The sequence below is a fragment of the Ascaphus truei genome, chromosome 10 (assembly GCF_040206685.1).
Source record: "Ascaphus truei isolate aAscTru1 chromosome 10, aAscTru1.hap1, whole genome shotgun sequence".
Lineage (NCBI taxonomy): Eukaryota > Metazoa > Chordata > Amphibia > Anura > Ascaphidae > Ascaphus > Ascaphus truei.
Window position 1 is genome coordinate 39,043,583 of NC_134492.1, and position 144,179 is coordinate 39,187,761.

Genomic DNA, 144,179 nt, shown 5'->3' on the forward strand with positions numbered 1-144,179 from the left:
AATTCTGAAGTCTCCTCCCACAAATCCACATCTTTATACCCCTTTATCGGATTTCCGATAAAGCCAAATAAGTACTTGTTTTTCCCAAAAGTGTTACTTTTCCAGGTGTTCCTCATCAAATTGTGTCATACATTCCTACTCTGTCTCATCCTCATTATTTCTTAACCCGTTTAACTTTTCTTGATACCTGGCAATATCCTGTTTTTCCAATTATCTCTTTCTTCTGATATACTTGAACTTCATCCCAGAATTTTATCTCTTAATGGTGAAAGTTGAGAGGCCCTCTTGATTATATTTTCATGAATATATTTTTGCTTTTCTTTTTAACTTCATATGTACCAGATAGTTATAAAGAGACAATATGGCGTCTCTCTGGTTTTAGATATACATGTAAGAATAGTGTGCAAGATATATTTGTATCTCAGAATATGTGAAGAGATCTCATACTATATCTCTTTATGAGTTTCAGGTTTGGCTTTCTTTTGTCTAGTTAATATCACACCATTCTTCATGAACCAATCCCCAGTGGTAAGCTGTAATGGTGTGATAACTATATAACCCAATAGATATGGGATATAATTTATATCAATCAGATGAAGTAACAAAAAAGATCCAAATTAAAAAATAAAAATAGTTAATCATAAAAATAAAAAAAAATATATATTAAATGTATGTCTAAATATTGCTGGTATATATAAACTGATAGGAGTAGCATACACCACCAATGATTAGAAAAGGAAATAATAAAAAAACAAAACAAAACAGAATAATAAATGAAGAATAAAAAATCACAATAATAAAGTGATGAAAAGAGTCCAATGTAGTATGGATTAGTAATAGATTCTTGCTGCAAACAGGAGCATGCTGCCTTCCACGGGGAACCAACGAATTCCAGGCTAATCTGTACAAAAACACAAAAAAGAAGGCGCCCGATCCTAGTGCAATATATTCAAAAAAATGTACATTTATTTTCCTAAAAAATCCCAATAAAATGCTAACTCACAAACAACAATTAAAAACAAGCGTTTTATGAGATATACTCATGCACCGGACGAAGAAACAGCTACTCAGATCACTCCATGTCTTCACCGCATGGATCTGCAGTGCTCCACTGGGTCTCCGTCCAGCAGGAACTCAGGGAGCGACACTGTGGTTCAAACAGTCCTCCGGAAACAAGTCTGGTGTAAACTAGTTCCGAGCACAAGTGTGTACCGTCTTGAGCTGAAAATAGTAGCCTCTTCCGTATAGTTAGTCCAAGGTGTAAAGGTAAGTACCCAGGTAAGTACCCACTTCAGCAACGCAACATACACCCTACGCGTTTCTTCACATTTCTTCACATTACGTGATTTCATCCCCTGCTGTGTTTAAAAGCTGTGTGAACGGCAATATATCAGCTTAAATGGGCTCCATGTGAATGGATATTCCAGGCAAAAGGTGACACGTGTGCTCATTTGCATGTCATTTCCCAGAATCCCTTGCTGCAGTGGGAGCACAGTATGCAAGGTGATAAGGGTTGAAAGGCAGGGTTGCAGACCTGTCTAAGACATGTGAATGTGCTCACAACTCACAAGTGATATTCTTTATTGGATATATACATATATATATATATATATATATATATATATATATATACAGGCATACCTCACTTTAAGTACACTCACTTTAAGTACACTCGCAAGTAAGTACATATCGCCCAAAAGGCAAACGCCAGCTCACGCATGCGCCTGTCATCACGTCCTGAACAGCAATACCGGCTCCCTGCCTGTACCGAAGCTGTGCGCAAGCGGGGAGACTATAGAGCCTGTTACAAATGCGTTATTTACATCAGTTATGCACGTATAGGACGATTGCAGTACAGTACCTGCATCGATAAGTGGGAAAAGGGTAGTGCTTCACTTTAAGTACATTTTTGCTTTACATACATGCTCCGGTCCCATTGCGTACGTTAATGCGGGGTATGCCTGTATATACTGTGTTCGACAAGCCCGGTCGCCAGGGGCGACTCGAAATTGCCCCTTGGTGATTGGCCCAAGCAACGCACGTGGTTCTGTTTAATTTCCCCCGCTGACGCTGAAGAAAAAAAAATCTGATTTGCTGACGAGACTTTTTTTTTTTTTGCCGCGCATCCAGGCTCTACATGAGCCTGCGGATGGTAGCGCCTTACTTTTCTATTGTGATCCTTCGTGAGCACGTAAGTACTGTCCCATGCCCCCAATGTCCCCCACATGCCTCCGATGCCCCCGACATATCTCTGATGACTCCCGATGTCCCCCGCATGCTCCCGATGCCCCCCGCATGCCTCTGATTCCCCAGATGCCCCCCGCATGCTCCCAATGTCCCCCGCATGCTCCCGATGCTCCAGATACCCCTCGCATGGTCCCAATGTCCCCCGCATGCTCCCGATGCTCCAGATACCCCTCACATGCTCCCGATGGCCCACAATGTCACCCACATGCTCCCAATGTCCCCCACATACCTCCAATGTCCCTGCTGGACACGGTGATCGGGACCTGGAGCTCCGTTTCTTGTTGTGTGTGTGTTAGTGTGTGTGCAGGGCTGCCAATAGGGGGGGACAAAAGGTATGGGCGTCCCGGGCCCCGTGAGTCAGGGGGGCCCAACCATTATATTTTAAAAAAAAGTTTTTAAAAAAAATATGGTGGCGATTGCGCATGCGCAGAGCCGAGGACCCGCATGGTGTCCTGCCTGCTGCCTTTGGGCCTGGCCCGGCCCGCTCCACCTCCCTAAGTCACCCAGTCAACACACTCAGTCAACCCACCCAGTCAACCCACCCCACCCAGTCACTGTCACCCAGCACCCAGTCACTGTCACCCACCACCCAGTCACTGTCACACCCACCCACACACCCAGTCACCCTGTCACTCTCCCATCCGCTCACAATATCACAATAAGAAAACAGTTAAGTAAAAGTTGCGTGCTAAAAAATATTTATTCGCGGTAGGTGCGTTATGGGCTCAGGGGGGAGGGGCCTGCTCTTTTCATTTGTCCTGGGCCCCATGATTTGTGTGTGTGTGTATGTGAGTGTGTTTATGTGAGAGTGTGTATGTGTGTGTGTGTACAGACACCCACACATCATCAGTCACCTCCTGTCTCTCTGTCGCACTCTCTCTCTCTCTCTCTCTCTCTGTCACTCTTTCACCCACACTCTCTGTCTCTCACACTCTCTCTGTCTTTCTCTCTCACTCTGGATATCTTATTTCCCCTATATATCTTAACTGCCCTATACTTCACCGAAATAACCTATACTGCTTTATTCAAGATCTGACTCAAGCTTCACACGGGAGACATTGGAATCCCCCCCCCTAACCCAGAAGACAGGTAGAGAACACCTCCCCTCCAATGTATAACATTGCGGGAATGAGGGTACCTGGACATTGAGGGACTGCGGATCAGGTAAGATCCCAGACGGGATTGCTGCTTTAGAAATTGTGACGCGGGGGTGTCCAGGCACTGGTTAAGGGGTTCAGGGTTTTTTTCTAGATCCGACATTTACATACACACACGTAACAAGGACTAATTGTAGTATAATGTAATACAATAAACTTTTGTCAAAAACAAATGTTGTTCTTACTAGGAATTTATTCAATTTATTTATTTTTAAGCGGGGGTGGGGCTGGAGCTCGGGGTGGTCCTAGGGGCGGGGCTAGGTGCCGAGTAGATTTTTTGGTTCGGCGAGATTTTTAGGTGATTTGTCGAGCAATGTATATGTGTGTGTGTATATATATATATATATATATATATATATAATGTGTGTGTAGCCCTTTTACCCCCACCCTAAGTGAGATTGGGGTGGTTATGCTTTCTCCAGCTACTTCTAGGTGTGTTGATGCTGTGTACCTGAGGTAAACAGGAGGACTGAGTGCTCCGCGATGGTGTGGGGAGAGCCAGGACAGGGGTGCAGGTTAACTTTATTCTTCGTTGGTGCAGCACCTCCAGTCAGCACAGGTTCTCTGCAGGGGCAGGGGATGGGCCGGGCCATGCTGACACCTTGTTCTTCTTAACAGCAGCAGACAGTAATCACACGGTTTCTGATACAACTGGTTTTATTGCAGGCAGATGGTAATAATACAGCAAGCATAGAACTATCCCTTTTCTCTCATGCTGGTCAGAACCCTGACTCGTGTATTTGGCCCCTTTCAGACCTGTTACTCTTCCCTCCCATCCCCTGGATGGAGGAAGAGGCTCCTCACTCCACAAGTGGAGGAAGATCAACAGAACTCTTCTCCTTCCTAACTGAATTTTGGAGTCAGAATTTATAACCTGAGATTGGGGGTTGGAACCCTGTCCCATATCAGAACAGGTTGAAAACTGATTGGTTCATCCAAAAGTAGTGATCACCAATCAGCATCCTTCTCTCAGGCTGACACTCTCGTGGTTGCTGTCCTTGGATAGCTGAATTGTATCCAAGTCTGTAATACACACACAGAGCCTAAAGAAGGAATTAACCCGTCCACTGCCTGCTCCTAACAGGGCTGACACTGGAAGGGCCCAGGAAAAAGTAGCGGCGTCCGGGAGGCTTTGGTATGTATGTATGTATGTATGTATATATATATATATATTTTTTTTTATAAAATATCTAACAAACCCTGTTTGAAACAATCCCATTGCTTTTCAGTGGGACTTTTTTCGTTAATTTTTATTAAAATGCACTAGTTTTTCAACAAGGAGACTTTGTTCAATACTGTTTTGGTTACTTTGCTTCTATTTCACTGGGCAGTGGGAGTTGCTTGCACTTCTGGTGAAATGTCAGCAATGTGTCTTCCTGCACCAGAAGGTGTTTTGTGGCTTAGCACCACTTTGTAAATATGAGCTGTTATGTACCAGGGTTAAATGTGAAGGGTCTTCTGAAGGTGTGTGTTTTAAATATTATAATTCTCGGATAGTACTCTCCCCTCCTCCCCCCAAGGCCCAGCCCTTATAATGACTATTCACCACCATAGTGTAATGCATGTGATTTTCTGTTTCTTCATGCAGAAGCTAAACTGGCCTTAAAGACGTACATTAGTCTCATCCAACAGACCATCGCAGATCCAGAAATAGTGCAAGGCAGACTACTCAAGGCGGAGAAGGTATTTAGGCACTTGGAAGTTCTCTGCTCCTCTTAAATGTCTCTGCATATCTGTTTTTGTATATCAAAACTAGTTGTTTAGGCATTTTTAACATAGGTACAGTACTTATACATTTGTAGACTTAATACATGGATTCTAGTATATTATATCTCTTCAGACTCTCTATCTCTGTGTTTGCGTTTAACAGTCAGGTTAACTAATACCCTTCATTTTGGCTTTTGCTGGTACCGTACTAGTCTTTTCTTTGTATCAAAGAATAGATAAAGAATAGGGATAGGAAAAGAAGGGGGACTGACAGAGGGCGAGAGTGAGATGATGAGGGTTTGGGTTTAGATGGGAGGAAGGAGGTGGTCCCAGTGACTTCAGAGCGCACACACACACACACACACACACACACACACACACAAAAAAAAGTGGTGGGGGTAGCGCATGGGAGAGATGTGTGCTGCTTTAAAAACGTGTCCTGAGCCACATGCTTCAACAAGGCACAAAATCTGCATATACAGTAGGGCCCCGCTCATACGGCTTGTTCCAGGCCGCCGCAAAGCGGAAATAGCTATAAACCGGGACCCTACTGTATTGTACCTTTGAAAACAGAGATGCAGAGCTGTAAACCGACTTTTTCGCTGACAAATGGCATCTGACAAGGAGTTGCGCACGCGCTTAAACTGTTGCTTAGTGACGACCGGATACTCTGCTGCTGTGCACGTCATGCTGAAAATCGCAGGAAAAACGGAACAGGCGCCGAACCTAATGAATATGAGTATACATTGGGAAACGCTGTATGAGCGGAACGCTGTAAAGCGGGCCCTATTATACTATGAGGTCTCTTATGTCTGCTTCATCCCTTTCAGAACCAGGCTATCCATGCTTGCAAAACCAAGAATGAATGGTTAGAGAGCACCCACAATCCAACAATGCAAGACTTTCTGGAACAGAGGCAACAATTGGAAAACATTATGCAGCTCATCTTCACCAAACTCAACGCCCCAAGTAAGAGGAGCTTTGTTTGGGAATAAAGTAAGAGAGAGTGGCCAACTCCAGTCCTCAAGGGCCACCAACAGGTCAGGTTAAGGAAATCCCTGCTTTAGCACAGGTGGCGGTCGTTGACTGAGCCACTTGTGTTGAAGCAGGGATATCCTGAAAACCCGGATTGTATACAAAAATGACAAATCCATAAATTCTTCTTTAAGGATTAGTTTAGATATGGCATTAACAATGTAAGATACATAAACAGCTACCACACATTTTAGGCATAAAACAAATTTCTTGCACAATGTACAAGAGCAAATAATCATCTTCATAAATAGCCTAAGAATTAGTCTGAGGGGCAGGGTCCTTCACCCTTACCACAGTGAACCGTTGGGTATGGGGCAGCTTTTGATTAACCCATTTTTACTGGTGTGGGTAAAGTTTGTTCATCTGTAATATAAACCACAGTCTATTGTAATACGGTAGGGGACCACTGAAAATATAAATATATATATGTGAGGAGGGGGTTGTGTGAAGTTGAACCCCTTCACTGGCTGTAGGTCTGAAAGACTTATCTGCATACCTTCTAATTGATCAATATCTATGTAGATATCTTCCAAAAAAGGTTGCCATCTTTTTAGAAAGGTATACAGGATATTATACCAAATAAGTAAACATGAGAAGGATGTTGATCCATGGAGTAATCTTACTGCCAATTCTTGGAATCAGGCAGGGATTTATTTTTCCCCTTATGAGAGATATTTCACTGGGGTTTTGTTTGTCTTCCTCTGTATCAATGTACTGCAAGTACAAATATAGGATAAAGTATTTGGTCTAAATTTAGCATAAGTTGAACATGGACATGTCTTTTCAAACCTCATCTATGTAACATGCATATTCATTTTCTATTACAGGACCAGAGCCCAGGAAAACAAGTAAACCCTGAAATGTCACGACAGCAGGTTGCGCCTTAATTACTGCACATTCCTGACGCCGTGTCAATCCCTAAAATGTGTTGTAGTTTTTACTCAATAATATGAATAAAAAGGATTGGAGCAATAAGCATTCCTACTTCTACTAAAACATAGCCCAGGGATCTTTGTGTTCCTGCTACACAGATGCCTAGAAGAAATTCAAATTCTTCCCATGTAAAAGTCTTCATCTCCATGTATAAAACCATTAAAGGAGGTGGCAATATCTGTATCTCCCCCCCGCCTCCCTTAAAAATAGTGTTATGATTGGCTAATTAAGAATGCATCATGCAGATCCACTGCTCATGTTTGTGAAAGTTCAATGGGTATCCACCCTGGGTTATCAAGCAGTAGCAAATGATTATAATTCAGAGAGATAGGATGTATTCATCAAAATATTCCAGCATGAAAATTAGTTAGATATTTTTGAAAGTTGGGGGAAAACAAAACACTGCAAAGCACATTCATTTGACTTGCACATTTTATATTTTAATACCCCATTGGCCCAAAACTTAGCACAGTGGTACCAAAGCAGAATATTTGGCGAGAATTCTGTTTTATTTTTTATAAAGATATGATTGACTTATCATAAAAAGGCACAGTCTTTGTGGAGCTTGACATTCATAAAGAAACTTCTTTGGGGGGTCAATATTTAATTCTAATGTTCTTTTGCAAGCATTTAGTGAGGAATGACAGCTACTGCAATATGTAAAATTCATGAGCAAACCCCCATTGATTGTTTTGGGGTAGCTTAGAAATAAATATGTGCGAGAATTTGAGCCTTACATGCACTATTAATATATCCTTCCAGTACAAGAGTAGATCGCTTCTTGAAATGGCTCGAGTCTTTGACATGTACTGTACCTTAGAAGTATAATGAAATTGAGCTCATGATGTGATAGGCCATGTGGTGCTGATATTCATGGTCTATGCTGCTTTGACCTGTTCCCTGCATATTCTAATTAGAGCATGGTAATCCTACATGGGTCAGACTACTTTAAGCCTGGCAGAAAGCTTAAAAACCATCTCTTTGGGAGCTCCTTATTTTGGTTGAGCAGTGTATCGCAGGTACTTCTTGCCAGAAGGGAGTTCTTTGGTGAAAACGCCACAAGGGAACAGCTTGCCAGCATCTTCCTCTGGAATAGTTGGTGGCACCATGACTCTGTCACCAACCTAATTAGCGATTTAAAAAAACAAAAAAAAAAACGTGAGCTTTTCCACCACAATCCTGTCTACCCAACTTTACCTTTCGCCTCCCCCCAGAATACATGGTGTCGCTGTTATCTCCACAATAAAACAGCTAGAGCACCTATTACGATGCAAAGCATTGAATGTCTTCCCAGCACAGAAAAATCAATCATGGTTTGTCTCTGCCATTACCTTCCAGTCCACAGGGGTTGCAACATTGTGGGTTGCGGTCAGCTGAAGAGAGTCCACAACCCTTAAGATCTCATCGAAATTCCTTCCTGTGGTGGCTGGGTACAGGAGAGAGAGCTTCATTTTCTTATCAGGACCAATGATGAACACCTGCAGGGTCACAAGGCCTAGTTAAGACAGATGGACTTTGTAGGCCAAAGAGTGACCATTGACAGGTAATTAAAAAGCCAGACTTGACCTTTATCTTTTGGAAACTGTATTAGTCCACACTCAAGAGGACTTGGTATAAACCTGAAAACGTTTATTGTGGCATCAACGTATCGGACCTAGTTTGGACCTTTTGTCAAAATGTCATCTTGACAAAAGAGGTCCAAACTGGAACCTAAACGTTGATCCCACAATAAACGTTTTCAGGTTTATACCAAGTCCTCTGGAGTGTGGACTATTACCATTTGCATCTAAAACACCACTATCTGAGGAGGTCGGAACACCCATATTATTATTTTTATTTTTTTAACCACACATTTGGAATGAGGCAGGTCTATGGAATGGCAACACCCCCTTGCTGCTCAGATACTCACACATCGGGCAGTTACTGGCATCCCATCCTTGTCCTTCTCATCTGGATCCAGCATACCCAGTTGCACAGCCAGCTCCCGCTTGGGATCTGCGATAATAGGAAAGGGCAGTGTCTCTGTGGCCTCATCACAGTTGTAAGAATTTATGTCCTACAGGAGAAAACAAGGAAAAAAAAAAAGGAGATGGTTAGGATAACTCCGGGCAGCCATACACTTCATACCAGTAGCATCTCACTACAGGAACAAGTCTCTGGAGATAATGGTTGAGCAGAAAAGTTGTTTAAAAATAAACCAATTATCCATTGCTAGGTAAAGCATACAAAAAAAAAAAAACAGTATGCTTGTAGCACAATTGAAGTTCAAGGATACAAAACCTGTATCCAAGGCCACACTTATACTAGCGGCGCCGTGCTCGCGACCGCTATAGTCGCCATAGCAAAAGTTGCACTCTAGCAGTGTGATTTCTTTGGCGGTAAGAGGCGGTGACGTCAGCAAGGGGGAAGGCAGAAGCTCTGATTGGCTTGATGCCAGTCACGTGGTGCGGCCGTCGGCGTAAATCACAAAATCCCTTTACTAAAGCGATTTTGGACGCACTGTTGCTGCGCCATCGCGCCCACTCACCAGACTTCATGCACCTGTTTTGCTGCTGCGTGCTGTCACCGCTACTATAAGTGTGGCCTAAGGGAGCACAAGGATAAAGACCACACACACACACACACACACACACACACACACACACACACATACACACACACACACACACACACTGTTCTATTCACCTTGCTCCAGCCGAGATGATCCGGAACAGAGTCTATGGACAGGGCGATCATACGAACTTTGCGTTTCTTGAACTCTGGGGCCAGCTTTGCTGCCCGTCCCAGCTCAGTGGTGCAGACAGGGGTGTAATCCCGTGGGTGAGAGAAAAGGACACCCCATCTAGAAAAAAAAAAAAAAGTGTCACTTTATAAAAAGGTAAAAAGGTGTTAAAAACTTCCTTTTTAAAAAAACACAGTAAATGTTGCTTTTAGACAACAATATGCAAAGTTCCCTGTTTTGTCAGGATCAAAAGGAGCTGCAGAGACACCTACCACATGAGGTCACAGGTAGAGCCACTGTAGTGCGGACCAGAACATATGTGCATACACTGTGCCCACAAAGTGGTTTTACAGAGATGGTGACATCAAACATTAGCTGCAGAGATGCCCAACAGAACGGGAAACATGAAATACAATATGTATTAACAGCTGTAAAAGGTTAGTTATGTTTATAAGCCTTCAAACGTTAAAAATCTTCATAATATACATTTTTCTATGAGCAGGTTGAACGATGCTTCTAAGCAATGTGTATATATTTTCTTATGCACAATAAATAAACTATACCTAGATAAATCTTGGCGTGTACACATTTTTGTTGTTGTTTTTTTTTTTTTAAAGACATAAATGCAATATTAGCTCATAACCAAAACTTATGTTGATATGCTCATAATCAGAAACTGGATCTGGCCAAAAATCTGACATCTGTACCTCTAATTTGGGCAAAATATGTATGGCACAGAGGTCAATTTATGCCCTAATAGTTTGAACACCCACATGGAAAATGACAAATCGGGGGCACTCGAGGCCAATATCCATTTAGTTCCTTAACACGGTCCGCAAACTTCCTGAGCTGCGCCCCCATGCGTGGCAGCCGCAGCGTTTCGTGCCCCCCACCCCTCTCTCTCTCTCTCCAAGGAACCGGCATCACTGGCCATGTGATGTCACCCTGCAGCGTCATGTGACGTGTCGCTGAAGAGCAGGTAAGGGAGTTAGAGGCCTCACCTCCCCTGGCATGTAATTTAAATGCCTTGGGGGAAGGGCACAGGGCCTCTAACTGCCATGCCCCCTCCCCCCAGTTTGTGCACCCCTGCCTTAACACAAGCACAGTAATATAGAATGTAAAAAAAAAAAACAAACCACACACAAAAGAAGGAAGGAAGGAAGAGGCCCTCCTGGGGACACCGATATGTTTGAAGCAGGGGGTCTTTGGAGTGGACCTGCATTGATTATTTCAGCGCGGGGAGCCCCTGCTTTCAGAGATATCTAGGAATGGGGTGTCGACAGCAGCTCAGATGGGCCCATCAAAACAGCGGGTTTAAATGTTCTACAGCCCAATAGGAAGCGGTGATGTTATCCCTGGCAGCTTCCTATTGACCCACAACACAGAACATTTAAACTGGAGAGATACTGGCATCCCCTTCCGAGAAAAGTGACTCAGGAAGCAGGGTGTCCCCCAGAGCCCAAATCAACGCTGTTCAGTGCCAGAGAACCTCTGCTAGATATAAAACACAATGTGTGTGTCCCCCAGGAGTGATACATTAACACTGACACTCCCACTGCAGAGGCAGCTCCCAGGAACAGACAGTAACATGGCTGATCTAACAGGTTCATGACCTTGACTTTGAGATGTTTCTCAGGAAACGGTTCAGTGATCAGATCAGGTGACAGCAGTTTTCTGTTTGCTTCAACTGCCTATTACCACTAAACAATGAGCTGAATACAGTTGAGGCTTAACAGAGGTGATTACACTAGACTTACAGGGGTGCTCAAGTTCAGGCCCCAGGGGCAACCAACAGGCAAATCTTGAACACCTGCCCTGCTGGTAGTGCTTTACAACTGAAAGTAAGCTCCCCCGCAAGAGGGACGCAGAGAAACATGACAAAGAATGACAATGAACAGGCTCAGTGAGCAGAATAAGCCAGATCAGTCTGTGCATAAACCTACTCTTCCAGCGATGATCACCATACATACAATGTATATCTTCTGTGCATGCTCAAACCACTGGCAGGAGGCGTTCAGGAAAGAGAAAATTCTGCTAAACCAGTCTTACATCATTTCAATCATTTCTGCAGCAGACCTTGTACACTGGTTTATTCCCCCCACCTTTCCCTAAGCTGCAGAAAAAGAAAAATAAAGGATTTGGCAAAAAGTATCAATTTGTAGTCAAATAAAATGATACAGTAAAAAATAAAATATGTTAGAGCCGCAATCCCCCACACAAGCCCATAGGAGGTAAGGGCCTATGTTGGTATCGTGCCCCCCCAAGCAGGGTTGGCTTTTTATTTTTCATGTGTTTTTTGACAGAACTGGGGAGAGAAACTTGGCTTCCCATGCACTTATTTCAAACGCTTATACATCCTGAATGAAGCAGCAGAGATTAAAAATAAACCACATTGGAGAGAGAGGGGAGGGGGGGGGGGGGTGGAGAAAGGAGATCACAAAGTTAAAACAAAACAAAAAAAAGGATCAGTGCCAATTGCAGCTGTAAATATTTTTATTTCAGAAGTTTGGCATGCTACAGGGGGAGGAGGAATAACACACACACACACACACACACACACACACACACACCTTTCAACCATTATCACCTAGTATACAGTGCTCCCACTGCAGCAAGGGATTCTGGGAAATGACATGCAAATGAGCACACAATGTGTCACCTTTTGCCTGGAATCACACACCCACCACGACTAGGTACTAGCACCAGAGGAGAACTTATTTTATAATGCTTTTCTTTTTAGAGTACCCAAGTCCATGAAAAATAAATCTATTTTACCTAAATATATGGAGAAAAAATATATAATAATAATACATACCATGTACATCTATTAAAATAAAGATATATAATCTGAACTATGCCACACCACTACCACAAACATTCAGTCTAATCATCACTCAACCGCGGCTGCCATGTTACAATACCGTGACATTTAGAGCAAAGCTACATCATGGTTCTAAAACGAAGAGGAAGTAGTCCTAATTTGTGTGACTTGCCAATCTATAGCACAGTAAAACAAACAAGTGTTGAGAAGTGGATTGAACATGTCATTTTCTCTGTATTCTAAACATGTACAGTTATTTGTGCAATTCATGGCATACAATCCAGCACCACTAAACCAAACTCACACATACCGGTGCCAAGCAAACAACTGAACACAGGGGCAGGGTTAGCCCTAGATTCCAAACAGGACTCCACCTATATCATGCAATGCCAACCAACCAACCTCACCCCAGGTGCACTACCAAATGTAAATATACATTGCTTTTCATGCCACCTATACACATCCCTTAACTTTCTGCTACCAAAGACACCAGCAAGATAAAAACAGATCCAGGTTGTATGATTGTTGTACGACTCAAGCTTTGAGGGATCAAATATCCCAGCATAACATTTTTACTATTAAAAGTCAAACCAACAATCATGTCTAAACGCTTTGTGAGCTGGGAATACTTCTCCCATCACAACTGCAGCTCACGGCCATAGAAAGAGCTAAGAAAGCAACAGAGAAATGTTAATACATTCATTTTTTTGCAATTCAAGAATTGGGCTCACTACATTTAGGGGTTTGCATTTGTGTAATTGGTCAGTTTTCTTATTAATTCAAGGTAATGGTAAGTTTATATAGTAGAAAATGGAAAAGTTGTATACATGCACAGATCTCCTGAAAGGAGCTTTTGTGCCTAAATCAGACACCATGGTTTATCTTATTATATATTAGAATGCAATATAATTAGCTTTTAATTTAGAGTACGTCTAGACTGCACATGAAAATAAGGGGCGTATAATCAGCTCTTTAATATTTTCTTTTAATATTTGTCATGGAGCTGGTTCGCTGAATGAGCTCACGTGATGCACCTGTAGCCCGAAATATCATTCAACGCTGCACTTTGCCGCCGGTGGAGTTTTCAGTTTGAACACTCCCACGAACCCGAAATTGCAACGACGCGCACGCACGCACGCACGCAAGTCACGTAGCAGTCACCCTGAACTCGGCCTTAGTTTACAAATATGCCACTATTTTCACCTACATTGTAGATGCTCGGTGTGCAGTAGCAATGACATTCTAAAACGGTCACTAGTCTGTCTAACTTTCAAAGGGCCCAACAAAATATTAGCTAAAGTAGACGAATCTGTGCAGGTTTGTGTGGAAGGGTGAAAGTCAAAGGCCATATTTAAAACAAGTCCATTACACAGCAATACTTCCTTGTTATGTAATTGATATGTCAAGTTAAGATCCCACAGAGTGCACACATGTTGAAAGTCGCAATGAAGCCACATTCAACAACTGGATCTGGTTCACATACAGTACCTGTCACATCACAGTATTCCCTAAACTAGAAGGCCACCCTGGATGATTTTCAATAGGGTAGAACATCATGGTACAATGCTGCTTAGATTATGATTGCAGATACAAGATACAGACAAAGATAAAATTATTTGGACCAGTTAAAAAATTTTTTTTTTTTTTTTTAGATATTGTGCAAGTACAGAGGCCGGAATGTATTGACCCCATGTTATTGTTTAACATGCAGATTAGTTGCAGTTTCCTGCAATGATAAACTAGGGCATTGGGGAAAAAACCTCATAAGATCACACGTAGATTCTAAGGATAACATCTTCTATGGTTCTCTTTCAACGGACGATACATGCAGCGTGAGATATACACACACACGCACAATAAATAGATGATACCGTTCTGTGGCTAACGAAATTATATATATATATATATATATATATATATATATATATATATATATATATATATATATATATATACATATAGATATATATACACATATAGATATATATATACGACAAGTGGGGGGGGGAATAGAGTACAGGAAGTTCAAAGAAGGAAGCAGGTTGGGAACCAATGCTGATAAAGCCAGCAGGGATGTATGACTGTAGGTGTGTAGACGGATTCAGGATCTGGTGACGAGGTTATGTCAAGTATCAGCATTACAGATACAGCCAAAAATGAGCAGCGGTCACGTTGAGGAGTCAAAAATAACATAATACGGGCAATTTATATCTCTGTAGCGGACGTCCGTTTGACTTTGAAGAACAATACGGCATCAGGTTACAAAGAGCGCTTATATAAATCACCTGCTAATGACCCCTCTCCTGCGGGTCTCAGGACATACACATTATTATTATTAGAAGGCTTCTCGACCACTTATCCCTGTGCAGAGACCCCAGGGAGTATTCCCACAGCCCCCCCCCCCCCCGGCCCCCATCCCATTACTCACGCGTCTCCCAGGAAGTCGTGAAAGGAGATCCGGCCGATGGTGGTGTCGGCGTCGAAATTGGGGAACACCTCTCCGAGCAGGATCCCGGGCATAGCGACAGCTCTCAGCGGGGGGCGAAACGGGAAGGGTGACACGTGGGCGGCAGCGAGGGTTAAAGGGAGACGGAAAGGGGCGGAGTCCACGAGAAAGGGGCGGAGTCCACGAGAAAGGGGCGTGGATTCCCCACTGAACTTTGTATACTGCAAATGTGGGTGTGGCACATTGGCAGGGGGGTACAGGATGGGCGTGGTCACCCAGTGGGCACTAGTGGCTGAGAGGCCAATGTCCTCATGTCATTTTTGTTAACCCCACCTGTGCCAGGTTCTCCCTGGACGCTTGCGGGGTTAATACTGCCCCAGATGTATCTGGATTGTGTGACTTTTGTTGTGTAATGGCATGGATAACATCACACAGGGATGCACATGGGCTTGTGTGAATGCAAATGAGAGATCAGTGGAAACGAGGGATACAGAGTATATTTCTAAGACGTCTTTGTAAGTAACTGTAGGGCTGCGTCCATAGATGGACAAACAGCGCTGAGGCGTGCGGACGCTCCGCGCTGAGCCCCTGCATCCTCAATGAGGATGCCTTGAGAGGGGGCTCACGCGAGCGTCCGCAGGCGTGCGGAAGCTTTGGAGTTTTCAGCCGAGCGCCAAGCTGTTTTTCAGCGCGCTGTCGGCTGAAAACATCCAATCAGCCTTAAGCAGCGTCAACATCACGGCGCCGTGACATTGACGTCAGTGCGTCGCGGGCGATTGGCCCAGCGACGTCACTGCCCCGCCTCCAACCACCTCCCCCCCCCCCGGCTCCCTTCGAGCACGCTGGCTCGCCTGCAAGTCCGTGCAATCGCGCTGACTGAAGCAGGCGAGCCTCAGCGTTAGCGCGCCTCCGCTCTCCCCACCCCTCTATGGCCCGGGCCTAGGAGTTATATTTCCCTTAGATTTGCATTGCAGTACATAGTATACAAAAGATTTATTTGAAATATAGATATATATATATATATATATATACACCATCACATTTGAAGTTATGGTGGGTGCACAAGGCAACAAGAAACCTCCACCGTATAGCATATAGCAAACCTCACACTGATGAGACTCATTAAGGTCGAAACATGTCTGAGCGGTTTCTCTGGCTTTGCATCTGATTCCCAGGCTGTGTTTAAAAGCTATGTTAACAGCGAGCATTAGCTCATAAGGGTTTCATGTAAAAATGGATCTCAGGCAAAAGGTGACACGGTGTGCTCATTTGCATGTAATTTCCCAGAATACCTTGCTGCAGTGGAAGCATACTTTTAGCGTGTAAGGCCGCGCTTATAGTGCCGGCGACGCGACGTCGCCCGAAATCAAATGCATTGCCGCCACCCGTGCGCTTATAGTGCGCGCGACGGCGACAAAGCGACGGAGCGACGTCGCAAAAACTGGTAGCTAGCAAAATTTGATTTTTCAAGGGTTGTCGCGTCACTTGACAGCCCCTGAACCAACCAAATTGCCGGAAACACGTAACGCCACCGCCCGGCGAAATATAACTGCATAGAGTACATGTGCCTTGTAAATAATAATAGGGGGTCTGTTTCTCAGAGCTGCAAAACCAGGACACAACTGGATACAAAAGATTTATTAAAGAGAAAAGAATACATTCAAAGCAATATCATTTTTTCCTTGAAAAATCTGGTGTTGGGTGCTGGTTTTGCATCTCCGAGACATTAATATAGATTCCCGGTAGTATTATTACTTGTTATCACCAGCATATTCTAGAGCATCGGTGTGCAAACTTGGGGGCACGGGATTTTATAGGGTAGCGTGGCAGTTACAGAGGCCCCGCACTCTTCCCCAAGGCATTTAAATTAAATGCCGGGGGAGGTGGGAAGCCTCTGCAACTTCTCTTACCTGCTCTCAGCCGGCTCTTCGGAGACTCGTCACCATGACAGCGCGGTTTCCAATGACGCCGCGGGGTCAAATGGCAACGCGACGTCATGTGGTGTCATATGACGCAACCAAAGCCAGAGAGCAGGTAAGGAGGGGGGGCGCCATCAGGAGGGGAGAGCAGAAAGGGGGGCGCGAGCAGAAAAGTTTGCGCATCCTTGTTCTACAGTACAGTACACTGGGTGAATAATAATCCTAAATCCTAATAATAATAAAAACAGACAATTGCAGCAGCATCGTCCAAGTTTTGCTGCTAGATGGACACTTGGCCCTATAAGTTTCCATAATGTATACATTCAAGGAGTAGCAAATTGTGTTGGTCTCAAAGGTATGATTGGCAGGATGAGTGAGGAGAGGAAGTTCTGTGTCTCATATCTGAAGAGCGTTTGAAGGTCGGTGCCCCTGAAATGCACCTTGTGGGATATGGGAGGTGTGATAGTTTGTGGTTCTGCTCTATATTAAGGCTGAAAACTTTCACTGGTTTTCTGGTTTGTGTTCTAAACATTTTTCGTGTTTTGCTGAAATGCAATTGGTTTTGGATTTGTAAAAATATATGGAAAAACTGCCACCAAAAATGTGGACTATTGGTGGAACTTTTTTTTAAGTTGGCATTTTTAAACAAAACCTTGCAGGCTTTTTATTTTTTTAATCGTTCGCTAACTTGAACGCTTGTTTAAAAAAAATATGAAGGATTAGAAGTTGAGTCTTTTTTGGGGGTTTTGGCACAAATTTTGCTTGGATTCAAAAATTCGACTCAATCTTCAAAGTTCTCAAAGTTGGGATTTCAAACCTGCAAACCTGCCCAACCTTAATATATATATATCAGTGAAACAAGTGTTTATTTGTATCCCATAGTTACAATTTCAACCCGCATGCTCAGCATAGCTCTGTAGTGATCTTGTTTATTGCATTCCGATAAATAATCCGTTAATCTGTCTGTGCAGGCCACAAAGCTCTCAAATTGTACGACTGATTACTTAACTAATGCAAAGGAATGTGCATATATATTTGGCTTTGCAGCGATATACAGCAAATAAATCGGTTTTAACCCATTTGCTGCCAAAAGTGCAGAACTCGCTGGTAGCAAAAGGGATACCTATTCTCTAAATTGCTGTGTCTTGTTGAATGTATGTCTTTATTTATATTGCGCCATCCATGAACATAGCGCTTTACAGCAGTAATACACGTGACACAATAATATAACACATTATGGGAATCAGCGATTGAGACATCAAAATGACATTAGGAAAAGGAGTCCGTGCCCCGAAGAGCTTACAATCTAAGTGGTAAGTAGGGAAAACTTACAGAGACAGTAGGGGGGTGTTATGGTAAGGGATCGCGGTCAATGCATGAGATGTATAGTATCAGTTAATGAAGCTAATTAAAAAACAATTGTAATGCAGACGGCAGCACAACGTGTCGCTGCCCGCAAGAGCTTGCAATGCAATTATTGTTGCCTAAAGAACAAGGAGCTGGAGTATCTTGCTCAAGGTCACAGGAAGCAGCAGCAACAACAGGAGCTGAACGGAGTTCTCTCCCACGTCAAAGACCATCCGTTACATCGAGGACACGCCTCCTTTCTTTCTTCAATTCACAAAACAGCAGTAAGCATAAAAGAGAGCGAGCAGCAGCCAAAGGTGGTAAAGGGAGACGACTTGCAAAATCGGTGGAAAAAGAAGACAGGAAAGAGAGAAAGGAAGTGGAACATGTCGAAGTTTCCATTTCGCAAATACTCACGAGAATGTAACGCAGCTCAGTCTGCGAATGTGTCATTTCTCTCCACTGAATTCGGTTATGAAATCACCGCAGCAGTATATGAGGAACATTACTCGGCTCTGTAGGATATTTCATTTCTTTTCAGGCTGTGATAGCTACAGGGTTAATTACCCATAATGTGACCAAAAGGAATAAAGAACGACGTGAGAAAGGAGCTATTAGTAGTGTTAAAATCCAAATGATGTCCATAGACTAAAACTAAAATAAATGGGACACGCATGAACATATATAATAAAATATATCCTATAGGTGATACACTGCAGCCTGGTGTCGTGTGGTAACATTGAATGCCCCCTGGTGGCAAGAAAAATGCCCAGAATAGGCTAATTGCAGCAGTGAACTGTAAGCAGTAGTAGCTGATAGCAGGCTGCTGTGCCATCATTCTAAAGCAACCCAGGTGAATGAGCCTGAGAGGCGGATAATGGGGGTTCCTGTAGTGGGAGAAAAGGATATATGGTTGCGAACACTGCTAGCAAATAATATTCAAAGAATACCCCAGGTGGGGTCAGTATCAGGTAGTGGCTGTGAAATATCATGAGCTAGCACTAAAAACATACAGGGTCACTGGACTGGGTGGAATAGTCCTGCGTAGGTAATAGGCATAAATGTCTAAAGGTGCACTGTCTGATAAACTGAGCCTGTTAATGTCCCTACAGCTAAAGCTATGCAGTGATCGGACGGGTAGGAAGGCGGGTATCCCTGCCATGTTCCTAGCCTTAAATGCTGTTTGTGAATGGTGGCTACAATGCAGTAGAGACTGTATACACCAGAAATATTCTCCTACGCCCATGGAGACATGAAATAAATGATAGCCAGCAGTGAATCCCTCCTGTTCGGTATTGGAGCAGATGAGGATGTTGAATGTGACGTCAACCTGGCGGTTTCATAAGATGAGAACCGCTAGTGAGTGTATCTAAGGGAAGTAAATACTCCACAGTAACCATGAATGTGATGTATAAATGGCAGTGTATAGTAAAGCGTTGTGTAGAACGCATATACTTAGCTTCCCATGTGAATTTGTCCCGGTGTGGACTGAAATGCTGACTGCGGTGTTGTCAGTGTGCTTGCGTTCCCGACGTTCATTTTGCTTAGGCGGTAGTCAGCTTTGTCAAGGGAAATGTAGCCTTAGTCCCCAATTACCATTGTTACAGTTTTATCTGTGTTTAAAAACAGTTTCATTTGAGAAATACAAAAATCAGATTGATTACATGTCCAAGGTTAGTGAGGCTAGGCTGTGTGCATATAGGATTGTGTCATCGAAATACATGTGCATTGAAGCTGCCTTACAGGCTGTTGATAGATCATTAATGAAGACTGAAAATTGTAGGGGCATGTGACAGGGCTTTTCCCCCGGTTTAAAAAGGCAGCACACTTAAAGTCTGTCTGTAGCTGATGAGTCCAGCAGGGAGCTGGTTAATTGCAGCTAGAGTAAATTAGCCAGTCTCCACGTTTTTGCCTTTTAACTGCACAAACTGTATGAGGTTCTCTAGCACAGAGGGACTGTGCTGCCAGATAGATCCACAGGAAACAGATCTCTCTGGCACTGAAGGACTGTGCTGCCAGAGAGCGATCCCAGGGAACCAGACCGGCTATTCCAGGATACAGTGGACCCTGGAACACGCAAGAGGGTGCATATATTTATTTATTTTATTTTATGTTTTTATTTTATGTTTATGTTTCCCGCCCCCGTCTGGTGCGGAGCTGGTTGACTTCAAATGACGCCATATGTCACGTGAAGTCACACGACCCCGTAGCATCATTTGACGCCGCACCGAGGTAAGGGTCGGGGGGGGGGGGGGTGCGAGAATGGAGGACAGCTGGCAGGGGGGCGCAGCAACAAAAGTTTGCGCTCCCCTGCCCTAAAGTATAGTATAGATCAGGCCCCGCCTTTTACTGTATTGTATTTTATTGTATTTCAGATAGGGACAGTACCCTTCAGATAGGATGGAATGGTATGGCCAAAAGACAGGAGTATGTCCCAGTTACAGGAATGCAGATCCTCCTCAGTGGGCCAAGCAGAAGTGCCCCCAGCATGTCTGGGGATCAGCCCTATCTACAGATACCCACCCACAGTATTCAGTACCCCCTAAGGAAGTGGCAGTTCCAAAGCAGGGGTCGGAAAGTAACAGTAACGTGGCACAGAACTGTCCAGGATTTCAGCATGAACTCACAGTAAAAGGAACAGTAAGGATATTGCTAAGAAGGAGGGCCCAGTCCACAATATGAAGTCTGTATAGTAATAAGTAAACGCACCTCCCACGTGTGTTAAGTGTGGACACTCAGGGAAGACCCTTGTCAAGACTGATAGCAGTATGGATGAAATATCGCAACTATGTCAATTTATATGTACTGTGACTGCAGTGTTCCCAAGCCTGGGAACATAAATAAAGATTGTACTATAAAAGCTCTAGACGCCCATCTTTTCCATCGCCCAGCTGACCATGGACATCACCCTGAGACAAGGGAAATCAGTGCAGATGTTAAATACATCACTACACTGATATAACCTCCCTAAGGAGCCGGGCAGGGAGGGTTACATCTATTTTGAAAGATCCCCTCCTTGCCCTGTCGGGGAATGTTGTTATGTTTTAAATCGAGTGCTTCGTTCAGGACAGAGTTTCCCAAATGGTGGGTCGCGACCCGGCACCGGGCCACGAAAGCAAAATGCCGGGTCGCCTAAAAAAACCTCTTGTCGGGGGGCATGGCCAGGACACAGGACAGAGCGGTCGCACTTCTGCTAGGCTCCGTGAAAAAACAAAACTAAAAATCTGCTGCTGCTGCTTAGCTGTGCACTTGTGCAGGACCCCATGCAGAGAAGCAATTAGCAGTAGCTCTGCCTCTAACACTTCCTGCATCTTCACGGCACCAGGTCAGGGGGGAGGGAGGTCAGGTGGGTGGGTATGGAAGCCCAGAGCATGCACAAGCTGTGGAACCCTAGCTTCACTCCAGCAAGCCTTGAAGAAGAAGAGAACCTGCCTGCTCCTGCTCCATTGTGTTTCCGACTACAGGGTAAGTGCAGCAGCAGCCCCCCCCCTCTCTGCCCCCTCTCTGGTCTCTCTCTGCCCCCTCCCTGATCTCTCTCTACCCCCCTTGGTCTCCCTCTGCCCCCTCCATGGTCTCTCTCTGCCCCCTCCCTGGTCTCTCTCTGCCCCCTCCCTGGTATCTCTCTGCCCCCTCCCTGGTCTCTCTCTGCCCCCTCCCTGGTCTCTCTCTGCCCCCTCCCTGGTCTCTCTCTACCCCCCCTGGTCTCCCTCTGCCCCCTCCCTGGTCTCTCTCTGCCCCCCCTGGTCTCTCTCTGCCCCCTCCCTGGTCTCTCTCTGCCCCCTCCCTGGTCTCTCTCTGCCCCCCCCCCCTGGTCTCTCTCTGCCCCCCCCCCCTGGTCTCTCTCTGCCCCCCCCCCTGGTCTCTCTCTGCCCCCCCCCTGGTCTCTCTCTCTCCCCCTCCCTGGTCTCTCTGTCCCCTTCCCTGGTCTCTCTCTGTCCCCCTCCCTGGTCTCTCTCTGTCCCCCTCCCTGGTCTCTCTCTGTCCCCCTCCCTGGTCTCTCTCTGTCCCCCTCCCTGGTCTCTCTCTGCCCCCTCGCTGGTCTCTCTCTGCCCCCTCGCTGGTCTCTCTCTGCCCTCTCCCTGGTCTCTCTCTGCCCCCCCCCCCCAGTCTCTCTGTATGGACATTCTTATCTGTTTTATTTTACCTATAGGCCAGTATAGGATATAACATTTTTAGTGGGTCACGAAGTAGAAGTATAAAAATAACCGGGCCACGGAAAAAAAAGTTTGGGAAACCCTGGTTCAGGAGATATGAGCAGTTGAAATAATAAATGTCCGGGAGGTCAAAATGGATGTCTGCCCAGAGCCCATGCGGTCTGAAGTTATCTGGGTAACCTCAGATGCTAGAGCAGCGGTGCTCAACTCCACTTCTCAAGCCCTCCCCACCCCCCAACAGGCCAGGTTTTCAGGATATCCCTGCTTCAGCACAGGTGATTCAATCAGTCCCTGCTTCAGCACAGGTGGCTCAATCAAAGGCTTAGTCTTTGAATGTGCCTCTGATTGAACCATGTATACTGATGCTGGAATATCCGGAACACCTGACCTGTTGGGGGAAGGGGTGGAGTTGAGCACCCACGTGCTAGAGAATAAGAAAACATTCCTTTTTAAGAAAAATATAAAAACATGAAAGAAAAAAAAGAAAAAAAGATCAGGCCATGGCCAGGGACAAGTTACTAACATTATACGCGTTAAACCCATTGGCTTCTGGTGTTTAGCTGCTTCAACAGAAATACAGTTTTCTATCGTGAACTTCAAGTTCTCTTTATTTGCCCCAGCATGGGGACGGACACCTATCATGTCCGAAAACTTGACAAAAGGCAGAGCGAAGCAAGCGGTCACTTTTAATTATGAGAAGCAACAGCGGCGCCTTTATTTGCAATCTTTGAGACAGGCAAACTGCAGGTATTTCTTGCCGGACGGGAACGTTTCAACTTTCACTCCTCCGGGGAATAGCGCGGCAGCTTTATCCGGTGGGAAGGTTTCAGGGACAACAACTCTGTCACAAGGCTGGAAACAGAGAGACCATTGTAATTCTTTGTGTCATTTTTGGAGTGAAATAAAACAGTCACAATGAATCCGTTCTCTGAAGAGCGTCCAATCTATTTGTATCTGAGGAGCTACACGTGAGAAAGTGATCGGTGGGATTTCACTTGGCATCTGCTGTACAAAGAAGTCTTTTGTTGCTCCATTAAAAGGCACTATGAAGACTCTACAACTCTCCAAGGCGAATGTGGCCACTGGAACTTGCTCAAGGTCACGCAACGAGACCGGAGTTTCTCACCTTTGAGTTTAATGCCTTAACTAAAGAGATATTCCTTCTCTCAAAGCATTGGGCTTCTCTATCAATTATATGATGATGCATATCCTTTATACTGTATTCTTGGTAGTTGATACATTGAGGTATCATACCCTGCAGTGAACCTTACTATATTTGCGAAAGGGAAGAACATCACAAGTGGGAACGGGGCAAACAGATGCCAGCTGAATTTAGGGTAATTACCTTCCAGTCTGCCTCTGTTGAGACTCCATACTTCTCAGTAATTTGAAGGGAATCCACAGCCCTCAGGATCTCAGAGAAATTCCTTCCCGTGCTAGCTGGATAAACCAGAACGAGCCTGAGCTTCTTCTCGGGTGAAACGACAAAAAGCTGCAGAATGGGAGACATACTTTAACCAACTTCAAGACAGCTGATAATCTCCAACTGACAAAAACAGTGTGGCATTTTTTACATGGTTCTATATTAAATACATGAAATATATTAAGGGTCATATTTACTTAGCGGAGCTATGCCATAAGACACATTCTGTTGCTCAGTGAGATACCGTAGGTGAATGGGCTGTAAGTGGTCTTCTGGCGCCGGAAAGTCTTATGTCCTTGCTCCTACTATTATTGCTTTTATTCAAATGCTGATACATGATTTCGCCCTGAAGCACTGGCACTATCACATATCTCTTAAGGCTTACCACTGCTTAGTAACATGGACCTATATTTTTTTACTGCAGTGGCATTGGTATAATACCATAGACACAAGGGAGGTATGTTATACTGAGTGCATTCATTCTAATATAGTTTGATAGAATAAAATAGCCAGCATGGTTCTCTAGCCCACGGAGCCTGTCCCTCCCACCACAGGTTGTATAATCAAGCTCCCTCCACAGAGTGTCATAGCGAGACACTACAGTCCGTACACTACACAAATGATAGGTTTATCACATCTGCTCCATCCAACCATGAGGTGACATTGTGATGCAGGGGCTAGAAGTTGTGTTCCTCCCATCTACTTTGACCCATGTTGCTTTCTGCTCATCCCTCCTCTTGGCTCAAGAACAACGACTCACATGGCGGGCTGTGAGTGGTAACCCTGGCTGAGTCTTCTTGGACGGGTCCACCATGCCCAGAAGTACTGCAATGTCCCGAGTTGGATCAGCGAATATGGGGAAAGGCAGGGTCGTTGCAGAACCATCACAATTGAATGTATTAATATCCTGCGTGAGAACAATAAATACCAAGCAATTAGAGCGGAATAGCTATACATAAGAAACATACCATTCAAATACACTCTTTGCATATCAGCAACGTCTGCCTTCATTTTTACTGTTGTAAGGCATTTCAGGAGGCGGCACCTACTTGATATTACCATTTTTAGGAAGAATGCTGAACACAATTAGATTGTAAGCTCTTCGGAGCAGGGACTAAACTCTCTTCTGCGTTCTGTAATAGCAAGTGAAAGGTATAATGACACCACTTGCTATTACAAAACAGAACAGCGCGAGTTGGCATTTTTTAAACTTTATTCTATATTGTATATAATAAATCGCTTTTATTAAGCCATAGAAGCATTTTGCGCTCTTATCTTCAAGGAAAACTTTAAAGTGACCACAGAAACACTTCCAAAGAGCAGAATCACTTAACTGGTACTCACCCTGGTTTCAGATTGACTTTGATACCTTATATTGGACTATATGAATACTTGCTTGTTATAGGGGTAATTATTTCTTCATGGTAACCCATTGATATAATTTTTATCGTTTACAATTCAATTTTTATTTAATACCACATATCATTGGTCTACTGGTGCATTTTTCTCCTACAGCCACAGCATTAAATATATAGCAATTATTTCCATGTAGCAGATGAAAGAAAAAAGGAGCACAGCTATCCGCATCCAGAGTGCATGAAATGACAATAGGGCAACTCCAAGTACAATAAAAACGAATTGTTTATTTAATTGATCAGCTTACAATGGGGTAGGACAACGCACCAACGCGTTTCGTCCATAAAGGACTTTCTCCCACCTGAGGACTGCACGCTGAAGACTCCATTCCACGTGGAACTTCCACAGTCAGGGATAGGGCAATAGCCCTTATATTATTACCTCTCAAAACTGTGTGGGATTGCTTATGGATTATATCCCATGGGGGATTCATGTCTCTAAGGGACCCTTGGATGTGGCAGCCGTGTGGGCACCACTAGGTCTCCTTCCCCTGGGATGAACATCTCTGTTAATTATACAGTGGTTCTGAAGTTTGGATTTATTTGAATGGACTTATACTACTGATGAGCTACTGATGGTGTAATCCTGCATTTGTTTCTGTGATGCTGTCTGTACAGTATATGTTGTATATCAGTCTTTTATTGTTAGCACTGTCAGCAGCAGCTGTGTGATTTCCCTGTGATACATATAACATTTTGCATTATAGCCTTCAGGGCCCGGGTTTGATGTTTGCCGATGTGAGCCTTTTCTTATTGCCCTTGTAATGACTCTAACAGTTTACTGCAGTTACAGCTTATAAAACCTTTGCAAGTCAGGTCTCAGTGCACGTAAATGCTTTCTCATCTATGTCTCCAAGGATAAAGGGCCATTAGAAGATGCGTGCAGAGGTGAAGACAGGAGACTCGCTTTGGGAAAATACATGGGGGCTTTTATTTCACCAAAGTGCAATAAACAAAAACACAGGCTTTTCCTCAGCCAAGGTGCAGCAAAAGGCAGGTCAGAAATATAAAGAATAGGGCTTTCCTAGGCCAGAGTTCCGTTTCCCCAGCGTATGGAAGTCCATATACGTCTATATAGATTTGGTTTCCCTTGGCATAATGGACACAGGGATATGGCCTGAATGACCTTGTGTCAAGGACATGAATGTGTGTGCAGACCAGAGAGAGACAGGGCAGGCTTTCCTGCCTTTTGAACCCCTTTCTAGACTCAGCTGACCTCGTTAGTAGTCCTGCCTGCTTTTAGGCAGGATTAACCACTGCCTAGTCAACACCCAACAACATTATCTATTGTAAACAGGCTTGCAGCTGCTACAGGGACGTTAAACTTTTAGGCCGCGTTCACACTGGGGACTTCGCGACGCAGCGTGTGCGCGCCTCTGTCTGCTGGGCGATGTGGGATCATCCCCAGCAGACGGAAAAAGGCGACATCCAGGAAGTGTGTGTGAGAGCAGGTCTGTGCGTGTGCGTGTGCGTGTGTATTGGTAAATATCTATTGGGTGGGTTTGCATTACATTAAGAAATTCTACTTAAAGATAGATGCATATAAAAAAATATATATACTCGGACTTTGAAGCCATTTATCAACCCCATTGGAATGGTGGAAATAAATTCGCATGTACTATAATTTCCAGGCTCATACACAGCCGTGCTGCATTGCCTGCTGTCTCTAGAGAAGCCACATACCAATGGATAGTGGGACGTATCTCGCCAACATTTCCACAGGATTTCACCGCCCAGAGCTGCCGAGTCTCTGGTAAATTTCAGCAGCCAATCAATGTAAACGTCTGGGCATTGATTGGCTGCTGCAGCCGGAGATCACAGATTGAAAAGACTCCTGCGACTGCAGCAGCATCGACGCCGTACTTTGCAGCCAATGGTAGTTTCAATACTGAACACTACCATTGGCCGCCAGAAGTCTGTGACGAACTCGCACACGCACGTAAGTGCCCGCACGTCGTGTAGCGCGCTGTGTGAGCGGGGCCTTATCTGACTGCATGTAGCCTGAAATGGTAATCCTGCAATTCCAAATGGATAATAAGTCAATATAGCAGTTGAATTTACTCCTGCTTATTTTGAATGGTTTCTATATAGAAAAGAGAAGTATCTCACACATTTAGGAAGGAAAGCTAATAGTAAAACTCCCCCCCCCCCCCCCTTCCACAGCCACACTAAGTTAATCTAATAGCCGCCTAGATAGGACAGTTAGTGCCGGTACTAGTGTGCTATCGGCAGGAACCGAACTCCCAGTGCGTTGCTCACCGAAGCAAACACTGCTGACTCAGGATGTCAGCCCCGACGTACGTTTCGCATTTACGGACATAGAAAGATGTTAAGTGATAAATACCAAATCTTTTAGTTCCCTCCTGTAGGTAACACAACTCCGTCAGTGAACCATATAAATCAGGGAACAAAGGGGTTAATGCAGTGGTTCTCAACGCCACTCCTCAAGTCCCACCAACAGACCAGGTTTTTAGGATATCTCTGCTTCAGCACAGGTGGCTCAATTAGTGGCTCAGTCATTTTGATTGAGGCACCTGTTATAAAGCAGGGATATCCTTAAAACCTGACCTGTTGGTGGGACTTGAGGACTGGAGTTGAGAAGCACTGGGTGAATGGATTTCCATGTTGAGGTGATAGTTTCTATAGTGCAGCCAATTGCACCATGAACACAAATGTGGTGGGAAAGTAAGCAAATGCCAAGCCTGCTGTATGGAGATTAAAGGACAAAGGGCTTGATATTAAGCCCAGAAAATGCTAATAGCACCACAATCAGCTGATCACTCCCATTCAAGTCAATAGGATTTTATGGCCGATCGCCATGCTGAGTCAGCCCTAAGATTGAGATGTAATGAAAATAGGTTTCCCCGTGAACAGAAGGACCATTTAGGGCAGGAGTGGCCAACTCCAGTCCTCAAGGACCACCAACAGGTCTTCAGGATATCCCTGCTTCAGCACAGGTGGCTCAGTCATAATGTTCATGCCACCTGCGCTGAAGCAGGAATATCCTGAAAACCTGACCTGTTGGTGGCCCTTGAGCACTGGAGTTGGCCGCCCCTGATTTAAGGATTTTCTTAAACTCCTCTTGTACAGAAGGAAAAAAAAAAAAGAACTCCAGGAACCAAAAAGGTACCGGGAAAAATGGAAGCCCCAATTTGATTTCATTCTATACTTATCTAATTCTATAATTTCATCCAATGTTATAATCTGAATTGAGAAAACATGCCTTTTAGAAAGTGGTCAAAAGTAGAATTTAGCTACATCTTCCGGCATATTCAGCGTTCAGAAAGTCGCAATGTGGACAATTTACAAAGTACTTTAGTGTAAAAAGTTATGCCAATAACCTCACTTTCGTTTTGCTCCGTTAAGTGTCAAAGTATCAACCTTTATGCGCGTCATCTTGGGATTTCGGGGGTGTTAAAATGAGGCGCTATTGAAGAGTTACATACCGCACAGATTATAGTGTCCCACCAGAGTGCTTCACAGTTGTCCAACGTTTCCGTCCATGGGGGGATTTAACTCAGGAAGTGTTGGGCAACTATCAAGCACTCTGGATGGTGTTACACTTTAAATAAACGGCGCCCCCTGTAGGCCACTTTTTCTTCCTTCAATCTGCGTAAAACAAGCAGGCAAATTGAAGGTGACGAAACCCTTTGGCTTCTACCAATCTGCACCAGATGTGAGCAACTGTTTCTTACATTTGACGCAACTGTGCTTCAGAGAGCAATGTAATACGTTAAAACGGGTGCGCAAACTGGGGGACGTGACATTTTCTGAGTGGGGGGGGGGGGGGGAGGGCGGCGCTTACAGAAGCCCCGAGCTCTTCCTCGAAGCATTTAAATGACATGCCGGGGGAGCGCGCGAGGCCTCTGTATGCCTCACTTACCTTGTCTTCGGCGGCTTTTGTGGACGGGTCGCCATGGCAATGCGACGTCGTGACGTCAGATGACGCCGGACAAAAGGTAAGAGAGGAGCAGGCAGGGGGGCACCGGTAGTGGGGGAGAGCAGGCGGGGGCGCAGACTAAAAAGTTTACGCACCCCTGCATTAAAACACACTTTCTCTTTTCTAAAATTGCCTTAGTACATGTCACCCGATATCATATGGAGGGGTCTAACGTTTATTACCATGCTAATGTCTGCAAGGTTAGCACGCTTTGGCTAATTTCACTAGCGCCGCTTGATTAAGTTGAAAATTAAGAGGAAAAAAAAAACCAAGAATCAAGCTTTTTGTGCTGTGCGACCTTGAAGAAATGTTTACACAAGCTGTCCGGCCTCAGTGCGAGTTTCAGGAGTTTGCACAAAAACTGTGAATTTGTACTGGCACAGCTTTGCACATTTCTAGTTAACACCATACATATGTAGAAGTAAAGGTCTCCAAAATGAAGGGAATGGCCACTTAAGGAAGCACAGGACTTGCTGAGAGGCGACATGATCAAAAATATGTATTTAAATGGGAAGGATTAAGAACCATATTTACTACATCATGCTACACCTTCCAGCACAGCTCAGAAAACATGGCCCTCTATGGCACTTTCAAATGAATAGAATGTAAGGTGTCTTATGGAGTAACACTACTTAGTAAATATGGCCCAATATATGTAACCTGGGTAAAATAATTGGTATTGTTGGTCCATCTAGTGTAAATATGCCGTTAACACACATGATGTTCAGATGGGCTACTTTTAGAAATTGGCACGTTGGGGGGGGGGGGGGGGGGGGGAGGGGAGGGGGGAATCAAATCCAAGCCCACCCCAACTTCTGTGGTTCAGAACAAATAGCAAGACAACATTCATATAGGTTTACATCAAAATAGGTAGACAATATTAATTGTAGTGCTATTGGCCATTGATCTCATCCCCTCAAAATTGGACCCAATCATATACTGAAGGATCAAAATGGAAAAAGATGCAGGAATACACACAACAGTATGGCAAAGCATCTTATAGGCCCATATTTAAGTAGTGCTGCTGTTCCTAAGACCACTTGGGGCTTATGCACTTGAATGGGCTGTGTGGTGTCTTCTAGTATAGCACTGCTTCATAAATATGGATCAATATTAATGTTTCAGGTCATCCACCCGTTTGTGCCTGTTGTGATTTTGGGGGCCAATAATTCCGAAAAAAAGAGCAGTGCTCCTATAAATGACACTATCTGTATGTTTACACTGTAAACACTGCACTGATGGCTGACATGAGAACAAAGTGATCCACCATTAAACCTGGACAGCTAACAGGACATCTGTTTACCACTACAGTCCGTGTGACTATACTAGGCGATTGGAAGTACCATTGTCTTTTTAGTCCCAAACTCACATTGTCGCCACTTTTCATTTAGAGACTTACAGCTCCCCTTACTTTTTACTTTGACAGAATAATGTCTCTCATTCTGTTACATTGCTAAAATGGGGTCCAAAAAAAGTTTTACCGTTATTGTTCTACGGGCTACGAATATCTTTATAGCATGCTCAGCACCCACTACTTTTTTACGGCACTCCAACCACTGCTCATGTCATATTACCGTGCACCCCAAAACTGGAACAATCTACTGGAGACTCTCACAGCCGCCACCAGTCTAAGTTCTTTCAAAGCTAAAGCTGTCTCACATTTTAATCTGGTCATACAACTATAACATATATTATCTCTTACTGTGCATGCAATGTCTTGTATATAATATATAACCCTGCTCACTTATGTAACTATGTATTTATAAACATGTATTATTTTCAGCTTATCTATGTCCAGGACATACTTGAAAACAAGAGGTAACTCTCAATGTATTACTTCCTGGTAAATCATTTGATAAATAAATACATATACTCTTGCTTTACCTTACTCCACAGGTGGTGGTTCTCCGTGGTGTCGAGAGACATGCCGATGACCTTCAGATTCCTATCGTTAAATTCCTTCATCAGCTTCACCATATGGGCAAGCTCAGTCGTACACACTGGAGTGAAGTCCCCAGGATGAGAGAAAAGGATGCCCCAACTGGGAACGAAGGAGAAAGTAGAAGTCAGCTTCAGAGAAGACCCCCAGAATCTCTCATGCTTTACGATGGGATCAGTATACATAAGTACTGTACACCATGATCTGCAGCCCCCATTGCTTAGACCTATATTTGTCATGTGGCAGAGTAACAATTCCAGTGTAGGCGATCAGTCTTCCCAGCGGGCTGATTAATTCATTACAGCTAATCTCTGCTTTTAAATATCAAGGCACTTGCTAGCAAGAAAAAACAGAATCCACCATCCACACCTACTCTCATCTGCCCCTTTAGTACACATTACAGGTAGTCCTCGTTAGCCAACGTTTCACTTTACAACGAATGGCATATCCAACGCTTTACAATGCAAACCTAGGTGCCATTTTTCGACGCCGGAATGCGTTATCCAACGCTCACTAACACATGGGACTCACTTTACAACAGTTTCACTATCCAACGCTACTTCCAGAACGGATTCCGTTAGATAACCCAGGACTAAAAGAAGCTAGATGCCGACGATCGTTACGCGCACAGCGCACTTTGTCAAGGCTCCTATTGGTCGATGGCATCGGAGCCTTGACAAAGCGCGCTGAGCGTGCAAAACAATCATCAAAACAATGTAGTAAGCATGGTGGAGGGGGACGTGCACACAAAAACACGATGCAATCAAATTAATGCAAAAGTCTTTTAATGACTGAACACAGTCATAAAGAGCTTCATGACTGTGTTCAGTCATTAAATGATTCGTTTGCATTAATTTGATTGCATCGTGTTTTGGTAGGCAGCTTTTACTAACATTTAATTACAGCTTTGGAGTATATGCATCAACGTAGAGAAATGTGTGTTGTGACGCGGTGCTCTGTTTCTTGGAGCAGAGCTGCAGGATATGAGAGAACAGTTTCCTACATCTGACCCAGAATGTTAGACTTAAGCCACTTCTGATGTGGTGGAATTATTTTGGCACATAAAAGTCAAAAAGAACAATGCACAGAGAAACTGAATATGGTACATCTCATTATAATATGTGCGCTATGTAACTCCTCCCCAACGCCTACTGACTACCAAATAGCAAGCTAGGGCTGACGGGGCAAAATTCGATGCAAAATGCTGATACATACTTTAGGTACAGGGTGAAAATGCCCCAATTTTGCTCCAAATAGTCTTGATACATGGACCCCTTTTGCCTTAATGGAGCTCTTAAGATTGGGAGGATCCTTTGAGGGTTATTTTACCAAATGCATCTGGATACAAAACTCAAGTACTCAAGTTGTATTCTCATATGAAAAACCAAAGTTGGGTAAAGTTGTCTGGAATTACATTAGAATGCAGATGGCAACAGACAACATTGTATATCGAATGCTGGAAGTGGAACTAATTGATGGCAACCTACCTTTATCAGCATATCTACCTACCTTCATCAATATATCTACCTACATTCATCAATATATCTACCTACGTTCATCAATATATCTACCTACCTTCATCAATTCTCCAAACTCCAAAGATCTTCTGACTATTTCCATGTGTCATTCATTACCTGTTCATAACTGCACTATTCTGCTCTTCTACACTTTTAAATAAGAACATCATTTTGATACTTGTTCACTTTCCTCTTTATTCAAAGATTTATCTCTATGCATCTCTTTTATGATCCAACTCCTCTTTTACTAGAAATCAAATGCGCCTGTTTGCAATTTACCTCTCCCGATCCTTCTTCACCTTACCTTTTATTTGACATGTACCTAGCTATGTTTGCAACGTTCCTCGCTCAAGAGGTTAGTGGGTAGGCATTTTGGGAGGAGCACCTGGTACATGGGGAGCAGAATGAGACAGAAAAAGTAGGAGATAGAGAGGCATGTTGGGATTTCAACATGAAGTGGAGGAGTTACGTAGGAATAGATTGGGGCAAGTAAGATATTGATCGTACAGTACGATAAAATTGTGAAACAAGTTGGGGGGGGGGGGGGCGAGAGAAGAACAAGCATGATACAGTATGTCAACTTAAAAAAAAAAAAGATTTCTGCACCAAAAGCTGGCATTTTCATGGAAAAGTGCTAAATAATGTCAGTTTGACTCCACTAAAGTCGACAATACAGCTGATGCTAAATATCAATGAGAAGGACACCATTACCAGTGACACTCATGGAAAATCAGTGGGAGCTAGCAGCAGAGCCTGAAATCACAGTGATGTAGATCAGGTGGGAATAGATGTGAATAGGGATACAGGGGGATGAACGAAGACCAGTCTAGGAAGATTGGGAGAAAGACCATTGACATTTTAGTAAGAATGTGCTGATGGGAGGGGGTTTAGGTGCAGTGACTGCTTCTTACTCACGATTTTCCAAAGTACTCATGACATGACATCTTGCCATTTGTGCTATCTGCCGTGAAATCAGGGAATTTGTCATCAATCAGTAAATGAGGCATGATGGAGGTTCTCAGGATCTCAGTATACAAATCAGTTTAGATGCTCTAAGAAGAGCATATCATCATGAGTTACCAACTGGTTATAAAGGTATATGTAAGAGGTGGAGCCACGACACAAAGGTGTGGGTTTCATGTACGGGGGGAGCTTATGCACTTGATATTCAACAGGGATGTGGTAAGTTGTATCATTGGTGGATATTTTTTTTAGAGTGGGTGTGACTTGTTTGTTTATGAATTTAGGTTACAGAAGATGCACTTTACCATCTTGGCATGAAAACCAGCATTGCAGCATAACCTCGGGGCAAATTGGTCTGTCTCAACTGAAGTTGTGTAAAGACACAATTATAATACAGGTTTCTTTAATCCTTTCATTACTAGGGTGACCTATTTATGGAGGCGATAGCACAGCACAATATGTACGTTGTAAAGCGCTAGTAATAATGTTAGTACAAGTGATAGGCCCTAACTTACTAAGCAGCCCTATTCCATCAGATATATACCATAGGAAGGGGGGGGGGGGGAGGGGAAGGAAGGTAAAGGAACCTCTGCTCAGCTAAAAGGTAAGTGTATGATAGTTTGGATATGGTGCTTGACTGAGAATTGTACAGACTATGAACCAAAAGGAAAATAACTCAGTTAAGTTAGCACTCAAATATCCCTAGTGATTTGTGTTTAACTTAAAATTATCTTTATTAATGATTGATTAAAATAATAGGTGCATGAAAAGAATTAAAAGTTATTGATCTTGACACAGTATGTCAGATAACAGGAACTGTGCCAGCAGTAGTGATGACACTGTGTCAAGTAACTGAGTCAATGTCAGTTATGGCTGGTCGCTACCATTAGTTAGACCCCTATGGTCGATCTAGGAATGGCTGCAATGTACTAGCCCTCCACGTCGTGCAACCAAGTTGTAATACCCTGACTCAGAGAATGATTAGAACACCATGTCACTATAGCATACACTGCTGACTCAGGCTATATCATATAGCATTTGATGAGATATATCATTCGCAGCCTCACACCACTATATTCCTCTCCCTGGCCAGGGGGAATGTAATTATCTATTGATACTCCATCTAAGCAACTAGACACTGCCATTCCTAGATCGACAATAGGGGTCTAACTAATGGTAGCGACCAGCCATAACTGACATTGACTCAGTTACTTGACACATAGTGTCATCACTACTGCTGGCACAGTTCCAGTTATCTGACATACTGTGTCAAGATCAATAACTTTTAATTCTTTTCATGCACCTATTATTTTAGGAAAAGAGAAGGGGTTCCCTGCTCAGCTGTGAATAATTACTAACTAGAAAGGTGCTATCAGGGATAAAAACATGTGTAATTGTATCAAAGAGGAAAAGAATCCCTAAGTGATGCACTCTATTCTACTAATCAAAATAATAAATCTTTATTCAAAATAAGTAAACATATGAATAGATTAAAACCTAAGGAGTGCGCTGTGAGAGATCAAATACAAGGTCTCTCTATTGTCAAATGGCTTGGGTCTATTAACCCCAGTAAGCCAAGAATGCTGGGCGAATCTAACACCAAATGTAAGGCATGAAGTTACACCCAAACGTAAGTACAGTATAAATTTATAGCAAAGATAAACCCCAGTGAGGCTAAGAACTAGAGGTGGATAGAGGGTATTGCTGCTTGGTATAGCAGTTGTACCCAGTTGTACTGTGTGATATCATTCATATGAAGTGTATCACTGCATAAGAGATCTGCCAAAAAAGCAGTTGAAAAAGGATGTGGTTAGAAACACCCCATTGTAAACTGATTGATTGTGGGTTTGCATATACAGCCCATGTATGGCTCTGTAAGTAGATCCTTGAAGATATATTCTAGATAAGGATTCCACTGTTATATGACTACTACCCTCTCTAATTGGGATATCACTGATACTGATACCAGTCACAGTCAATCAGTTTACAATGGGGTGTTTCTAACCACATCCTTTGTCAACTGCTTTTTTGGCAGATCTCTTATGCAGTGATACACTTCATATGAATGATATCACACAGTACAACTGGGTACAACTGCTATACCAAGCAGGAATACCCTCTATCCACCTCTAGTTCTTAGCCCCCACTGGGGTTTATCTTTGCTATACATTTATACTGTACTTACATTTGGGTGTAACTTCATGCCTTACATTTGGTGTTAGATGCGCCCAGCATACTTGGCTTACTGGGGTTAATAGACCCAAGCCATTTGACAATAGAGAGACCTTGTATTTGATCTCTCACAGCGCACTCCTTAGGTTTTAATCTATTCATATGTTTACTTATTTTGAATAAAGATTTATTATTTTGATTAGTAGAATAGAGTGCATCACTTAGGTGTAATTGTATCAAAGAGGAAAAGAATCCCTATTATTTTAATCATTAATCCTTAATAAAGATAATTTTAAGTTAAACACAAATCACTAGGGATATTTGAGTGCTAACTTAACTGAGTTCTTTTTCTTTTGGTTCATAGTCTATTCCATAAGATACCTGGAAGATACCTATTAACTTGAACGGGCTGTAAGGTGTCTTCGAGTTCAGTTTTTTTGTCTTATGGGGTAGCACCACTTAGTAAATAAGGGTCATGGTGTCAACCCATTTTGTGCGGAAAACCCAGTTTGACCTTTATTGCGAGTGTTAACAACAAAGATGGAGTTAACCATCTGTAGCCGGGTCCCCTTACCTCCGATGCTGGTGCGGGGGAGGCTGCGGCTATCAGTGGGGCTCTGGTGCTCAGAGGCGGATCGCCAATGCAGGGCGCCCCCATATTGGATCTAGGGCATGTGCAGGGCGATCCTTATGTATGTGCAGGAGAAGTCAGTGCGGTGCCATTAGGAAAAGGCTCCGCATGGGACTTCAAGTCCCAGAAGCCCCCAGTGGCTGCTTCTCACGTGAGGGCGCACAGCCAATAGGGCTGCTAGAATCACGGGCAAGAGAGAGAGTTATATTTGGCGTGCTTGGCACCACGCTTCAGTCGGGAGCAGGACAGCGAGGAGTAAGGTAGTGTCCAGGGAGCAGTGCTCCGCTGGGCTAGGCCAGATCTCCCAACAGGTCCCAGCTAGGCCCCAACTCACTACAGCTTGTTGTGCTGCAGGGAAGGCCCCCAGAGAGGGAATTTCCCATTAGCACCTCATTGTCAGGGTATTGCACAAGTGACAGACGCCACGTGGTGAACTGTGGTCTGGGACCAGATCACAGGTACTATAATAGACACTATTATAGGGGCAAACTCCAGCGGGAGACCCCTCCAGAGGCAGAAGAAGAGAATCCAGTAGACCGAGTCGTGGGATCACTCTGTGGTCCGACGGATCAACTCTCTACAGTTTGACCTGGTCTGGCCTTAAACCCGACAGGTATCAAGTGCACCAACGGCCATTTACACAGTGGGTAGCGCTACTCCACACACTTTGTGTGGGCTTGGCTCTGTGGACACCGGGTGGTTAGGTGCCCAGGGTACCTTAATACTTTGGGGGATCTCACCGGGGTGTATATATATTGTGTGGATACTGCATGTGGGGCCTTGTGCAATTATTGTGTTATAGTGATATGTGACAGTAAATATAGTTGGTTATACCTGTGTGTGCCTTTATTTACTGCCGGTATTGTTCCTGCGAGGGGTTATCCTACTGTGCTAGGATCCCACCCAGGTGGAGGCGCTGTGTACCAAAGAACGCCATCACCCAAGGCTCCCAGTGGAGGAGGATCAGGCCTCCTGTACCCCAGACATGTACTCAGCACACGTAGTTCCCTTAGACACGGGGCTACACATCTCACATACAACTTTTATGATCTCCATAATACAGTTAGTCTTCCCAATTTCCCTCAGGTTCATTAGTAAACCTAATTTGTAAAACAGTATCTCAGAGACAGAAGGGACTTTATACAACCTTGTCTCAAACTGTTTGACATCAGTAACATCAAAAACATTTAAATCAGCAATCCCCCATGTCCCCTGGAGCTGAACCATTCTATTTCTAGCTCCCCTGCTTCCCAATATATTTAGCTTTTTCATGTGCAGGTGAAATGCAAGTAAAATCAAAGATGGTTGCTGGGATCATCCAATGGGAAGCAGCTATATCATGCTCTGATGACACTCCTGCTTCCTATTGACCCACGGGAATGAGGCTTGGATGGCAGCCATATTGATTTCTCACAAGGGGCATACATCCAGAAAGTTTACAAAAATGGAGTCGGGGCGAATAAACTGCTTTAAACTGGAAAGCAAGGAAAGTCAGAAAATAAGAAAATCCCTAGTGTTGGGATAGAGAAACAAAAAAAAAGGTGGGAAAGGAAGAGAGTGTGCCTATGGGGTCTCCCTTTGACTTATGTGGTCATTTACTCATGGATCTTATCCCCATTATTTCTACTTTATTTTTCCTGTATTATAATTTTGTAAAGAGCTGCATACTGTTGCCACAATATACTGTATAAACAAAATTATATATCCATAAAAACTGTGTTATTGATTCTGGGACGATTTCCAAAGTAATGAATTCCTCGTTCGTTGTAAAACTGTGGCCCTTATTCTGTAAACTGCGATAGCGCTAATCTGGAAGAGTCCCATCAAAGTTGTTTTTACCCATGGTTGCAACGTTCATGCTCTCTGTGTATTGGGAAGAGAGACGTACAGCTGTCTTCCCCCATGTTAACCACCCGCTGTCTTCCCCCATGTTACCCACCCGCTGTCTCCCCCATGTTACCCACCCGCTGTCTCCCCCATGTTACCCACCCGCTGTCTCCCCCATGTTACCCACCCGCTGTCTCCCCCATGTTACCCACCCGCTGTCTCTCCCATGTTACCCACCCACTGTCTCTCCCGTGTGACTCCCTTCCCCCTCTCCCAATATCACTCTGTCTCTCCCCCCTCCTCACATCACCCACTCCCACCTACATCACCCACTCTCCTCTCCCCTGATGTATCCTACGGCATCAGTAGATGTTTGGGGCAAGGTACGGCCACGGGCTTAGAGGCAGCTAAAAATGTTTTGGAAAAACGACGCCAGTCTTAAAATGTAAATATTAATGTGTACCATATATTATGTGTCGCAGGACCATCGTTACGGCTCATACAAGCACTCCCCATATTGCTTGCTTATGCCTTTTGCATAACCAATTAAATCAATCTATGCAAAAAACCTTGATATATCAACATTTGGTGTATGTTCTACTTCAAGAGTGCACAACTCCAGTCCTCAACCCCCTTCAACAGGTCAGGTTTTCAGGATATCCCAGCTTCAGCACAAGTGGCTCAGAGTCTCAGTTGAAGACTGAGCCACCTGTGCTGAAGCTGGGATATCCTTAAAACATGACCTGTAGGTGGCCCTTGAAGACTGGAGTTGGCCACCCCTGTGCTAGAACGCAGCTACAGCAGCTGATACTCAATTGGGTCAGGACCGCACATAGGGACAGACCACCCTTAGGCTGCGTCCATAGAAGGACAGTCAGCGCTGAGCCGTGCGGACGCTCCACGATGAGCCCGGTCATCCTCAATGAGGATGCCTTGAGAGGGGGCTCCCGTGAGCGTCCGCAGGCGTGCTGAGGCGCAGAGATTTTCAGCCGACAGCAGAACCTGTTTCTGAGCGCGCTGTCGGCTGAAAACCTCCAATCAGAGCGATGCAGCGCCAGTGCTTCGCGGGCTATTGGCCTAGTGACGTCAGTGCCCCCCACCCCCCGCCTCCCGATCGCACACGCTGGCTCATCTGCTAGTTCATGCAATCGCTCCTGATTGCGCATACGAGCCTCAGCATGAGCGCGGAGGAGCGCTGACTGCTAAACTATGGACGCAGCCTTAGTTATCAGACTTTCCTTCCTTTTCCCCTACCCCTACCTTCCCTTGTCTGTAGGGTTATGTATGTAGGGTCAGCCTTTATTTGTTTAAATTTGGTCAGTTCCTGACATCCGCCTGAGTCCTCCCACATGATATGTTCTGTTATGACTACCACTTACCCAGAGGGAATTTACTGAGCACCTACAGGACACCCTGTCCTTTTCTGTAACTCAGCGTTCTGGGTACTCAGAGGATTATTCGTAACAGGCACTATTTCCCACACCGGTACCTCTCGAGCAGCATCTCTTCACAGGATACAGCAGTTACTCCCCCCTCTCTTCTCTCCTTTGGGGACTAGATATGTGAGCTGAACACTATCTCATGGTCCCCTACAGCAGGGGTGCGCAAAGTGGGGGGCGGCAGAATTTCCAGGAGGGACGCGGCTACAGAGGTCCCGCGCTCTCCCCCAAGGCATTTAAATTAAATGCCAAGGGGGATCGCGTGAGGCCTCTGCAGCTTCTACCTGATCTTCGGCGATGCGTCGCCATGGTAACTGGCATCAAATGACGCCACGGGGTCATTTGACGTCGAGCCAAGGAGATTTGGGGGGGGGGGGGGGAGGGGTGAGCCAGGAGGTAAGCAGGTAGGTGGGGGTGCAAGTTAAAAACTTTGCGCAAACTTTTTTCCCTGCGCCCCCCTGCCGGCGTCCCCTCACTCCCGCGCCCCCCCTAAGCCCCACGTACCTGCGCTCCGGCGTCATGACGTCACGTTGCCATAGCAACGTAACTTCACATGACCTCGCGGCATCATTTTGACGCCGCGTTGCCATGGCGATGCAGGAAGGAAGCCGCCGGAGCTTAGGTAAGTAAAGGTTTACAGAGGCCCTGCAGCTCCCCCGGCACTTAATTTAAGTGTCTTCGGGAAGCGCGTGGGGCCTCTATAAACCCCGCGCCCCCCGCCGGCAGTCTCGCGCCCTCCCTGGGGGTCGCGCCCCCTAGTTTGCGCACCGCTGCCCTACAGGACGCTGTGCCTCAGCAAAGACTAGGGAATGCTTGCTTTGAATCCTCCTGTACCTGTACTGAGGACTACGCATTATGCTTAGGTAGCCCACACTACCACTCTGTTCCACCGCCACATCCTGTCTGCATTTATGGCCATATATTGGCTGTATCCGTGATAGATGGATATTGGAAAGTAGAGCACTACTTACACCAGAGAGCAACTGTATGACATTTGTAAAAAAATTTAATTTCACAAATCTGGACCTATTTTTGCACCACTTTTGGACACATTTTCCAACTGGGAGACGAAATAAGGTAACTTTTCATTTTTGATACAGAATATTTTCTCAGCATTTCCATTGCTCTCCTTCATCAAATCATTTTTTGAAGTGAAACTTCTTTAGTGGCACCTCATTCCTAATGGGACAAAAATGGATTGTGGGGATAGAAAATGAAACGGATGTGACGTCAAAGTGCTGGCAGTTGAGGCCAGGCTGTGTTCTGGCAAATCATATGCGGCGGCGATAGCCGCCGGCGCCGCTCCTAACCATCTTTGTTCCCCCCCAAACGGTCCCCCCCACCCGCTCAACATTTACTCGCCGCCGCAGCTCCTAATGAGTACTGCTCCCCCTCAAAATTTAATTGCCGCCCCTCCCTGCTGACCTCCCCCGGCCGAGGCATGGAACGGCGGGGGAGGGGGGATAGAGTGCGCTGCGTTCCCCACAGCACCATCAGAAGGGGATCGCTGCAGCGCTCCCCTCGAAGCCAGCTCCTGCTGACGATGACGCGCTGCCCCCCTTCCCCCGCCGACACTGCCTCCATCGCCTCTGCTCACGCAGCACTTCCGGAGGGGGGGGGGCTTTATTAAGGTATCTGCCCCTCACATACGCCGGGCCCGGTGCGGCCACGTCTCGCAGGGGGTGGGGGGGGAGGAGACACACACACACACTGACTGACACACATACACACACACACTGACTGACACACATAGACACACACACACTGACTGACACACACACACACACACACACTGACTGACACACATACACACACACACACACACTGACTGACACACATACACACACACACACACACTGACTGACACACATACACACACACACACACTGACTGACACACATACACACACACTGACTGACACACATACACACACACTGACTGACACACATACACACACACTGACTGACACACACACACACACACTGACTGACACACACACACTGACTGACACACACACTGACGCACACTGACTGACACACATACACTCACTGACTGACACACATACACACACTGACCGACACAGAGAGACATTCACACAACACAGAGAGAGAGACATACACAGACAGAGACAGAGACAGAGACACAGACACACAGACACACAGACACACACACACACACACACACACACACACACACACACACACACACACACACACACACACACACACACACACACACACACACACACACACACACACACACACTGACTGACTGACACACACACACACACACACACACACACTGACTGACACACACACACACACACTGACTGACACACACACACACACACACACACACACTGACTGACACACATGCACACACTGACACACTGACTGACACACATGCACACACTGACTGACACACATGCACACACTGACTGACACACATGCACACACTGACTGACACACATGAACACACTGACTGACACACATACACACACTGACTGACACACATACACACACTGACTGACACACATACATACTCTCTGACTGACACACATACATACACAAACACACATACATACTCTCTGACACAAATACATACTTTCTGACTGACACACATACATAGTCACTGACTGAATACACTGACTGACATGTGTGCCGAGCACGCGCGTTATAAGTCAATTTCTGTGACAAAAGTCAAAGAAGTTTCACTTACTATGCGCGTGCACAGCACACACAGCTTTTTTTTAAAAAAAATCCTGTATAGACAGGTGTTTGATTCTCTTTATAAATAATTGATGTTGTTACATTGCCTATTTTGCAATGTTATAAAAATTGTGAAACCTCAAACACTGCCAAATAATTAACTCTGATGAACACAATGGTCCCGCAGTGAAAATAAATAATAATTCATGTGTTAAAGAAACACCCAAGCTCTAATGGCATTCAAGTCCAGAGGAGAGATCATTGTGCAATAAACAATCGGGGTGAGAGATTAAAAAGGTGTCATTATTTAATCATGGTTATTATTGGAGGGATGTCTCAATAATGTGTTGGTTATTGCCACACACCTGTTTAGCACTTGTTAAAGGGCTGTCCCATAAATACCCCAGATGAACTAATAATTAAAAGAGATATGTTGTATGGGTAAAATCTAGGAGCTTCAAATTTTATAACCTCTGGTAGAGAGACCTGCAATGGATTTCCCTGGTAACGTGTGACGGTAGTGGTAGATTTGGCTGCGGTGTGGCACCTGGCGCTACGTCATTTCCGGTAGGGGGAGGAAGCTTTAAAGCCCTTCGTTTACAATAGAGGCATATACTCTCTGACGAAGCGCTAAAACGCGTTAGAGTTACTTACCATGCCTTTGCCAATGTTGTCACTCTTCAATTACATTATTTTGAACTTGGTTATAGTATTGTCGCCCTCATTTTCTGCTGCTGTGCTCGTGTGTGTGTGTGTGTGTGTGTATATATATATATATATATATATATATATATATATATATATATATATATATATATATATATATACTAGCTGATAAACCCGGCGTTGCCCGTGATTGCTGGGGCGGGGGGCGTGGAGGGGCGGGGAAGGGCAGGGAGGGGGGAGAAGGGCAGGGAGGGGGGAGAAGGGGCGAAGAGCAGGGAGGGGGGCGAGGGGGAGAAGGGCAGGGAGGGGGGCGAGGGGGCGAATGGCAGGGAGGGGGGCGAGGGGGCGAAGGGCAGGGAGGGGGGAGAGGGGGCGAAGGGCAGGGAGGGGGGAGAGGGGGCGAAGGGCAGGGAGAGGGGGCGAAGGGCAGGGAGGGGGGAGAGGGGGTGAAGGGCAGGGAGAGGGGGCGAAGGGCAGGGAGGGGGCAAAGGGGCAAAAGGCAGGGAGGGGGCAAAGGGGCGAAAGGCAGGGAGGGGGCAAAGGGGCGAAAGGCAGGGAGGGGGCAAAGGGGCGAAAGGCAGGGAGGGGGCAAAGGGGCGAAAGGCAGGGAGGGGGCAAAGGGGCGAAAGGCAGGGAGGGGGCAAAGGGGCGAAAGGCAGGGAGGGGGCAAAGGGGCGAAAGGGAGGGAAGGGGCAAAGGGGCGAAAGGCAGGGAGGGGGCAAAGGGGCGAAAGGCAGGGAGGGGGCAAAGGGGCGAAAGGCAGGAAGGGGAAAAGGGGCGAAAGGCAGGGAGGGTGCAAAGGGCAGGGAGGGTGGGGGTGGGGCGAAGGGCAGGGAGGGTTTGGGGGTGAAGGGCAGGGAGGGTGGGTTTGGGGGTGAAGGGCAGGGAGGGTGGGGGTGGGGGCGGGGGCGAAGGGCAGGGAGGGTGGGGGTGGGGGCGAAGGGCAGGGAGGGTGGGGGTGGGGGCGAAGGGCAGGGAGGGGGTGGGGGCGAAGGGCAGGGAGGGTGGGGGCGAAGGGCAGGGAGGGTGGGGATGGGGGTGAAGGGCAGGAAGGGTGGGGGCGAAGGGCAGGAGGGTGGGGACGAAGGGCAGGAGGGTGGGGGCGAAGGGCAGGGAGGGTGGGGGCAAAGGGCAGGAGGGTGGGGGCGAAGGGCAGGGAGGGTGGGGGCGAAGGGCAGGGAGGGTGGGGGCGAAGGGCAGGGAGGGTGGTGGCGAAGGGCAGGGAAGGTGGGGGTGAAGGGCAGGGCCAGAGGGGGTGAAGGGCAGGGCCAGAGGGGGTGAAGAGCAGGGCCAGAGGGGTTGAAGGGCAGGGCCGGAGGGGGCGAAGGGCAGGGCCGGAGGGGGCAAAGGGCAGGGAGGGTGGGGGTGCGGGCAAAGGGCAGGGAGGGTGGGGGCGAAGGGCAGTGAGGGTGGGGGTGGGGGCGAAGGGCAGTGTGGGTGGGGGTGGGGGCGAAGGGCAGTGGGGGTGGGGGCGAAGGGCAGTGAGGCTGGGGGTGGGGGCGAAGGGCAGGGAGGGTGGGGGCGAAGGGCAGGGAGGGTGGGGGTGGGGTTGAAGGGCAGTGAGGGTGGGGGTGGGGGTGAAGGGCAGGGAGGGTGGGGGCGAAGGGCAGGGAGGGTGGGGGTGGGGGCGAAGGGCAGGGAGGGTGGGGACGAAGGGCAGGGAGGGTGGAGATGGGGGCGAAGGGCAGGGAGGGTGGGGATGGGGGCAAAGGGCAGGGAGGGTGGGGATGGGGGCGAAGGGCAGGGAGGGTGGGGATGGTGGTGAAGGGCAGGGAGGGTGGGGGCGAAGGCAGGGAGGGTGGGGGCGAAGGGCAGGGAGGGTGGGGGCAAAGGGCAGGGAGGGTGGGGGCGAAGGGCAGGGAGAGTGGAGGCGAAGGGCAGGGAGGGTGGGAGCGAAGGGCAGGGAGGATGGGGGCGAAGGGCAGAGAGGGTGGGGGTGAAGGGCAGGGAGGGTGGGGCCAAAGGGCAGCGGGGGTTGGGGCGAAGGGCAGGGGGGGTGTGAAGGGCAGGGCCGGAGGGGGTGAAGGGCAGGGCCGGGGGGGGTGAAGGGCAGGGCCGGGGGGGGGGGGTGAAGGGCATGGCCGGGGGGGGTGAAGGGCATGGCCGGGGGGGGGGGGTGAAGGGCATGGCCGGGAGGGAGGTGGTGAAGGGCATGGCCGGGAGAGGGGTGAAGGTCAGGGCCGGGGGGGGGTGAAGGGCCGGGGGGGGTGGGGTGAAGGGCCAGGCCGGGGGGGTGAAGGGCTGAGGGGGTGAAGGGCAGGGCCGGAGGGGGTGAAGGGCAGGGCCGGAGGAGGTGAAGGGCATGGCCGGGGGGGGTGAAGGTCAGGGCCGGGGGGGTGAAGAGCCGGGCCGTGGGGGGGGGTGAAGGACAGGGGGGGTTGGGGCGAAGGGCAGGGGGGGTGAAGGGCAGGGCCAGAGGGGGTGAAGGGCAGGGCCGGGGGGGGGGGGTGAAGGGCAGGGCCGGGGGGGGGGTGAAGGGCAGGGCCGGGGGGGGTGAAGGGCATGGCCGGGGGGGGGGTGAAGGGCAGGGCCGGGGGGGGGGGTGAAGGGCAGGGCCGGGGGGGGTGAAGGGCATGGCCGGGGGGGATGGTGAAGGGCATGGCCGGGAGGGGGGGTGAAGGTCAGGGCCATGGGGGGTGGGGGTGAAGGGCCAGGCCTGGGGGGGTGAAGGGCTGAGGGGGTGAAGGGCAGGGTCAGGGGGGGGTTGAAGGGCAGGGCCGGGGGGGGTGAAGGGCATGGCCGGGGGGGGGGTGAAGGGCAGGGCCGGGGGGGGTGAAGGGCATGGCCAGGGGGGGGGGGGTGCAGGGCATGGCCGGGGGGGGTGAAGGGCATGGCCGGGGGGGGGTGAAGGTCAGGGCCGGGGGGGGTGAAGAACCAGGCCCGGGGGGGGGGGGTGAAGGGCCGGGCCGGGGGGGGGGGGGGTGAAGGGCCGGGCCGGGGGGGGGGTTGAAGGGCCAGGGGGGTGAAGGGCCGGGCCAGGGGGTGAAGGGCCGGGCCGGGTGAAAGATCCCTTCCCCTGCGTTTACTTACCTCGTACCGGGCCGCGCTCCTCCTCTTCCTCGGGTTCCTCGGCGGTCTCCGTTCCCCCCGGCGAGGCGGAGCTGAGACGCTCAGGTGAGCAGGTGGTGTGGGCAGCAGGCCCGTACAGCTCCCGGCTGAGAGAGCCGGAGGAGCGCTCTCGGGGATGGTGAGCTGAGGGCGCGGCCTCTAGGCCTTAAGGTGAGAGCGGCGAGAGCGTGCTCTTGGGGGGGGGAGCAGTCTGTGGGAGGGAGCACCGGGAGAGAGGGTGATGTTTGTGAGGTCCCGCGGAGTGGTGATAGGGGGTGATTCCGTTGTTGCGGGCCAGCCGCCGGGAAGGGCGGGGGGGGGCGGGTGGTCAAGGCCGGGCAGCCGTTGAGGAGGGCGGGGGGGTGAGAGGATGGATGGGCGAGGGGGGGAGGAGGGGGTGGTGTGTGTGTGTGTGTGACCGGCCAATGAGAGGTGTGCGGGGGCGGGCGGGCCAAGGGAGCCAATGTGATTGTCCCTAGACACAGGGAGACACATACAGACAGACAGGCAACGACACATAGGACACTTTGAGAAATATATAGATATAGATAGATATAGATATATATATACACATCACCCGCTTTATTGTGGTTCTTCTACCCCTTTTTATAGGCGATTTGCCTGTATGGACGTTTATGCCCAGTTCCTAGTTGGGGCGTGCTGGTTATATTTGCACTATACAGGCACATTTCCTTTGATTGATTCAGGGTATTTACCTATGTTTGTTTGCCTGTGGGTAATTATACATTTGTATGCGGATTTCTTTCAATTCGTTTTTTACCCACCTCCCCCTCTGTGACATGCATGGCTGCAATATATATATTTTCATGCATATTTGTAAGCTTATTTAGCCATATCTTTATTGGCAAGTGCATTTACACTCTAGCTTTAGTATTCTATGCATTATTATAGGAGTAGTTTGGATCTCATGTTGAGGTGGGAAATTAAAGCTGCAGTTCAGTCTTTTTTTTTTTAATTTATTTTTTTACTTCAATAGTTTCATGTGGGCAATCTCTAATTACCTAAAGAACTGTATAGCTGCAGGTCAATTCGTTCTCCGTGTATTGATCGGCGAAATTTGGTGACATCATTAGTGAAGGGATCTGTTTTTCTTCTGCTTCTTTCTCTCAGTGGAAGCTCATGAATATTCATGAGCACTCCTGCACTGACATGTGCTAGAGGGAGGGCAGGGCTGACAAAGGGGTGTGCCAGGGCTTGTGACAGGACATGAAGGGTCAGTGCCTTAGTAAATGCTTGTTAAAATAGAATACAAGAAAATTGGTCTTTCAAAAACAGAAAATGCTAAAAGTATTTTTTCTTACTACAGAACTGATTTATTTAAAAAAAACACACATGCAGGATATTGACTGAACTGCAGCTTTAAATAGACCTTGTTTGTACCACAGTCACAGTGGTTTTTTTGGTGGTAAGTTCACGGAGCTGAGGATAGGATAGTATTTAAGATCTTGTAGTAACTGCCCTGGTGTACTAACCTCAATGGTGCTATTTTTTTTATTGCATACTCATAGGTTTTGGTATTATTTTCCATTTTTTATTCTTTGGAGGCTTTATGAGTGGTCCGTTTCTCTACATGTTTTTTTAAATTTAATATATATATATCTCCCATCACATTTTAAGTTATGGTGGGTGAAAAAGGCAACAAGAAACCTCCACCGTATAGCATATACAGTATGTATATGTGTGTGTGCTGTGCAGCCTGGTTCCAGCAATTCAGGGACCAGGGGTTAACTCTGTACTCAGGAGAAATGTTGCTAGTTCAGGCTGACCTTTTCCATGTTACTCATTTAATGTTGCATGTTAGCCCACCAATCAGGAGCTGGGTCATATTGAATGCACCTGGCCTTAACTCTCCCTTCATGTATCCATGTTGTGGCATGGGGTATACAAGGTGGGGAGGGAGGCCCCTAGTTAGAGTTTTAGTGGGGATTCCAGAGTCAGTTCCAGTCAGAGCCTGCTAGAGGTCCCAGAGTTCTGGGCACCTGTGGGTGTCGGCTGGGGTCTCTGATAGCAGTGCCTGCTGAACCCTGCATGGGAGCAGAACGGGGGAAATCTCTTCTCAGGGGTCCCTGCACCTAGGCCTGCAGGGTGTTCCCCAGTTGGGAGTGTGTGTTTTATGTCTGAACAGTTGTGGTTATCTTTTACCAGTAAATTCACTTTAACTGGCGAGTTGATCCCTGGTGTGTTAGTCCTGGTCTCCCGTGACAACCATATTTTTTTTTGTTTTTACATTTTACTGTTACAATAAATCATTTTGTAGTGCTGCTCATATAATTTTACAGGCATGTAAGGCTGCGTCCATAGAAGGACAGTCAGCACTGAGCCGTGCGGACGCTCCGCGATGAGCCCCGTCATCCTCTTGAGAGGGGGCTCCCGTGAGCGTCCGCAGGCGTGCTGAGGCGCAGGGATTTTCAGCCGACAGCAGAACCTGTTTCTGAGCGTGCTGTTGGCTGAAAACCAGAGCAAAGCAGCGTCAACGTCACAGCGCCTTGACATCGGTGCTTCGCGGGCTATTGGCCCAGTGACGTCAGTGCTCCGCCTCCCCCCGCTGGCTCGTCTGCTAGTTCATGCAATCGCTCCTGATTGCGCAAATGAGCCTCAGCGTCAGCCTCTATGGACGCAGCCTAATGGGGGATATTTATTAAACTCTGATAGTGCTGATCAAGACAGTATGGGATGCAAACTCTTACCTTACCCACCCACAAAGGCATGGGCAAATGCCCTAGTAAAACAATACTTGTACTGTATGTAAGGATGTGTTAAGATACCGTATATGTATGCACTTGTACGGCGGGTTCCGCGACGGCAAGCTAGTACAGGGCGCCGCCATGTTGTTACGCAATGTTGCGAGGTCACTAATCAAAGGAAGAGGTCGCGCATGCGCTCTGGAAGCGCGCGAACGACGAGCCAATGAGGAAGGGCTCTGTAATGAACTATAACCCCCGCGAACCCCGGAGGAGTCAGCTGACGCTAGGAGTCAATGGAAAGGCTGGGTTTCGAGGGGAGGAGAACAGGAAGCGTGGGGGAGAGACCACGCTAGCAGATGAGAGCGGGACAGTGCTGCAAGCGGTAGTGCGAGTGCAGAGGGTCCGTGACCCGCCTGCATAGGCCAGATACTACCCCCAGGTCCATAGGAGCATTCCCTGAGTCACCGTAGGTTGCGGTACTGCAGGGACGCCCGTAGTGGAAAGCACCTTAGATAGGAATCAAGCGCACGGAGTTGTGGCCGGATACTGCTGTCTGGGCTCAGACGGTGGAGCCGCGCGATATCGGACGGTCAAGGGTTGGATGCGATGGACCCTTTGAGAAGAGGTGCCGGTCACCGCCGTGACCGGAAGGTACTTTGTAAACAGCAAGTGCACCGACACCGGTCATCAGGCGCTGATCCCGCCTTAGGAGTAACTTTGATAAGACACTAGCAAGTGGCTAGCGGATAGAACCTATCCTACTTAAGTTTCACAAGGACATACTCTATGAGAGCGTGGCGGAGCCACGGTTGTACAGGACGATATTCCCCTCGGGGTGTGGCCGAGCCACTATAGTATAAGAGCCAGTTGTTATGATGTGTTAGGTGTTATGAGTGATGTCAATGTTATGTTATATATGCATGTTATGTGAATAGTGAGGTATCACAGCATAATCACAGTAAAGCTTGGTTGCACCCACAATGTATGGTACGTTTCTTGCCCAGGGTAAATCTTTCATAATGGGGATCCTGGGTAAGTGGAGGCGCTGCACTAGAATCATTACCCCAGGCTCCCTGCTAGCGGAGGCCCAGATCTTCTGAACCTACAGGTTGTGTACAGCACTAGTAGCTCCTTTGGAAGGTGCCAGAAAAAGAGCTACATGTAGATGCAAGAGAAGAGCTCCTGTTTATAAGCACTCAAATCCAGTTGGAATGGTTGGGTAGTTAAGACTTAACTTTTTATTAGAATCAAAAAGTTGTGTGTGCCAGGCAAGCGCATTTTAAGTGAAACTTTGTCGTTTGTCACTGTTTTGTCACAGAAATTGTATTTGTGATGGTGATGTTTTTAATTAAAAATCAAAACACAATGTCAGTGACAAAACGTAAAGACACACACCCCGTTTTAGGTATTTGCACTTCTATATTTATACTAACTGAATTCCTCGTGTGTGTGTGTGTGTGTGGCAGTGTGACATTGACTGTGTGTGTGTGTGGATGCATGCGTGGGCGCGCGCCCATCTGTAGCGTGACATCACTTCCGTCATGCTTTTTGTTACAACGCAAGAGATTTTTCCTATCAAAACTCTGTAGGTGCCAGAAAAGAAGTTTCATTTCAAAAATAGAAAAACTGCAAACAAGCAATGACACAAACACAACACATAAATAAAAGTTGCTACACTTGGCAATCACTTGAGACACCCTTGATTATATAATAATCCCCAAATAGGGTGAATCATGATAGCTCTTATAGTCTTATTGTTAATATGGTAGAGAGGCAGAAACAGGACTAGTTTACAGCCCTATATGCAGTTCAGAAAACTGTTAGTTGCTACACATATACTTAGTACCTTAACTCAGTATGGCTACCAGCGATTTTGCCCATTCAAATACAGTATACAGTATAGTAAAAAACAGATGAAATTAATAAATATTTTACTTATCCCTGCCAGGGTGAAGGTGACCTCCTCCTCTTCTTGACCAACATTGAAGGGCCGATGCCCAGCCATTAAAACACCAGTAACCCCTTAATTACAGTAGTGGTTACTACCACTAAGGTAATTAAGGGTTTACTGATATTATTTTAATGGGGTGGGTGAAGGGTGTACTGTAGTTGCCCTGGGGAGGGTGGTTAGGCCTGAAGGGAGGGTTATGGAATAGGTTAATCTCTTAATTGCCTTAACGGTTGTAACCACTATGGTAATTAAGGGGTTAACCCCTCCCACTGCCCACCCGGGAGGCATAACCACACGCCTCGGGGTGACTACTCCCACCCCCTACACCACACACACAAGTGGGCAAATGTATTAGTGGCTAATAGCGCTTTTGACCATTTGTGCAGGAAAAAAATACACAATAAAATTACATTGACAATAGAATACTGCACATTAAAATAAACAGTAGGCCATTAAACCCATTGATTTTGTCTGTTGTTACCTATGCCCTCAACAGGGAACAGATAACCACATTGGCAATCAATGGTCACCTTACTACCCACCCCCTCTACCTCCAACACTCCCCCCCCTCCACAACACATACAGTAACGGGCAAAAGACCTATTATCCAGATCTTGATAATAGCGTATATGCCCATTATTAAGAATAAAACATTCTGGCCCATTCCCACGTATGCTGTACAAAAAGCAGTACTTCCCTTTAGATGTGTCCCTCCCCAGAAACTCAGGAAAAGAGCAGTGGCAGGCATCCTCCCTCCGCCCATCCAGATATCACATTCCCGTGTGTGTAGGGGGGGAATGGGCCAAAAGAAAGGATATCATTCCTGAAACGTTGCCCCCCTTCTTGACGGTCTTTTTTTTTTTTGCTTATTTGCCTGATATGATTTTTTTATGCAAATAGTGTGTTTTGATGTGTACCCCACCTATTCATTATACAGTATTGGACTTATTTATTTGGCCTATTGCCTATGGATTTTTCTTCCTCGTGTTTATTAGTGTATTTTCCTAATTTTCTGATATATAGACATTTCTTTCACCACAGTGTTGTCAGGAAAGAAACATCCTGTAGATACCTGTTTTCCATGTCATTTTTATTTTTGTGTAGTTTAGTTTTGTCAGTATTTTTTTTTTTACCTTAATGTATTTTTTCTACTTATGAGCAGTAAATACATTATTCTATTGATTCATCATGTCTTGTTACATTTTTTTTACAGGTGACATATATGTATAATGTTATATTTGTTAGAGGATTTTTTTAGGGATTCTCCCTCTTACCTGCACCTATTTAGAATACTGCAGAGCAGCGGTGCGCAAACTGGGGCGCGCGACCCCTTGGGGGTGGCACGAGACTGAGTGCTGAGGGGCGCGGGGTTTACAGGCCACGTGCGCTTTTCGAAGGCACTTAAATTAAGTGGGGGGGAGGGGGGTAGAGGGTTGATTTGTAAAATTAACAGAGAGGTAGGGAGAAACCTTACAAATAATTATGATAGTATGTTTAAACCCCTATATCAGCATTATCTCCTCTTGTTTTAGTGTCAAAGAGCATTATCATTTTAAGTTCAAATGTTTTCCGTTCTCGAGTGCTTTTAAACGTTCCTTTGAGGATTTGGATTTTTAAATAATTTATGGAATGATCTGGTGGTGAGAAGTGGTGTTGCACTGGAGTGCAATATCGTTCTTGTAAGTGATGTGTGCAGAGGTACACTAATGGAGACTGATTTGGATGAAAGTAAAACATGGCTTTATTGAGCCTGTTCCTTTAAACAACAAAGCATAAAATAAAACTCTACTCCCCTTTGGAGATTAACTAAACAGTAGGTCCCCTAGCTATCCCCCTGGGTAGACCTACTTCCAGGTCCAAAACAATATTATGCAAACATCTGTCATGAAAATATAAAAGTTCTTATCTGTGTCTCTGCTTGTGGCAATCCTTTGTCTTTGCTCTCCTGTGTCAGCACACTTGTGTGCTAAGGAGTGTCTCTGACCTGTGTTAGCACAGTTGTGTGCTAAGAAGTCTCTCTAGCAGTTTCCCACAGAAGGCTTTTCTAGAGCTCTGATTAGCCAGGTGGAGCTTGGTTAATTGACAGGCTGCAATTAACCAGCTCCCTGCTGGCTTCCTCAGAGCATTTAGAGGCAGTTTTACTTAAACAGGGCTAAGTCCCTGTTACACAATAACACATCATGAAAACGAACTGTATCTGTGTAGGCTCTTTCTGGTTTGAAGTTTATGGCTGGTTTCACCAATATAGCAATCTAGGTCCCATTTATTGCATTGAACCATATAAACCACATTCATGGATGTGCAGCAGAATGATCCTTTAACATGAAATATTTTATGTATGTGACTGACTGTGGGATATTTGCATATATGTTTGCAGAGTTTTCAGAGTGTGATGTTGCATAGTCCTGTGCCATTCTCAGCATCCTTGAGTTCGTTATGCAGTTTTCTGTTGATTAACTTCGGTCTGAGGTTTGGCGGTTGCTGGGATACAAGGATGGGAGGGTTGGGGAAGATGTATTTTAATGTGTGATCCTCTGTCAGCATGAGATGCAGATCTTTGATTATTTTTCACATTCCCTCATGGGCCGGGTTGTATGTAGCCACTAGAGTGGTATGCTTGTGGTTGTTTCTTTTTGTATTGGATCAGGTGTTCTCATGGGACTTTTAGGGCAGTTGTGATTGTTCTGGCAATAGTCTTTGGCTTGTATCCCTTCAGTCTGAATGATTGATTCGGTCATGTGAGGTGTCTGTTGGTGTCTTTAGTGTCAGAGCATATTTGGTGATATCTTGTATCCTGACTGTATATGATGGTTCGACTTATATTAGTGGGATGGAAGCTGGAGTTATGGAGGTAACTATATCTGTCTGCAGGGTTCCTGTATTCCGATATGTGTAGTTTGCCATTCTTTAGTGTTACTGTTGTATCGAGAAAGTTCACTAGGTTTACAGAATAATTTATTCTGTGCTTAATTGATGGGTGGAATTAATTCAAGGACACGTAAAATTGTTTTGGATTTTCTTCAGATTATAAACAGATCGTCAATGTATCTGTAATATTTTTAAGGTTTGTGGGTGCATGTGGTTAGGAATCTAGATTTGGCATGAAAAGATTGGCATATTGCGGTGCCATCCTGGTGCCCATTGCCCATTAGTTGTAGGTACATTTCCTTGTTGAATGTGAAGTAGTGTGTGAGGATATATTCTATTCGTTTGGTAATTACTTCAGTGCTGTATTTCTGATTCAGGGGAGAGGTTGCAAGGAATTGTGCCATTATTGTGGCGGATGTTACTGTACAGGGATTCTACATCCATGGCAACTAGTAGTTTGTCAGATAGTAGTTGTTTGATGTTGTTAGGTTTTTATTGAGAATGTCTGTGGTATCTTGAATAAACTGATGGTGTTTGTGACTAGTGGTTTGAGGATATTCTCCACTATCCATACCCGTTATAAATCGGTCCGCCATGGTTTCCTGGTTTGTGGATTTTGGGAAGCATGTAGAAGATACCAACTCCTAGGTTGTTAGGTATGAGTAGCCCCCATTCTGGTTGCAGCTGATTATGGAAGGAGTTGCTGAGATTACTGAGTTACTTTGTATATTCCTGGGTTGGATCTTGGGTCAATTTATTGTAGTAGAAGTTGGCTGTTGCCTTCTATGTATTTATTTGTGTCCATACCCACCACTGCACCTCCTTTAGCTGCTGCTTTGATAGTGATGTGGTTGGTTCGCAATTCCTCGATTGCAGATCTCTCCATGGGGAAAGGTTGTACATAATTTTGTTTCTGCTGTGCTGATGCTAGAGAAGAAACTTGCAGTCTGAAGCTCTGTATGTAGCTGTCTAGTTTGCCATTGCATCCTGTTATGGTGTGAAATAGGTGTTCCTCTTCTTGGTGTTGTACTCCATCATTCTGGGGGTGCGCTCTTTTCGTGGAAATATTATTTCAGACGTAATCTCCCGAAGAATTCTTCTGGGTTGGAGATTAGTTGGATTTGATCCAGTTTGGTGGTGGGACAGATTGTTGGTCCCTTAGAGAGAACTGAAATCTCAGGTTTAGATCGTTCATAATCAGACAAGTTTATAACGCCCAGGCAGCCTGTGTGTTCTTCTGGTTTTACAGGGGGTATCTGTTTTGAAAAGTCATTTGAGGTTTCTAATGCTAAATTACACTTATGCTGGTGGTTAGTTGCTTTTACAGTGGCGATAGGCATTTTGTTAATATGAAATACCTGATGTTGTGTTTATGGTCTGCTGTCATACAGAGATGGGCATTGTAGTTGTCTCTGTTTCTTCTTGATTAAGTCTCACTCTAGTTTCTTGTGCAGTTTCCATATCTTTTTCCAGCTGAAAGTATTTGCAATCCTCTGCATTTGCAAGGTATGGGGTATTGTTAGACCACAAAAACTAAGTTCTAGCGAAATTGGCAAAATTCACAGAATGAAGGGCTCTCTCGAAACCCATGTTTCAGGTTACGAAATGGAGTTACTTTACAGGGCAAGCTGCTTGTGAACTTTTAAAACTGCGTGCACTTTTCTCACGTGAAATATTTTGCATGGTGTGCAAACATGGGTAAAAAATGTGCACATCTCTATTTTCACACTGAGTTCTAGAGCAGGGGTGCGCAATTTTTTTGTTTTTGCTGCGCCCCCGTGTGCCGCCCCAGCGCTCTTCCTCAACCTGTAAGATCGCAGCTGTGGAGCACAGAATATGGTCTTCCCTACAAAAACAAGCAACTAGATCAGGAGTGGCCAACTCCAGCCCTAAGGGGCCACCACCAGGTCAGGTTTTAAGGATAATCCCTGCTTCAGCACAGGTGGCTCAATCTATGACTGAGTCACTGATTGAGCCACCTGGGCTGAAGCAGGGTTATCGTTTAAACCTGACCTGTTGGTGACCCCCCGAGGACTGGAGTTTGCCACCGCTGAACTAGATTATGACGCAGCTACTACGAAAGTGCTAAAACCCCCATGACATTGGAGCTACCTCCTGGGGGCACCCAGAGGGTTAATAAGTGAATAAAGATGAGACCATAGTTTCGAAATTTCATGACAAACCCACCAGATATGTAGCATTGTATCAGCAACTGTTTTCAAAAGCTGCCCTTGCAAAAACAAAATGTTACTGACCGAAGAACGTTGACATCATATATACACTGTCGCAGCCTGCTCCGGGAATAGGGAACAATGCATCGACTCTTCTGTGATACTCAAAATAGAATTCTTGCGTTGAGCAGGTTGAAATCATAAATGTTTTTTTTTTAAATCTTTCTGGCTGTAGAGTCTGAAATGGGATTTACAATTTGGTAGTTTACTCACATAACGTAAGGCCTCGGACATGGTAAACATAACAGCGCTGAGCAGCGCTGACGCTCATGCTCTCCTGCAGGAGCTTTTTTGTGTCCTTGCATGAGCGTCAGCGAGCGCGCTTGTGAGCCGGGTGGGAGGCGGATGGGAGGCGGGGCTAGCGCGCCACGTCACCGACGTCACGGACTGCCATTGGCTTTTAGCGGTCACATGACCGGCCCTCCGCTTCCCTCAGCGGGAAAAATTAAATTGTACTGTCGGCTTCAATTCCACACGCCTCCGCACACCTGCGGAAGCGTGCGGAAGCGCCATCTAAAGCCGCACTCAGTAGGGATGATGGGGGTAAGTGGCGCGGCTCAGCGCTGTCTTTTGGACCATGGCCCTGGCCTAACAATGTAATTTGTTGCATGTGGCAGCACTGTGCGTAATTGCAACAACAACAAAAAAACAGTTTGGGAACTTATAATAGTAATCATTTTTTAACCTAATTTTTAGTAGCCCTGTGCTTTAAGAAAAAACTTTCCAATATGCATCTGTCTGTAGCTGCAAGTAATTACCTCTATAGAGGTCAAACCATGGGTGCAGCTATATAGAAACTAGCCTTCGTACATGTTATAGAGGGTGCAAGGGTTGCCTCCTGGCTTATAAGGGTGGCGGCAAGAGAGCAGTGATGCAAGAGACTGATATTCTGGAATGTCACGCTGCAAACTCTGATCAGATAAGAAGTAATCCACACACGCACACTCATTATAATCATATGATAAATCTGTCCAAGCCTTCAGGGCCACCGACAGATTTCCTGGGACCCAGGACTAGAACTTCGCCTGGGCCCGCCCTCTCCAGGACGGCACCACCCCAACCCCCCCAGTCTAGGCCCCCCAATTCCTCCCAATACTCATAAAATTCCCCCTCCCACACTGCCCACACAACCCCCCCCAATACACACACACACACACACACACACACACACACACACACACACACACACACACACACACACACACACACACACACACACACACACACACACACACACACACAATACCCCTCATAATACAGACACCCCTATACCCCCCCAATACACACACAATACCCCTCATAATACAGACACCTCTATACCCCCCCCAAAGAGACACCGGTACACTCCCCAATTACAGACACCGCTACACACGCTACACACGCTACACACGCTACACACGCTACACACGCTGCAAACATTCCCTAACAAATACAAACACCATTACCCCCCCAGATATAAGCACCACTACTATACTACCCCCCATTTAAAATTACCACTACCCCAGATACAATTACCACTACCTCCCCCCAAATACAATTACCACCACCCCCCACAAATACAATCACCCTTCCCCCCACAAATACAATTACAATTACAATGTGCAGACACGGAGCTTAGCACCCCCCTCGCCAGGTGGTTAAGCCTGCAAAACAACATGGGGAACCCTGGAGATCACAAAACAGGGGTCTCACATACAATTATCTCTTATATAACTTATTAAAATCATAAAACAAAAAAAACTAAGGGAATAACAGAGAGGTGGCGATACCAGTACCTCAGATATGGGCTAGGTCAACAAAGTTCAAACCAGGGTCGAAGTTAATAGAATTAGAAATAGGGTCTAGTTAGTTAGAGTTACAGGGAACTAAAAGTTTAAATAGAGATCAGATAGAATTCAAATAACCAGGGAGCTGGAGAGGAGTTAAATAAGAATTAGAATAATCGGGGAGTAGATCAATACACGATACCTAATGAGGTGGGGAGTTGAAGCTGGGTTACAAAAATTGTAAGTTATAGATGGGTGATCCAAAGTTATATGACTATTAGCAGAGTTGATGCTATAAGAAAGGAAACCAGATGCAGTCGCCGGCTGGGAAGGCGGTCTGGTCGCTGTCATGTACCTGCACCCTCGGACCGGGGTCTACGCCCTGGGATCCGAGAAAGTCCTTAGGATGAGTGGGATGGGAGCCACCCGTCGGGAGGGAGGAGATCCGGGGGCAGACCTAACGGGTTCCCACGTCCTAAAGGCAAGGGAAGAGCAATGGTCAAGGGCCACTGATTTCTTCCCCATTTTGTGTAACTTTCCTTATGTATCCTGTGTCCCTTTTGTGTCTTTCCCTTCCCATCCTACCTTCTGCCTAGGTGGTGCAACGTTGGGTCTGGACGAGCTGCTGGACATCACAGGGCGGCGGAGGCTCTCCGGCAACGCCCTGACACCTACCATGGAAAAGAAATTGACGACAGGTGAGAACAGGCCCACACCATGACACTGACTTATCTCTCATAACGTAAAAGGGTTAAACTGCTCCCGTAGAAGAAAGGTGGCTCTTACTGACTATAAGAGAAAAGGGTCTGACATTGTCCTAATACAGGAGACTCATTTTAGCACCACCAGCTTCCCGAAATATTTTGACAAGCAATTCAAACAGACGTTTTTGTCCTCTGCAAAGGAGAAGAAACGCGGAGTTGCAATACTTATACACAATAGAGTGGGACTGGTGGTGGACACAGTGAAAAAAGACAGGGCAGGTAAGTTCCTCCTGCTGGCAGGATCGATAAACCAGCAACCCATTACGATTGCGGCAATATATGCACCAAATGGACATGATTCAGCTTTTTATACAGCAACCTTCGCAGCCATCCAAAAACATGCCAAGGGTGCCCTAATAGTGGGAGGCGACTTTAACACGGTGTTGAACGCAGACCTGGACAGATCAGAGCCCCCCAGGCTTGGAACAACGGCAAGGCCCAAGGCCCTTGAACATGGGCTAAGAGACTTGGGGTTGGTCGATGTCTGGAGGGAGGCACACCCTTTAGACAAAAATTGCACTTTCTACTCACACCCACATAACTCATTTAGCAGAATCGATTACTTCTTTGTCACTAGTAGACTGGTCCCACAGATCTCCCATACTGGGATCCACGATATTTCGTGGTCTGATCATGCACCCATAGAGCTAAGGTGCGCACAAATAGGGCTGGACAGACCAGGAGCAAACTGGAAACTAAACGAGTCCTTACACAAAATACCAGAATTACAAGAGAAAATTAGGGGAGACATAACACATTTCTTTAGAGAAAATGAGGGAAGCGTTCGCTCCCACATCACCCTCTCGGAGGCACATAAAGCAACATTAAGAGGGGTTCTTATCAGTCTGGTGGCCAAGAGAAAGAGAGAGAGAAATAAAAAAATCATAGAGGGGCGGAAAGAACTGAAAAAATTATGGGATCAGCATAAGAGGTCTCCTGACCCAGCTACCCTCCAAAAGATTAGAGACACACAGATTAAAGTGAATCTGCTCCTTACCTCCCAGGCAGAGAAATCGCTGACTTGGTCAAAAAGGAAATTTTTTGAAAAAGCAAACAAGCCAGATACCCTATTGGCCAAGCTAATTAATCCCAAGGATAAGAATTACAATATCCACGCCATACGAACACAGTCGGGAATACTTTCTGCCAACCCTAAGAATATAGTAGGTGAATTCAAGAACTTCTACGAGAAATTATATGATGGAGGGAAGGTGATCCGCTCCTCTGATACGGAGAGAGCCTTGAAGGATTTCCTGAAGGGCGCGAATCTACCAAGTATGAGTGGGGTAGATAGAGAATTAATGGGCAGGGATTTCACAGCGGAGGAAGTAGCCGAAGTTATCACAAATCTGAAACCCTCTAAAGCCCCGGGTCCTGACGGATTCTCGAATCTGTATTACAAAAAATACAAGAACCAATTGACCCCATATCTCCTCCGTATGTTTAATCAGGTGCTGGGAGGCACCCCTTTCCCCCAACACATGCACCAAGTGTCAATCCCAGTAATACATAAACAGGGTAAAGACCCACAGGACTGTAGAAGTTACAGACCCATATCCCTGATTAATTCGGACATTAAAATCTACGCTAAATTATTGGCTAACAGACTGAGTCTCATCCTGCCCAGACTGGTGCACCCAGATCAAGTCGGGTTTATAGCGGGTCGGCAAGCGGCAGATAATACCAGATGAATCATTGATCTGTTAGAAATAGCCAACACAAGATCAATATCAGTTATGGCGCTCAGTCTGGATGCAGAAAAAGCATTCAACAGGATAGACTGGCCATACTTAGAGGCCACGCTTGGAGCATTTGGGTTGGGAGAGAAATTAACAAAAGCTATATTCTCCCTATATTCGGCTCCGTCAGCCAGGGTGACCCACCAGGGATTCGCTTCGGACCCCTTCTCAATTAGGAGTGGAACACGACAGGGCTGCCCGCTCTCCCCTCTCCTCTTTGCATTATGCATGGAGCCCTTGGCTGCTCAGATAAGAGACAGCAAAGATATCTCGGGTATTGTCATTGGAAGCCAGTCGCATAAGGTGGCACTGTATGCGGATGATGTGTTCCTGACAATATCTAAACCCCTTACCTCTTTACCAAACTTATTCGACTTATTGGGGAGATTCAACAGGATCTCCGGATTCAAAATTAATAAATCCAAATCGGACGCCATGAATATAAATTTACGTAAACATCTGGAGAAGCTGATCACCCTCAACTATAACTGGCAGCAGAAGAAAATTAAATATCTAGGAGTTAATGTAACCAAGACAACCAACCGGTTGTACCAGGCAAATTACCCCAAATTGATTCATACCCTGAGAGAGGACATGGGAAGATGGGCCAACCACAAAATTTCTTGGATAGGGAAGATCCACTGCATTACAATGAATCTGCTCCCTCGCTTTCTATATCTCTACCAGACCCTCCCGGTGCCACTACGATTGAAAGATACTCTCTCGCTTCAATCTGAGATAGATAAATTTATCTGGGGAGGGAGGAGAGCGAGAGTAGGTAAGCGGATAATGCGCAAACAAACAGGGGTGGGTGGGCTAGCGTTAACTTGCTTGTTGTCCTATTACAAAGCGGCCCAATTATGCCAGATTGTACAATGGCACACCAACCCTGACTCAAAAAGATGGGTCAGGTTAGAAAGAGAGATATGCGCCCCGGTCGAACTGGGACATCTAATTTGGCTCCCCAAAAAGGTGAGATCAAGCACCAAATTGCCGCTTTCCTCAATGACCAACTCACTCTCGGTGTGGGAGAACACTAGGCTCAAATGCAAATTGACCCATAAATCATCGGGCATGACCCCATTATGGGGGAATCCATTATTTCCACCACATCCACCACCAGCTTAAGTTCTTTCAAAACTAAGGCTGTCTCACATTTTAATCTGGTCTGTAACTGTTACATAAGCCTATAATATACATATTCTCTAACTGTGCATGCAATGTATTGTATATAATGTATACCCTGTTCATTTATGTAACTGTATTTGTAACCATGTATTATTTGTCATATTAACTATGTCCAGGACATACTTGAAAACGAGAGGAAACTCTCAATGTATTACTTCCTGGTAAAACATTTTATAAATAAATAAATAAATTATTTGCTCCAGGACTGAACAGTGCGGACTTCACAATTTGGAAAACTAAACAAATTAATAGATTAGTGGACCTGGAGGGTAGAAGAGACATACAAACATTTAATATCCTCAAATCCAACATAAATTTTCCCAATGCTGAATTCTTTAGATACCTCCAGGTCATAGCATTCTATCAGGCTCAACAACCTATAAATCAATTAACGAACTTTGAAAAGCTCTGTCGCACAGGGACGACCACAAAGGGACTCACATCGCAGTTGTACAAGGAAGTAACTGGTTCTGGCTCGACCGTGACAGAAAAGTTAGGATACATGACCAAATGGGAGACGGACCTAGGGGAGGTCTTAGATATAGAGGAATGGACGAAAATTGCCCTGGCAGTTTCCAAAAGCATTATGTGCACGACCTTAAGGGGAAACACATATAAAGTTATGATGAGATGGTACCACACCCCCACAAAATTGGCTACATTTCTGCCTAGTTACTCCCCATTGTGTCCTAGACAATGTGGACAGCAAGCAGACTTGTTACACATGCTGTGGTCTTGCCCCAAAATAGCCACAGTCTGGGATTCAATCAAAGATTGGCTGACCAGGATCCTAGGCACACATATCCCACCAGACCCATGGCTGTTTCTCTTAAACAGGCCGCATCCAGGCCTCTCTAAAAAAACAAATAAGTTGATAACGCACTTTACAACGGCAGTACGGGGAGAGATCGCAGCACGATGGAAACAAAATGAGATTCCAAGGATTGCTACAATTCGGAACAGAATTTGGACAGTCTGCCAGATGGAGAAATTGACGAGTTTGGTCAATGACACTGGCACAAACTACCTAAAAGTCTGGACGCCATGGTTGGCCCAGACAGACATACCGGGGGTAGAAAGGTCCACGATATGGCAATAATAGAAATAAGTGTGTTTTCCTTTGGGGCTAGGGCACAGAAATAGACAGGTAGGACAAGTTAGAAATATCTAGGTCAAGCTAAACAAAACCCCATGGATGGGCAACGGGTGTTGCCGGAGATAAATCTGGCCCCTCAGGAAGCGATGAGCCGGTAGATGCAGAGCTTTCAGCGGAACCACGGCGGAAAGTCCCCTCCCCCCCTCTATTACCCCAATCCCCTTAGGTTTGTGATTTGTGCTTGTCGGTTCATCTACCCCGTATGTCCTGTTGCCACCTGTTGAAAACAGTTTTGCATGGACACCGGACATCATTACGAAAATGTTTTGAATAAGAATGTATTAAATGTCTGTATAACATGTGAAGTATCAATAAAAAATTGAAGTTGAAAAAAAAATAATAATCACCTATCATGTCTTAATTATATCAGAGAGTTTGATATCCTAAAAAAAAAGGGGGGGAGTGGGGGGCGCGCGCATAGTAATAAATTCAACATATGTATAAAAAAAAACACACCTGTGATATACATATAATAATATAATATAAATCACAAAGTTAAGAGTATTATAAAAACACGCGGATATAAAAATATTGCAATTCATAGGGTCTGTTCAAATTAAAAATCCATAAATAGAGATGAGATCAGCCATAGACTCAAAAACTATATATGAATATTTGCAGAATTAACAAACAAAATGGAAAGGGATGCAAGACAAATCAGAAAAATAAAAGGAACTATAAATCTTACCTGCACGAGTGTGAAGAGTTAAAACGGTCACCCTGCTAGGCTCAGGAGACCACACCCTGGTTTTGTCTCACTGTTTTTCAATTCCTTTTAAGTGTCTGCTATGGTGTTTTAAATAAAGTTCTGATTGAAAATAAGCCTTTTGGGTCGTTTGTATATGGCACACCCCAGCCGCCTTGTCCACATTCAGCAGAGTGGAATTCGGATGCCATTGAAGAGCCACTTTTACAGTGCAGGTTCTCCTCGCTAGTCCAGCTGTTCTGGGAAAACACAATGGCTACTGACACCAGGTTTGGTGTCCTCAGTAGTTCACCAATCCTACGCGTTTCACCAAGAGAGGGAGACCATTTCTGTGGGACGCTATTTAAACAGGATACTCTCCCTAACTGGAAAACAATTAATGGGATACTTAACCTATCTTACACATAGAAACTTATAGAACTATTCACAGTGAGATCCCTCTTCTTCAACACGTCCTGGGATCTGAGTTCTAGAAGCTTCCCCCTTTAGTATTTATAGCCCAGTCTGATGTCACTGTCTCTAGGCAGAAGGAGTGGGGCTTAACTTCTGCTGAGTCACCCCAGCACAATGTGATGAGTAAGGGATGTTACTCTATGTGGGACCACATAGTTAGCCCCTTAAGGCCCTAGTAATCCCAAAGGCAGGTTACATTATATCCTATTAGTGATAGTAATATGTGCTATTTTTTGATTGTCAACTGTAATAATCTAACTGTGTATACTAAGTATTTTATTTGTTATGTATTGTGATATTTTACTGTTCAATGTATAATTAATTGCCCCCATAGCACCATGTGTTATGTATATTGCTGATTATGATAATTAGTAACTCTTCCAAGTTGGGTATAAAATAATGAATATGGGACACAATTCACAAATCTACTATGTTGTGGATTATTCCCTCTATTTTATCAACTTGGGAGTCAACATCAAATGGGAGAAGACATCCGTGATTTGAGAGCTGCAGACTACCCAAGAACTTATCAGTGTCATTTATTATAACATCACCATTATCACCGAAAGTCACTTATTTTGTTGTTTATTATAGTGCTATTTTAGAGCGCATTGAACTCCAGGATTTACCACTGAACAGTGGGGACTCAAAACTTTGCATCACATAGAGGCCTGCAAGGAAACAGGACAGTAATTGCCCACAGGGACTTCCAGGGAACAGCAGGACTTCAAAACCTGCAACAGAAGGTTACCTGGAGACAGCTGGGACCCTTACCCACTTCCAAGATAAGGACAAGAAAGAGACTGTTTATGTAGTGCTGTACGGATTATCTGAGTGCCTTGATAAGTTTGTATAAATCTCCCTGCCCTGCTTCCTATGGAGGTTACATTGGTGTGGTGTGTATATGGCTACTCTGCATGGGTTACCTTGACTCAGGGGCAGGAAATCAGGCGGCTGGGTGATGAGGCAGCAAGCTTGTATAATAATGGGCACCAGGAACCTTTATAGCACAACTGTCATTTATTCGTGTTCCCAAACACAGGGACCGCTCATACATTGGCAATGTTGCACCGTATTTTATATCAGACATACATATAAATACGGTTCTTTTATCAGTGCTCACTCTTAACACTTGGATAGAGGTACAAATCATATCTTGTTTCTTTACTGTGCTAAGACCCGGGCCCTCCCCCCCCACCCCTCATCGGTCTGGGACATCTCCTCTCATTTTCTCATTAATACTAGGCCCCTTGGGGATCCTAGCGGGTTCTGTATACGTAACCCAATACCTTGGCCTTTATGGTAACTGCCACTTCCACTTTTGCCTGAGAGGAATGTCAATGCAGATCCGTGGTTAGAGCCGATCCGCCAGCATCCAAGAATCCTCGTTACTGGGGCCCTCTGTCACATGCCGGTTCACTTAACTTTCTAGGACTCCCTCAGTCTTCTCTAGTGATCCTGACTAACATCCCTAAGATTTCTGACTATAACATAATAAATTAGGGGGGCCTGGTCTATACTTTTACCTTACAAACACTTTTTGCTTCTTATCCTTTTTAGCATGGATTCCTATAAGCACATGCTTGCCGGATTACACAGCTTTTCAGCACAGCCTGGGATAAAGAAGTGCATGGCAAGTAAACCTACCCACAGACAGCTATTTTGAGTCTCGTTTGGGTTTCATCAGTGCGAGGATAGTTACTAGCCTTGAAATGTGAAGCTGCTCGTGTGTCAAGGGTTGATCTACGGCTGGAGTGGAGCCCAGTGGCAGGAACATAAGGGAGCGTGGTCGAGGTCACAAGCAAAGCTCGGAGGCAGGCAGAAGGTAGTGTGGTCGAGGTCACAAGTAAAGGTCGGCAACGGGGGGGCAGGAACAGGACTGGGACTAGGGAACAGGGCTGGGACTCAGGAACAGGGCAACAGCAAACAGCGACAACAGCAAAAGCAGCAGCAAAGAATAGAGGAACCTAGCAGGTGCTGGGCGAACCAGTATAAACAGGCAAGGAAGAACAGGAAGAGGAGGTTTATATAGGTATGGCTGGAGGCATGGGACAGGTGCAAAGGTGTCAGGTTTCAGAGCCTGGAAGGTTCTTTAAGAGATATAGCAAGAGCAGGAGCAGCACCAGTGGATGTTTGTGGGTACTGCAGGCTAGAGGGAAAGCTAAATGGAGAAAAGTAATCCCTATGATGCACACAACCTCTAAAGTGAAACTCTATTTTTCCTTAAAGAGATGAAGATTCATCTCCACTAATACATTTTTTTATTAATTAGCACAAAAATGTTTAAAACCTATTTCAACAAATAGCGTATCAATACAATCCTGTATGTAAACAAAGATAGATTGATAGTGATTTGCCTCTTCGGGTCATAAATTGATAGCCATCTTACGTTTAAATAGCATGTATGCATATATACCAAGGGAAAATGGATGTGAGATTAATGTGAATACTATTAAATGGGGTGGGGTACAGCCTAGTAGATAAAGTGTTAAAGGTGTATAGTGATCGTGTACATCCACAGAAAATCTGTGATAACTGGGGTTCTATCAATTCACTGCATGCCCCAAGGCATATATGGGGCACCAGCCACCTTCCAACGGCTAATGGAGAAGACCTTAGGGGACTTGAACCCCCGAGAATGTCTGGTGTATTTGGACGACATCATCGTCTTTGGGCGAACGTTAGAGGAACACGAAACTCGGCTCCTGAAGGTACTCGACCGGATAGCCCGAGAGGGGCTCAAGCTCTCTTTGGATAAATGCCGATTTTGTAGGACGTCGGTGACCTACGTGGGACACATCGTGTCCGCGGAGGGGATCGCCACTGATCCCGCTAAAATAGAAGCCGTAGTAAGCTGGCCCCGACCCGATAATGTGGTGGAGTTGCGCTCGTTCTTGGGGTTCTGCGGGTACTATCGCAGGTTTGTGGAGGGATATTCCCGTCGGGCCAAAGCCCTCAACTGCCTCCTCAAGATATATCCCGAAGACACAGGCCGGAAGGCCACCCCTGCCCGACAGCCCTTCGGGGACAAATGGACCTCAGAGTGCGAACAAGCTTTTGTGGACTTGAAGCAGGGTCTGACAGCAACCCCAGTGTTAGCCTATGCCGACCCCGAACAACCTTATATCCTGCATGTGGACGATAGTCTCAGTGGACTAGGGGCGGTGTTGCATCAAAAGCATCCCGAAGGATTGCGACCTGTGGCCTATATCAGTCGCAGCCTGACGGCCAGTAAGCAAAATTACCCAGTACACAAACTCGAGTTTCTTGCCCTGAAATGGGCCATTGTGGACAAGCTCCATGACTACCTCTACGGGATCACCTTCGAGGTGCGTACAGACAACAACCCTCTTACCTATATTATAACTTCAGCTAAACTCGATGCGGCAGGACATCGCTGGCTAGCCGCGCTCTTCAACTACAATTTCACCTTGAAATACAAACCGGGCCCCTTGAATGTGGGGGCAGATGCGCTATCCAGATGACCGGGGCTGGCCGCAACCCCCGACGACGATCAATGGGAAGAAATCCCGGGACCCGGGATGCGAGCCCTGTGCTGCACCGCAGCCATAGTGAATGATCAAGTCGCCTTCTCCGAATTAAGAGTGGCCGATTCCCTACGGTGCGCGTCCAAAGCCATATCCCGGAGGCATACAGGGACCCCAGTGGTATGCACGTCACCCCTGACAAAATCATAGCCTGGAAAGATATGGTGCGTTATCAGGTTCGCGACCCGGTAGCGGGGGCCATCCGCTATGCTATTCAGAAAAAACATCCAGATCTACTGAAACAGGCCCCTGGCGATGTGGGGGGCATCCTGATGCGGGAAGCAGATAAGTTCGAAATATGGGACAATTTAATAAACCGAGTTGTAGAATATCATAACCACCCAAATAGGAGACAGCTGGTACTACCTAAAATGTTACAATATCTGGTGTTGCGGTCCCTACATGATGAACATGGCCATCTGGGTGTCGACAAGACTTTTGGACTGGTGAGAGATCGGTTCTTCTGGCCAAAAATGAGAGAAGCCGTAGAGCACCACTGTCGGCGGTGTGTTCGGTGCATTCAACGAAAGACACTGCCTACCAGGGCCGCCCCAATGGGCTATTTGAAAAGTACTGGTCCTATGGACTTAGTATGCATGGACTTCCTATGTATTGAACCGGATAGCCGGGGCATCTGCAATGTGCTGGTCATCACTGATCATTACACGAGATATGCGCAAGCCTTCCCAACAAAAGACCAGAAAGCCATTACTGTCGCCAAGGTGCTCTGGGAAAAATACTTTATACATTATGGGCTTCCGCAACGACTACATTCTGACCAGGGCAGAGACTTTGAAAGCAAAATGATAAGGGAATTGCTAAAGATCTTACACATTACTAAGTCCCGAACCACTCCCTACCACCCGGAAGGGGATGCATTACCTGAACGATTCAATCGCACGTTACTGGACATGCTGGGTACCTTGACGGGGGTGCAAAAGGCTGAGTGGAGCAGACATGTGGAAACGTTAGTGCATGCTTACAACTGTACTAGACATGACTCTACCGGTTTCTCCCCCTATTTCCTGATGTTTGGGAGAGAGGCTCGACTGCCCGTGGACATACGTCTGAGAGTCTCCACTGACGGAGTTCATAATGCCACTCATTTCAGATATGTGCAAAGGCTACAAGAGAACCTGCAACAGGCCTATCAGCAAGCAGAAAAATCTACAGAAAAACTGAACGCGGGGAATAAGAGACGTTATGATCACAAGGTCAAACATAGAGACATTCAGCCGGGAGACGCAGTACTCCTTCGCAATTTGGGAGTACCTGGGAAACATAAGTTGGCTGACCGGTGGAGAGAAGGGGTGTATGAGGTAGCGTCACAAATGCCTGGCCTTCCGGTCTATCGTATCAAAGACTCGGAGGGTCGGGTGAAGGTATGGCATAGAAATCATTTACTTCCCATTCCCCAAGTAGAGGAGGGGGAAGTGGAATGGCCTGCCACCCCATTGGATGGTGAAGTGACACGGGGTGAGAACGGTCCCGAGACCGGCAATACAATACAGCATGAAGACCCTCAAGAGGGAACCTCTCAAAGGGGCCCTCAACAGCGAGCATCTCCCGGTGGAGCTACGGGTAAAGGGCCCGGGGAGCAGACACCCCAGGTGGTGGCTCCGGAAAATTCTACGTTGGACCCACAGAGTCCATGTTTTGTACCCTGTAATGATCATGAAGAGACTGTAACTCCCACAAGGGAAGAGGCCGAGCCTCGGGACCATGATAGTCATTCTCCCGAGGGAGTGGCTGAAGAACCGTTAAGGCGAAGTCAGAGAAGCGGGCAGCCTCCAATGAGGATGACCTATGATCAGTTCGGGGCACCCCATTATGAGGCTCTGCAGTGGGCTCGCAACCGAGTAAAATCAGTAATCGTGATGTTCAGTGAGATGTATAATCTGATCTAGAGTGTGGAGGGTGTCGTTATGTATTCATGCATTTTTCATTATATAATTGTTGTACCAGTTAAGGTTATCATCCAAGCGCGGACGTTGGAATCCACAGGGGGGAAGATGTAGCCGGGCTCCCCTCCCTCGTATTGTTGTTGCAGCAGGGCAGGGAACACTCCGGTATATCGGAGGTTCTGCGACTTCAGGGCGCTGCCATGTTGATACTAGCGCAGGCGCAGAAGGTTGCGGCGCTGGATAGGGGGCAGAGGTCGCGAATGCGCGGGCATAGCTGCCAAAGCCCGCGAAGGAGGAATAGTTCCAATAGGGTGGAGCGTAGGGGACTACGAGTCCCAGCAGCCACCGCGAGACCATGTGATGCCAGGGAACCAACCGGGTGGTTGGGATATCGCTAGATAGGGTCGCACGGGCGCGCACGTTGCTCAGAGCTAGCAGGAGGAGGGAGATGGAGCTCCAGGTGTAGGGAGGCACACAGCCCCTACCCAGGCCTTATACCCCAGCCCAGTTAGGCCCTGAGTCCCCGTAGCTTGAGCGGAGCTAGGGATTGGCCCTAGACAGGTTCCAGTTTCCCTTATTGTGTCAGTTCAGAGACAAAGCAAAGAGACAGTTCATATTTGGCAGCGGTCTGGGCTCAGACCCCTCCACGGTTGCTGCAGTCATCTGGGTGGGATCGCCCCGGTGGCTATTGCTGATTCCAGTCGCCTCTGATCCTTTGTGAAGATCCTTGGCAGGCCCGGGTACTGGAGTGCCCGGCAGGTAACCATCACCAAGTGCACCAACGATTCATACTCTATTCACACGGGACATAGTGGCTGCGCAGTCACCCATATATATATATATCCATTATCTCACTTGAGGGTCGGGGACATACTGTGGGGATTTCCTGGACATGGGGTGGGATCACCCGGTGAAGGTGGGAGCGTCCTGCGAGACGCAGTAGATAGTGTCTCCTCTAGAGAGGGACACCTGTTGCTATATACATATACTGCCTATGCAATATAGTAAAGTCATTCGTTTGTTTTATATGCTGAGTGTGCGTGGAGTGATATATAAGTGTCCTGCGAGGAACCACTCCCCCTCTGGTGGGAGCCATCGCAGGTGGAGGCGCAGCACCACGTATAAGGTCATACATATTATTACGCGTGCCCCAGGTTCTCCGTGGCGGAGGCTCAGGCCCTGCGAGCCTACAGGTTATACAGCATATGGTAGCGGACTGTGTTCAATAGGAAACAGGGCTACATATGTTTCAGCCAATAGCAATGATTTTGGATAGAGTATGAAGGCTCTATGTCTAAAAAGGGAAGTTTTACATTTTGGACACAACAGATTTTTTTTTTTTAACAAAATGAATATGATCAGCAAATGACAGGATAATGTCATGGAACCCTCCCAGCCGCACTCCTAGGGAGTTCACATCGTTGTGCAATGGTTGAGTACTCAGCATGGATTACCTTCACTCAGGGTGCTGGATTCAGGTGGCTGGGCGATGAGGTAGCAAGGTTGTATAATAATGGGTGCCAGGAACTTTTATAAGCAATATAGTGTCCCGACCGCTCAACCTAATACTACAAAGGGAATCTTACAATAGTCAGGGTGCAGGTAGGAAGAATATATCAATATTAACAATTAAGACCCAAGAAGGGTCAGAAATAATCCTTCTAATTGCACTCACTGAGGAATGACGAAAAGTGACTGTATGAGTCAAAAACTATATAAAGCCTCTTCCACTTGGAGTGGGTACCGTATAATGAGACAGCCGACTCAGATCATCCTCCTGAGGAGATCCAAATTGAGTTGTAAAAAAATGGAAAATTAGCAATAAAAGTGACTTATATATAGTGATGTGATATTAAAATCCTCCATAGGGTGGCGGCCCAGAGCTAAATGTTGAAGCTGATGTGTCTGTGGCAATATCAAGAACAATCCTATAAATTATCTATATGTAAATCTGGACATGTGGTCACAAGATGAGATGGTAGGTATCTGTGACCCTACTATAGATATAATAGGATATGTATTGTCGCAGTACACAGAGCTAGGTGTACATATAGTGTGGATGATGTAATACCCACTTGTTTCCTTCACAATGGGAAAAAGGATAAGCCGTTAGATATCAGCAGATTTTTATTTATTTTTTATACATGATCACAGAAAATAATGCCAGATACAATATAGAGAAAATGTGCTCTAGGCCTATAGCACATGAAGCAGGGATTGCATCTGTTAGTAGGGTTTTGGATAATGATCCTGTGTATAATTAAATTGAACGGACATTTTTAAAGTAATTATTGACCGTTATTTTGAAGATACATTCTATTTACAATGCCAGGGGACAGCTACGGGATCTAATATGGCACTTATCTATGCTAACATCAACATGCATGATTTTGAAGAGGGGTTTATTTACGAGTTCTTACTTCAGGCAAAATGCGTTGGTATGGATCCGTTATATCGATGTTTTTTTATTATGGACAGGGGATTTGCATACTCTGGAACAATTCCACCAGCAGATTAATACAATGTCTATGTCACCTATCCGATTCACAATTACACATAGCACAGATATGATTAGTTTTTTTGGGGATACCAATGTTTATAAGTGTGGAGATGATTCGGAGACAGATTTATTCATCAAAAGTACTGATCCTAACAATCTTCGACGTTTTTCCAGTTTTCATTACCCAGTCAATGTTGTAGGGTTCGCCAGATAGTGGGTGACCCGATGAGAACGCAGGTCAGGATGGATGAAATGGAACAGAAATTTGGTAAGCAAGGATACCCACAGAGCTTATTGGACAAGGACGGGCAGAAAGTTGAGGCAATGCAGAGGGTACAGTTGCTTGAACAAAGGGAAAGGGGTGCCACGCCCTTTGTTAGTACATACAACTCAAGTCCCAGGATTGTGAGAGTTCTTAGAAAACATTGGACAGTACTACAAGGGGATCCTTTCCATATAAGACATCTGAGTGAGGCCCTACCATTTCTGACTTATCGTAGTGCAAATAATCTTGGAGATAAGTTAGTTCGGGTGGATTTGGGCTCAGGGAAGAACAGTCAAACTAGGTTTTTAAGACTACAGAAGTTTGGTACTGACCCATGTTTAAGTTGCACAATAATGTGATACAGGGGGGAGTTTTTACACACCCATGCATGGAATGGAGGCTAAACGTAGGATTCAGGGGTACCACAGTTGCAATACAGATTTTGCAATCTATTTGATAAAATGTCCATGTGGATTTGCGTACGTAGGAGAGACCATTTCACAAAATCAAGGATTGAATTAGTCAGCATATATCTAATGGAAGATGAAAAAGGATTGACCTCCCAGTTGCCGGACATGGAATTTACCAGCTGAGATACCAGCTGATTGAGACTATAACGAAGGATGCAGAGGGGATGACAGAGTGAAACTGCAAAGACGTGAAACGTATTGGATCCGAAAAACTAGGGATAATGCATCCCATGAGACTCAACCAGGAATATGACTTGAAACACTTTATGTAATATCAGAAATGTTGAAATTATTCAGATGGCTATAACTTAAATTAAAACCCTAAATGTTAAATCGTTTGTAGACCATAATAGGCACCCCAATGTCTTTGCACCACTCTTCTTGAGTTTTTGTATCTCATAACGGAGTGCTGTTGACTTGTTTTCTGTATACTACTGCTGGAGAGTGATGGTAACCAGCGGTCTGAACAGCATCCACATTTTCTCCCTCTTGCCATGGATATATCTAGAGGGTGAGTGTGTGTGCGAAAACGTAGAGAATACATTTTCACCTGCTACCCACTGGAGTACCAGTCCCATTTGTATTTATCATTGTGCTGCTTTGCTGACACTTGTACGGTATGCACAATTGAAGAACTAAATCTACTATCACTTGAGTGCCCTATCTCTAGACGCATATATATATATTAGAGAAAAAGAGAAAAGAAGCGCCCGATCCTTGTGTAAAATCAGATGAACAATATTTAATATATCATGGACAAGACAAATGCACACGTACAATTTGTCTGATAAAATAAAGCATATTATGGGACCTGCCCATGCACCAACTGAGGACTCCTCGATCACTTCTTTGTGTGTGAATGTCCGCAATGGCTCCAGATAGGATAGTGCTGTCCGCCGCTGTCTCCAGGGAAGTAATCTTTTAATGTTGGGAGCGCTCAATCTCCGCGTGCGGCCGCCATTGACCTCTGCCATTGACCTCTGCGGATTTCAGAGTCGGAAGAAACGCGTAGGGATATCTGGCAGTGAATCTACGGTGGCCGGGCAGCTCCTAGGACCAGCGTGAGGACGCAAGGACGTGTCTGAAGATCCTTCCTGGTTTCTAAGTGCAACAAGAAAGGTCAATGGCGGCCGCACGCGGAGATTGAGCGCTCCCAACATTAAAAGATTACTTCCCTGGAGACAGCGGCGGACAGCACTATCCTATCTGGAGCCATTGCGGACATTCACACACAAAGAAGTGATCGAGGAGTCCTCAGTTGGTGCATGGGCAGGTCCCATAATATGCTTTATTTTATCAGACAAATTGTAAGTGTGCATTTGTCTTGTCCATGATATATTAAATATTGTTCATCTGATTTTACACAAGGATCGGGCGCTTCTTTTCTCTTTTTCTCTAATAGGTACTGTGGGAGTTTGGTGAGCCCAAGAAGAAGCAGCCTGGACTTTTTGCAAATCCACTCATCATGGACTTTATGAGGACTTAAGTATTTTTATTTTCATTGTTTTTATGGGGTCATATCTGTGTATTGATTTTTTCCCATTGCTTACTATATGAGCCCATTTTTTACTTTTTTTCATTGTTTAGTTAAGTCCATGTGACATACTAGAGTCATTTTTACCATTTTTATTGGCAATATTTCTATATTGCTTTTTTATTCATATGTTATGCACACTTCTTTTTGTTTTTATTTTTGTGTTTTCATTTAGGTAGTCATTTTTTGTTATTCATGCCATATAACATTTAGTTTATTCCACACACATTGTTTTTGGGCTAATCCGCCTGGTGCAAACACTTGCCACATCTGTCAGAGCTGCAGCAATTTAGGTGTAGTGTGGGGATTAAATTTTTTTAACAACCGGTTCTTACCTGGCTGGCGGGCATCAGCATCTCCTGGCATCTATTTCCCTTCTCAAAATGGCCGCATGGTGTCACATGGCGCTGCGCTTACATGACAACGCGACGCCATGTGAATAATAGAAATGACGTAAGGTAATATACAATTCCATATACCATTAACGTAGCAATAGTGCCCGCAACAGCAATGTCTCCCGGCATCTCCGCCTGCAAATAGTGGCAATATAAATAAAGACATACATACATGCATACAAATGGCGCTGCGTTGCCATGCCAACGGGAAAGTCACGCAACAGCGTCACGTGACGCCCGTTGCCATGACAACGAGACGTTACATGATGTCACGACGTCATGCGGCGCCACGTTGTCATGGCAACGTGACGCCGCATGCCGGTACATAGTGTCCCGTTGTCATGGCAACAGTGTCGTTTAAAAAAAAAAAAATCGCCAGCTTGGCCATCAATCGAAGGTGGCAACCCTGACACGTGTGTGTGTGTGTGTGTGTGTGTGTGTGTGTGTGTGTGTGTGTGTGTGTGTGTGTGTGTGTGTGTGTGTGTGTGTGTGTGTGTGTGTGTGTGTGTGTGTGTGTGTGTGTGTGTGTGTGTGTGTGTGTGTGTGTGTGTGTGTGTGTGTGTGTGTGTGTGTGTGTGTGTTTTCAGTCTAGTTTGTTTATGTTCAAATTCAATAAAGTTTTGGCTGAAAAAAATATTCTATTTCTGTACATTGTGTGTTTATTAGGCCCTTCCGTACCGCTATTTCCCCCTACCTCTCCTGCTGTAGACAGAGTGGCAGTTGATATTGTGGATCGAGGACTGCACGGTTGCCGGTTGGAACGGGTTGGTCGGGCTGTTTTTGTTTTGTTAGTCCGGTGATGGCGACGTTTGTGAGCGAACTGGAGGCGGCCAAGAAAGGTCTGAGCGAGGCTTTGGGGGACAACGTAAAACAGTGAGTGGGACTGCGGACTACAAATACTCATAGGAGGAAGCCACCGTGCGGCCTGCACATCCCCGGCCTAGAGTTTATGTCTGCCCCGGCCACAGGCCTACCGTCTGCGGCACCACCGAGGCTGGCTCTACCGCCCCGGCCTTCACATCTACCGCTCCCCTGATACAGCGCTCTACCATCTCAGAGCAAGCCCGTTACAGTATAGCCGATAAGAAAATAAATGGCCCTTAATGATTATAAACTGTGTTTATTACCGGATATGTCCATGGCAGGCTGACCATTATAATGACATTTTATTCTTCATGTTGCACTATATTTGCTTAACTCTTTCCAGTCATTGGCATAGTTTCCATTGCTTGTTTAACCCTTTAAGACCAGTGCTGCCAGAGAGACCAGCACCTCAACGCTGTGGAGTTACTTAAATGTAGTTAAAATTACCTTTTTTTCCCCCCTTCTTTCTAATGCAGATCACCACATTTCACGTTCATTAAGGGGTGCATTGGTATTGGCAAGATTATAAGTAATACTGATCTATTTATTGTGCAGAAAACAATGGAGCACAGTGTTGCTGGTCCCTAGTCTAGGAGCCAACTGGTTACAATGTTATTCTAATTTGGCTTATTTGGGAGTGGATATTGGCATGGTGTAAAATAGATTATTTAGTTATAAGGAAAAGTTCAATCGGTTGCTTGGTGGCAATGGGGTTCACGTGTGACCTGTGTAGCTATATAAGGACCGGGCCATAGAGGGGGGAGGAGAGCGGAGGAGCGCTAACGCTGAGGCTCGCCTGCTTAATTCAGCGCGATTCCACTGACTTGCAGGCGAGCCAGCGTGCGCGAAGGGAGCCGGTTGGAGGCGGGGCAGTGACGTTGCTGGGCCAATCGCCCGCGACGCACTGACGTCAACTTCACGGCGCCGTGACGTTGACGCTGCTTCAGGCTGATTGGATGTTTTCAGCCGACAGCGCGCTGAAAAACAGCTTGGCTGTCGGCTGAAAATTCCATTGCCTCCGCACGCCTGCGGACGCTTGCGTGAGCCCCCTCTCAAGGCATCCTCATTGAGGATGCAGGGGCTCAGCGCTGAGCGTCCGCACGGCTCAGCGCGGCCTGTCCGTCTATGGACTCGGCCTAAGTCTCGGTGTTCAGTAAACAAATGCACACCGCTAAATTCATGTTGCAATGGTTATTGCCAGGCGTGTTACGCATTTGGAGAGGGTCTCGCTCATTGGTAAATAGTTGCACACGGTTTTTAAAATGATTCCTTTTAAGATACATTAGTGTAAACTTAATTGGAGCTTTCTAAGTGGTCGAAACTGCCTCTAAAAATCCAGATAATGCCTTAATTCTAGTCTAATGGTGGTACTGTTGCTCTCAATTGGGTGACAGTCAATAAACAGTGACGACGAGACAAGCAGGGGATTCTGGGAGAGTCTCACTGGCACAGTCACAAGCCTCCAAACTAAGATTGTTCTTAAATCGGTAGTTCTGGGACTTGTTTGGGGAACCAGTTTGCTGGGGTTCTCAACTCCCAGCACTATAGACCCCCCAAACAGGTCAGGTTTTCAGGATATCACTGCTTCAGCCAAGGAGCCACCTGGGCTAAAGCTGGGATATCCTGAAAACCTGGGTAGAGTAGGGTAATATTTGTAAATTGGTAAACCTCTTCATGTGTGTAAGCGCAGTGTTCATTTTGTTCTTTTAATATAGTGTGTGTGTGTCCGCAGCACTCTCCAGGAACAGCCAATAGTAAATGTATTAATACATAAGGCAAACCAATGTATCCAGAACAACGTTTAGGACCTGGTGCTACTGCTGTTTAGTAAATGATCTCTACCTTTTACTGTATATACTGAGTTTGGCATAGATTGTGTGGGAATGGTGGAGAGCAGTGCCTTTGACTTTTTGGATTCCTTGGAGGGATGCACGCATAGTGGTTTGAGAGTGAATAAATCTAGAAGTTAAATAATATACACAACAATATATTGGGGTTGATATCACTGGAAGCATGCAATGTATATAGTTAATAGGGATACAGAGGAGGTTATTCAGTCATATATATTGCGAATGTCCCCTGATCGGCATGCCACACTTCAATGAATAACCTTCGTAGCCTTTTACTTTCAGGGCTGAATTATTGATTCCGTTGGGATACTGAGCTTGCTGACTGTATAACTTCTTGGAATACCTCTGATATAGAGAGACTTTAATATCTTGAATAAAGTCAGTGATGCTGGCAAATTGCAATACATGCCTGCAAAGTTGTACGCGGCTGCATTAAAAAAGGAGGATGTTCAGGTCTAATTGTTGAGTTTTACTGACTGAAATTTTTAAACATGTTTATGTATTTTATGTTTCAGATACTGGGCAAATTTGAAACTTTGGTTTAAGCAGAAAATCAGCAAAGAGGAGTTTGATGTTGAAGCAAGACGGCTTCTCACACAAGAGAATGGTATGAATAGGAGAAGACGAGGACACGGGCTGACTCTATTTGTGCTAAAGCGGCAGATTGGTCTGTTTCCAGACCAAACTTTGCATTGAAGTCAATGTAGAATTTTGTCTGCATGTGTAGAATCTGCCCTACAGTCTGAGACTGTGGGGGACACACCATTTACTGCCTCCCATAAATACATGAGGGACATATATCTTATTAGGGATGCACACAGCAGAAAAACAGACAAGACCCTGTAAATAGCAGATCCTGTATCGGGAAATAATTACAGTGGAGGTTCCCACATACTAGATAGCGTAAAATAAGATCCAACTTTTATTAAGTCAGTTAAAATAAAATACAAAACACATACCCCGCCCCATAAAAAAAAATAAAAAAATGAAAATATCTAGAGATAATCGGAAAAAAATAAAACAAATTTAAAGAAAGTGACTCTTGAGAAGTATCCAGCTAGTCACCACACTGAAACCTCACTGATGGGTATTCACTAAAGCGTAATAAACCGCAGGATTATACTAAGGAGATACCTCAGCGAGTGTTAGAAAACAAATCTGTCCTTATTCTCATGCCACATCCATATTGATGTGTCCCTTTGATATCTGACACCAATGTGATTTTAAACAGGCGCTTTAACACAATTAGTGATGAAAATAAAATAGTGCAGTGAATAGGTGATTCAATCTATTAATATAGAAAAGTGAAACTAAAAGTGAATAACGAAATCTCAACCTCCAAGGAGAATTGTACACAATCTTCACTAATAGACAGCACTTCCAGGAATTAGGAGGGAGCAAGATCGCCAGGATTCCACCATAAATGAGAAGAGAAATAACATAGTGCACTTCTGTATGTAAAAGTGACAATGCAACTCTTCAGAGTCTTGGCTCCTATAGAGAGCCTACTTACAAACTTGCAGATAGGTAACAGCAGTGGATGTAGGTATAGTCAGCAGATCTGGGATCCAGTCTTGTTTGTCCCAGAGAAAGACAAAAGGAGAACCAATAGTGCAGATCAATTTTAAAATGTATCAAACATAAAAACAAATTCAGTATTGTGCTCACATTTTGTACAACACATACAAGCGCATCAAACAGGGCGCAACATTGATACTGCCGAGAAGGAGGGTAGTGGAGCCATCTCTGCTAGTAGGATCCTCCCGCAGCACGATCACTCTGGATGGCGTCTGACGTCACATCCGCCGGAGTCAGCGTCACTTCCGGTTTCACGGGGGAAATGGGCAGTTGTGGCGGCGGCTAATCCTCTCGGCGTCACGTTGCACTCTAATTGCTCTAGCTCAACGCGTTTCGCTGATTTAGATCAGCTTCATCAGGAGCACAATCCTGCTCCTGATAAAGCTGATCTAAATCAGCGAAACTGATTTAAAATTGATCTGCACTATTGGTTCTCCTTTTGTCTTTCTCTGACTAACAGAGAAATGAGAATGTCTTCTCATTTATGGTGGAATCCTGACGATCTTGCACCCTCCTAATCCCTGGAAGTGCTCCCTTTGATATCTGTCAGATCTGATTAGACCGGTAAGTGGCATTGACTACTGAGTATCAATAAAAGAGAAGGAAAGTGAGTATCTCTGTCCCTGTTCTTATGCGATTCCAAAAAGGATGTGTCCTGTATGATCTATCAGACCTCCATGGTAATTAGTAAAGGGTAGTGGGTCGATCCCATGTGTGTGCTCTGTAAATAGGTAAAGTGTGTGAGTCCGATGAATTAGATAAAGTATATAGGGAACATGTCCATGTGTTGATGTACAGTGAAGTCAAAGATAAAGCGCCCAGGAGGCTGTGCATTTTTAAATGTTGGCCATTATGCCTATTAAAGAAGATTAATTTTTTCACTTTCATCTTTGCTGCCAGCCTCACTTTTTTCGCAGTGCCCATCCCCTGTTCTATCTACTTGTACCTCCATGGTAATTAGCACTCGCAGAGCCTGTGTCAGGAGATGCTTATAGGAGCTCACATGTTTTTCTGTGTGTTTCCTAATATCCCTGTCAGCCCTGTGCCTGGTATTTTATAGTTTAATATATACTTAGGAACTCTTGGTGATCTAGAACCTATGCCCCCTATATATCTCTCCTCTGTAGCTGGCCATTTTTTGTTATTGTTTATATTAGTGATGCAAGTCTGTCTTGCTCCTATCGAGATTAAAGTGATGGAAGCCTCTGCAATGAAAAACTATAAAAATGACACTCGTAGATACAAAGAGCAGAGGAAGCAATAGTGCAATATCATTTTTCTTTGTCCATTGCTCCCACCAGAAGGCACATTTTCCCCCTTCACCTCCAACACTAGTAAACCTCATTTATTCCCTTCTCCTTTAAATGTTGCCCATTTTAAATATGGGTGGAATTGACCCTTTTGGTGCTAAAGCAGCCTGCAATGTGTCTTGCAGACTTATGCAGCAGCAAGGGGCTAAGCACTCACTCCCTGTTCAATAAAAAGTGTCCTAAAAGCAGCAGTCCGTGCTGATTGCCATTTTTGTGCTTTTTTCTCTTGTTACTTTAAAAGATATTTTTTTTTGCCCTTTCCAACACTGTTTTTATTTGTAAAATCTGATGCTTCGTTAGGAGATCAAAGCATTTGAAATATTAAGTGTCCGGGAGGTTAAAATGAAGTTCTCCCCAGAGCCCAATGCAGTATCAAGGTTGCCTCAAATAAAAATACTGCTTGTTACCATGCTAACCATTTGCATGTCATTACCCAGAATCCCTGGCTGCAGTGGAAGCATTGTATGATAAGAGTTAATGGGGAAAGGCAGGTTTGTGGACCTGTCAGACATACGAATGTACCTACAAGTGATATATTTTATTTGCTGCACATGCTAACCTAAAAAGCTAGAGATTAAGCCAATCATGGTTTTTTATTTTTTATTTTTTTTTATTATTATTGAAAAAAAAAAATTTAAGAGCAGTACTGTATGTGCTCAGAGGGGAAGATGCCAACATTGATTTAACTCGTATTGCTGCTTTAAGTGTCCGCTCAAACTAATAGGGACCCTTTCTTTGTGCCTCTGTCCGCAGTACATTCCCACAATGACTTCCTGTTGGCCATTCTCACCCGCTGCCAAATCCTTATTTCTTCTCCTGGTAAGTCCCACCGTCCGTTTTATCTTACGGAGCACACAGAAGGTAGATTCAAAGACTGATTATTGTCACCGTACGTTATTTTACCACAAGTAAACGAATGCCTCACGTTAGGAAATATTTACCTCTGTGGTCTAAGCATATAACTGTTTAAGGCCTTTTAATTAAACAGCGATAATGACATTTCCGTACCCTATTCATTCAACATGCAAAAATGCTGATTTATTTCTGATTGTGCAATTCGGCGTGATATGCAACCGAGGCAAATGACCTCTCTCCCCGTCAAGGTAAGGACGCACACATGCAATAAAAGCAAACACAAATGTGATATTGTGTGGTATATTTTGTTCATAGAAGGTAAACCAAAGAGATGCCCCCACATTTCGGGCCTCATGCAGAGAGCAGCGCTATTTAAAATTGGAGAGGGGAATAAAAAGTAGGTTTAATGGAGAGTTTTATTCTCCATATGCAGAAATGGGCGAAATCCGCTATTTTTAGCATTACTGCATGTGGAGAATTGTAAATGAGGAGATGCGCGCAGCTGAAAGGGAAAAAAAAAAATCGTGCATTTTTTTTTTGTTTCCCTATAGCCGGCGAGCTCCTGCTTCTTGGCAACTTTAGTTGGCGGAGAAAATTGGAGAAAATCGCGCCAAAAACAGCTGCTAGATGGCGAGCGCGCCTTTCTGAATTCGGATATTTTTCAGACTGGCGAGATGTAGTTTCTCGCCAGCCGCGCGGCGAGATTTTCAAATGGAAAAAAAAAATGGCGCTTTTTTCCTAACTCGCCATTTTCAGCTGTTTTTAGCCCGATTTTCTCCGGAAAATGGCGAGATTGCAAATAGCGCTGCTCTCTGCATGAGGCCCTAAATCGTTCTATGAACAGCATTATAACTTCGGAATGGATCTCAGACCAGCCCCTGGCGTTTGTTCCCCCTCCGAAGATACAGTGCTTCTCCCTCTGGCTTCTGCTACAGCTGGAGTGAGCTGGGAACCCCTTGGAGTGATGCCACTGATGTATTTCCAGCTCGCAACCGCAGCCAATTACTTCTATATGTCACAATCGCAACATTAAAGCAGCAGGACAGGCTGAATTGCGTTTTAATATATTATAATTTATTTAAATGGCAGGATTGGAGCAGGGCGTCTCCGGAGCTGAACTGTGTGCTGAACTGTGTTAATTGTGAGCTCCAGGAACTCCCTGCTTCATGTGATACTTATCTCCGTAGCGATGCCGGTAACCCTGTGCAGTATAGATTTCACACAGGCCAATATTAAACCGTGACATCATCTCTTGCGGCTTCCTATTGGCCAGTGTAACCAAGGCACTTAAACAGCACAGGGATACCGGCACCACTATGGAGGTAAGTAGCTCTGGAAGCTGTGGGTCCCCGGAGCTGAAATTAACACAGTTCATCGCCAGAGACCCCCTCCTTCAAACCTGCAAATAAAATGTGTATTATTTTTTTAAACGCAATGCAGTTCTGGAGCTTTAAGGTAGTAATGCTATATTATCCAAAGCTGCCATTCTGGATGTTTTCGTCCAAAAGTCCCCACCAATAGAAAGCTGCAAAGTCCCTTCCGGATGATGGTAAGCCCCGATCCTGCGACCATTTTGTGTCTAGGGTTCATGGGTTGACCATGGCTAGCAGGGCATTTTGGGCTTCTAAGTGGTTAACATATTAACAAATTGTACATTGTTAATTTTATTTTTTGGCTGAAGCCGGATATCACCACATATCACAGTTTAATAGCACATAAATAATATTTTTTTTATTTGGATACATTGCTATTAAAAATAACTATGACCCATTGGCGCCAATTGTTTCCAATTATCAACCTTTAGTGAATCCACCAAAGAGTGATGGTGGGATTAGGGGAATGATATCGTACCTATGGACAGATTGTATTACACTGTGCAGGTCCTAAGAATCTTAGGAGATTCATGCAAGACAGGGATGTCCAAACACAGCCCGCCACCTGGTTCAATCAGGCCCCCGGGCCCGTTCTCAGAATGTTCTGGTTTGGGCCGGGATGAGCAGAGCAGGGCTGCCCGGATGCCTTAACACTATAGTTTCTGAAACAGCAGATGGCGCTGCAGAGCTCTCATAACACGCAAGTCTCTGTGTGTATTTATAGTGTATACTAGCTGAGAGACCCGGCGTTGCCCGGGATGTAAATGCGTAATAGGTAGTATTATTTATAAATTGTGGAACAATAGGTGAGTATTTGTTGTAAAGGTTGGATAATAATATTGAAAAGAAAGATGGAAGAAAATGTAATACGATGTTGTATAAAAATGGTTTATTGTAACCACACCACAGTACAATGTATATTTTGGTGCCATAAGTGATGTAAAAATGTGAGGCGTGTCTCCTGCTAGGGTGTGAGGCGGCGGGTGGCGCGTGGGTTGTGAGTGCTTTCTGCGAGTGGGGGTCCTGCTAGGGTGTGAGGCGGCGGGTGGTGCGTGGGTTGTGAGTGCTGTCTGTGAGTGTGGGTCCTGCTAGGGTGTGAGGCGGCGGGTGGCGCGTGGGTTGTGAGTGCTGTCTGTGAGTGGGGGTCCTGCTAGGGTGTGAGGCGGCGGGTGGCGCGTGGGTTGTGAGTGCTGTCTGTGAGTGGGGATCCTGCTAGGGTGTGAGGCGGCGGGTGGCGCGTGGGTTGTGAGTGCTGTCTGTGCGTGGGGGTCCTGCTAGGGTGTGAGGCGGTGGGACAGTGATGTCGGTGCGTAGGGGCGGGAGGCAGCAGGTGTGTGTGGCGGCAGGTATGTGTCGAGTGTGGCGGGTGTCTGTTGAGTGCGTGCAGCGGCTGTGAGGCGGTGGGTGAAAGGCAGAGGCGGCCGGAGTAAGGGCGGGTGAAAGGCAGAGGCGGGGGTGGGGAGGCGGTAAGGCGGGCAGGAAGGCGAAGGGCGGCGGGAAGGGGAGGAGGGGGTGGTGGAGGGGGGCAAGGGGTGGAGGAGGGGGGCAAGGGGTGGAGGAGGGGGGCAAGGGGTGGAGGAGGGGGGCAAGGGGTGGAGGAGGGGGGCAAGGGGTGGAGGAGGGGGGCAAGGGGTGGAGGAGGGGGGCAAGGGGTGGAGGAGGGGGGCAAGGGGTGGAGGAGGGGGGCAAGGGGTGGAGGAGGGGGGCAAGGGGTGGAGGAGGGGGGCAAGGGGTGGAGGAGGGGGGCAAGGGGTGGAGGAGGGGGGCAAGGGGTGGAGGAGGGGGGCAAGGGGTGGAGGAGGGGGGCAAGGGGTGGAGGAGGGGGGCAAGGGGTGGAGGAGGGGGGCAAGGGGTGGAGGAGGGGGGCAAGGGGTGGAGGAGGGGGGCAAGGGGTGGAGGAGGGGGGCAAGGGGTGGAGGAGGGGGGCAAGGGGTGGAGGAGGGGGGCAAGGGGTGGAGGAGGGGGGCAAGGGGTGGAGGAGGAGGGGGGCAAGGGGTGGAGGAGGGGGGCAAGGGGTGGAGGAGGGGGGCAAGGGGTGGAGGAGGGGGGCAAGGGGTGGAGGAGGGGGGCAAGGGGTGGAGGAGGGGGGCAAGGGGTGGAGGAGGGGGGCAAGGGGTGGAGGAGGGGGGCAAGGGGTGGAGGAGGGGGGCAAGGGGTGGAGGAGGGGGGCAAGGGGTGGAGGAGGGGGGCAAGGGGTGGAGGAGGGGGGCAAGGGGTGGAGGAGGGGGGCAAGGGGTGGAGGAGGGGGGCAAGGGGTGGAGGAGGGGGGCAAGGGGTGGAGGAGGGGGGCAAGGGGTGGAGGAGGGGGGCAAGGGGTGGAGGAGGGGGGCAAGGGGTGGAGGAGGGGGGAAGGGTTAGAGGAGCGGGGGGGGAAGGGTTAGAGGAGCGGGGGGGGGAAGGGTTAGAGGAAGGGGTGGGAGGGGAGGGGGGTGGAGGGGAGGGGGGTGCAGGGGTGGAGCGGAGGGGGGGGAAAGGGGAGCGGAGGGGGGGGAAAGGGGAGCGGAGGGGGGGGAAAGGGGAGCGGAGGGGGGGGAAAGGGGAGCGGAGGGGGGGGAAAGGGGAGCGGAGGGGGGGGAAAGGGGAGCGGAGGAGGGGGAAAGGGGAGCGGAGGGGGGGGAAAGGGGAGCGGAGGGGGGGGAAAGGGGAGCGGAGGGGGGGGAAAGGGGAGCGGAGGGGGGGGAAAGGGGAGCGGAGGGGGGGGAAAGGGGAGCGGAGGGGGGGAAAGGGGAGCGGAGGGGGGGGAAAGGGGAGCGGAGGGGGGGGAAAGGGGAGCGGAGGGGGGGGGAAAGGGGAGCGGAGGGGGGGGAAAGGGGAGCGGAGGGGGGGGAAAGGGGAGCGGAGGGGGGGGAAAGGGGAGCGGAGGGGGGGGAAAGGGGAGCGGAGGGGGGGGAAAGGGGAGCGGAGGGGGGGGAAAGGGAAGGGGGGGGGGGAGGCGGTGGGAAGGGGGGGGGGAGGCGGTGGGGAGGCGGTGGGAAGGGGGTGGGAAGGGGGTGGGAAGGGGGTGGGGAGGCGGTGGGAAGGGGGTGGGAAGGGGGTGGGGAGGCGGTGGGAAGGGGCGGTGGGAAGGGGGGGGGCGGTGGGAAGGGGCGGTGGGAAGGGGGGGCGGTGGGAAGGGGCGGTGGGAAGGGGGGGGGCGGTGGGAAGGGGCGGTGGGAAGGGGGGGGCGGTGGGAAGGGGGGGGCGGTGGGAAGGGGCGGTGGGAAGGGGCGGTGGGAAGGGGCGGTGGGAAGGGGGGGGGCGGTGGGAAGGGGGGGGGCGGTGGGAAGGGGCGGTGGGAAGGGGGGGGGCGCGGTGGGAAGGGGGGGGGGCGGTGGGAAGGGGGGCGGTGGGGGGGGGGCGGTGGGAAGGGGGGCGGTGGGGGGGGGGCGGTGGACAGGAGGGGGGGGGGCGGTGGACAGGAGGGGGGGGCAGTGGACAGGAGGGGGGGGGCGGTGGACAGGAGGGGGGGGGGCAGTGGACAGGAGGGGGGGGGGCAGTGGACAGGAGGGGGGGGGGCAGTGGACAGGAGGGGGGGCAGTGGACAGGAGGGGGGGGGGGCAGTGGACAGGAGGGGGGGGCAGTGGACAGGAAGGGGGGGGGGCAGTGGACAGGAAGGGGGGGGGGCAGTGGACAGTAGGGGGGGCAGTGGACAGTAGGGGGGGCAGTGGACAGTGGACAGGAGGGGGTGGACAGTGGACAGGAGGGGGGGGCAGTGGACAGTGGACAGGAGGGGGTGGACAGTGGACAGGAGGGGCGGGCAGTGGACAGTGGACAGGAGGGGGTGGGCAGTGGACAGGAGGGGGGGGGCAGTGGACAGGAGGGGGGGGGGCAGTGGACAGGAGGGGGGGCAGTGGACAGGAGGGGGGGGGGCAGTGGACAGGAGGGGGGGGCAGTGGACAGGAGGGGGGGGCAGTGGACAGGAAGGGGGGGGGGGGCAGTGGACAGGAAGGGGGGGGGCAGTGGACAGTAGGGGGGGCAGTGGACAGTAGGGGGGGCAGTGGACAGTGGACAGGAGGGGGTGGACAGTGGACAGGAGGGGGGGGCAGTGGACAGTGGACAGGAGGGGGTGGACAGTGGACAGGAGGGGGGGGCAGTGGACAGTGGACAGGAGGGGGTGGGCAGTGGACAGGAGGGGGTGGGCAGTGGACAGGAGGGGGGGGGCAGTGGACAGGAGGGGGGGGGGCAGTGGACAGGAGGGGGGGGGCAGTGGACAGGAGAGGGGGGGCAGTGGACAGGAGAGGGGGGGCAGTGGACAGGAGAGGGGGGGCAGTGGACAGGAGAGGGGGGGCAGTGGACAGGAGGGGTGGGGCTGTGGACAGGAGGGGGGGGGGGCTGTGGACAGGAGGGGGGGGGGGCTGTGGACAGGAGGGGGGGGGCTGTGGACAGGAGGGGGGGCAGTGGACAGGAGGGGGGGCAGTGTCACACACACACACGCGCGCGACACCTACCTGTACTTCCGGCCGCCGCCATCTTCTCACTCGGCGCCGCGAGGGAGGAAGGGGGTCCGCCATCTTACGCGCCGCGTGGCAGCCTGTTCCCACGCCGGGGAGGGAGCTGAGTGGAGCGGGAGGGAGGTGAGTGGAGCGGGAGGGAATGTAGCGCGAGGGAGGAAGGGGGTCCGCCATCTTACGCGCCGCGTGGCAGCCTGTTCCCCCGCCGGGGAGGGAGGTGAGTGTAGCGGGAGGGAGTGGTGTGTAGCGGGAGGGAGTGGTGTGTAGCGGGAGGGAGTGGTGTGTAGCGGGAGGGAGTGGTGTGTAGCGGGAGGGAGTGGTGTGTAGCGGGAGGGAGTGGTGTGTAGCGGGAGGGAGTGGTGTGTAGCGGGAGGGAGTGGTGAGTGGAGCGCGAGGGAATGGAGCGGGAGGGTGGTGAGTGAAGCGGGAGGGAATGGAGCGCGAGGGAGGAAGGGGGTCCGCCATCTTAGGCGCCGCGTGGCAGCCTGCCTGTTCCCCCGCCGGGGAGGGAATGGAGCGGGAGGGAGTGGTGTGTAGCGGGAGCTACACTGTGTGAGGTAGCGGGATAGGGGGAGGGACATTGGTGGCATGGTGTAGCGGGGTAGGGGGCCTCGCGGTCTGGTTGCGGTAGGGAGCTGTGTGAGGTGCAGGAGATGTGAGGCGTGCTGTGCGGTTCGCGGGAGCTACACTGTGTGAGCTAGCGGGATAGGGGGAGGGACATTGGTGGCATGGTGTAGCGGGATAGGGGGCCTTCCGGTCTGGTTGCGGTAGGGAGATGTGTGAGGTGCAGGAGATGTGAGGCGTGCTGTGCGGTTCGCGGGAGCTACACTGTGTGAGCTAGCGGGATAGGGGGAGGGACATTGGTGGCATGGTGTAGCGGGGTAGGGGGCCTCGCGGTCTGGTTGCGGTAGGGAGCTGTGTGAGGTGCAGGAGATGAGGCGTGCTGTGCGGTTCGCGGGAGCTACACTGTGTGAGGTGGCGGGATAGGGGGAGGGACATCGTTGCCATGGTGTGTGAGTGGAGGCCGCGGCCTCGCGGTCCGGTTGCGGGAGGGAGATGTGTGGCGTGGAGGGGAGGGGGGTTTGAAGAGGCAGTCTGCAGTGTTTGGTGTTGTGTGAATGTGTGTGTGTGCTGTGTTTGTGCGTTGTGTGTAGATTCTGTACCTGATTCGGCAGTCTGTGGTAGCAGACGTAAAGGTTTTGATAGCTGTGAAGCGTGGCCCCAGAGCAGGTTGAGGATTAGAGGATTAGGTGTTGCAAAAGCAAAGCGTTCCCAAAACTCAGTGAGGGGTGGGACAGTGTGGAAGTATTAGGGCAGTGGTTCCCAAACTTTTTCGGTTCAAGGCTCCCCAAGGCAATCAGAATTTTTTCAAGGCTCCCCAAGGCGATCAGGATTTTTACGCGGCGCCCAAAGTAAAAACAAAGGTGTACATACATACATAGGTGTACAAACATACCTAACAGTTGCAGTGCGCAGTTGGTGTCTCTCTCAGACACTCTCACTCTCTCTCACACACTCTAACTCTCTCTCACACACTCTAACTCTCTGACCTCACTCTCTCTCTCTCTGACCTCTCTCTGACCGCACTCTCTCTCTCTGACCTCACTCTCTCTCCTCACTCTCTCTCTCAGAACTCTCTCTCTCTGACCTCACACTCTCTCTCTCTGACCTCACACTCTCTCTCTCTCTGACCTCACACTCTCTCTCTCTCTGACCTCTGACCTCACATTCTCTCTGACCTCCCTCCCTCTCTCTCTCTCTCTCTCTCTCTCTCTCTGACCTCACACTCTCTCTGACCTCACACTCTCTCTCTCTCTGACCTCACACTCTCTCTGACCTCACACTCTCTCTGACCTCACATTCTCTCTGACCTCCCTCTCTCTCTGACCTCACACTCTCTCTCTCTGACCTCACTCTCTCTCTCTCTGACCTCACTCTCTCTCTCTCTGACCTCACTCTCTCTCTCTGACCTCACTCTCTCTCTCTGACCTCTCTCTCTCTCTCTCTCTCTCTCTCTCTCTCTCTCTCTCTCTCTCTCTCTCTCTCTCTCTGACCTCACTCTCTCTCTCTCTCTCTCTGACCTCTCTCTCTCTCTCTCTCTCTCTCTCTGACTCTCTCTCTCTCTCTCTCTCTCTCTCTGACCTCACTCTCTCTCTCTCTGACCTCACTCTCTCTCTCTCTCTCTCTGACCTCACTCTCTCTCTCTGACCTCACTCTCTCTCTCCCTGACCTCACTCTCTCTCTCTCTGACTTCACTCTCTCTCTCTCTGACCTCACTCTCTCTCTCTCTCTCTGACCTCACTCTCTCTCTCTCTCTCTGACCTCACTCTCTCTCTCTGACCTCACTCTCTCTCTCTCTCTCTGACCTCACTCTCTCTCTCTCTCTGACCTCACTCTCTCTCTGACCCCCCTCTCTCTCTCTCTCTCTGACCTCACTCTCTATGACCTCACTCTCTCTCTCTCTATGACCTCACTCTCTCTCTCTCTCTCTGACCTCACTCTCTCTCTCTCTCTGACCTCACTCTCTCTCTCTCTCTCTCTCTCTCTCTCTCTCTCTCTCTGACCTCACTCTCTCTCTCAGACACACACAAATAAATACACACATAAATACACACACACACACACACACACACAAATACACACACAAATACACACACAAATAAATACACACACACACACAAATAAATACACACAGATACACACACACTGATGCAGATACACACACACACACAAATAAATACACACAGATACGGGGGGTGGGGGAGGGTATGGCTGAACGGCCCGGTCCCTGCACGGGGGAGGTCAGTGCTGCGGGGGCCTGTGCCACGTGGGGGGAGGGCCGGTGTGCTGCGGGGAGGGAGGGGGGGGGGGTGACGCTGCAGTGCTGCTGGGAGACATCTGTCTCCCGGTGCTGCTCCTCCAGCGTGAGCGCCGGGCCTCCCTCTCTCAGCGTAGGCAGCTCAGCGTCGCTGAGCCGGGCTGAACAGAAGCACAAAGCCCCTGCATCTGTAATCAACGCGGCTATAGTTCCTCCGGCCTGGGACATAGTAAGCGCTTAGGTGCTGCTGCTCGCTCTTGCTTGCTGCCGCTCGCTCTACCAGGAGCTTTTTGCTGTCCTGGCAGAGGAGACAGCAAGCGCGCTTGGGAGGCGGGTATCACTGTGTGTGTTTGTCACTTGGTAGCTGTGTGTGTGTGTGTGTGTATATTATATAATATTTTAAACATTTAAAAAAAAAAGACATGTGAGAATAAATTATTAACATTGTGCAACTTTGATAAATATATTCACACACACACACACATATATACATATATATATATATATATATATATATATATATATATATATATATACATATATATATATATATACACACACCCTACACATATATACACACACACCACACATATATATATATATATATACACACACACACACACACACACACACACACACACATACACCACACACACACACACACACACACACACACACACCACACATATATACACACACACACCACACATATATACATATATACACACACACACCCTGCAGCCCGTTTTACACACACACACACACCACACACACACCACACACACACCACACACACACCACACACACACCACACACACACACACCACACACACCACACACACCACACACACAGACACACACACACCTACCTGTCTGGTGGCTTTGTAGTTGCAATGCCGGGCACTGAAGTTGCAATGCCGGGCAGGCTGCAGTCCCATTGGATGGGAGCGGTCACGTGACCGCTCCTCTGCTTCCCCTCAGAGGTTTTTTTTTTTTTTTTTTAAATGAGCTAGCAGCCCTTGTTTCCCGCTGCTGGCGGCCCTGATCGCGGCGCCCCTCTAGCCAAGCCGCGGCGCACCAGGGCGCCGCGGCGCACAGTTTGGGAAACACTGTATTAGGGCATTGGTGTTGGACGCAGGCCAATGAGAGGTGTGCGGGGGCGGGCATTGGACGCAGGCCAATGAGAGTCAGTGAGGGGTGGGACAGTGTGGCATTGGTGTTGGACGTAGGCCAATGAGAGGTGTGCGGGGGCGGGCATGGCCTGAGCCGGAGTGACAGGGCCAAGGTCCAATGCGATTGACCCTTGGGACGCAGACATACAGTGATTTCACAAATATATAGTAGATGTGCGTTATATTCATAATGTGCATGTATATGTTGTATATGTAGATTTTGTAAATGTTGAATATAAATGTGTATATGGTATGTGTGTGTTACACTAATGTTGCATGGTTGGTGTGTGTGTGTACATGGGGCGTGTCTGACGTGTTGTGTGTCTGTACATGGGGCGTGCATGATGTGTGTATGTACATGACGTGTGTGTGTACATGGTGCGTGCATTGTGTGTGTGTATACAAGGGGCGTGCATGACGTGTGCGTATATACATGAGGCGTGCAGGACATGTCTGTGTGTGTGTGTACATGGTGCGTGCGTGTGTGTACATGGTGCGTGCGTGTGTGTACATGGTGCGTGCATGACGTGTCTGTACATGGGGCTTGCATGACATGTCCGTGTGTGTGCAAATGGGGCGTGCATGATGTGTGTGTGTGTGTATAAATGGGGCGTGCAGGACATGTCTGTATGTGTGTGTGTGTACATGGGGCACGTGTGTGTACATATGGGGCATGCATGATGTGTGTGTATGTGTGTGTGTACATGAGGCGTGCATGGTGTGTGTGTGTGTGTGTGTGTGTGTACATGGGGCGTGCATGACGTGTGTGTGTGTGTGTACATGGGGCATGCATGAGGTGTCTATATGAGGGGAGAGAGAGATGATTGGGTAGAGAGGGGATGTGGCAGGGGGACGAAAGAGAGGATGGGCAGGGGGAGGATAGAGAGAGGATAGGGGAGAGAGGCAGGCAGGCGAGGGAGTGTGTGCGCGTACAATGTAGATTCCATGTTTATATTATAGTTAGTATGTGGCAATTGAAAGGCAGGATTGCAAAAAACTTTTTGTGGGAAAATGGCAAGATTGTATTGTGTGTGTGTGTGTGTGTATGTGTATGTATATGTATATGTATATATATATATATATATATATATATATATATACATACATACATACATACATACATACATACATACATACATACATACATACATACATACATACACAGTGGTCGACAAATCACCAAAAAAATCTACTCGCCGAACAAAAATATCTACTCGCCACCTAGTACTAAACGTGTGCTTCTTGGGCCAATAGGAGCTCGCCACGATGTTAAATCCACATATATATATATATATATATATATATATATATATATATATATATATATATATATATATATATATATATATATATATATATATATATATATATATATATATATACGGGGTTGCAGACCTGCCTAAGACATGCAGATGAGCATACAGCTATATTTGCATATTTGCTTTCCTGTGGAGGGTTTTTGTCACTTTTTTTACTCACCATAACTTAACTCAGTATTATGGTTTAGCCTATCCCATAGCCTCTCTTGCATTCCCAGTAAAATCAACCCCACACTGATGAGACCCATCAAGGTCGAAACAGCTGTCTGTGGGTGGTTTTCTGGGTATGCACCTTAACCCTGGCTGTGCTCAAAGCTGTGACCATGCAGCAAGCTTAAGCCTATAGGGAACCATGTTAAACATGGTTATTGAGGCAAAAAGTGACACTGTGTGCTCATTTGCATGTCATGGGTGATAATGGGGAAAGGCGGGGTTGCAGACCTGCCTAAGACATGCAGATGAGCAAACAGCTATATTTGTATATATATATATATATATATATATAGCGCCAAGTACAGGGAATTATAATGCAGCAAAATCAGACAATAGGAAAGGAAATCCCTGCTCCAACAGAATAAAAATACTCCCATACCGCCTTGTTCCAAAGTCCTGTGGGATGTGCAGCCAAGTGGTAGTAGTCAACTGTAGAAGAGAGAACTGGTGCACAATCCAATGAAGTGGGTCCCAGGGTGAAGGAAAATACTTTATTGATAAAATTCCATATAACAAACGGAGGAGAGCACCCTCCTACGCGTTTCGTGTACGGCTGTACACTTTATCAAGGAGTATGGCAATAGCTCACAAACAGTTCTTTTTATACCCTACCTGTGTTTCTTATTTTCGCGCCAAAAATCCCCAGCAGTGGGAAGGAGTAGATAGAGGGTGTGAATATAGGATTTGTGTGGGTGTTTTTTATTGAGGGGTATAGAAGTTCTTGGGAGAGGGGTGTATAAATAATGGTGGAGTGGGGAAATTGGAGAGAACAGACATTCACAAAGGAGTGAGTAAACAGAAAAAGCAGTAGGGAGGGCATAGTAAGATGCAGGAGGAGAGACTTCACAGGTAATGGAGGATAAAAATTAACAAATAATCAGAGATGTTAAAAGAGAATGTGGCGGTGCGTACAAAGTACCCTCCGGAACGTCTAAGCCTCTGGGAATCTGAGATTGAGCTTTGATGATCTTGTCCAGGATATCAAATGAGGTAGCAGAAATTATAAATTTGGCCGGTAGAATGGTTTCAGGGATCTCTTCCGACCTCTCCTCTGGGGAGAATTGCCGAGACAGGGCATTGGCCTTAACATTCTTGGTCCCGAGTATATAGGAAAGAACGTAATTGAACCTCGAGAAGAATAGTGCCCGCGGGCCTGACGCGACCCCAGCCGGTGGGCTCCTTCAATATATAACAAGTTTTTATGATCCGTAAGGATGGAAATGGGTACCCGAGTGCCCTCGAGAAGGTGTCGCCATTCTTGAAGGGCCATCTTGATGGCCAATAGCTCTCTGTTACCGACATCATCGTTTTTCTCGGCAGGAGAAAATTTCTTTGAGGAAAAACCCGCATGGGTGTAATTTGTCTTGAGGTCCCGTTCTTTGGGAGAGTACCGCCCCGGCTCCAGACTCCGAAGCGTCCACCTAGAGTATGAAAGGGAGAGAAGTGTCCAGATGACGAAGGATAGGTGCGGAAACGAAGGTACGTTTGAGGGTCTCGAAAGCAGTAGAAGCTTCGGGCGACCAAATGGAGGGGTCGGCTCCTTTTTTGGTGAGATCAGTAATGGGAGCCACTATGGAGGAAAAATCCCAAATGAACTTCCTGTAATAATTGGAGAATCCGAGAATGCGTTGAATAGCTTTTTGCGTCGTCGGCTGGGGCCATTCCAGTATGGCCTTCAGTTTCTACGGATCCATGCTGAAGCCCTTGTCGGAGATAATGTTACCTAGGAAGGCTGTGGACCTCTGGTGGAAAAGACATTTCTCAAGTTTGGCATAGAGGTGATTGAGGCGAAGGCGGGCGAGGACGAGCCTAGTGTGTAATACATGCTCTTGAAGTGTCTTGAAAAAGATAAGAATGTCGTCTAAATAGATGATCACGAAAACATTAAGTACGTCCCGGAAGACCTCGTTCATAAAGTCCTGGAAAACAGCTGGGGCATTGCAAAGGCCAAGGGCATAACCAGGTACTCATAGTGCCCGCTGCGAGTGTTAAATGCGGTCTTCCACTCGTCCCCCTCACGAATGCGGATGAGGTTGAAAGCCCCCCTAAGATCGAGCTTAGAAAAAATGGTGGACCCTTGTAGTCTGTTAAACAACTCAGAGATGAGAGGGAGCGGGTAGCGATTTTTGACTGTTATGCGGTTAAGACCTCTGTAATCAATACAAGGTCTGAGCATACCGTCTTTCTTTTTCACGAAGAACCCCGCGCCGGCAGGGGAGGTAGAGTGCCGTATAAAACCTTTCTGGAGATTCTCCTGAATGTAGTCCGCCATGGCGGTGGTCTCAGGGACAGACGGAGGGTAAGTCTTGGATTTGGGCAAGATCGTCCCTGGAACCAGATCGATGGGGCAGTCGTACGGGCGATGCGGAGCTAAGAGGTCAGAGTAGGTCTTACTGAAGACGTCCCGGAAGTCCGCGTATGTCTCAGGAAGAGAAGAGGGAAGAGTGGGAGGTATCTCCAAGCCGGCATGGAGGGTAGCGGAACTGCCTTGTTCCGAGGAGGGTTGCCAGTGGATGGGTAACTGATCCGTCCAATCAATGCGCGGGTTGTGCCTCTGTAACCAGGGCAGGCCGAGGATAACTTGGACCATGGGGAGTGAAAAACATCGAACGAGAGGCGTTCGCAATGACCGTCCTTCGTGGACAAGGTAAGTAGAGGGGTCTCCAGCGAGATGAAGGCCGGCTGTAGAGGGCGTCCGTCGATGGCCTCTAAGCCTATGGGTGACCTTCTCGATCATGGGAATGTTGTTCAAGCTAGCAAACTTCTGGTCTATGAAATTCCCTCGCGATCCCGAAACATGGAAATCTGTACCCTCCAGGGTAATCGGTAACATAATCCTCTTGGGAAATTCTTCCTTGGAAAGGAGGCAAGAAGAGATCGTACCCAGGGTGAGCCCCACATTACTCACTAGGTATCTTCGTTTCCCGGCCTCAGAGGACAAGCGCGTACTTGATGTTCTGAGGATCCACAGTAAAAGCAGAGGCCCTCGTTCCTTCAACTAGTCCTCTCCGCACCCCGAAGTTGCTGACTGCCAATCTGCATTGGTTCGGAAGTATCTGGAGGTGGTAAGATAGCCGGGGGATTCCTGAAAGACATGGAAGGAACCGGAAATGATACAGGGGTGACAAACCAGGGACCCTGGCGTTCGTGTCGTCTCTGTTGCAGGCGCTGGTTAACCCGAATACACAGGAAAATCAAGTCCTCCAGGGTCTCTGGTCGAGGTTGAGTTGCGAGTTCATCCTTCACAGGCTCGGACAACCCCTGCCAGAACACAGCAATCAGAGCCTCCTCGTTCCACCGAATCTCCGCCGCGATGGTCCGAAATTCTAAGGTGTATTTCGCTACAGACCTACAACCCTGGGCCATGTACATCAAGGCAGAGGCTGCAGTATCTGAGCGAGACGGAGTGTTGAACAATGTTGGAATTCCCTCTTGAAGCGGGGGTAATCAGTGGTAAGCTCAGTCCGTACGTCCCAGATGGGGGAAGCCCAGGCCAGGGCGCTTCCTGTCAAAAGAGAAAAAAATGTAGCCCACCTTGGAGCGGTCAGAGTTGAAGTGACTAGGGGTCAGTTCAAATTGGATCTCACATTGGGTCAGGAACCCTCGACAAGCATGTGTGTCTCCGGAGTATGGTTTAGGTGCAGGCATCTTTGGTTCCGAGGCGGTAGCCCCTTCACGAATGGCCGGGGTTAGGTGCGGGGTGCGTGGTACTCTGGGGGAATCTCCTGGAGTGTAAGGTTAGAAAGTTGTTGCGTGAGAGTGGCTACTTTATCTCCAAGAGTCTGACAGTGTTGTGCCAGGGCCGTCAGTATTTGGTTCATGTCCAGGGGGGGTCTGCGTCGGTTGGGCTCTGCATAATGTCACGCTGTTCTGCCCGCAGACCAGACTAACCCCCAATACTGAGGTGGAGAGTGAGTAACCACGTACCCGCAGTAGTGAGAGCGTGCCCGGAGTGTGGATTGGGTAGCGTGGCCAAGGCCATGGGTACCAAGGTAGATAGTGTTACTTGCCAGATCCGGGCATAGAGAAGGTGCCGTAGTAGGGTCCGAAGCCAAGGGTCGAGGGTAACAGAGTTCCGGGTAGTAGAGGTCCAAGTGCCGAGTTCGAGGGGGTCCGAGAGGTAAGCGTGGTCGAGTGGAAGCCGGAGTCGTAGAGCCAGAGTGGGTAGGTTCGGTAACAAAGCTGAAATAGAGAGAGAGCTAGGCACAGTATCCAACAGCACTAGGCAGACGAACTATGCAGAGCGAGGTTGGAGAGGAATCACAGGGGTAATAAAGTGAGGAGGACCAATAGGAGGAAGGGGCAGAGGTGCGCCCAGGAGCCCTTTGTGATAGGGCAGGGGTTAATGGCCTGGTTTGCTGCAGGTGAACAGTAGAAGGGCGTGAGCCTGAGAGCTGGGACGGCCGGGGGGCAGAGCTACACGGCCTGTGCAGTGCATAAATTAAGTTGAGAGGCGCGCGCCCTGTAAGGGAAGCGGGCGCGTGTCCAGCAGTAGCGTCGGCGGCGTGCGTGAGAGCCGCGGGGGGGCGGAGGAACGGCCCGCAATGCAGAGCAGGGGCAGAGGAGACCGCAGCCAGCGGCACAGGTAAGGAAGGGCAGCGCCGAGGGCGGCGTGTGCCCTGATTCCTGACACCTAAAGGTCACTTTTTATGTCTGAAGCACTTATTCCCATGACCTGTTATTTGTATTATTTGTTATTTTATATGATTGTCACATGTATTACTGCTGTGATGCGCTACGTACATTAATGGCTCTATATAAATAAAGATATACATATAATAACCCACTCTTTGTAAACCTGGTGCTTTGGCGTAGATTTGACATCGTAATTTTAGCTTGGAGGGGTGAGACAGGTGCTGGATGATTTTATCAAATATTTGAATTGTAATGACAAAAGTCTCATTCTTCATTCGAAGTATAGATATGAGTTTTTAGATTTACATATATTTTTTATTGCTGAGGATTTTAATATAAATCTGGACACACAAAATATGTTATGGTGACAAAAACCCTCCACCAAACAGTGTACAGCAAATAAAAATACCCCGTGTGAGCACATTCACATGTTTCAGACAGGTCTGCATCCCTGCATTTCCCCATTATCTCATACAATGCTTCCACTGCAGCCAGGGATTCTGGGAAATAACATGCAAATGAGCACATCGTATCACCTTTTAATCCTTGTCCATTTTAACATGGACCGCTATAAGCTTATGCCTGCCGTATTAAGACAGCTTTATATAAATCTGAAAACATGTTTTAAAGAAGTGGACCATTATTATAACATATCCTGTGGCTAGTACCAGCCATTTAAATAGGAATTTGTCTAGGTCTCTAGGAAACAAGCCTTTTTTATTTTATTTTTTATTTCAAGCAGAAGGTTAAAAACATTAATGTATTGATAAAACATATAAGAAATAGGAAGTAAATTTAGCTTTTGCCAGGAAATCAATGAAATAGTGATCTACTTCACGCCAAAAGGAGAGAGGAAGTTTTTGAACAGGGTATCATTTTTAATACAGAATGTATGTACAGTATGTATGTCTTTATTTATATAGCGCCATTAATTAATGTACATAGCGCTTCACAGTAGTAATACACGTGACAATAATATAAAACAAATAAAACAAGTAATAGGTCATGGGAATATAAAGGTAACATTTCGGAAGAGGAGTTCCTGCTCCAAAGAGTTTACAATCTAATTGGTAGGTAGGAAGAACGTACAGAGACAGTAGGAGGGCATTCTGGTAAGTGCGTCTGCAGGGTGCTAAGCTTTATGTATCATGTGTATAGTATTAGCCACGGTGTTACTCATATGCTTCTTTAAGCAAGTGTGTCTTAAGGTGGGTCTTAAAAGTGGATAGAGAAGGTGCTAGTCGGGTACTGAGGGGAAGGGCATTCCAGAAGTGTGGGGCAGTCAGTGAGAGGTTTAATGCGGGAGAGGGCTTTAGGTACAAAGTGGGTAGAGAGAAGACATCCTTGAGCAGAACGCAAGAGTCTGGATGGTGCATAGTGAGAAAATAGGGCTGAGATGTTAGGAGGGGCAGAAGAGTGTAAAGCTTTAAAAGTGAGGAGGAGAATTGAGTATGGGATTCGATAGGAAGCCAGGAGAGTGATTTCAGCAGGGGAGACGCTGAGACAGATTTAGGAAAGAGTAGAGTGATTCTGGCAGCAGCGTTTAGGATAGATTGTAGCGGAGACAGGTGAGAGGCAGGAAGGCTGAACAGCAGGAGGTTACAGTAATCGAGACGGGAGAGAATGAGGGCCTGAGTCAGAGTTTTAGCAATCGAATAACAGAGGAAAGGGCGTATCTTTGTAATATTGCGGAGGAAAAAGCGACAGGTTTTAGAAACGTTTTGAATGTGAGAGAGGAGTCGAGTGTGAGAGAGGAGTCGAGTGTGACACCTCGGCAGCGTGCTTGGGTTACTGGGCTTGGGCTTGGGTGAATGATAGTACTTCCAACAGTAATGTGGAAGGAGGTAGTAGGGCCAGGTTTGGGAGGAAGTATGAGGAGCTCTGTTTTTGCCATGTTAAATTTAAGTCGGCGGAGGGCCATTCAGGATGATATCGCAGAGGGACATTCAGAAACTTTGGACTGTACAGCACGTGTAAGGCCAGGGGTTGAAAAGTAAATTTGTGTGTCATCAGTATAGAGGTGATATTTAAACCCAAGAGATGGGATTAGGTCACCTAGAGAAAGTCTAGAGCCCTTGGGTACCCCCACAGAGAGATCGATGGAGGAGGTGTTAGCAGAAGAAACACTGAAAGTATGATGGGAGAGGTAACGGAAGATCCAGGATAGGGCTTTGTTCCGAATACCAAGAGTATGGAGAATGTGAAGGAGAAGATGGTGGTCCACGGTGTCAAATGCTGCAGAGAGGTCGAGTAATATGAGCAGAGTGTAATGACCTCTGTCTTTGGCAGCATGGAGGTCATTAGTTATTTTAGTGAGGGCTGTTTCAGTCGAGTGAGCAGTGCGGAAGCCAGATTGTAGAGGGTCTAGGAGAGAATAGGTGTTGAGAAAGTGGAGCAAGCGAGAGAATACAAGACGTTCAAGGAGTTTGGAGGCAAAAGGCAGGAGGGAGACAGGTCGATAGTTAGAAAGACAGGTAGGGTCAATCTTGCTGTTTTCTGAGTAATGGTATAACTGTTGTATGTTTTGAAGGAGGAGGGAAAGGTACCAGAGTAGAGGGAGGAGTTAAAAATGTGTGTGAGCGTAGGGATTATAGTAGGAGCAAGAGGTTTTAGGAGATTGGTGGGAATGGGGTCAAGCGGGCAAGTGGTAGACTCTACCAGGTAGAGGGAGAAGAGATCAGCAGTGACACATCCTTCTCTGAGATAGCGGAAAAAGAGTCAAGGAAGGCAGGAGGAGAGTTATGAAGTGGTGTAGGATGGGAGGAGGAAACAGAGGGGATGTTCTGACGCATGGATTCCACCTTTTCCTTAAAATAGTCAACAAAGTTCTGAGATGGAGGAAGAAGAGGTAGCTGAGGGTGGTTTGAGTAGAGTCAAAGACAGAGAAGAGTTGGCGTGGGTTAGACTTGTGCGTGATTATTGAAGAAAAGTAGGTTTGTTTAGCCTGAGAGAGGGCAGAGTTGAAACAGGATAGTATACATTTGTAGTGAAGGAAGTCTGCAAGAGTGTGAGATTTCCTCCAGAGGCGTTCAGAGGAATGAGTGGAGGAACGCAGCATGCACATGTGGAAATTTAGCCAGGGTCTGGGGTTGGAAGGGTGAGAATGGCAGAGAGATAGCGGGGCATGTAGATCAAGAGAGGAGGATAGGGCAGAGTTGTAGTTCCTGACCAGGTTGTCCGGGTCTGGAGCAGAACTGAGAGAGGAGAGGGAGGAGCGAAAAGTGGAATCAAAGGCTGGTACTGTAGGTTAATAGAGCGCGGGTTTCTACAGAAATGAGGGGTAGATGGAAATGGAGAAGGGGAAAAGCGAGAGAGAGAAATGAGATGAGGTGATGGTCAGCGGGAGGAAAGGGAGAAATCAGAGAGAGAAGTTTTTTGTGAAAACCAGGTCTAGGTAATGGGTGCTGGCTGCTGTCCACGGTTGAAGAATATAATAAGGCAGGTCATGATATCAGACGGATACAAAAAATAAGGGGGGGGGGATGTTTTAAGCGATTATAACATTGTAGTTAATTTTATCCTTAAAAATCCATGCATTTTTTTTTTTTTTTAAAGTGTCTCAAATGTGAAACTGTTTATCTCTCCCTAGTGTCCTTGATGCAAATGTTAGCCGGAAAAAAACCGCAAACACACATTGGCTATGTTCCATACCACAAGGATTATTAAAAATGTAAAGTTTGTGGTTGGAGTAGCTCCAACCGATACTTTCAAATCAGATGGTACTGATTTTTTTTTTAAGATTAAACATTTTATTATTTGCGGAACTAGCTACACAGTATATTTATTGGAGTGTCAGCAAGTCCTACAGTATGAGTCACCGGAAATGAGACATTTGGGATCAAATTTTAGTAGACTATTTGAAATACTTCCAAAGAGTTAAAAACCAGCCATATCGCCAAACCTTTTAAGAAAATACACAGTAAAAATTCCGTAGGATTAAAGTACATGGGCATCAGTATTTTGAGACCAGATTGGAGAGGTAATCGGCTCAGTAGAGACATTTTGAATTTGTAGGCTAAAAACACGAATACTGTACTTAATGGTCTCAATATAGAGATTTGATTTTTAGAGTATTTCGCAACAGATAAACAGGCCATGAAGTTTGCTAATAAGACAGAATGAACATGACGTTTGGCTTTGAATGCCCATCATTTCTGTTTTCTGTAGTTTATATTTTAGGGATTTAGTGTAATATCACTTTAACTTGGATTTTACGGTTTGTAGTGGTTTTTCAACATTTTTTTTTTAAATGATCAAAATCACTATTTTATTACATTCTCTATCTATCTATATATCTATCTATATATAGATATATAGATAGAGAGAGAGAAAATGTAACAAAATAGTGATTTTGATCATTTAAAAAAAAATGTTTTATATATATATTATTTGTCTTCATTTTTTAAAATATTTTGTATATATTAAAATAATAAAGATTTATATTTTTAACCACATAGAGTGGTGACAATATAGCATCAGCCTAATTGTCATTTTTATATCCCCCTTGCCTTAAAAACAAAATATGCTATAAAATTAGTACATTCAGTTTATTGATGTATATTTTATTCATAGATGGATTTTTTTTTTTTTTTTTTTTTTTTTAGAAAAGGGAATATATATATTCAGTATTGGATATGTTATATAGTACACTGATATATATTATCAACATAATTCTGATATTGTTAGCACACTCACACACTACATACTTTTTATTTTCCCATTATTCACAAAATTACATTCACTGACTATTTGGGCATTTGTTCTCCCTCTGTCAAATTCGTGTCTCAGGGAGGCAACATTTCTGTCTGATATTGCATGAAAAATTAAGATTGGTGCATTCCCAAACATTTAACTGCCACGAGTGCACAGTACACCACTAGTAGTGGTGATATATAAAGATTAAACAAAAGTAAAACCGGCACGTCAGTGGGCTTTTGCAAAAATAAAGTGTAATGTTGTTCAAAGGATCGACGTTTCGGTCCTGTCTCTTACCTTTGTCAAGCACCTTGATAAGCGAAAAAGTGCAAGAAAATGCGATGTCAAATCATGCAATTTTTTCCCCGCATATATAATTGTTAATGAATATGGCCATCACCTCATTTTTATTGCCTCACATTGTTGGTTTACGGGCGATTTTGCGTTGCCAGAATTTAAGGAACTTGCTCCAATGAATAAGGGGAACTTTGTGCTTACTAAAAGTACTGGGACAATGAAAATCAATATCCCATGAAATGAAAGTTTTCCATAATCATACTGGGATTTCTGCGTGTGGGGAGAGCATCTCTTCCCTCTTCCAACGTTCAGGAGAAAGCAACTTTAGTAATGAAGTCTCAGAAAGATACAGTGGTTTGTCTAAATCTTTAGGTTTAACGTTTGACCGTGCACACTCTGTTTTGGGTCTGCCCCTCTTGTTTTTCTTTCTTGCATCTATTTCTCATAATCATTGGCCAGTACAGGAGCCTGTGATAATATGAGCCACTGAGGAACACAATTCGTTAGTGTTGATAAAGGCTAAGGTGGCAAACCCAGATCATTGGCAATTTAACTAGGACTCGGGAGTCATGGGATTAAGGACCAGAGAACTACAGTATTTTTACTTGTATCTGCTGTGTCTATTGTAACACTTTGCTTTCATTTTGTCTTAGAGGGAGCTGGCTCATTAAACTCTGCAGCCAAACCTGGGAAACCAAAAGGCAAAAAGAAGATCTCATCTGTTCGTCAGAAGTTTGATGTAAGATCATTTGGGAAAACTTACTACCAGGATAGCTGGGGGGGGGGGGGGGGGGTGGGTCCTCTGTCAAACAGCTGTCCTCTGTCACAGCTGATAGAGAAAAGTAGGTGATGGAGATCTTGATTTTTGTGGCACACAAGCTATCAAGACCACAATATCCTCTACATTGTTCAGTTGGTTACATGCTGTTTTAGCACCTGTATATTATTTGCTGCTAAAGTATGATAATTATAATAACACTTTCGATCCATTTAGTACCTTTTTTATTTCTGAAATTCAAAAAATGTTATATAACATATATTTTTTTTTTTTTAAACATTTCGTTCAAATAGGTTAATTTAATTGAGGAAGGATATGTAAGGAATATGACTGAGACTTCCCTGATAAAGCTATAATTTTGGTCAAACGTATTTGGAAGGTCATATGGTGTAACACCCAGTATGACTCATTGATCAAATTTTAAACAACAAAAAAAATGCTTGCTTACAACTGTACTAAATAGTATATAAATATGAACGCAAATGCCTCCGCTGTTTCCCTGGAAATCTCAGGGGAAGAACAAAACTGAAAAACTAAGCAAATGGAGACAGAACTGCTGCGGTCACTTTGGGTGCCCTCACATGGATGAAGACCGATTATAACCCTTTTAGTGTAAACCTTAAAAAATGAGAACAAAATGAAAGAAAAGTCAAATTTAAACCTTGTGGCATGCAAGGAAGATTGCAATGAAGGAGAGGGCGGATCTGACACATGGAAAGTTGGTAGAACCTTGGTATTCAGAGACAAGATAAATGACAGTAAGTCTGCAGCTTTAGGCTACGCTTATAGTGCCGGCGACGTCAGGCTGCAGTTGCTGGAAAAATCAAATTGAGATGACTTTCAGCGATCGCGACCAAGCCGTTGCTCCGTCGCGCTTACTATAAGCGCATGCGACGGCTGCAATGCATTTGTTTTGCCGTGACGTCGCCGTCACCATAAGCGCAGCCTTAGGTTGAGTCCCCAGTCAGCACTGTGGCACGCACGCCCGGCGGGGGGTGGGGGGCGGCACGTGCACAGCGCTACACTGCGGTCTGAGGGGAGAAAGAACGTTTGCGACGGGTGGGGGCGTGGCGGTAGGTTTGCGGGGGCGTGGCCATGACGTCCCGCGGTTGGTTCGCCCTCATTGTCTGAACCGCCGGCGGGGGCGTGGCCACGCCTCCGTCGCAAATGCGAATCTCAAATTCCCCTGCCTGAAAACCTGTCGCGCACCGCTGGGGAAAGGTGCGCGACAAGGTAGGAACTGGGACCGGAGGAACTGGGGGGGGGCGGGGCTTGATCGTCGGCATGCGCTGTAGTAGTTAGTGGGACCGCAGCCTTAGAGTGATCAGAGACATGTAAGCATTTATTACACACACATAGCTCAGGCTGCAGCCGTTTGCCTTTTTGCTCACACTTATAGACGTGCCTTAATGCACAGAAGTATCAATGCTCTTAAATTACAATTTAGTGTTGTGCTACAGAGAGGTATTCACAGTATGTAATTCATTAGCACCCTTCCCAGTATGATCTAGCTGTTCAGCTCTGATTTTGTTTTGCTCAGTAAATCAATTCCCGTGGTCTCAAAACCTCTCCGGTTCTTCACTGCCTGCACTAGTCACGCCTATAACGTCATAAAGATCAACGTACATTTTGCTTCCTAACAGCGCTTCATCAAGGGGATTAAGTACCGCCCTCCGAAATCTGCTTTAAATGGCCTTTGGGTTGTCAAGGTAACTGCCGGCATCCTTAACCCTTCATATGTCCTTTATCAGTAATAGTATACAATCATGATCTGGGTGCTTATTAACAAAGAAATTTATGATCATTTAGTGGCATAAGAGATATGGCAAATACTTGAAACCAAATAATTCGATTTTAATTTAAAGTAATATCATTCTAATGAAGGCTTTGTAATGGCCATTAGTTGTATTATGTTGGCATATGTTTTTAATGCCCTATGTCGCATTATATCCAGTAGAAGGACAAATGTGTAGATACAAAGTGTATATATACAGTAACAGACCTATGAATTTATACAGAATCTTAGAAATGAATTTAAGTTGCACGTTTGGAATTCTAAGGATAACCCTGTTCTTGCAGATAAATGGGGTGAAGGTGAAACCTTTTTGAGACCTGTTGGATTTAATGTTTTTAAATTGGTAAATCCTTTCTTGCTTCTTACGAAGTAGTTTTGTGGCTTAGTTCACTCCCCATATGGAGCTCTTGAGATGGTCAATGGCCAGGAATTGGAACCGATTAACAGTCGCATTGATGTGGCGGACACTGGGTTGTCTAACTTATTATTACCTGATTTTACATGTTAAAGGACGTGTGCAGAATTGTCTGATGACTTTACCTACATAACTCAGAATACAGTCACATATCACCAGATACAGACAACTGTTGTTGTTTTGCAGTTTTTAAAATATCTCATAATTATATTCTTTAATATTGAATAGACCAAAAAGCACAACCCCAGATGGGGAATGTTTACATAAAGACTAATTGCACAATATTATACACACACATGAAAATAATTGGTGAAATTTAAGAAAATGTGCTATGTCCACCAGTGAGAGCACCACAGTTTCTGTGCTGTAAATACTCTATTTTCTTATCATGGAAATGCACAGTAGGTCATTTCAAAGATGTTATCACATAACATGATGTGAGTCACATACGTTTTATGTTATCACTGTAGGATCAACAAAATTGTTTTAGTAGTATCATACTGAGTGAGTGAGTACAGGCATACCCCGCTTTAAGGACACTCACTTTAAGTACACTCGCGAGTAAGTACATGTCGCCCAATAGGCAAACGGCAGTTCACGCATGCGCCTGTCAGCACGTCCTGAACAGCAATACCGGCTCCCTACCTGTACCGAAGCTGTGCACAAGCAGGGAGACTATAGAGCCTGTTACACATGTGTTATTTACATCAGTTATGCACGTATATGACGATTGCAGTACAGTACATGCATCGATAAGTGGAAAAGGTACTGCTTCACTTTAAGTACATTTTCGCTTTACATACATGCTCCGGTCCCATTGCGTATGTTAATGCGGGGTATGCCTGTAATTCACAGTGGGTGCTAATTTAACCACATCAGTCATTACCAAAGAAAATGGTTATAAAGTACTGTAATTTCATTCTAGCCTGTGTCCGTTATATCTGTGTAGGGAAGCTACCTATGAGAGCACCCATGTTTTCTATGTAGTACTAATTTATGAGATGATTGGCAGCAGAGAGACCTCTGCTACTATATCCAATAAATAATACTTCAGAATCCCATCTTGTTTAGTGATTAATAATATTCCAGGAGTGGACTGACCTCTTTTACAGTTGGTTGTAAACTACTACTGTGCTTTAAAGGGATTCCTCGTGCTGACCTGACGTCGGCGAAGGTCCACCCACGAGGCAAGGCAAACAAACACTCCCTGTTCCTGGTGTATATCTTGTGCTGCCCGTATAATTTAGATCTTTAATACCAATGATCTAGGTGTATATGTATGCTAGGGACCCATTTGCTCCACGTTTGTGAAGAATAAATAATTTGGAACGGCAAGAAACCTATGTGGCAGATAAATGAATTGGGAACTACATACAAAGAATCTGTGTTTTCACACTCTTTGAACATTTATTTTCACCCTTCTGCTAATTACCACATCTAGAAAGGTGATCAGTCTGTCTCAAATGAAGGGATTTGCAGTTTAGTGTAGGAAAAACATTGTTAAAAAAGTTGACCTGAACTCTTCCAAATGAGCAGAATGTCATCTATAAACCGAATGCATAAATCTGTGATCCATGTAGTGGGACATGTTGGCATTGAATACTATTTGGTCTTCCCGCCAGCCCAGGTACAGGTTGGCATATGGAGAGAGAACCTGAGATTAGTGGCGGGACAATTATACATGCATTTAACCCTTGATGAGCCAGCTGGCTTAAAGATTTCAATATCCTTTTCTTTGAATGAGTTTGAACTTTCACTTGTTTCTTTTTCTTTTGGACACTTTTTAAAAATATTTTATTGTGTGCTCCACTAACGGAGTTAGAACTTTATTATCACTAGAGTTCGTGGTCATATTTTTATATTTAGATACAGTTGTGTGAAAAAGAAAGTACACCCTCTTTGAATTTTATGGTTTTACATATCAGGACATAATAACAATCATCAGTTCCTTAGCAGGTCTTAAAATTAGGTAAATACAACCTCAGATGAACAACAACACATGACATATTACACAGTGTCATTATTTATTAAACAAAAATAAAGCCAAAATGGAGATGCCATGTGTGAAAAACTAATTATACCTTATGATTCAATAGCTTGTAGAACCACCTTTAGCAATAACTTGAAGTAGTCGTTTTTTGTATGACTTTATCAGTCTCTCACATCGTTGTGGAGGAATTTAGGCCCACTCTTCTTTACAACTTTGCTTCAGTTCATTGAGGTTTGTGGGAATTTGTTTATGCACAGCTCTCTTAAGGTCCAGCCACAGCATTTCAATCAGGTTGAGGTCTGGACTTTGACTGGGCCATTGCAACACCTTGATTCTTTTCTTTTTCAGCCATTCTGTTGTAGATTTGCTGGTGTGCTTGGAATCATTGTCCTGTTGCATGACCCAATTTGGCCAACCTTTAGCTGTCGGACAAATGGCCTCACATTTGACTCTAGAATACTTTGGTATACAGAGGAGTTCATGGTCGAGTCAATGACTGCAAGGTTCCCAGGTCCTGTGGCTGCAAAACAAGCCCAAATCATCACCCCTCCGCCACCGTGCTTGACAGTTGGTATGAGGTGTTTGTGCTGATATGCTGTGTTTGTTTTTTGCCAATCGTGACGCTGTGTATTATGGCCAAACATCTTCACTTTGGTCTCATCTGTCCAAAGGACATTGTTCTAGAAGTCTTGTGGTTTGTTCAGATGCAACTTTGCAAACCTAAGCCGTGCTGCCATGTTCTTTTGAGAGAGAAGAGGCTTTCTCCTGGCAACCCTTCCAAACAAACCATACTTGTTCAGTCTTTTTCTAATTGTACTGTCATGCACTTTAACATTTCACATGCTAACTGAGGCCTGTAGAGTCTGAGATGTTACTCTTGGGTATTTTGCAATTTCTCTGAGCATTGCACGGTCTGACCTTGGGGGGAATTTGCTTGGACGTCCACTCCTGAGAAGATTGTCAAGTGTCTTGAATGTTTTCCACTTTTGGATAATCTTTCTCACTGTAGAATGATGGACTTTAAATTGTTTGGAAATTGCCTTTATAACCCTTCCCAGTTTGATGGGCTGCAACAATTGCTTCTCTAAGTTCATTGCTGATGTCTTTCCTCCTTGGCATTGTGTTAACACACACCTGAATGCTACTGCTAAAACTTCGGCTTTTATAGAGGTGGTCACACTTGCTGATGATCAATTAATCAAGGGCATTTGATTAGCAGCACCTGTCTGCTACTTGGCATCTTAATTCCTATGGAAGCAGTAAGGGTGTACTTGGTCTTTCACACATGGCTTCTCCATTTTGGCTTTATTTTTGTTAAATAAATCATGACACGGTGTAATATGTCATGTGTTGTGTTGTTGCTCATCTGAGGTTGTATTTACCTAATTTTAAGACCTGCTAAGGAACATTATTGTTATGATGTCCTGATATGTAAAACCATAGAATTCAAAGAGGGTGTACTTTCTTTTTCACACAACTGTATATGTTTTGTTTCACTCAATATATATTTCACATTTTTTTTATGTATCTACACGTTAAACACGTTGCACTTTTTTTGCTACATTGTTACGCACCTTTGGTGGTATTCATTGAGCGCACTAAGATATGTTATTATACAGGTTGGCATATGTTGACAAACATGCCTTGCCCTGGGTAGTGTGGTAAAATATAGCATCAAAAACAAAGAAATTGTGCGTTTAAAACACAGTTTAGTCATTCATTAACAAAACTATTGTAAAACAATATTGACAGGCCGCTACACCATTTGTGTGGATTATGCTTGTAAGACTCAACGTGTTGGCTAGCCAAATAGGTATTGTCATTCAGAGTGATTTCATGGTGTCTCTCTGTAAGGTGACCTTGGTGTCCCTAATATACAAGGGTAAACTGGTTACAAATGGACGTAGTACCCTGTCTACATAGATACAGGCATTCTCAGTGAGGCTCTAATTGCCAGAGGCAATAGGTCTCCCTGGTGGGTATTTGTAATTTTTATGAATCTTAGGGAGACTATAAAAAGTTGCAGTGGTCGGCGACTTTACTGCAAAAAAATCCAATTCCTCCCTGCTGATCACTTGTGCATCTAGACCGGTTTGTAGCAGCAGCCCCATTGTTTTTACTCCCCCTTGCCCGTCCCCCTTATTTTCTATGGTATGGGAACCACGAGGACCCTGGAGCGGAACTGTGCTGCACTCGGGTCATTCTCCAGAACTCTATAGCAATTTCGGTTTCCTAAGAATCTTAAGATTTTATTTCACATAGTCATCTGTGTTCAGAATGACTGTTGCCACTCTTGTTTTATTAATCTAGGTTGGATATAGTGCTGAGTTTCTTTTGGACTTTTTATTTGAGGAACTTAAATTGTGGCTTCACCTCACTCTGAAAGTTTTATTTTCCAGATTCTTAATAACAAGTTGAACACATGTAAATGAGTGAAAAGCTACTTGTTTGTGGGGGGACTCCTGATATTTAAATTTGTGAATAGGCCATAATGACTAGTACTGGTATTTTTCACTTTCGTTCAGAAGATCAACCAGATCTTGGAGATAGCCTTTATCTTTTTCATTTATGGTATTCTTGCGTTTGTCTAAACTTCCTTGTTGGGTATTGGTGTAATAATAACTTCCTTGCAAAGGGGTTTAAAGCTTTCAACCATCGGACTAGATTAAAGTGGGAGTGAGGGAAAGGAGGATCAGATAGACCTATTACTAACACAGAATGTGAATTTAATTGAAAATCTATCAAACTTAAAACCAATACGTCAATTTGACTCCTTATTCTTTGTGTCTACTTCTCACCTGTTCCTCAATCTTCTTGCCCCTGTAGGTTTTCAGTCGGCTTTTGATAGGGTTGCAGTGCATTCGTTGTATGTAGTTGCTATTTCCTCAGTTAGCTATCTTGATAGCATTATTTCCTTTCCCCTTCATTCTCTGATGTTTCAATATCTGAGGAAGGGTAGCTGACTGAGCCACCCTGAGGTCTATGGATAGTTCAATGTTCATATATTCTCCCCTGTTTATAGTCCTTAAAGTCACGCAAACATGTCTTGCATTTCCTATCCTTCAGTTCAGCCTTAAATTGTCTATCTCTCTGTAACTTAATCTCTTGCTCATCAAATTCTGGTAATTTACATACTGAACGTTTATACACATTTCAACTGTTGGTTTGGTGGGAGATGTCGAGCTTACAAAAAGATATCAAACATAGTGGAACCGGGTTCTCCTTAGAGTTCCAAACTTAGACTACCAAGAGAACCAAAGATGCAAAGTTCTGTGGGGAAAATCACGTGACCAGTCAGTCACTAGATACAATTAGAGCCTGTTTCAGAGGAGGAAGGGGATGTGATTTTGTAAATTTTTGCTATAGAATCAAAAAAAGCTTGTTACATTATAATACATACAAAATGTCACTCAGAGTGGTTAAAACAAATGCTACATATTTTCTCATAGTACAGAACTGATTTATTTAAAAAGAAAACACGTAGGATATTGCTTGGTCTGAAGTATTAAGGCACTGCTATATATGTAAACAAAAAGGCAAATGACTGGCAGCCTAAGCGGGGTAGGGGGAGAGGTGTGTGATGGTTACATACTTTACTGTGTTCACTCTTAAGGCTGCGGTCCCAGTGCGTGCGCATGCGCTTTGCGCACAAGCACCGCCTCCCAATCTATCCGGGTCAAGTACAAGCGTTGGCGCGCATTTAGCAGCCGCGCTGTACTGCAAGTTTTCTCACATACAAAAAAATTGTGTGTGGAACTTGCGACGGAGGCGTGGCCACGCCCCCGCCCGCGGTTCAGCCAATGCGGGCGAACCAGCCGCGGGACGTCATGGCCACGCCCCCGCAAATACTCCCCACGCCCCCCCGTCGCAATCTCCCTCTCTCCCTGGAGACCGCGGTTAGCGCTGTGCACGCGCCGCCCCCCTGCCGGGTGCGCGTGTCACAGTGATGACTGGGACCGCAGCCTCAAGCTGCGCTTATAGTGCCGGCAACGGCTACGGATGACGTCACCTATCTCTATTGTGAAAGTTGTAATTTGAGTTTTGGAGACGTCTCTGGCTAAGTCAGGCAAGGGGGAAGGCAGAGGGTCGGAGACAAGAGCAAGGGGGAAGGCAGAGGGTCGGAGACAAGAGGCAAGGGGGAAGGCAGAGGGTCGGAGACAAGAGGCAAGGGGGAAGGCAGAGGGTCGGAGACGAGGCAAGGGGGAAGGCTGAAACGGAGAGGAGTTGTAATTTCTGTTTGTATGGTGAATTTACTTTACTTTTACTTTAAATTACAGGAAAAGTTACTGTTTTAAAGTTGTTAATATAGTGTTCCTCCTCCTCCCCTCTCACGTCTCCCCTCTCCCCTCTCCCCTCTCCCCTCTCCACATGGTGAGACCGTTGCTGTAAAAATCAAATTCTACTGACTACAGAGATTTAGGTCGCGCCTACTATAAGCGCATGCGACGGATTCAATGCATTTGTTTTGGTGCAACGTCGCGTCGCCGGCACTATAAGTACAGGCTAAAGCTGCACAATTACTACCCTTTATCTTGACCTATGTATACCAAGGCTCTACCTACTTTGCTTGTCTCAAATTCGTCCTCTCCTTCCTTCCTAATCTGCTGTGCATTCTAAAAGGTTTACATTTGACGTAACGTCCATCCAACAATGGGAACCTATTCTTTCAAACTGTCCTTAAGAACTCGAGCTGTTACTAATAGTTTTGAAAACAATTTCTTAGAAGAAACATATAAAGAATTAGATCAACAGTTGAAACATATACAAAAGGTTTGTAAAATACCAGAATTCGAAGGGTTAGAGATAGAGTTACAGAGAGATCTTGACAAATTTAAGGCTCAACTAAATGAAATGAAAAACAAGTGTGCAGGAGTTTAATGACTAAGCAGGGCAAAGTATATAAACCTCCAACTATTTGTAAACCATGGGGTGGCTTATTCAGCAACTCCGATGAGAGATGTTAAAACATCAGAAAATGATGGGGGTAACATCGAAAGAACTAGCATGGGCAGGAAGAAAATAAAGGGACAGATGAGAAATGGGGTATCAGAAAAGGTAGACAAAAAGAATGAGTGACGTATTGCGTTTAAATTAAACGTCTGTGGTACGAAAAGGCCTATCTCACCCCCGCCCCCCTACTTTAGACTTTAATCTTTTTGAATAGGTGACGTTTTTAAACCACTTTGCAGGGAAGTTTATTATTAAACAAATAACGAAAGCAATGAGGCAGAGTTCCCCAAAAGAGATACAAAGAAGAGCTCTACTCACAAATGTCTTAATGCAGTGTCTTCCATTTATTAGAAGGGCAACGTTTCAGGTACCATACAGACCTTTCATCTCGCCACTGCCCTTCTAATGCCTACTTTAGATCTTGTTTGGGGAACTCGGCCTCATTGCGTTTGTTGTCTATTTTGTGCTGGCCACACACACAGAGTTTTCCCTACAGAATCTTTTTTATTTGTTTTCCCCCCCATTTCACATTTTGACTTACCGTATTTCCTCGATTGTAAGACGACATCGATTGTAAGACGCACTATCGATTTGGCCCTTATGATCGAGGAAAATTACTTTTTCACTTACCATGTTTCAGGAAAGGTCCCATGTCAGCGGAGGATGAAGTGGGCGGTGGCAGGAGAGGTCCCACGTCTGCAGATGGTTGAAGATGGACAGTGGGCGGCAGTGCGGCAGGATAGGTCCCAAGTCTGCAGGTGAATGAAGATAAGAAGACAGCGGGCGACGTACGGTGACGGCGGCAGGAGAACATAATAGCAGGAGAGCTGAGCAGGAGCAGAGCGGCATAGGAGGTGCACACTGTAACACCGGAAGTTGACAGGTGTTTGACTTCCGGTTACAGTGTACACCTCCCAAGCCGTTCCCCTATGCCGCTCTGCTCCTGCTCGACTCTCCTGCTATTATGATCTCCTGCCGCCACCGAACGCCCACCTGCTGTCTTCTTATCTTCATTCACCTGCAGACTTTGGACCACTCCCGCCACACACCCGCCACCCGCTGACATGGGACCTCTCTGGAAACATGGTAAGTGAAAAGAGGGGGTTAGTGCTGCAGACACTTGTTTTTCTTATTTTTTTTTTTAATACATCGATTCTAAGACGCACCCCGATTTCAGGCATGTGAAAATCGGAAAAAAGGTGCGTCTTAGAATCGAGGAAATAGGGTATTAAACAAATGCCACACAAGGAAGTTTAGACAAAGGATGTCTCATAGTCTAATTCATCTTCTGGAGGAAAGTGAAAATACCTAGCACTTGTCATCATGGCTCACAGATGAAGTTGCTTCATCCCACAGACGAGTAGCTGTCCCCAAATTGACCTATTTATTCAGCTTGTTATTAAGAATCTGTCAAATCAAACTTCCACAGAGAGATCAGGTGCCAATTTAAGTTTCCATGAACTGAAAGCCCCGAAGTAACTCGGTACTATGTCTGAACTAACTATAAAACTATCAGACAATGGCGGAAACATAGTCATTCTGAACACAGATGATTACATGTGTAATAAGGGGAAGAGGGGGCAGGGAAGGGGGAGTAAAATCGATGGGGTTGCTGCTCTAAGGTCCTAGTAACCCAAACTGGTCCTTTGGAAGTGTGTATTTGATCTGGTTTGTTATACGTTTTAATGGACCAGCATGAGAGCTATATAGTGTACAGAGCGTTTAAAACCTTACAGGTCTCTTCATGTGCAAATGTTGTACACATTAATAACCTTGTACATTGGATTAGAACACTGATTGTAATAAACGATTGTGACCCCCATGCCTTGGTTGTGGTGTTAACATGTCCTCCTTACCTCCACTCTAGCATCGCTTCCAGCCCCAAAACCCACTAGCAGGAGCCCAACAGTTTGTGAGCAGGGACCCTCAGGAGGAGGATGAACTGAGGCTGTGCGCTCACACTATGACACTGCCCTCTCGAGGACAACTGGAGGGACGCATGATCATCACTGCCTATGAGCACGGACTGGACGATGTAACTGAGGAGGCAGTCACCATTGTTATCTATGCACTAGAGGTGAGCTGGGTTGGGCAGGAATGCAGCCATCCTCAACTATGAGCACTTTGTAGAGTTTTCTAGCCTTTGAAGGGACCGTACCTGTGTTGTTTTTGTTTTTGTTTTTGTTTTTTAACTATAAACTTAATTCACTCAGGCTTAGTCTGAGTCTTTTTAAGTCCTACAAGTAAAAGGCTAATTATATATGTCCTTATTTACTGAGCCTTTTCCATGAGGTGACATGGTCTCCAGGACTGTACTATTACCTCACATTAGTAAACCATAGAGGTGACAGGCTATTTGTCTCTCTGTCCTTGTGCTGTTATCTTAAATCTCCCAGCTGTAGGGGTAAAACCTTTTTATATTGATGCACTGGTGCACTGCACTGTCTAAGAACAGGAGTGAAATCCTTGAGCTCATTCACAGAGTAGATTAGACATTAGCTATTATTATCACCAAGCTGACTCAATGAGCCATACCAATGTAGATGTTTATAGGCATCATATCTGTTCTGATTCACTGAACCAATTTCAATCTCGAGACCGGCATAGGGCCTTTTTCTATAAAGTGCGATAGCGCTGATTCGGTTGTTCTGCACTGAAAAACCCCACTGACTTCAATGGGGCTCTCTGTGCAGTAGCACCAAATCGGCACTAATACACTTTATAAAATAAGACCCACTGAGTTGTAGATGTTAATGGGTTTTGACTCTCTCCTACCACTCCTATTTAATTCAAGGAACCATATTCTGTTACTGTTGGCAACGCTATAGATTGGATGCCCAGATTTCCCTTGCCAAATATCAACTAATGGTTAGCTTATGTGTCCTAGAAACACTTGAAGGACTTATTGACCTCGGTGGTGTCCAGGCGGCAAGCCTATCGCATGAAAGATGGCCACTTCAAATATGCCTTTGGTTGCAATGTCAACCCTCAGCCTTACCTGAGGAACAGCGTTGTAGCGTACAACCATCTCATTGAATGGTAAGTGAGGACCTGGAATATCATTTATTAACACCTCTATTAAACCCTTCGGTACTGAAGGCATTTGTACTGCTCCATGTCAGTCATCTCCAGCACTAAAGGGGTTACAATTCTGGCTATGAGGATTGTAAGCTAAAGTAAAACTATTTCTTCAAAGTGCAGGTCTTCTCAATGACAGTTATAAAGTAGAGCTCAACTCACAAGTTCATGACGTTCTCCATTTAATGTGACTGCAAAGAACAGTGGAATAACAATGTTTCAGGTCCCATATGGACCTTTCATCAGGTACACAAGCAGGTTTCTCCTCGCCTGAAGCTGTTTCCCCGTACTTTGGAATTGTACTGTAAGCTAAAGTGCAATATCTATTTATCGATCGAAGATGACTAACCCACTTCAGTGAATGATCCCAAATATACACCAGACGTCATTTACTTGCAGAGACATGGCCGCCTGTTCAATATGCTATGAAATGTAAGAGATTGTTGACTGTTTTACATTTTACACAGATTGGATAGAGGACTTAGACCAAGCTAGAACTCAAGGATTGATGCAATTAAAAGGGGATACAAAAGATAGGCCAAGACAGAATTAATTTGTGTGCATCAGGCAACTTCTCTCTATTTCCTCTTAAAACATCCTCAAACTGCTATCTGGTGCACAAAGGACTTAAGAGCTGAGAAACACCTTTTCGATTGACTCATAAAGGCTGAAAATGCATCTCTAAGCATCAATTATACAACAAAAGGAATTTGTGTCACTTTATAGATACCTCCATTCATATATGTTCCAAGCAACAATCACCTCTGAACATTCCAATTCTATTACCCGAGTCTGGCGTTATCACAATACTTGCAGCTCCGGGGCACTCAAAACAATAGAGGTGACCAACACTGCTCAACCTAATACACAATAAAAAGTATGTAGAATCATTTCAAGATACTTGATTCAGGGTGCAAGTAGGAAAAACATGTATTAACTGGTAAGAACAGGTCCTCATGATTGCACTCACTGTGGATATAAAGGTAAGTAACTTTTTGCCCACAAAACCGCGATACTAGCCATATACGGAGGATCTCAAAATGGCGCCCATCGGGGGACGTAGTGAAGTTCAGGGGCGCGCCATCTTGGGATCCTCAGTATGTGGCCAGTATCGCAGTTTTGCGGACAAACAAAGCCCTGAGAGACTTATGCTTTTTCTATGACTCATATTTCGCCATAGATATTTGGCAGAGGATGTTTGTCTGTTATATATATATATATTATATATATATTATATATGTGTAGACATTCCCTGCAGCGTGGGCCATTTGGTGTACTTACCAACCGTTTTTACTGAGAACCATACAAGGATACTGGCAGCTTGTACTTTAGTGTATACTGTTTATTTTGTCGTGATATGTATAGGACTATTTGACAGCTATTGTTTGTGGGTAGATACCATTATGAACTGACAGAGGCAATGATTACATCTATTTTATATAGTGACTTCCTACCTATTGACATCATGATGTCTGGATCCTAATACTACCCACCCACTATTGCATACATTGCTACATATCGGAGACTCTCGCTGCCGCCACCAGTCTAAGTTCTTTCAAATCCAAAGCTGTCTCACATTTTAATCTGGTCTGTAACTGTTACATACGCCTATAATATATATTATCTCTTACTGTGCATGTAATGTCTTGTATATAATATATAACCCTTCTTACTTAATGTAACAATGTATTTTTCATCATATCTCTGTGCCCAGGACATACTTGAAAACGAGCGGTAACTCGGTGTATTTCTGGTAACACATTTTATAAATAATATGATCCCTACCTAGTTTTGGGCGCCCCCCCACCCCATCCCAGGAGGATTTTTAAACACCATCACTGTATATATTCCACACCTTTTTGTAGTTAAGAAAAATAATAACATTTTACTATCGTTGCTCCTCTGTAAATCCTTACAGGAGGTTGTTATAGAGTTGGTGACAACCAAGGATATATCCACCTGAGAGTGCTAGCGATGCATTATGCTTCTTGGACTCATAGTTACTTACCTTTATATCCACAGCGCGTGCAATCCGTAGGACCTTTTTAAACCCCTCAGGAATCTTACCAGTTAGCTCATGGGACACCCAGGTTTCTGCGAAAATGAAGATTTAAATTTAATGATGAATTTTAAGGAAAAATCCATGCTGGCTCCAGGGTTACACAGTAGAAAGCCTTAACATCATGTCTCGATATTGCAGCTTTCTGTTGGCTGCCTGGGTATGAGGCTGACCCCAGTGACCATATTGCTCAATTCTGGAAATTACCAAATGCAAGGACATAGATTAGTAATAGGCTAGAAATAGCCCCGGATTGACCAAGGAGAACATGGTGGTACATGGTACACAGACCTGATCTAAATGTTGGTCAGTCTTTACTGGACTCTAGTTCCAGACCTGCTAACAAAGGAGTCAATTTCTCATCCCAATTTAAGAATGTTAGGATTCATGGCTTGGAGACTTGAGAGGGAGATTTAAAAAAAAAAATATAAAAAAAAAATACTTATTTCTGATTTGGTTTCAGATACATTGATTTAGTCATAAAACCAGTCCCCTCCAAAATATATTAGAGTATATCTTATTTTCAAAGTTTTTTTTGCCGTAACAATCACCTTTCTCCTTCAATCATTTTCTATTTCCATGATTCATGATTTCCTTCAAGAAGCGTTTAGCAAAGGCACTTCTCAGTCCTCCCTTAAGGTCCAGGTAGTGGCATTGAGTATTTTGTTCCAAAAGTCAATTGCAAATGATAAGTACATACTGTACAAGATTTTATCAAAGCAACAGACAAAATACGGCCCATATTCAAAGATCCCATACTAACTTGAGATTTCAACTTGGTTCTAGACACATTGAAGAATTCTCCCTTTGAACCCTTAGACTCAATATCCATGAGTTGCTTACGAATGAAGATACATTTTTTTGACTACCATTACATCTGCAAGATATGTCCGTGCATTGGGAGCCTTCTCTTGTTACCCTCTATACTGCTTCTCCATCAGCGTGAAGTAGTGTTATGTTCAATGCCTCATTTCCGTGATGAAATAGTAACTTTTCATATTAACCAGGAAATGATTGTTCCTTCATTTTGTCCAAATCTCAGAAATCAAAAGGCGAAAAAAGATCTACATATGCTGGATGTAGTCAGGGCCTTAAAGACCTATATCAACAGCGCAAAAAGTTTCTGGAAATCCAGAAACATATTTCTCTTGTTCTCCAGACAAAACAAGCATAAGGTAGCATTAAAAAAAAGCAATATCTATATGGATCAAAGCGACCATTCAAGAATCTTACCGAACATCAGGACTTACTCCACCTGATTCACTTAAGGCTCATACCACTTGGGTGATTGCCTTATTCATGGGTTGTAAAACAGAATGCCTCAGTAGAGCAGATCTGCAAAGCTGCAATATGGGTGTCATTACATACTTTCTCCAAACAGTACAAGCTAGATGTATCAGCCTCCGCAGATGGAGTCTTTGATAGAAAGATCCTGCAGGCGTCCGTTTCATTGTAATTTGACCCACCCATGATTTGGGGGAACTGCTTTGGGACTTTCCTTATGGTAATGTGCTGTCATGGAGATAGAGAAAATAGACATTTTTACTTGCTGATAATTTCACATCTCCTGGTCCCTCCATGACGGTGCATGCCTATTTCCCAACCTTTTTTTCTTTATTAAAATTGCAGGGGTTTTGCAACGCATTGCTTTCAGTCTTTTTTTATGTCACTTTACTCCATCTCTCTTAATCTTGATTATATGAGGATAGATGTTGGGCTTGGCTAGACTAACAACTGACTGGGGACTCGAAGGGGCGCAGTTTATATGGTCTCAACAAGTCGGTTGGTCTGTGCCCTACCTCCAGCTGAAGGTACACATAATCCCTATGGTAATGCGCTATCATGGAGGCACCAGGAGATATTAAAGTTAACATTTCCATTTTCTAGAACTCTGCCTTCGGTGATTTGTTGTTTCTGATCCATATCAATTAGATAAGTAGTAATGGTTTAAATTGTGTCTTCTAGCCCCCCTGTGTTCTCCTCTTCCTCTGGTGGCCAGAACCCTGGAGCTCATCTGCACCCTGATGATGCAGAGCAGCAAGCTGCCCTCCTCTTAGCCTGCTCTGGGGACAACCTGCCAGCCAGCCTGCCACCAGTGAATGTGTACGACCTTTTGGAAGGCTTACAGGTAAAGGCTTAGATCAAGCAGGACTTTTCCCAGACTTAGGATCACAACCTTGTACTGTGCATTTTTCATAAAAAAATATTGAATCTGTGTCACATAATGTTTATCATTAATGGAAGCACTAGAGGTACAGTGAGATAGTTATATGCTATAGTGGTAGACTGTGTACAATCACCAAGGTGTCTAAGTCTGATTCTGTGATAAAGGGACTTATCACATTTGCTACAGGTATTGCAGTAGGATCATGGAAACATTTGAAATTAATGGCAGATGAAAACCTCATGACTACCCTAGTCTGACCACCTTACTATAATACAATATTCTGTCTGATATCTGATGTTTTACAGCAAATCCACATTGAATGTGAGCTTTTTCATGCATTGTGCCTTTATTCTTTAAACACTATCAGTATATTGGCACTAATGCATGACAATAAAATATGTTTCCATAACATCCCTTGACATTAAATATTGTCCCATGACACAGCTGACAGGACCACTCAATCATAGAATTTACACAATAAATATGTAGGACACTCAGAAAAAAATACCATAAAGAAAGATTCTATGAACAGTGTATTATATTACATTTAGTATTTATAGAAGTAAAAGTGCTGCTCATTTTTACTTTGTAATAATATATAAACAGAACAAAATACTTGTATTCATATAGTATTTTTAGTATGGCTTATCTCAAAAACACAAACTATGATTTGACTACTGACAAGTGGTATCACTAGGGGTTGTAAATGGACTGATCTTACCTTAGTTTCACGATATTACCGCTACATGAGCTCATTGAGGTCCTGTGCAAACTAGTTCTCTCTGTTTACACCACACTTACCTATAGCTTAATCTGGACTAATGTAACTTTCTCCGACTTAGGTTCACAGGGAGGTCATCCCTTCACACACAGTCTACGCACTGAACATGGAACGAGTCCTTATGAAGCTCTGGCACCCAAATGCAGAGGAGTTACAACAAGATGAAATCCATCGCCAAAGGCTGATGGCCAAGGATGGTCTTCTGCTATGCTGAATGTCTCAGCAGGAGAGAGATACTTATATGGACCAATGGGACAAATCCACCCCATTTGTGTGCTGCTAGGACCAGAATGGTACACTTTATTAGTGCTGTACCTCAGCACCGATGCCAAGACATTTCAAGCACGTACACTAACTTGTGCACATGGCGGGTTGCACAAAACGCCTACAAAATTCAGCTGTGTTTTTTTATTAAAGGGATTCTGTACAGATCCATGCCTAAACACTCTTGTGCTGATAGTTCTTGACTAGCGATCCTACCAATGGTAGACTTCAGTAAACACCGAAAAGACACAGGAAGCGAATCTTCTTGTGTGGTAATCGGTAATGTACCCCTACATCGAGGATACCACAATTCTCAGTCTTTACTTTGCAGATACCTCTTTATTGCTGTAAATATTCTTTTTGGAAACGAAGATTGTTTCCAATTCCCAGAAACACCTGCACATGCAGCATGTCATGCGGCACGGAGATGCAGATATGAGTGCAAACTGCATTTGTATACAAAATGAATCTGTATTAACACTTGTAATTCTTTGCAATCCATATTCCAGTCCTCTGGAAGCATTAACGATGTTTCTCTTCTGAATAATTACTTGTGTGGTAGAACCTCTTCCAGCTTCACATTGCAAATTGTCACTGTCTATGCACTTCTGTAACCCAGGCTGTGCTGAAAAAGCTGTGTAATATGGCAGGTATAAGCTTATAGGGATCCATGTTAAAATCAAAATGGGATCTATGGTGGCAGCCGTTACGCCGCGACCAAATGACCTCCGGCGTTGGGCCGCAGAAGGACCCTCCACCACAGCCGATCCGCTGCTGGACGCTCCACAACCACCGGTCGCTTCTAGAAGAAGGTACGTTTTAGCAGTTAGGGTATGGGGTTAACGTTGGGTGTTTTTTAGCAGTTAAGGTAATGGGGTTTTAGGGTACGGGCGTGAGGTAAGGGTTATACTTAGGCACTTGCCTTAGCAGCAAAGCGGCCAGCGGCAGGGCGAGTTGCGGCGAAGCGCCGGCGGTCGTTTGGTCGCGGCGAAACGGTTGCGGCCAAATGTCCTAGACCGTGTTAAAATGGACATGAAGCAAAAGGTGACACTGTGCTCGTTTGCATGTCATTTCCCAGAATCCCTGGCTGCAGTGGATGCACTGTATGCCAAGAGATAATAGTGAAAAGCAGGGTTGCGGCCCTGTTGGAGTTGTGAATGTGCTCACAAGTGGTGTTTTTTATTTGCTGAATCATTACATGGAATGCTTTTACATATGAAATCATTCCTCACACCTGATGTATCTTCTGCAATATTTGGGCTTTAAATAAACCACTTAAGCCTTACAGTTTTATCATTGCTATTGTTAGCCAAAGTGGATCTGCTGTACTATCACGTTAACTCAATCTCTACACTGCATCACATATTTATTTCTTAAGGCATTGTAGCTGTTGATCCACTACCTGCGTTTTGTTATGAAATAAAGATCTCTGCATGAACGCATCTCTTATAGGAGATATGCAAAATGTACACGTTTCACTCTAACATTTTTAATTCGTTGTACTCTTGCCTTCTCTGTCCTTGGTTAATGTCACCTTACCCCTCCTCCAAATTTTGTTACCATTAACTAAGGACATGCCTTATTCGAGGCATGCCATTAAATGGCTATCTGCTGGAAGCAATTCTTTATCAGCCCTTCCTTTTATAAGGGCTTATGGATATGCCAAGAACCAATTGATTTAAGAAAGGTCAGCACACTTTCAGTCCCTTTTTTGTTTTTTAAAGACCGATACTCTTTCCAGGGTAGTATAGATAAGAAAATAAACTCATAAGTACATAGAAATACATTGTTCTGCTCCTGAAAGCATGCTTCACCTCATGGTCACATTGATGTGATTAAACTCCAGCCAGGAATTCTGGGTACAAATATACAAACGGAGTAAAACAGGTTTTGAGGAAACCATGAATTATTTTCTTTGCCGCAGCGATTTCATTTTTGTTACCTTCCACAACCGAATTGTTTCTGATCTATGTAGTGGACTTAGTACCACTTTGTTTGCACAGCTAAAATTCTATTTCAGATCTTCCCACAAACGTCCATTCAGTGCCAGCCTCTCTCATTGACTGGTGATCCTGCTTTTAGCATTAGTATTGTCTCACTGCTTCCAACTCTGCTTGTTCAGGATGTAGTAACAAGAGGGAGTAGGTGGTAAAATACCTTTTTATTGGACCAACAAGTAGTTTATCTGTTACAAGCCTTTGAACCTCAGAGTCCTTCATTGGGTATATCAGGACAGTGGTATTGACGGTGTGTGACCTCAAGATGGCACTTCAGACTACTGTATGTATTCACAAAGACAGTAACAGAATCCAGCAAATTAGACAAATTGTTCAATTTGGTCTGCCTGTTAAGTAGCTTTCTGTGTACTTGACGGAAGCTGTACTTTGAGCATACAAATGACATGTTTCATCTACTCCGTTACAACAAATTTCACGTATAAATATTTCAGGTGGTGTATCATATGATGCCTCGTCACTAAGTAAAAGGTTTTGTATTCGCATTTTAAAACTACACGCTATTTATTTGATTATTTATAAAAAATGTTTAACCAGGAAGTAAAGTCTCGTTTTCAAGTATGTCCTGGGCATAGAGTTAAGATGACAAATAATACATGGTTACAAATACATAGTTACATAAGTAAACAGGGTTTACATTATATACAAGACATTGCATGCACCGTTAGGCTGCGTCCATAGAAGGACAAGCAGTGCTGGGCCGTGCGAACGCTCCGCGCTGAGCCCCTGCATCCTCAATGAGGATGTCTTTAGAGGGGGCTCCCGCGAGCGTCCGCAGGCGTACTGAGTTGGATTTTTCAGCCGGCAGCCAAGCTGTTTTTCAGCGCACTGTTGGCTGAAAACATCCAATCAGCGCGAAGCAGCGTCAACATCACGGCGCCGTGACGTTGACTTCAGTGCGTCGCGGGCGATTGGCCCAGCGACGTCACTGCCCCACCTCCCTCCGCCTCCTGATTGCGCCCGCTGGCTCGCCTGCATGTGCATGAAATCGCACAGCTTCAGCAGGCGAGCCTCAGCGTCAGCGCTGTTCAGCACTGCTCCCCCCCCCTATGGACGCAGCCTGAGAGATAATATCTATTATAGGCAAATGTAACAGTTACAGACCAGATTAAAATGTGAGACAGCTTTAGTTTTGAAAGAACTTAGACTGTTGGTGGCTGTGAGAGTCTCCAGTAGATTGTTCCAGTTTTGGGGTGCACAGTAAGAGGAGGAGCGGCCGGATACTTTGCTGAACCTTGGGACCATGAACAGTATTTTGGAGTCAGATCTCAAATGATAAGTTCTGCATGTGGTAGGGGTGAGGAGCCTTTTCAGATAGACAGTTAGCTTGCCCAGAAAGTATTTGAAGGCAAGAAAGGAAAGATGAACCTTAAAGTACACCTTGTTTGGCATAGGTTTTGGATGTCAGGGTATCAATGTGCATCCCAAATGTTAAATGGGAGTCAAACCATATGCCCAAGTATTTAAAACTGTAAATAGTAACAGAAGTTAGGGTGGTATTAGCATTGGTTCTGATCTGGAGCTCAGTCATTTGGAAGCTTTAACATTTTTGCCTTGGTCCCAAATACCATTGTTAGTCTTGTCAGTGTTTAAAAACAGTTTGTTTTGGGAAATCCAATTTTTAAGTCTCAAAGTCAGATTGAAGTACGTGTTCAAGGTCGGAGAGGCTAGGGCTGTGTGCATATAGGATTGTGTCATTTGCATACATGTGTATTGAAGCTCCCTTACAAGCTGTAGGAAGATCATTGATGAACACTGAGAAGAGTAGGGGCCCCAGAATAGAGCCTTGCGGGACACCATAGGTGATATCCAAGAGGTTGGAGTTAGATCCTGAGATGGACATGCTGGGATCTACCTGATAGGTAGGAATGAAACCAGTTTAAAGCATGCTTCCCTATTCCAGATTTATTGTATGTTTTTATAGATCTGATTCACAGAACGGTGAATATGTGTAGACGTTACATTCCCTTTAGATTGGTAGCACCCTGCAAGATCTTTCTAACCAACCCATTACCAAACCGTTAGGCTTACTGCAGTATGTGCTAAAGGTTTAAGGAAACCACTTTTATGGAGAGTTGCTGAACCACATTACCCTTCAAGGTTCTGTAACCTGTATGAAGATGTGTTAGGTTAGCAAAGCCGGAGGTTTCCCGAATATGTTTTATTCTGACCTCTTGATCTCAATATTTACTTAACGATGAAAATAAGTGGTACACTGGAAACATTATTCAGTGCATATTCGCTGTTGCTGTCAGCACAGTACAGTCATTCTGTTGATATGTTTACTGCATAATTTCCCAGCAGGCTGTTAGCCATCCTTTATAGGATGTATTTTGACATTTACAAGTCAAAAGTACCGAAAATGAAATTAAGGCGGTGATTAAGAGAGGTTGAAGGGAAAGTAACATCTTCTTTATTAGCCCAGTGTGAAGCAAGCGATGTATCATGCACATCATTACAAGAAAAGGAATGCACGTTTTGAACCAGAAACCTTGTCATGTTATGCGATTTCTAGAACTGGATATTAGACATAGCAGTTTTAACCCTGAGTTGTCAAACTCTACAGGGGGGTCCAACTTCAATAATTTGCAGCAGGTATTCCAGTCGTCCTTTATTTCTGTGGGAGGATACTATAAAGAATCCATATGAGACCAAATCATTTTAATGTTAAAAGTAAGTGATTGGTGTCTAAAAAAAACTATTTAATACTAATTCTTGATGATTTGTTTATAAAGTGTCTGCAGGCATACAGTATTAACCTGAAGAGCAGGTTCGGTTGTACTGTCCTTATCTCTAGGGTGACCACATTTTCAAAATGAAAAACCGGGACACATAAAAAATTACTTATTAAACAAATTACATCACGTGACGCACCCCGTTGCCGTGACAATGAGACACTGACGTCAGGCGGTGACATGTTGCTATGACAATGTGGCATCACATGATGCCTCACCACCATAAGGCATCCCGTTGTCATGTCAACATGGTGCCGCGTTACGTCGCGCAGCCATTTTGATTGAATTTGAAGGGGAGGATACAGCCAAAGGCAAGATAAATAAATATATAATAAAAAGTGTTATCTCCGGATTAGCCTTCAATAGAAGGTGGCAACCCTGGCTGCAGTGTGTTTGTGTGTACAGAGGTGGGCCTTGCAGTGTGTGTGTGTGTGTGTGTGTGTGTGTATAGAGGTGGGGGCTTTGCCTGGGCTCTTCAACTCTTACACTAATCAACACGCACAAGTCTAACCCGCGCCGACTCTTCTCTGTCTTTGACGCTCTACTCAAACCACCCTCAGCTACCTCTTCTTCCTCCATCTCCGCTCAGGACTTTGCTGACTATTTTAAGGAAAAGGTGGAATCCGTACGTCAGAACATCCCGCCTGTTTCATCCTCCCATCCTACACCTCTTCCTAACTCTCCTCCTGCCTTCCTTGACTCTTTTTCCACTGTCTCAGAGGAGGATGTGTCACTGTTGATCTCCTCTTTTCCCTCTGCCACTTGCTCTCTTGACCCCATTCCCTCCCATCTCCTAAAACCTCTTGGTCCTACTATAATCCCTACACTTACACACATTTTTAACTCCTCCCTCTACTCTGGTACCTTTCCCTCCTCCTTCAATCATGCAACAGTTATACCATTACTCAAAAACAGCAAGCTTGACCCTACCTGTCCTTCTAACTATCGACCTGTCTCCCTCCTGCCTTTTGCCTCTAAACTCCTTGAACGTCTTGTATTCTCTCGCCTGCTTCATTTTTTCAACACCTATTTTCTCCTAGACCCTCTACAATCTGGCTTCCGCACTGCTCACTCCACGGAAACAGCCCTCACTAAAATAACTGATGACCTCCATGCTGCCAAAGACAGAGGTCATTACACTCTGCTCATATTACTTGACCTCTCTGCAGCATTTGATACTGTGGACCACCCTCTTCTCCTTCACATTCTCCATACTCTTGGTATTCGGAACAAAGCCCTATCCTGGATCTCCTCTTACCTCTCCCATCGTACTTTCAGTGTCTCTTCTGCTAACATCACCTCCTCCTCTATTGATCTCTCTGTGGGGGTACCCCAGGGCTCTGTCCTGGGACCTGTTCTCTTTTCTCTGTACACACTCTCTCTAGGTGACCTAATAACATCACTTGGGTTTAAATATCACCTCTACGCTGACGACACACAAATTTACTTTTCAACACCCGACCTTATACCTGCTGAACAAACCAAAGTTTCTGAATGTCTCTCTGTTATATCATCCTGGATGGCCCTCCGCCGCCTTGAACTCAACATGGCAAAAACAGAACTCCTCATATTTCCTCCCAAATCTGGCCCTACTATCTCCTTCCACATTACTGTTGGAAGTACGATCATTCACCTAGTAGCCCAAGCACGCTGCTTAGGGGTCACACTGGACTCCTCTCTCACATTCTCCTCTCGCATTCAAAACGTTTCTAAAACCTATCGCTTTTCCCTCCGCAATATCACTAAGATACGCCCGTTCCTATGTTGCTCGACTGCTAAAACTCTGACTCAGGCCCTCATTCTCTCCCGTCTCGATTACTGTAACCTCTTGCTATCCGGCCTTCCTGCCTCTCACCTGTCTCCCCTACAATCTATCCTAAACGCTACTGCCAGAATCGCTCTGCTCTTTCCTTAATCTGTCTGCGTCTCACCTCCTGAAATCCCACTCCTGGCTTCCAATCAAATCCCACATCTCACACTCGATTCTCCTCACTTTTAAAGATTTACACTTTTCTGTCCCTCCTTACATCTCAGTCCTAATTTCTCGTTATGCACCATCCCGACTCTTGCGTTCTTCTCAAGGATGTCTTCTCTCTACCCCCTTTGTATCTAAATCCTTCTCCCACCTTTAAACCTTTTTCACTGACTGCCCCGCACCTCTGGAATGCCCTTCCCCTCAATACCCAACTAGCACCCTCTCTATCCACCTTTAAGACCCACCTTAAGACACACTTGCTTAAACAAGCATATGAATAGCACTGTGGATAATACTGGACACATGATATAAAGCTTAGCCCCCTGCAGACGCACTTACCAGAACTCCCTCCTACTGTCTCTGTACGTTCTCCCTACCTACCAATTAGACTGTAAGCTCCTCAGAGCAGGGACTCCTCTTCCTTAATGTTACTTTTATGTCTGAAGCACTTATTCCCTTGATCTGTTATTTATATTATCTGTTATTTATTTGATTACCACGTGTATTACTACTGTGAAGCGCTATGTACATTAATGGCGCTATATAAATAAAGACATACAATACAGGGCATTATTGGCCAGGAATGCACAGTTCGGAGGGGATGATTACTACTTCAAAATGTATTTATTTCCGATTCTTAACATAACACAAACTCTCGTCTCCCCCTCTTCCCTCCTTTCTCGCTCTCTCTACTCCCTCACTATGTGTGTGTGTGTGTGTGTGTGTGTGTGTGTGTTTTCGTAAACTGTTAAAAAAACCCTGAAAAGCAACATATAAATATATGTTGCTTTTCAGGTTTTTTTTTTTTAACAGTTTTAGAAAACGAAAACACAAAACAAACAAAACAATATATATATTTATTATTTTCTGGACTGACCTGAGGTCTGTATGGATCAGTGGTGGTCTGTCAAAACTTGTCCACATGGCAGGCACGACAACGTCCGTTGTGAGTGCCCACGCTGCAGGAAAATGGGTGCACAAATATTAAATTGAAATTGGCATTTAAAAGCAATACATTTAAATTACTTGGCGGTAGCAGAAAAAACCCCACAAACCACCTTTTTTAAAGTTTAACTTCAACATAATAGAATTTGTTAAGTAAAGGGATTTCACTATCAGAAATAAAACAAACCACTGTGCAGCCTGAGATCTGAAATGTACTTTCTCTACTGTACTTTAATTAAAATTAAACAAAAAATGTAGGCATTAATTAAAATTAAGACATTTGAAAAATTTGACATTCCTCACCTTGTGTGTATATTACACTTTGCAAAATAGGGTCTCTTGGTGACATCACTGCTATGCAGGGCCACAGACAGCTTTCCTGGGACCCAGGACCAATGTTTCCACCAGGGTCCCCCACTCACGTTTTTGCAGCCTTGCGAGAACCCCCCTGTTTTCTCTTACACCTCTCTCACCGCCCCCCCAGTCATCCATTCCTTCCCCCCCTCTCTCTCTCACACCCCCACCCCAATGTATTTTTCTCCCCTCCCCACACTCAGCCTCCCTCCCCACTATACGTGTACACACGGTGACACACACACACAAAGACTGTGACACACAGAAAAACCGGGACGTCTGGTCACCCTACTTCTCTCTCTTTTGTCCCTTGAAAGAGGTCACAATGTCATAATTGGCCTGATAAGTGGGATATGCATAAGTTATTGTCGAATGACCCTATGGTTGGCGTTGAAGGATTATCAGTCTTTTGGAATTATTTTCCGATTTCAAATTCAAGGTGTAAATTAAAACAAAAAGTGATTTAGACTTTAAAAAAAAAATCATTTTAAAACACTGATAGAAAAGACGCTGAATAAGATCATGCAATGCTGGCTATACACAGTATATTGATATCCGTTTATTATAAACTTCTAGTGCCAGGATCAAGGGGTCACTTTTTTTTTTTGTTTCAAATATTTTATTGATTTTTTTTTTCAGCATATGAATATTGAATTACTGCAGTCAGGTGCAGTAATTCGGCTAACCATGTCCAGCATTGAAAACAAAACAGAATAACAATTTTAGATATAATTCAAAAAGTTCCAATTACCGAGGGTCAATTAACCATGAGACTAACAATCGTCTAACTCGACTAATGCAGAGTATCACATAGCTTTTGAATAACAGTTGTACTTGGGGTGACGGACAACAACAACAAAAAAATGAAGTAAAAACCAACAGGGAAGGTTTATTCTGGTCAATTTTGTTTTGTTCAACCAGAGGTAATAGAACAGGAAAAACCCTTAATTAGCTCTTCTGGGTCTGATCCATCTGGTCGATTCCCAAGTACTTGGGTCTCTCTCGCTTCTTATTACTCTTCAAGCCATGGTTCCCACGTTCTGTAAAAATTATCAGTAGAGTGTTTCAGAAAGTTGGTCAATTTCTCCATGGTCATAAACTCATTTATCCGCTTCTCTACTGTACGTCTAGAGGGAGGGGGGGGGGGGGCAAGTTTTCTCCAGGCGGCCGCTGTCGAGCACCTAGCTGCCGTTAATATAAACAAAATCAGCCGTCTCAGAGGGTGACTTATATCCTCAACTGGTTTTGCTAATAGATATATTAAGGGGCCTACAGGAATTGCCATTTCCGTTGTGTCCCTAATTATCTCTTGAACCATAAGCCAACATTGTTGTATGGCGGGGCAGGTCCACCATATGTGAGCCATATCCCCCTTCTGTCCAAAACTCCTCCAACACAAATCGGGGACGTACAGATAGATCTGCTTCAGCCTGTCTGGTGTCAGATACCAGTGGAATAGTATTTGATATATATATTTTCTTTTGTCGTGGTGCAGATTGAGGTTTTGGCGCCGTCCTCCCAGTCATCTCTATCAATAGTTATGTTTAAATCTTCAGCCAATTTGAGCATATAGTTATGATCTGGGGTATCTATTGATGCCTCTATACCAAGGTATATTCTCGTAATTAGTCTTTCTGATAGATTTCCCTTTGGCAGTATGATTCAAAACTTTACATTTCAATGATGACTAGGTCCAGGATATTTTATAAAACCAACCCGCTTTTTTTTTTTAGCCATGGTCACGCAGAAGGTAAGGACTTTTATCTGTATTTTTCGGAATTGCAATAATCAGCAGGGTGTAAACTATTAAACATATCACTACTGTGTGCTCACTTTGGTCCAAAGTGAGCACAAAGACAAGTTTAATGACATGTTACTCATTGACGTGCCCTCACGTGGCAAACCAGTTCATATCACTTCTCAAGGTTTAGAGATGTGAGAGTGTTTAAGCCAAGCTTCAGTTGACCTAGATGAGTCACACAAACAAGCGGAGCTGTGTCTTGTGGCTCTGTCCCGGAGAAAAGCTTCCCCTTATGAACCATCTGCATTTCTGCATTAACTTCTAACGCAGCAGTTAAACAAATGATACTAAACTCCAGTCCTCAAGACTCCCAACTGGTCAGGTTTTCAGGATATCCCTGCTTCAGCACAGGCGACCATTATCACCTCGCATACAGTGCTGCCACTGCAGCAAGGGATTCTGGGAAATGAAATGCAAATGAGCACACAGTGTAACCTTCTGCCTGGAATATCCATTTACATGGAGCCCATTTAAGCTGATGTATCGCCGTTCACACAGCTTTTAAACACAGCACGGGTCTAGCAAAGCAAGTTTAAACCACTCACAGACATGTTTCAACCTTGATGGGTATCATCAGTGTGAGGTTGGTTTATACTTGCTTTGAAATATTTCTAGGCTGGGTAGGATTATATATATATATATATATATATATATATATATATATATATATATATATATATATATATATATATATATATATATATATATATATAGAACACACAAAAGGAGAAGTTGCTCAACACATAATATATAAGGTTAACTCAAGCCCTTTAATAAAACTAACTATAGGGGTTAAATAAAATATATACCCCAATTAAAGTCAGTATATAAATTAAATAGGACCTGATGGTGCTAGGGGATAGTGAAAACTATATAAGACACACAGATGAAAAGAACAAAGACAATCCCCTTAGTAGCACTCTAAATTACACCTAAACTAATCTATAAGATAAAGATGGTTAAAAAGAGACAGATGCTCCGCCAATTCAGAAAAAATGAACAAGATTTTATTGATTAAACAACAAGACACACTAACTTAAAAACATAAAAATACTAAAGACAGCCTATGAAAATATATATGTATCAAAAATATAAAGAGAGGACTACTAATCAAACACTATCAGTATTACTAAAATGTGTCTAAATAAAGTTTAAATAATGACAACAAAGTAGTTTAGTCTAACATAATAGGCAATACAAAATATATTCCCACTGACATATGCATGAAAGAATAATAAATCATTGCGTTGGAAAAAGTATATAGTCAATGACCCAGTATATAGTCAGGAAAAATTAGTATGTATACCAAAAACAGAGGGGAAAAAAAGAGATAAAGCAACCAGGGAAAAATAATATAACAATAATAATAGTTATACCCTGAACAGCATTTCCCCAAAATGAAATCAATGAGAACTGATGCAGCAAATAAAGAAAAATATGACTAATAAAGACATATTAGCAAACAGAGTCATACATATTGAAAACACCACAAAGTGCAGCACTGCAAGGACAGGTAATGCCCAAACAGTAAGGAGGGTAATACTCAGCTGCAGCTAGATTGTGTAGAGTTTGTGTCCATATTGATTGTACAGTATGTGTTTCCAAAGTCTGCTTATAACAGGAACAAAAAATAAAGTCCAAAATGCTGCATCAGATCCATCATAAGTCCCTCAGAATAGAAGATTACATAAAGGCTGTAGTAAAGTATATGCAACTATAACTGTATGCTCATCTGCATGTCTTAGGCAGGTCTGCAACCCCGCCTTTCCCCATTATCACCCAGCGTACAGCACTTCCACTGCAGCAAGGGATTCTGGGAAATGACATGCAAATGAGCACACAGTGTCACTTTTTGCCTCAATAACCATTTTTAACATGGTTCCCTATAGGCTTAAGCTTGCTGCATGGTCACAGCTTTGAGCACAGCCAGGGTTAAGGTGCATACCCAGAAAAAGATATATATATCAACAAGAAAGAAAGCGCCCGATCCTAGTGTAATATGAAAAATACACTTTTAATAACAATGTTAAGTCCTACAAATTTAAACTCACAAACAAATGTGAAATAAAAGCATGTAATGAGTATACTCATTTGCCAACTGCACGAAGATGCTGCTCTGCTCACACGCCACTCTTTTCCTCCGTGAAGTCCCAGCTCCTCTGAGCCACCGTCCAGCAGGGGCCTCAGAGACTGCATGACCTCTCCCGATGTGACCCGGAAGTCCACCACTCTCACTGCAACTCCGGATGGGAGGAAGTGACCCCGTGGAGGGAAAATGCAGGGGCAAAGGTACGCCAAAGTGTAACAGCGTTCGTAGAGTCCAAGCAGAATGTGCGATAGAGTATACAAAACTGTCAGTAGCTCACACTAACTTCCCAACGCGTTTCTTCACACTCACGGTGATTTCATCAGGGGATATATGACGGACGTACGTCATAGCTATTTATATGTGTGTATGCCAATCAGCCCCCTTCCTGGCCGATTGGTAATTAATGAATCACGTGTTAGTAATTAAACTAATAAACAAAGAAAAACTGGCCTAAATCTAACCACATAAATGAGACCCTTACAATAAAACCAACAACAATTGTTATACACATCAAGTACAAAATCAAGACAATTTTTATATATCTAAACACTAACACAAAGGTATTTTTATATATACCTGTACATATATAATTATTTTTATATCTCTTAGATGGTATGTAATGAATACATTCATTCATGTCTGTAACAGGTTTATATGTGCATGCTATCAATCTGTGCATGTATTGATATTGAATTACATGTTCCCCATATTAGTATATTTAGCCCATACTTAATCTAAATACTTGTTGCACCATATACCGACATGAATGCCTGCTTTTCATTGATCCTGCACTTAACATGGAGATCACTGAATCAGCAATGATGAATAATAATTACGTATATAAATATTTGTTAATTTAATACTATATATTTGGGTTTAGTGTCAACCATATTAATGATCGACATAGCCCCCAAATATAGGCTACTATAGGATTAATATGTCATACAAAGAATATTTTAGAAGAAAGAAACATTGTAAAGACTATAATAGGATGTTGAACAACTATGCACACATGGGTGGCATAGTGATTTGTAAGTATTTTGTGAATGGATAGTTTATCCATCTAGTATCTATCTGCCAGACCTGTATATTACAAATATTAAGGAATTAATTTGCTATGTAACCCTCTTTCCAGCAGAAAAAACAAGAGAACAAGCAGATCCAGACTTTGTATCCCACAGTCACCTGTATTGTAAACTGAAAAGGACGTACCATACGGCTTCAGTGTCAGCGCCAGCGAAGAGCCCCTAATAATATAATGTTACCTGTTAATAAATTTCCCAATTGAATTATGTGTTTGTGAAAATATTTATCTCTAAGTAAAGTGTTATTAATATATTTAGCTATAATTATGTGAATGTGATAATCAAAGTGAATGTGTAATAAAAAAATATAATAAATAAATATATAGGTGAATGTGTAATAAAAAAATATAATAAATAAATATATATATATATATATATATATATATATGCCTCTAATGTTTTCTAATAAATGCATGCCCATAATGAACTTGTGTTATACCTAATTTTAGTATATATTATGTGTTATATGTGATCTTAACTTGTATTTAAACAGAGGAATAAACATCATATAAAGATTAGAAACGAACAGACCAGGAAGGATGCTCCACGAGACAGACATGGAGGGAACATGACAAGCATGTTCAACCCAGACCTACATGTCTCTATCCCAAAGAGAATCTACTTTCAGATCACAGTGCTAATATCTATGCAGTCATTTAAACCAGATGGACTTAGAGTATTTAGAACATATATCCAATATGTTTCACGTAGATTTAAACATTTATGTCTAGCACGACTCAGTAAAGTAGATTTTATATTTTCAATGCCCATAATTGTTAATGTTGCTGGATCCTGATTGTGTTTTAGTTGGTAATGACGTGACAGACTGTGTGTTTGCAAACCATGTATGATGTTCCTACGATGTTCTAAAAACCTTGTACTTAGGGCACGAGCCGTCCGGCCAATATATTGCAAACCACATGGGCACATGATTGCATAGACTACAAAATCAGTTAGGCAGTTGATATGTCCTTTAACAGAGTGTATGGATCCATTGGAGGAAGATGCAATAGTATTTGATATTTTTTTTTTTTTATAACTTCAAGTTTATTGGAATATTTTCAATATAAATAGCATCGCAATACAAATAACACGAACATTCACAGTATTACAATCATGTACGATACTGCTACATTCTCCTTCTGGAGCCACAAGCGTTCATGCGTTGCACATGATATCTCTAAAACCAGTTGGGATATTTTTGTAGGTTAAACTTGGGGGAACAACACAAAAAAAAAGAAGTAAATTAAGGTGGGGGAGGGTGGGAAGGAGGGAAGGGGGGGGGGGCGCGGGCACGCTGCACTGCCACTTTCCCATAGGTGGCTGGTAGATTTACTATACACCGTTTGTTTGCCGACTTCTAGGGCCACCCAAGGTGTTCACATGGCGTGTCCTCAACTAGGTCTCGTAGTCAGTTCCGCTTACTTTGTACGAGAATGCACTTGGAATAATCACTGCCATATCGTGGCTACCTCAACCCCCGGGATGTCTGTCTGTTCCAGCCAAGGCGTCCAGACTTTTAGATATTTTTCGCCAGTGTCATTGACCAGACTCGTCAATTTCTCCATCTGGCATATGTACCATAATCGATTCCGAATTTTTGGAATATTTGGGATCTCTGGTTGTTTCCACATAGCTGCGATCTCGCACCTCGTTGCTGTTGCAAAATGTGCAACTAGTTTATTACCTGATTTTGAAAGATCCTTCCATGGTCTGTTCAATAGGAACAGCCACGGATCAGTGGGAATTGTGAGGTCAAAAATCCTCTGGATCCAATGTCTAATTTCATCCCACAGGTGTGAGATCCGAGGGCAAGACCACAGCATGTGCAACAGGTCCGCCGATTCTCCGCACTGTTTGGGACACAGCGGGGAGTATCCTGTGACAAACCTTGATAATTTTAATGGGGTGAGGTACCACCTCATCAATACTTTATATGCATTCTCCTTCAAAGTAGTGCATATGGAGCTCTTGGCAGTAGCCTCTATTATAGCAGTCCAGTCGTCCTCCAATTCCTCCCCAATATCTGTTTCCCATCTAAGTTGGTACGTCAGTTTTTGTCATTGCTGTGAGCTCCCAGAACCGACCACTTCTCTATAGATCTGCGATGTAAGTCCCTGTGTGTCTGTTTTCGTCAGACAGAGCTTTTCGAATGTGGTTAATGGTGGGAAGGGGGAGTTTTTGGCGAAGAACGCTCGTATCTGGAGGTAGCGAAAAAATTCGGAATGTGGGATGTTTTTTTCAGATCTAATTTGTTCGAATGATTTAACTCTGTTCGGTATACCCTCCAGATCTCTTAACCTAAGATATCCATATTTTTTCCAGGGCCCTGCGGCATTTGCCACTAGTCCCGGTGCAAAGTTAGGGTTGCCCCACAAGGGGGCCATCTTAGAGCGCCTTGTGGTCAGGGTATGTTTATATTTTGTAGTCTCCCATACCGACAGTGAGTTGGCCACCGATGAGAGCGGTCGTTCAGCCCATTTAATAGCTGTTTTGGGTAACCATAGCAAATTCTCTATCTCTAGTGGGGTACAAGCCCTCTTTTCCAGATCCACCCATCTTTTCAGATCGGGGTTGGTCTGCCATTGTGTGAGTTGACACAATTGCGCCGCCTTGTAATAAGAGACCAGGCAGGGTACCGCTAGGCCTCCTGTCCGCGTGGTTTTTTTCATAATTGTCTTATTTACTCTCGGTTTTTTCCCTCCCCAAATAAATTCGGAGATATCAGACTGAAGTGAGAGTATATCCTTCAGTCTAAGTGGCACTGGTAGAGTCTGAAACAAATATAGGATACGGGGGAGGAGATTCATCTTGACACTATGTATCCTTCCTATCCAGGAGATCTTGTAGGGCGTCCATTTTTTAAAATCTGCTTTTAGTGTCTTGATTAGTTTGGGGTAATTAGCATCATAGACGCCCCTGTAATCTTTAGTGATGTAGACCCCTAGATATTTAATATGTTTTGGTTGCCAATTGAAATTAAAGTTCAGACTCAGTAGTTTTTCAGTTTCCTTTGGGAGGCTGATATTCAGGGCCTCTGATTTGGTTTGATTTATTTTGAATCCTGATATTCTATTAAATTTATCCAACAGGTCAAATAGGTTCGGCAGGGAGGTTAGAGGCCTGGAGATTAGCAGCAGTATATCGTCTGCGTACAGGGCGATCTTATGTGATTGTGAATGCACCGTAATCCCTGAAATATCCGGATTGTTACGGATTTGCGCAGCTAAAGGTTCCATACATAGGGCGAATAACAGGGGGGATAACGGGCACCCCTGACGTGTGCCGCTTTTAATTTGAAATAAATTAGAGGGGAAACCCTGATGTATGACCTTGGCTGCGGGGCCCGAGTATAGCGACATTATCGCCCCACTCACCCTTTCCCCAAAGCCGAATGCCCCAAGCGTCTGTTTTAAGTAGGGCCAGTCAATCCTGTCAAACGCTTTTTCCGCATCCAGACTCAACATCATAACGCTTAATTTCTGATTAGTGGCTATTTCTAGCAGATCAATGATTCGTCGGGTGTTGTCCGCAGCTTGTCTACCCATTATAAAGCCGACTTGATCTGGATGAATGAGTCTGGGCATAATAAGACTTAATCTATTGGCCAGTAGTTTGGCGTATATTTTAACATCTGTATTAATTAGGGAAATTGGTCTATAACTTTTACAGTCCTGCGGATCTTTCCCAGGTTTATAGATAACTGAGATTGACGCCTGGAGCATCTGCTCCGGGAACGGGGCTCCTGCTAATACAGCATTATACATTCGGAGCAGCCATGGGGCTAGGTTCTCTGCGAACGCCTTATAATACTGCCCCGAAAACCCATCTGGCCCCGGGGCCTTTGAGGGTTTAAGGTCCGTGATGACCTGGGTAAGTTCTTCTAATGTGAAATCAGCCTCCAACCCCTCCCTGTCCTGCTTGCTCAGCCCTGTTAGGTTGGACCGTGCTAGAAAATCTTCCGTGGCCCTTGCCGTTTTGGAGTTATGTGCCACTTTCTCTCCATTATATAAATTTTCGTAGAATGATTTAAATTCCTCGACTATGCTTTTTGGGTTGGATGTGGAGGAGCCGTCTTTCAGACGCACTGCCTGTATGTTATAATTAGGCTGTCTGGTGTTTAGTTTGCGCGCTAGCATGGTATCCGGCCTGTTCGCTTTTTCGTAAAATTTCCTCCGTGACCAACTCAGAGACTTATCAGCCTGGGAGACCAATAGTAGGTTTAGTTCGATTTTGATATTCTTTAACTCCAATAGGACCCTCGGATCTTGCGTCAGTTTGTGTCGTGATGTGAGAGAATTTAATTTGGATTGGAGGGCTGCTATCTTGTTTTAACGCTCTCTCTTTCTACGGGCGGCAATACCAATTAAAGTGCCCCTTATGGTTGCCTTATGGGCCTCCCAGAGGGTGAGGTCGGAGCTCACCGAACCATAATTATTCGTGAAGAATTGATCTATCTCCTCTCCGACTGAGTCGCATATAGCTGGGATCTTAAGGAGTGACTCATTTAAATTCCAATTTGCACCGGGTCTATCAGGGCGAATTTGGTTGCACCTCAGCTCTATAGGCGCATGGTCTGACCATGAAATATCATGGATCAAAGCCTGTTCGACCAAGGGAACCAGTCTACTAGAAATGAAGAAGTAGTCGATTCTGCTATAGACGTCGTGGGGGTGGGAGTAAAAAGTATAGTTTTTTTCTGTGGGGTGAAGTTCCCTCCAGATATCTACTAGCTGGGCTTTCTTGAGACCTGATTTTAGGGTGTCAATCACTTTCTTACGACCGTTTCTAGCGATTCCCGATCTATCTAGCTTGGGGTTCATAGTAAGGTTGAAGTCTCCCGCTAGGATTATCTGACCTTTGGCTACCTGCGTCAGTTTCTGAAAAAAATCCTTGATAAATTCGTGTCCTTGCTCACCCGGGGCATACACCGAAGCTATTGTCAGTGGCTGTTCTTGTATTGAACCCACTACTATTAAGTATCTGCCTTCATTGTCTCTCCTAATCGTGTCCAGTGTGAATGGAACCCTGTTGTGTAAGATAACTCCGACCCCTCTTTTTTTTTCTGCAGCGGACGCCCAATAGAATTGTGTGAATTGTCTATCTAGGAATTTGGGTACACTGTTACGGCTAAAATGTGTTTCCTGTATTAGGAGGCTGTCGGCCTGTTTTGCCTTAAAATCTGTAAAGGCGACTTTTCTTTTCGTAGGGTTGTTAAATCCCTTTACGTTTATAGATATAAAATTCAGCGCCATATAGTTAGGTTGGTGTCTGGGATCTGCGTAGAGATGTTATGGTTCTGAGGCGGTCCAAATCGGGGCCTCCTATTATCGTGAGTGTGACCTGTGATAGGTATGTGCCCCTGGGTTGGCCTTGCCCTGCTCTGATGGTAGGCCCGCAGCCCCAAGGATAGGGAAGGGGGGGAGGAGAGGGGGAAGAACTGGGTAAATAAAAAGAAAAAGGGAAGAGCCTTGTCTGGGCTGATCCAGAGTCGGCTCTTATGCCCTGTTTGTCAGACCGCCGACTGGCACCCGTCAATCGGGAGTGCCAGTCTTTGTGGGCATGTCCTCTGTAGGGCGTGTTGGCTCCCATGGACTACCTCCATGAGATACCTTGTGAGGTGCCGGCGAAGACCAAAGGTGTCTCGCACCGACATTGAACTTTGTGTGTGTATTGCGGCATCACATAACATTCTTTATTACAACTTCAAAAAGTAAAACAGTAACTATAGACTTAGCGTAATTCAGCTTCGGCTCCACGGACGCATCCCGGCGCTCGGGGGCCTCCCCGGACCGACGTCTCCCCACTCCCGAAGTTAATGCCTCTGTGGGATTCTGCGTTGGGGGCTTACGTATCCTCGCTTGCCCCATCCGTAGATCTCATGCGGAGTGGGGGCCTGTGTCTCGGTCACGGAGCGGTCCACCGAGATGGGACCCCATCGAGGGTGCCCCCGAGTACCCCGATACCCCGCCAGCCGACCGCCGTGAGCGATTCCTGACCCTAAAGTAAACAAAGTGCATTAATCAATAGTCATCATGTAGAGTCAAAGTCATTAAGGTTGAACGAACAAACCTGGGTCAAACATGAACCCAACAATAACCTTTCTCTCTTGAGCCTGTAATGTCTCCTATATGCAACATCCCTTTAAGATGTATATGTGTCAGCCTGGCCCTGGCAGGAGCACCCCTATGGCGGAACTTCTTTCCCTCCCTTAACTGCTCTCCTCTCAGCCCATGGCGTATTGCTCATCTCCCCCTGCTTACTGTTAGCACAACCTGTGGGGGGAGGGGTGGAGGGGGTGTGTGGGGGGGGTGGGGGACAGGGAGGGGGGTGGAGGGGTTAGGGGCAAAAGGTAGGGTGGTGCAGAGGAGGGGAAATGATGTGGGGGGGGGGTGGTGAGGGGAGAGGGAGGGGAGGGTAGTGGGAGGGGAAGGGATAAATGGGGGGAGGTTAAGGGGGGTGGCGGGGAGAGCGGAGAGGGGGGGGAGAGGAAGGAGAAGGGGGGGAAGGCGGGGGGGGTAGGGGGGCAGACAGGCGGGGGGGGAAGGCGAGGGGGAGGAGGCCATGGGTAAGATGAGATAACGAGGGAGAGGCGGCAAGAGGAGGGGGGGGCCGCGAGGGGGGGAGCAGCACAGGTGAGCATTTCCAAACTCTTCTAATGCGTTGCCAATGCAGGGCTGCCCCCTACTCTGAGGCTCGCCCCGGGTTCTCAGGGGAGCTAGCCCCTCACAGCCGCCTCCCCCCGCCTCAGCATCCAGTCTCGTTCCCCCCCCCCCATCCCCTCAGGCTCAGTGTCCCTCCCTCCGCATCCGATACCCTCCGACCCGGAAGTCTCCTCAATGGGCGGAAGTGCCCGAGCGCCAGGGAGTCTTGATGATGACGTCGCGGTGTGTGCCGGTCTGTAGCTCCTCCCTCCTCCTGTTCGCGCCTTTATCCTGCTTTCCCGCTCTCATCTTCACTGCCTGTCGGAAAAGAAGGGATCCGGCGTCTCCCAGCTGCAGTACTCGGAGAAGACCACCAGGGGGGGACATCGCAGGAGTACCCATGGCCGGCCATTTTGACACGAGGGAGGGACACATGAATCAGGTCCCTTTAAGAGCTCTACCAGTCCGGCGGAGCTGTGTAGAACTCGTGGTTTCACGGGGTTTCCTCCAGCGCGGCTCCCACTCTGTTCCGGGACGTCGACGGGGTCGGATCAGCCTCGGATTCCAGGTGAGGTGGATGAGAGGGGCCAGGGCTGGGGGGGCTTTGCTGTAGTCCCAGCTTCTTGAGGAAGCTGTTGCCGTCCTCGGCCCTCCGTAGGGTATTCGCCACACCGTTCTTCACCACTAGCAGGGCAAAGGGAAACAGCCATCTGTACCTGACTCCTCTGTCCTGCAGGGTTTTAGTTACCGGTCCCAGACTACGTCGTCTTAGGAGGGTAGCCGGGGATAGATCCTGAAAGATCTGAAGCTTGACGCCTTCATATTCCATGGTTCTGGCCTCCCTGGCCATCCGGCAAACTGCATCTTTTATTTTATAAAAGTGAAAGCGTACTATGATATCCCGAGGGGGGGCTCCTGCCTGTGGTCTTGAACGGAGGGCTCTATGGCACCTATCAAGGTGCAAGTCCTGGGCAGATTTATCAGGCAGTATATGCTCCAGCCACTGCTGAACAAATTCCTCAGCGTCTGTTACTGTCTCAGGCACCCTACGGATACAGACATTATTTCGTCTGTCCCGATTTTCGGTGTCCTCTTGCTTGTCTGAGAGGTCACGGATCTTATCCTGTAACTGGGCTACTGTTTTGTTTGTCTGTTGGATGGCCCTCGTGTTAGCGTCCATTTTGGTCTCTAGGGACCCGGTCCTCTCCCCCAGTCCATCGAGGTCCCTCCGCAAATTCCACAGCTCTCTGTTGAAGAACTGTTTCATCTCTGCACAGAGCTCCCTGAAGTCTTTTCTAGTAACTGGTTCGTTGTCATCCGCTCTTGCAGCCGGCCTGGCAACCTCAGCCTCTGCCGCCATCTCTGCTGTAGGGGGATCAGGGCTGTCTCCTGCTGCAGGGGGGGTTTATTGAAATAAGTCGTGACCAAGGGGTCTTTCTGCTTTGCTTTTCCCCGTGCCGGCATCACCAGGTATTCCCCTACTTGAATTCACTGGACTGATTCGTGGGGGGTCACTTTAATTGCCGCTTTTAATAGATTATTGTGCCGATGCGAGCAGAGCTAGAAACCTAAGCTTCCATCTACTCTGGCTTCGCGCATGCGCCTCAGTATTTGATATTTTTAAGTGTTTACATGTTATGCATCTAGTACGTTTACATAGAAAGTTACCATTTATATTATTACTATTCCCATGTGAGTATTATCTACACTTCTACTAGGTGCTAATATAGATTTAATATTTCTTGCTCTTTTAAACACTACTGGTGTCCTTGTAGGTAACCTACTGCCAATGATTGGATCATTTAGCAAAATATTCCATTGGGAATTTAATATTGATTTAATTTTGGAAAATGAATTGTTGTATTGAATAACAAAAGATGGTACACCAAATTGGTTTCCCAACCTCCTCTCAATTCTCTTATTATTACTCCCTATTTTCAATTTAGATTTCTCTAATAGTTCACATCTCTCCAATGTACCTTCCTGTCTGAATGTATCCTCAATGGTATCTTTATCATATCCCTTGGTTACAAATTTATTGACTAAAATATCCTCCTAGGTCAGATAGTCCGAGTCACGAGAACAATTTCTCCGGACCCTCAAAAACTGACCCCGGGGGATGTTTTCAAGCCATTTACTATAATGGTTGCTGTTGTTATGTATATACCCATTCGTGGCTACCTTCTTGAAAAAGGTTTTGGTGATTATCTTACCCTCCATATCAACACTAAGTTCTAAATCAAGAAAATTTATTGTAGATCTATCTACCTCTGATGTAAATTTCAACCCCATGTTATTGATATTAAAGGATGAGAAAATATCCAATAATTCTTTCTCTTCGCCATCCCACACAAATAGCAGGTCATCTATAAAACGGCCATAGAACACCAGTCCCGCCCCCAGCCTCGCATTGCCCCACACATGGATACTCTCCCACAGACCCATGTATAGGTTAGCATAGCTGGGGGCAAACCTGGTGCCCATGGCCATTCCACAGACCTGTAGATAGTATTGGTCTTCGAATAGGAAATAATTATGCTCTAAAATGAACCTTATAACCTTCAAGATGAATTCTCTCTGTATATATTCCAATTTTGTATCAGTTTCCAGATATTTTGTGATTGCCTGTATGCCTTTTTCATGATCAATACACGTATATAAGGATGCCACATCACATGTGGCCCAAATATACGTGGATTTCCAGGGAATACTAGAAATCAAATCAATGACGTGCAGCGTGTCCCTAATGTGTGACCTCAATTTTGCCACAATGGGTTGTAAATAATAGTCCACATACTGGGACACGCTGGACGTCATTGACTCGAAACCCGACACTATGGGTCTTCCTGGTGGTATCTTTAGATCTTTATGTATTTTCGGTATGTGATAAAAGACGTGTCCTCGGATGACGTTTATACAAGAATTCAAATTCAGATTTACTTATAATACTCTGTGCTTGGGCATCTAACAACAATAACTTCAATTGTGTTTGGTATTCAGTCATGGGGTCTTCATCTAATGTGACATAAAAGGCATCATCATCTAATAGTCGTTTCGCTTCTTATATATACATACTAGCTGATATACCCGGCGTTGCCCGGGATGTAATGTTGTTCCCCCTCTCTCCACTCCCTTCCACTCTCTCTCCCCCTCTTCACAGCTCTGCCCCCCCTCTCCGTTCAGAGCTGCGCTCCCCCCCCAGTTCACATCTCCGATTTCACCCCCCCCTCCCCGATTCAACGCTTTGTTTCTTGGTGTGAAGCCGGTGAAGGTAAGGCATTTGTGATGGGCATTTTGTCCTAGTAATGGGGGTGCACAGTGGAGGTGGTGAGCCTGATGAATTGTTGACACAGTAATCGTGGTGCACAGCGGAGGTGGGGAGCGTGATTATTACTGGGCCATTGGATATAGCGGAGTGGGCGGAAAGGTGGGCATTTGTTCACAGTAAGTGTGGTGGAAAGCGGAGACATGAGCGTGATAGCGGGAGGGAGGGAAGCCGGGCATTTTGAGACAGTAAGCAATTGGGGACATAACGGCCATTTTGTCATAGTAATGGGGGTGCACAGTGTAAGTGGTAAGCGGTGTGCACAGCGGAGGAGGTGAGCGTGATGAATTGTTGGAGGGGTAAGCGGGGACATAGGGGAGTGGGCGGGAACGGGCATTTTGACACAGTAATCGTGGTGCACAGAGGAGGCGGTGAGCGTGCTTATTACTGGGCAATTTGACAGTAAGCGGGGATCGGATGTATAAAGAAGGGGCGGCGAGAGGGTGATTGTTATTCTGCGATTTGTTAGGGCTGCTGAGCGGAGGCGCGGTGGGGTGTAGTCGGGCATTGGCTGCAAAGCGGAGACGTGCGTGATGTTGTCGGGCATATTTTGTAGGGGTAAGCAGGGATATAGAGGAGCGGGCGGGAAGGTGGGGTGCAAAGCGGAGGCGTGACAGCGGAGCGGCCGGGAAGGAGGCCATTTTGAGACAGTAAGCGGGGAGCGGCTGTATATAGCGATGCCGGCGAGAGGAGCGGGGTAGAATGTATTCAGCCATTTGTCAGGCCTGCTGAGCGGAGGCACGTGGGGTTCTGCACAGTGGAGGTCGTGATTTGTGAGGGGTGTACAGCGGTGGCGTGGAAGGGTAAGAGGGGGTATGGACAGCAGAGGCGGTTATATTGATGGTGTGTGATGTTGAAGGAGGTAGAGAGGTGGAGAGAGGGTTTGAAAGTGAGGAGTGTGATGATTGAGGAGGTGGAGAGGTAGTAAAGGGTGCAGGGAGAGAGAGGGTTGAAAAGTGGGTTAGACTTACCAAGGTCGGTGGGTGAGTCCGCAGGGGTGATCCCAGGGGGGTAGGGTGAGTCCGCAGTTAGAGAGTGTCAGAGGCTATGCTGAGGGCTCAGTTTAGGCTTCAGAGTCTCGGGTGACAGTCTCAGTGTGTATGGTGAGTCTGCAGGGGTGAGAGTCTGTGGCAGTGTCTGTGTGTGTCACAGTGGAGCAGGTGTGTCCGTGATGTCAGCGTACCTCGTGGCCAATGAGAGGCGTGG

The 144,179-nt window shown here is 45.6% G+C and overlaps 4 protein-coding genes and 1 long non-coding RNA gene across 8 annotated transcripts in view; 2 read left to right on the top strand and 3 right to left on the bottom strand.

The window, feature by feature from the left end:
* Nucleotides 1–7,219, top strand: part of LOC142503865 (ankyrin repeat domain-containing protein 45-like) — a 14,439-nt gene extending 7,220 nt beyond the window's left edge. The window contains exons 2-4 of the mRNA XM_075616701.1: nt 4,993–5,087; nt 5,942–6,080; nt 6,974–7,219. Of these exons, the coding sequence (XP_075472816.1) occupies nt 4,993–5,087; nt 5,942–6,080; nt 6,974–7,005 (266 nt within the window). The 3' untranslated portion in view covers nt 7,006–7,219. The remainder of the gene's footprint in view (nt 1–4,992; nt 5,088–5,941; nt 6,081–6,973) is intronic.
* Nucleotides 7,220–7,493: 274 nt separating this feature from the next.
* LOC142503864 (peroxiredoxin-6-like) lies at nt 7,494–15,215 on the bottom strand. The gene is made up of 5 exons (XM_075616700.1): nt 15,051–15,215; nt 9,765–9,921; nt 8,989–9,135; nt 8,411–8,557; nt 7,494–8,203 (listed from the first exon to the last, which is right to left on the bottom strand). The coding sequence occupies exons 1-5, from the start codon at nt 15,140–15,142 to the stop codon at nt 8,072–8,074; spliced, it is 675 nt and encodes a 224-aa protein (XP_075472815.1). The 5' UTR covers nt 15,143–15,215; the 3' UTR covers nt 7,494–8,071.
* Nucleotides 15,216–23,078: 7,863 nt separating this feature from the next.
* LOC142503867 (peroxiredoxin-6-like) lies at nt 23,079–33,829 on the bottom strand. 2 transcript variants are annotated; one of them, XM_075616703.1, is made up of 5 exons: nt 33,638–33,825; nt 31,151–31,307; nt 24,672–24,818; nt 23,834–23,980; nt 23,079–23,340 (listed from the first exon to the last, which is right to left on the bottom strand). In XM_075616703.1, the coding sequence occupies exons 1-5, from the start codon at nt 33,727–33,729 to the stop codon at nt 23,203–23,205; spliced, it is 681 nt and encodes a 226-aa protein (XP_075472818.1). In that variant the 5' UTR covers nt 33,730–33,825; the 3' UTR covers nt 23,079–23,202. The 2 variants fall into 2 exon arrangements, with proteins under 2 accessions (XP_075472818.1, XP_075472819.1); XM_075616704.1 differs by lacking the exon at nt 23,079–23,340 and adding an exon at nt 23,347–23,490 and having other exon boundaries at nt 33,638–33,829.
* A 24,234-nt stretch (nt 33,830–58,063) lies between these two features.
* LOC142503869 (uncharacterized) lies at nt 58,064–74,870 on the bottom strand. 2 transcript variants are annotated; one of them, XR_012804108.1, is made up of 4 exons: nt 74,260–74,870; nt 63,233–63,615; nt 58,283–58,368; nt 58,064–58,172 (listed from the first exon to the last, which is right to left on the bottom strand). It is a non-coding gene; the product is annotated as an uncharacterized LOC142503869 (long non-coding RNA). The 2 variants fall into 2 exon arrangements; XR_012804109.1 differs by lacking the exon at nt 63,233–63,615.
* Nucleotides 74,871–74,973: 103 nt separating this feature from the next.
* TADA1 (transcriptional adaptor 1) lies at nt 74,974–120,184 on the top strand. 2 transcript variants are annotated; one of them, XM_075616705.1, is made up of 8 exons: nt 74,974–75,192; nt 77,549–77,640; nt 80,675–80,740; nt 102,382–102,467; nt 113,524–113,733; nt 114,544–114,695; nt 118,759–118,921; nt 119,803–120,184. In XM_075616705.1, exons 1-8 carry the CDS (start codon nt 75,119–75,121, stop codon nt 119,953–119,955), a joined length of 996 nt encoding a protein of 331 aa, XP_075472820.1. In that variant the 5' UTR covers nt 74,974–75,118; the 3' UTR covers nt 119,956–120,184. The 2 variants fall into 2 exon arrangements, with proteins under 2 accessions (XP_075472820.1, XP_075472821.1); XM_075616706.1 differs by lacking the exon at nt 74,974–75,192 and adding an exon at nt 75,212–75,616 and having other exon boundaries at nt 102,384–102,467.
* The last annotated feature ends 23,995 nt before the right edge of the window (nt 120,185–144,179 follow it).

Coding starts and splice junctions, on each gene's coding strand:
- LOC142503864 (XM_075616700.1), bottom strand. CDS start 15,142: ATGCCCGGGATCCTGCTCGGAGAGGTGTTCCCCAATTTCGACGCCGAC. Junction 9,136..9,764: donor ATCATCTCGGCTGGAGCAAG/GTGAATAGAACA, acceptor TTTCTCCTGTAG/GACATAAATTCTTACAACTG. Junction 8,558..8,988: donor TGCCAGTAACTGCCCGATGT/GTGAGTATCTGA, acceptor GTGACCCTGCAG/GTGTTCATCATTGGTCCTGA.
- LOC142503867 (XM_075616703.1), bottom strand. CDS start 33,729: ATGCCTCATTTACTGATTGATGACAAATTCCCTGATTTCACGGCAGAT. Junction 24,819..31,150: donor ACCACCACCTGTGGAGTAAG/GTAAAGCAAGAG, acceptor GTTCTCACGCAG/GATATTAATACATTCAATTG. Junction 23,981..24,671: donor TACCACTCACAGCCCGCCAT/GTGAGTCGTTGT, acceptor CCCATTCTGCAG/CTTTTTGTCGTTTCACCCGA.
- TADA1 (XM_075616705.1), top strand. CDS start 75,119: ATGGCGACGTTTGTGAGCGAACTGGAGGCGGCCAAGAAAGGTCTGAGC. Junction 102,468..113,523: donor CTGTTCGTCAGAAGTTTGAT/GTAAGATCATTT, acceptor CCTCCACTCTAG/CATCGCTTCCAGCCCCAAAA. Junction 114,696..118,758: donor TACAACCATCTCATTGAATG/GTAAGTGAGGAC, acceptor TGTGTCTTCTAG/CCCCCCTGTGTTCTCCTCTT.